The sequence below is a fragment of the Aegilops tauschii genome, chromosome 5 (genome assembly GCF_002575655.3).
Source record: "Aegilops tauschii subsp. strangulata cultivar AL8/78 chromosome 5, Aet v6.0, whole genome shotgun sequence".
NCBI lineage: Eukaryota > Viridiplantae > Streptophyta > Magnoliopsida > Poales > Poaceae > Aegilops > Aegilops tauschii.
In genome coordinates, this window is record NC_053039.3 from 65265070 (window position 1) to 65409248 (window position 144179).

At 45.2% G+C, this 144179-nt stretch overlaps 4 protein-coding genes and 1 long non-coding RNA gene across 9 annotated transcripts; 2 read left to right on the forward strand and 3 right to left on the reverse strand.

Moving 5' to 3' along the window:
* Positions 1-9502: 9502 nt before the first annotated feature.
* Positions 9503-14031, forward strand: LOC109747869 (11-beta-hydroxysteroid dehydrogenase A). The gene is made up of 6 exons (XM_020306913.4): positions 9503-9813; positions 10978-11170; positions 12750-12835; positions 12970-13101; positions 13248-13412; positions 13527-14031. Exons 1-6 carry the CDS (start codon positions 9616-9618, stop codon positions 13806-13808), a joined length of 1056 nt encoding a protein of 351 aa, XP_020162502.1. The 5' UTR covers positions 9503-9615; the 3' UTR covers positions 13809-14031.
* A 7000-nt stretch (positions 14032-21031) lies between these two features.
* Positions 21032-61821, forward strand: LOC109760212 (uncharacterized). The gene is made up of 3 exons (XR_005756245.3): positions 21032-21234; positions 61164-61254; positions 61689-61821. It is a non-coding gene; the product is annotated as an uncharacterized lncRNA (long non-coding RNA).
* Positions 50090-51038, reverse strand: LOC141022322 (serine/threonine-protein phosphatase 7 long form homolog). Its single transcript, XM_073498605.1, has 4 exons — positions 50859-51038; positions 50521-50772; positions 50221-50441; positions 50090-50141 (listed from the first exon to the last, which is right to left on the reverse strand). Exons 1-4 carry the CDS (start codon positions 51021-51023, stop codon positions 50105-50107), a joined length of 675 nt encoding a protein of 224 aa, XP_073354706.1. The 5' UTR covers positions 51024-51038; the 3' UTR covers positions 50090-50104.
* Positions 61822-62133: 312 nt separating the features above from the next.
* LOC141023290 (uncharacterized) lies at positions 62134-66933 on the reverse strand. Of its 5 annotated transcripts, XR_012184118.1 has the most exons (8): positions 66115-66883; positions 65548-65685; positions 65405-65455; positions 64229-64381; positions 63888-63989; positions 63452-63534; positions 62585-62718; positions 62134-62498 (listed from the first exon to the last, which is right to left on the reverse strand). XR_012184118.1 is itself a non-coding variant. In XM_073499846.1 (7 exons), the coding sequence occupies exons 1-4, from the start codon at positions 66307-66309 to the stop codon at positions 64346-64348; spliced, it is 420 nt and encodes a 139-aa protein (XP_073355947.1). In that variant the 5' UTR covers positions 66310-66933; the 3' UTR covers positions 62134-62498; positions 62585-62718; positions 63888-64012; positions 64229-64345. The 5 variants fall into 5 exon arrangements, 4 of the variants coding, with proteins under 4 accessions (XP_073355947.1, XP_073355944.1, XP_073355945.1 ...); XM_073499846.1 differs by lacking the exon at positions 63452-63534 and having other exon boundaries at positions 63888-64012; positions 66115-66933; XM_073499843.1 differs by lacking the exon at positions 63452-63534.
* A 174-nt stretch (positions 66934-67107) lies between these two features.
* On the reverse strand, positions 67108-82259 carry LOC109760213 (protein ROOT HAIR DEFECTIVE 3 homolog 1). Its single transcript, XM_073499842.1, has 22 exons — positions 81937-82259; positions 80901-80967; positions 80683-80785; positions 79643-79713; positions 79442-79505; positions 79277-79342; positions 79105-79152; positions 78690-78752; positions 78554-78610; positions 78268-78426; positions 71816-71884; positions 71655-71746; positions 70852-70930; positions 70610-70775; positions 69745-69869; positions 69350-69612; positions 69176-69272; positions 68932-69090; positions 68740-68844; positions 68285-68379; positions 68101-68197; positions 67108-67664 (listed from the first exon to the last, which is right to left on the reverse strand). The coding sequence occupies exons 1-22, from the start codon at positions 82109-82111 to the stop codon at positions 67308-67310; spliced, it is 2577 nt and encodes an 858-aa protein (XP_073355943.1). The 5' UTR covers positions 82112-82259; the 3' UTR covers positions 67108-67307.
* Positions 82260-144179: the final 61920 nt, after the last annotated feature.

The following is a 144179-nucleotide window of genomic DNA, read 5'->3' on the forward strand; positions in this document are numbered from 1 at the left end:
GTAACGAGATTGAACTAGGTATCGAGATACCGACGATCGAATCTCGGGCAAGTAACATACCGATGACAAAGGGAACAACGTATGTTGTTATGCGGTCTGACCGATAAAGATCTTCGTAGAATATGTGGGAGCCAATATGGGCATCCAGGTCCCGCTATTATTTATTGACCGGAGACGTGTCTCGGTCATGTCTACATAGTTCTCGAACCCGTAGGGTCCGCACGCTTAAAGTTACGATGACAGTTTTATTATGAGTTTATGTATGTTGATGTACCGAAGGAGTTCGGAGTCCCGGATGAGATCGGGGACATGACGAGGAGTCTCGAAATGGTCGAGACGTAAAGATCGATATATTGGACGACTATATTCGGACTTCGGAAAGGTTCCGAGTGATTCGGGTATTTTTCGGAGTACCGGAGAGTTACGGGAATACGTATTGGGCCTTATTGGGCCATACGGGAAAGAAGGAAAAGGGCCTCAAGGGTGGCCGCACCCCTCCCCTTGGTCTGGTCCGAATTGGACTAGGGAAGGCGGGCGCCCCCTTCCTTCCTTCTCTCTTTTCCCTTCCTCTTTTCCTATTTCATATGGGAGGTGGAATCCTACTAGGACTAGGGAGTCCTAGTAGGACTCCACACTTGGTGCGCCCCCTCCTAGGGCCGGCCTCCTCCTCCCTTGCTCCTTTATATACGGGGTCACGGGGCACCCCATGGACACACTTGATATACGATATTTTAGCCGTGTGCGGTGCCCCCCTCCACCAGATTACACCTCGATAATACCGTCGCGGAGCTTAGGCGAAGCCCTGCGTCGGTGGAACATCATCATCGTCACCCCGCCGTCGTGCTGATGAAACTCTCCCTCAACACTCGGCTGGATCGGAGTTCGAGGGACGTCATCGAGCTGAACGTGTGTAGAACTCGGAGGTGCCGTACATTCGGTACTTGATCGGTCGGATCGTGAAGACGTACGACTACATCAACCGCGCTGTGATAACGCTTCCGTTGTCAGTCTACGAGGGTACGTGGACAACACTCTCCTCTCTCGTTGCTATGCATCGCCATGATCTTGCGTGTGCGTAGGAATTTTTTTGAAATTATTACGTTCCCCAACACTTGAGGCCACCCGCACGCTGAGTATATATATACTCCCTCCGTCCGCGAATAAGTGTACTTGTAGCTTTTGTCTTAAGTCAAAGTTTTGAAATTTTGACCAACTATATACAAAAGAGTAATAACATATATCACATCAAATTGGTATATTATGAAAATACATTTCAAAATATATCTAGTGATATTAATTTAGTGTCATAAATACTAGCACTTTTTCCTATAAAGTTGGTCAAAGTTTTAAAACTTTGACCTAAGACAAAAGCTAGAAGTACACTTATTCGCGGACGGAGGGAGTATATACGTGGGACCTCCTAGTCCGCGCATACGGCTATAGGAGGCAAGCAAACATGTATCATGTTCCCTTCTCTTCTTTTTTACTTTCATTATTTTATTTTTATTTTTCATTTTTAAAGAATGTCCACCTTTTTAAAAAAATGTATGGATTATAGCAATTCTTATAAATTTTAAATATTCATGAAACTCAAATATTGTTCCTGAATTCAAAATATTCTTGAATCTCAGAAAATATTCCTGGATTTTGTATATACATACCAACTTAAAAAATGGAAAAGGAAAAAATATAAAAACATGGAAGAAACCGATAAAACCATCAAAGGAAAAAACAGACAAGGCAAGTTTCTAGAAAAAAAAATCTATTGGGTTGAATGATTAGCGCGTATAGAGAGTGCCATTAGGTGGAGGAATAGGGATTTCCATATCCATGGAGTTTATGCACAGTGCATATATATATCCGTTCTGGAGGGCTCTACATTTTATGTTTTCAACCCACTAAAAATATTGTAGTGTTGCATCAAGACTACAGCTTTTACCGTTTGTTTTACTTTGTTTGCCTTGTCTTTTGTTTTAATTTATTTTGTATTCTTTTACAATTATTAGTTCTTTATTCATAGAGTACTTGAGAACTTCTGCATAAACTAGAGGTTACCCTGCTGTAAGAATTGGTTGATAGAAATTTGGGTTGATAACATGAGAACACAAATTAAAAATACATATGACTTATTATATTTGATTATGTATAGTTGTAACAATATTTATTAAAATAACTAAAATAATTGAATGTAAACATTTTCCTATGCATGGTACAATGTTGCAGTGGGTCTTCCTATTCATAGTTGTATGGTGAGAAGACATGCTTAGATGTCAAGATAAATAAGTTGGTGCATACCATCCTTCACAATTAATTTCATTATTTATTTGTATGTATATTTCATTTATTTAGTGGTGTTAATTGTATCAGATTTGCAGCCCGGCGAATGCATACCATGCGCTCCCACTCCTCAAATGCTCATATGCTACTATCTTCTAAGAAACACATTTTAACACTTCAAAAAAAAATTCAAGAAAATCCATGTTCATAAGACATGTGTTGTCAACCTCTTAGAGGTGCAACATATGTTGTCAACCTCTTAGAGATGCATTGACGATTTCAAGATCAACAAGCGCATGTGCACACTACTCAATAATCTTGTGAAGCATATGTGGATTCACACTAGGGACCGTTAAACTGAGAGGAAACTTTGTTTTTGCCGCCCTAGTTTTTTCCCACTTTGCTTATGCCCCTGTAGATTTTTACATTTCACTTTTGCCACTGTTAGGTTTTGACAATGTATCATAAATGCCATTCCGTGGCAAAAGCAAAAATGTTTTCATTTCACTTTTGCCACTCTTAGCTTTTGACAATGTATCACAATTGCCATTCTAATTTTTTTTTATGCTTGAACTCTGCACTTCGGACAATATTTTCTGTTTGAACCACATATTTATTTTAAATTTAAAAATCCATTATTGAACCGCCTTTTGTTATTTTGATTCTTGTGTGCTAGTTGTATGCTTTAGTAATCCACATGCATGAGTTTAAATAAAAATGAGGGTTTGCAAATGGGAGTGTGTTTCTGTGGCTGTCCGGACGGACAAACGTGAGTCGTCCGCTTCTGTTCACGCACGTATGGACTGTACAGAGGGTTTAACTAGGCAGGTCCGGTTAGAGATGCCCTTATATGACACTATATCTATTGCTCCCTAAAAAAAACACTATATCTATTGCATGGGCAGGCTAGTTTGCTCCAGCAACAAAATTAAGCCAAATTGAATGTTAGTTTGACCATAGTTACTTATGTAGACCCAAGAAGTATGGCGCTCATTACTCAGTGGGAGCGGGTAAGCCTCAGATAAGTAGCTTTCTTTGCCCACAAAGCAGCATGGGCAATGCAATTATGCACCGGGTCAATCACTTCTCTCCAGGAGACCGATGCCCCACTACCACTTCCACATTGAACTATCTATCTGTTGCATGGGCAGGCTACGACTTCACCTCGTCTCGCTCTCCCGGCCGTCGAAGTCAAATTCTACAAACTCTCTCCCGTCGATCGGCGCACGCCTCTGCCATATATCTTCAACACTGTCAGGGCAGTTTCGTTGTACTATGCATGCACACCACGCGTCGCGTGAACTATGACAGGGAAGTTCGCGGCGCGAAGGCGTCAAACACGCGAACGCACGCAGTAAAGAGGGAGGAAGGAAGGTAACTGGAAGCGGCAACGGTCAAGTCAAAAGCAGAGATTTATGCGGCGGCAGCGGCGTCTGGGCTCCTCCGTCTGCCGCCGCCGGTACGGTGCATGGCGTTGCATTCAATACGCCCACCTTCCTGGAGCCGTAGGCGCTAGTGGTAGTAGCAGGCTAGCAGCCGTGCTGATGGTTTTCCCACGTTGGGTGTCCCGGTCGTCAAGTAGCTAGCCTCTCCGTCTTCTTCCTCGGTGGTTTCCTGTTGGTGTTGCCGTGTTGGGGGTGAGAGTTACGGCCACCAAAGTGTTGGGTGGATCCATCCAACTGACGGGAACGCCAGTCTATTCATCATCTAACTGACTGACGGGAACGTCAATCTATTCATCTAACTGACGGCAACGTCAATCTGCAACCGTAGTAGTATAATACTACTACGTACATATAGAGTATGAGCGTATGACGTCCTAGTGACAAAAAATACTTACTACTCCATGGGGTCAACGCTGGCATTTGTTGCCGCCAGGCGCTGGGCACCATTAATCGTCCACGCGGCCACTTAAATCCCCTATATACTTTTCGCCACCGTTCCAACCAACTCGTTGCCAGATTTAATAAATCTCATGGCCTCATATGGGCCGAGCAAGGTATAGACACTGTTTGACTTTGACTAGCATGGGACGATGCCAGTAGACGTGTCCACCTTATTTTGGCCAGGCCCCGGGACGTTGCGACTGTGACAGCAATGTGTTCATTTCCATGACAAAATGAGTTATTTACAATGGTGCCTGATGGACTATACAGTTCAAATAGTCCTACAAAACCTCCAAAGGAAACAAGAACCAGGTGAGTACTCACGGGAATCTCAAGTTGCTCTTATGTGCTTTTGAGGAACTTTTTGGTCTCAAAATTAATTTTCATAAGAGCGAACTTTTTTGCTTTGGCGATGCTGCAGAATCAGCACCTGAGTATGCTGAGATTTTTGGATGCCAGCTCGGGCAGTTTCCGATTCGATATCTGGATATTCCCATACACTATCGGCGCTTAACTATCGCTGAGTGGAAGCATGTGGAAGAGAGACTTGAGAAACGCTTAGCCAGTTGGAAGGCCAAGCTCTTGTCTTACGGGGGATGATTGATCTTGATCAATTCAGTTCTAAGCAACATGGTTTTATATATGTTGTCATTCTTCCACCTACCGAAAGGGGTTCTCCAGCGACTAGACTACTTTAGATCCAGATTTTTTTTGGCAATGCGATAACGAATCCAAGAAATATCGACTGGCTAGGTGGAGCGTATTATGCAGACCTAAAAGTCAAGGGGGCTGGGAATCCAAGACCTTGAGATTAAAAACATTGCTCTTCTCAGCAAGTGGGTTTACAAACTACTCACTGAGAATGGAGTATGGCAGGAAATCATTCGCAACAAGTATGTGGGATCCAATGCCATTTCTCAAGTTCATTGGAAACCTGGGGATTCGCAATTCTGGAGTGGTGTGATGAAGGCCAAGGAATTCTTTTTCCAATTTGGGACCTTCTCAGTTAGGGACGGTTCTCAGGTTCGATTCTGGGAAGATATCTGGCTAGGGAATAACCCACTAATGGTGCAATATCCGAGCTTGTATAGGATTGTTAGACATAAATTCGTCACAATCAAACAAGTTTTAGGACAAGAAAACCCTGATATTTCTTTCCGTAGGGACCTTTTTGGCCCTCGCCTGGCAGCATGGAATGAATTACTCACTCGCCCGGAGGACATTCAACTGTCAGGTGAGCCGGACATTTTTCGATGGAACTTGCATCAGAATGGCAAATTTTCAGTAAAATCCATGTATGATGCAATGGTTCATTGTGATGTTCCAGTTGATAACAGGAAATTGTGGAAGCTCAAAATCCCTCTAAGAGTGAAGATTTTCCTCTGGTTTCTTAACAGAGGAGTCATCCTAACTAGAGACAATCTGGCACGACGAAACTGGCATGGTTCCAAGACATGTGTCTTTTGCCAACATGACGAGTCTATTAAACACTTATTTTTTGAGTGTAAGTTCGCTCGGGCAGTTTGGGCCATAGTTCAAGTAGCTTCGAATCTATACCCACCACGTAGTGCACGGAACATGTTTGGCAACTGGTTGCGGGGTATTGATAAACAATTTTCTTCACATATTCTTGTGGGAGCGGCGGCCTTATGCTGGGCACTGTGGCTTACCAGGAATGATGTGATTTTTAATAACAAATGTGTCTCATCTCCTATGCAGGTTATTCATGTGTGTACACGATGACTCCGTACTTGGTCTATCCTGCAGAGACCGGAGGACATAGACCTTTTTATGATGGCGTCTACACGGCTGGAGCATACGGCCAGAGAGGTTTTCTACCCCCATGGATGGCGGTGTGACCTACGGATAGGATCTGCCACTCCTTAGGCTGGACATGTTTTTTTTTATTGGCATTGTATCAAATTATTTTTGCTTTTAGAGTATTCTGGAATTTTTTGGCTGTGTGCATCTAGCTATGCAGAGGCCGGGCTTTCTTTCGATGTGATTGTATCACCTCGATATATCTATTCAATGAAATGTCCTTTATCAAAAAAACTGAAAGTACAGTACTACGTAGCAGACTAGATTTAGCCAGTATAGCATGTTTAATCCTAATCTAGGTTGTGTACTACGTCTCCAAGGTCCAAGCTAGTATTAATGTGCATGGTTGGCTTTGCTTCCAAGGGAAGCCAACCCCTCGACGGACAAGCCCACCGGTATTAACTTTGGCCATCACCTCACGTCCCGCTCCCCTCCTCCCTGCCCATCACCTCACTACACCACCAATCTGGACAGTGACACATGATTAGGGCTCCTTTGATCCAACGGGAATTTATAGTTTTTTTTTTTGGAAAGATTTAGATCGTCCTTAGAAATGCTTCCTGTACTTTTTTATGTAGGCTCCATTTATTTTCAAAATGAAGACAAACTTTCAGCTCAAAGTCAGGCGGTACAAAGTTCGACAAAGTTTCAAGGAAAAATATCAACAAATATAGCACCAAATTAGTATCGTTAAATCCATAATAAGATAAGTTCTACATTATTTTTAGTATTGTAGTTGTTGGTAGTTTCTCATATAAACTATGCACCATTTGACTTGATCCAAAAGTTATATGCCTTTCTTTTGAGAACGGATAAAGTACGATTGAAATACTCGGGAAAAATTTGTACGGATTGATATATGCACTCTATTCTGAACAAGAAAAAAATTCATTGGCTCAAACCTCTTGGCACTTTTTTTCTTTTGCATCAAGCACTCTTTTGCCTTTATTTTCTAATTCTGTAAGATTCAAGATGACATGTTACAACAATTCTATTTTCTTTTCAAACACATGCACACAACGTCCCTCGCCAAAAAAACAACAACACTATACGGTATTTCTGAAAAAAACACTATACGGTAGCTAGACGGCTCGCTTATGAGACCACAACACGATTAAATGTAAGGAACATCATGCTCATGGCGTAGTGAGACCCCGGACAACGGGGGTGAGGGCACGGAGAGTGGCGACATGTTTCATCAGTGATTGTAGCTACAGTAACAATTGTGTGTAACCAACCAGGAGTTGGGATACCATCAGCGGCATTTACGGTGTTATCTATAACATGATTTTTTCCTTGATACAAAGACACACAATTCTATTATGTGTACTTGAAAAAAATAACTTTCGCTCTCGGGCACCAATGCTCCTGGTGCCAAAAAAAATTTCCACTTTTTTTTTAAACTAGACAAAAATATTTTATTTTCATTGATTAAGAAAGAAGGTTTTAGACAAATTTTTCACGAAACGAGGTACAAGAATACTCTCACGACATTACATTACTCAAGTGCGTGGCACCGGCAAGGGCCGAGAGTCGAGCCTCCTCATTTATCCTCGCGAAGACGATCGTCACGGAGTTAGGGAAGACCCTAGCATTGCTCTCTTTTCAAATCTCCCAGGACACAAGCATGAACAAGGAGGCGAGGGCATTTCTCTGCTTTCCATGATTAATCACATTTTTGTCCACCAATCTCAAATTGAAACCTCAATTCGTCAGCTCCTCATCACATCAGCATTTAGGCCAATCCACATAGCAACCTCAGTCCAGACCCGTTGGCGAACCTGCATTGGAAGAGAACATGCACCGCGGTTTCCTGCAATTGCTTGCAAAGCGGGCAAAGGTTACAGCTCTACCACCCACGGCATTGCAAATGATCAGCTGTCCACACTCTATGTTTGAATTATGAACCAAGCAAAACATTTGCATTTCAGTGGCGCTCACCTCTTCCACTTTTTTTAGGCTTGTCAAAAATCACCAAAATAATTGACACATGTAGTAGTCTACATGTTTGTTGAACTAATAATGTTTTTATAAAATAATTCTGACGGATATTTCATGTGCAGACATAAGAAGCCAGGTCGGTTTTGTACAAGTCTAGATCAGCCTTTTTGATCAGTGCTGCTTTGTATTTTTGTACAGCATGCAAATCTAAGTGTTAATTTTGAAACTTTTTGCCATGGTAAAGAACACCCCAATCTGCATGCATGGTTTTGTAGATGATTTTTAGTATTACTAAAAATTTCAAAAATTATTTTCATGCACCAGGAGCACTAGTGCCCGAGTGCCAAAAGGCTGCTTTACTATATATTTTTCTCTCATTAATATAAAAGACACATAATTCTATTATGTGTATTGTAAAGAAAAACTTTCACTCTCAGGCACCAATGCTCCTGATGCCAAACATAATTTTTCGCATTTTTTTTAAACAAGGCAAAAGTTTTGTCATTTTCATTGATTAAGAAATGAGGTTTTAGACAAATTCCCGCGAAGCGTGAGACTGCTCTCGCGGCATTGCATTACTCAAGTGTGTGGCACCGGCAAAGGCCCAGAGCCGAGCATCCTCCTTTATCTCGTGAAGACGATCATCGTTGTAACAACGGAGTTACGGAGACCCTAGCATTGCGCTCTTTTCAAATCTCCCAGGCCACAAGCATGAACAAGTTGGCGAGGGCCTTTCTCTTGTTTCCACGATCAATTGCATTTTTAGTCCACCAATCTCGAACTAAACCCTCAATTTGCCAACTCCTCATCACATCAGCGTGTAGGCCGATCCACACAGTAATTAACCTCGGTCAAGACCCGTTGGAGAACCTGCTTGAAGAGAATGTGTGCCGCGGTCTCCTACACTTGCTTGCAAAGCGGGCAAAATGTTACAGTTTTGCCGTCCATGACATTTTGCAAACGAATGAGCCATCCACACTCTATTTTGAACTATCAGCCAAGCAAAAAAAATGCATTTCGGTGGCACCCACCCCTTCCACTTTTTTTAGGCTTGTCAAAAATCACCAAAAGAATTTACACATGTAGTAGTCTGCATGTTCGTTGAACTAATAATTTTTATTTATAAAATAATCTGTCAGATATTTCATATGCAAATATAAGAAGGCTGGTCGATTTTGTACAAGTTTAAATCAGCCTTTTCGACCCCTCCTGCTTGTATTTTTGTACAGCATGCAAATCTATGCGTAATTTGTGAAACTTTTTTGCGATGGTAAAGAACACCCCAATCTGCATGCATCATTTTTTAGACGACTTTTAGTATTATTAGAAATTTTGAAAATTATTTTCGTGCACCAGGAGCACTAGTGCCTGAATGCCAAAAGGCTGCTTTACTACATATTAAAAAAATAGATGGAAAAATATATCTTAATACTACTAATCCATTTTCTTTTGGGTTGAATACTGCATTTCTATGTCCTTGTACCCCACCCACTCATCAATCAATTCCCCTCAACCCCTCAACTCCACACACGGGCACATAGGCCGCCGGAGCCATAAATAAATAGACACCGGCCACGAGCTCCCCATCTCCCACCACCAGTCCACCACCACCTGAGCTACAGCCATCCAACATCTTCTTCTCCGGCAGGCATCAGAAAGGACAGCCGCCATTAGCGCCCGAAGCGACGGCATGGCGAGGCAAACCCTGACTAACGGGTTCCTCAGCGGGTTCATGCACGTGGGGCTGGCGCTGGTGCTCCTCGCCTACCTCCCCATCGCCTTCCTCTGCCGCCTCGTCTACAGGCTGCTGATTAGGCCCTTCGCCGCTGGCGAGGACCTCCGCGGCAAGGTCGTGCTCATCACCGGCGCCTCCTCCGGCATCGGCGAGGTCAGTAAAGCCTGCCTGCCCCTTGTCTCATGTACGTAGTACAGTCGTTCCCGTTGCGCAGGTCATTGATGGCTTGGGTTCCACCCATGCAGTAAGATCTAGACCCATCCGTCAGTGTCTGACCATTCCCTGCATGTACGTGCATGCGGTATAAATCAAATAGACCCCGTACTCGCCACCCTTTCACACTTCTACTGCTGCAAACATTGTCGACCGAATTCTACGTTAGTTGTTTCTGTTCTATTGCTTGCATACTCCTTGCCAGATTATCGGTTGGTTCAGCTCAATTGGTTTTATTTCTAAATTTATTATAAAATCTGGTCCTCCTTTTGTTGGTATACGTTCTTTCGTTCTATATAGATTCGTTCTATACGTGATTTGATGATGATAGCTCGTAGAGCCTTCGTTTTGGCCCCTCATTTACATTTCATGTACACTTATGAGGAACACTCATGATCACTGATATATTTTTTTACCAGTCTTGAAATGTTGTTCAAATATCTCTCTTATGAAACGTTGTGCCGTAACGTAAATCGTGTTTCTCTGTGGCAGTCTGGCCCACTGTTTCCATAATCCACTACCACGTGTGAACATCCTCTCCAGCGGCTTTCCTCTTTTCGGATAGTAGCAAACATAGATTGCGCCATATTTGGTAGTAAAACACAAACTGAATAAAAAACCACTCGTAGAATAAATAAAGAAGAACTTTTGTATGTGTGTAAAAGCTAGCTACAGGAAGAATATAAGGAGAGGAGAAACAGGGGCCCTCAAATAAATTTAGGAACAACAGACGGGTGAAGGCTTGAAAGCTTCCGGTAGCTTGCGTAGTACCAAGAGTACAGTGTCAAGATAGAGTACTGTTCACAGTATCAATAGCTGATGCAGTGAGTAATTCCCTGGCCGGGCAGGGCAGCGGCATGCAGCGCAGTATTGAATTGAATTCTCACCGTCCACCCCATAAATCCTGGAGCATGGGCACCAGTCCTGCCCGTCGCATCAGCCTCCTGGAAACCTGCGAGTAGCGGCAGCTCTCGTGCACGCTGCATGTGGCTCTGCAATCACCGGCCGGCCGGAGTAAATATAAAGGAGAGCCTCAATTATAAGGCGGTGGTCATGAATGAATAATTATTTACAAATTTCTCTTTGTGATTTCGACGACTGCAGAACCTGGCTTACGAGTACGCGAGGAAAGGCGCGTGCGTGGCGCTGGTGGCCCGGACGGAGATCGCGCTGCGCGCCGTGGCCAAGACGGCGCGGGAGCTGGGCGCGCCGGACACGCTGGTGGTGCCGGCGGACATCACCAACGTGGACGAGGCCAAGCGGGCCGTCGAGGAGACCGTCGCCCACTTCGGCAAATGTAAGTACTGCTCCTACGTGGTAATCAACCACGACTAGAGCTCTGTTAATCTCAGCGTACGGCACCTGGCAGCAAGCTCTCAGATAACGACAGAATATATATGCATTATTATGGTTATAGTTGAAGCAAATCACTTTCCAGAGCAGTGATGCATGTTCCTCAGGTCGTCCAGTCTGGTTGATAGGAATGCACGTACGTTACGTACCCCAGCTACTTACAGTTGTTTGCACCGATCAAGTGTCGAGTGAGTGCGTGCGTGGTCGTAGTCAGTTCAGCTTGCCAACTCAAGTCCGTCCGAGTAGCAGGGGCGGAGCCAGCGCCCGGCTAGCCTGGGCACTTGCCCGGGCTCACAAGATACGCGACATACTACGATGGTACTGTCATAACGGGGCAAATTACTCCTCGTATGGTGGTTTACCCGGGCAGTAGGTAGCTGGGCCAATGGGCTTCCGTTTCGATCCTCTCTGGTCAAACACTATTAATTAATTATTAAGCAAAAAAACGTACGTACAGGCTAATGGGCTACGTACCTACGTGAGATAAGCCTACTCGTTCGATCTTTTTTTTTACTGGAGATGAGAAGGAAACGATCGGTCCATCGCTCCACGCCTCCACCTCCCCGCTCCGTTCGGTTAATTTCTGTTCGCTCGAGACGGCCGCATCCTCGGTCCATCGGAGACGGAGACAGACCGGCAGCCTGGGCGCGCCGCCGGCAGCGGGCGGAGCTGGAGCTAATCCATCCTAGACTCTGAGGAATGCTTTGCATAATCGCCTACTTGTCCCCTTCTTCAGAATTAGGTGAGATTCATAGACTTATTAGGGCTTAAATTTTGAGGTCACGGCAAGGAAAATTGGTCATCAGGGATGATTACCAATTTATGAGTTTAGTTCTTGTTTAGGGATTTGTTCTACATATAAATTTTAAATCATTAAATTTGAGAGAGGAGGTTTTGGCAGAAAGTGTGAATGGTGTGCAACCAGAAATAGAAGTAGAACCACAACCACCATCTCGTATTGCCTCGTGTTTTTCTTAAATATATTCGCAAATCACAACACTTGATTTATGTGAATATTGAAAATCCATTTTTTTATCATGTTGTCTCTGCTAGGATGTTTGGATGATAATTTGGACAGTTATACTTTTGTGAGTAATATGATGAGTTTGGTTCTATGTGGCCCCGGTTCTGTCACTTACGGTATCAAGTATCAACTATATTTTGGTTTATGAAACTAAATTTTGGTATATTATATATTATTTCACTGTCAAATTACATTTGTGTGATTAATATGGTTATATTTTCACTACATTATTAATGTGGATTTGTGATTTGAAAGTTTGATGCTATTTTATATATTATGTATCCGAACACTCGATTCTGTTTTTTTATAATTAGAAACTTAGGCTTAAACTCGCCCAGGCTTCACAAAAATTCTGGCTCCGCCACTGCCGAGTAGTATAAGATGAAGTGAATGGATTATTTGGAGTTACTAGCTAGTAGCTAGCAAAAAATGGTACTACTACTCCAGTGAGTTTCAGCAGCTAATAGTTCGTGTCTCGCTGGATTCTGCATGCATGCAGTGAATCACCTGGTGGCCAACGCGGGCGTGTGGTCCAGCTGCTTCTTCGAGGAGATCACCAACGTATCCGCCTTCCAGAACGTCATGGTAAGCAAGCACAAACAACACAAATCCACTGTTAATTTCCTCATTAGCCACTACCTTGTAAACAAGTTTATACTACTACCAAGTAATCCTGTTCTTTAATTTCTCTACCATACGTACGACGTACATGTGCGCAGGATCTCAACTTCTGGGGCGCGGTGTACCCGACCTACTTCGCGCTGCCCTACCTGAAGGCCAGCCGGGGCAACATCGTGGTCACCGCCTCCGTGGCCGGCAGGGTCCCGGTGGCGCGGATGAGCTTCTACAACGTACGTAAACGCAACGTAACCCAGATTTGAATTGAATTCAATTACCGCAATAAATTCGGGATCAGCAGCTCACCAAACATCTTTATCGATCGCTACGTGTCACATGAGAATTAACGCTCCGGTCGGTGGACGTGCTCCAATTGCAGGCCAGCAAGGCCGCGGTGATCCGGTTCTACGAGACGCTGCGGGCGGAGGTGGGGCCGCACGTCCGCGTCACCATCCTCATGCCGGGCTACGTCGTCTCCAACCTCACCATGGGCAAGGGCGTCCAGAAGGACGGCAACGTCGGCTTCGACGAGGAGGCCCGCGACGTACGCACACACCCATCCATCTCCCTGAACCACCGTTACTTTCATAGCAGTTCGTCGGTCGATCGATAGGTTAGCTCATTATTGATGATGGATGGGCCGGTGACGGGATTGCAGATAAACGTCGGGCCGCTGCCGGTGGGGAAGACGGAGACGCTGGCGGAGGTGGTGGTGGCGAGCGTGCGGCGGGGCGACCACTACGTGACGTGGCCCGGGTGGTACTGGCCCTTCCACATGGTGATGTGCGCCGCGCCGGAGCTCGTCGACTGCTTCTCCAGGGCCTTCTACGTCTCCAAGTCCAGCGACAAGGACGGCGACGCGCTCAGCAAGAAGATCCTCATGGCAGTCGGCGGCAACAAGTTCTACCCCAAGAACATCCGCTCCCCCCAGTCCCAATAAGTCACGACACGAATCCCGAGACTAAGCCAGCCACGCATGCACCAAAGTATAGCAGTGGCCAGTGGTGTGCATATGCATAGCAGTGGTGTATTTGGGTCTTTCTCGTCTTCTTCTCTCTCGTTTTTTCTTCTTCTTTCAGTGTGATGTGATGTGAGTCCATACGATGTGATATCTGTTGTATTGCAAAGAGAGGTGAATCTAAATGACCGACTGTTGTTGCTTATACTGACGAAAAAGCATGAGAGAGACAGGTTGCTCATGGATGACAGCTTCTCCGGTCACCATAATTTGTGTCTGTAGAATGGTACGTACCTGTGTCACTACAGGGTACCACTGACAACGAGCTTATCGCAGCTTGGTGACTGCGACGGAGGATCGCCTCGCAGCATATGAGGCGCTCCAACGTGCATTCCACGAGCTTTTATTGGCGGAAGCAAAAGGAGCCATGTCTCTGAGCTTAAAACATTCTACCCGGCGATCGCCAACTCGGCAGCTTACTGCGCTGACATGCCTTCCCAAAGTCCCTTGAGAAACCTGCTTCTCACAAGCATTAATTAATACCAAGGTATATGTCGTGGAAAAAGAATGGGCATTTTCCTTCAAAAAAGTAAAGAATTGACATCAGGACTACAGCAAAAAATATGGTTCAGAATCTTGTCACTGGAGTCTGGGCATGCCCTACGTGTCAACGTGAGAAGCTTCCTCTATGCTTGTATAGTTCTATACACTAGATGACCCGTTGCGCCAATGGCGCAAAGGCCGAGTGCAAACCAAGTATTGAAAGAGTGTGCATTAACATATTGCTGCTCCAAAAGCACAGCTCATGATACTGTATGCAGCAAGCAAGCGACAGGCATACGCACAGGATTGTCATAGTTTGTTTTACATAAGATTCAAAATGATGCACTAAGTTATGTAGCAAAGAACTCTTGTGATCTGCTTAGATTGGATAGACAATCATGCAGAGGCCTTTGGACATGCACTTGAAGGCAAAAACATATATTTCTTTCATCATGGTTGTTTCAAAAGCATACCACACAGTAGTCTAAGCAGCAAATAACCGACAATTAAATGCACAGGATGGCCTTAGGGGATTACATAAGATCCAAAAGGATGATAAACGTAGAAGTCTTGGTTGGCATCTATAGTAATGCTAAATTATATAACGAGGGGCTTTTGCAACTTGCTTATATTGAGTAGACGATCAGGTGCAGTCCCTTGGAAGTGCATTTGAAGGCAAAAGCATATGCTTGCCCTTTGTTCATGCTAGATGACCCGTTGCGCCCATGGTTCAAAGGGCGAGAGCAAACCAAGCTTTCAGACCATGCAAATTGGAATATTTTAGAGACCGGTCTTAAAATCCCTGAAGCATAAGGAAATAGATATTTAGGTATGATGTTCATAGATAGCGTTATATATTACATTGGTGGTATATCGGTTCATGGTAAGCAAAGCTACATAGACAGAGATGTGGCATATAAATAGCTTTGGTCACCCAGCTTATGGTAACTGACATATGCAGTCATTTAGATCAGGTGGTCGTCGCTTCTTGCGCCATTGGCATACAAAATGACCTCATCATCTAAGCAACTCTTTATGGTGGCCATGTTTGGTGGTTGTCATTGGGCAAAGCAGAAATGTCTTCCATATCATCGTCAAATCCCCAATAATACTTGTTTGTTTTCTGTAGAATATCCTTTGATTGTAAAGTTCTGTCATTAAGGCGATCCACAACATACATTATCTGTGAGAGAATATGGTTGAGATTGTTGTCTTCAAGCATTGATGATGTTGTGGAGTTGGTATTTATGATGCAATAAAGTTCCTTTACTTCCATGTGATTTCTCCTTAGACCATTGCACCTGTTATTGCTCAGATAGTCTATTATTCCTTCTTTTTCTTTCAGCTCGTGTTCCAGAACTTCTTTTTGAACCAATTGTAGCTTATCATAGTTGAACTCTTGTATCACTTTGTTGTAAGAGGTTTCCATGTATTTAAGAGGTTTGTTTGTCAGGTGATCTTTACCCTCTTCCAGTTTTTCGTAGACATAAATGAATTACTGATTTCTTTGCAAGTCCATTGTATACCTAGTACCTCAGATGGATAAAACTGAATAGTTGCCTCGAGACTAATGGTCCTTGCCTTGTGTGTTGAGTAAATTGCGTTTGGAAGGCCAAGCTATAGTATCATAGCATCCAGAAGCACTTTTGATGGAATCTAATTTTTTTCCATCACAAGTTCACAACGGACTAATGATAGAGAGGAAGATATTATGAGCAAGTGTTTGAAGCTTTACAACGCATGATTTTATATGTGCCTATATATCTATTTTTTTTTGTGACAAGAACATTGTTGATAAACAGTTGTAATGGTAACTGAATGTGGTGTTCACACGTACAATCTCGAACTATTATGGTTTACCATTGAGTCCCATGTAAAAAACATGTGCGCGTTGAAAATATTTGCATTTTTCAGTAAGTTTGTGTCCGAGCAACCATCTCAAACCTAAAGCGTTATGAGAATATTTGACATTGTTAGTAGAAAAGTAGGTTTTATCAACCACTTAGGGTACTAATTCAAACCCTTCAAGATGAAAAATGATGTATAATTCAAACTTGCTGCGCTAAATGGCGCATAGTCCCATATAAAACTATTAACGCTTTCAAATTATTTGCATTGGCTAGTAAATTTAGATTTTAGCAAACACTTAGTGTATCTATTGAAACCCTTGTAGATGAGAAGTTAAGAGGATTTCTCTTTAAAAATGTATACTTGAGCGTGCACAATTTGGGTCGATCACATTTGCAAACATGGGATTGAAACAATGGTTTACATAACTAATACCTTGCATTTAGGATAACATACAATAAGATAGAATCAAAGATATCGTTCTTCCATAGGGATTCTATAACCTTCATTACATGGAAACATAGAGCCTGTTATTGAGCAAGTTGATGATTTTAGTTAATAAATGAATGCAAATCACAAAAGTTATTAAACTTTAGCGATTGCATAACCTTATCGATGATGGGATAAGGATATGATGATAATGAAAGTACTCCTAGAGCAAGTATTGTAATAACCCATTTTATCATGTCAAACAAACGCAAATGCCTCTCATGGTATCACTTAATCACATAGTTGCCTTGGTCATAATTGAATGAGTGGAGTGAATAGCAAAAAAACTACCACATTACGGGTCATTGTTCCAAAAAACTACCGCTTTTTCAATCTTTTCAAAAAGCTACCACAAAATTGTTCTGCTGTTACAAAAAACTACCATGTCGCACTGATGACTACTTTGGTTAACTTTAAACATTATTATGATAGCTCGGGTCCACTCATCAGGTTGACCATTTGATTTGACCGTTAGTTTGACCATTGACAGGTTATGACAGGTGGGGCCTAAGTATTTTTTTAGCAAACAGGTCCCTGAAACAAAATATAAAAGCAATCGTGTCCCTGATTTTTTTTAAAGCAATCCCGTCCTCCCGGGGAGCTCGTCGCCGGAGCCGGCCAGCACCACGCCGGCGAGCTCGGCAGGGCCGTCCAGCACTGGTCGTGGCCGGCGGGCAGCAGCGGCCGCGGTGGGCTGGAACTGTTGGGTATCGTAGCATAATTTTAAAATTTTCCTACATTCACCAAGATGCATCTATGGAGTCTACTAGCAACGAGGGGAAGGGAGTGCATCTACATACCCTTGTAGATCGCGAGCGGAAGCGTTCCAATGAACGTGGATGACGGAGTCGTACTCGCCGTGATCCAAATCACCGATGACCGAGTGCCGAGCGGACGGCACCTCCGCGTTCAACACACGTACGGTGTAGCGACGTCTCCTCCTTCTTGATCCAGCAAGGGGGAAGGAGAGTTTGATGGAGATCCAGCAGCACGACGGCGTGGTGGTGGATGTAGCGGGTCTCCGCAGGGCTACGCCAAGCTTCTGCGAGAGAGAGAGAGGTGTTGCAGGGGAGGAGGGAGGCGCCCAAGGCTGTTGTGTGCTGCCCTCCCTCCCCCCTTTATATAGGCCCCCTGGGGGGGGCGCCGGCCCTGGAGATCAGATCCAAGGGGGGGGGGGCGGCGGCCAAGGGGGGGGGGAAGGGGTGCCTTGCCCCCCAAGGCAAGGGGGAACTCCCCCTAGGGTTCCCAACCCTAGGCGCATGGGGGAGGCCCAAGGGGGGCGCCCCAGCCCACTAGGGGCTGGTTCCCTTCCACTTTCAGCCCACGGGGCCCTCCGGGACAGGTGGCCCCACCCGGTGGACCCCCGGGACCCTTCCGGTGGTCCCGGTACAATACCGATAACCCCCGAAACTTTCCCGGTGGCCGAAACTGGACTTCCTATATATAATTCTTCACCTCCGGACCATTCCGGAACCTCTCGTGACGTCCGGGATCTCATCCGGGACTCCGAACAACTTTAGGGTTTCCGCATACATATATCTCTACAACCCTAGCGTCACCGGACCTTAAGTGTGTAGACCCTACGGGTTCGGGAGACATGCAGACATGACCGAGACGCCTCTCCGGTCAATAACCAACAACGGGATCTGGATACCCATGTTGGCTCCCACATGTTTCACGATGATCTCATCGGATGAACCACGGTGTCGAGGATTCAATCAATCCCGTATACAATTCCCTTTGTCAATCGGTATGTTACTTGCCCGAGATTCGATCGTCGGTATCCCAATACCTTGTTCAATCTCGTTACCGGCAAGTCTCTTTACTCGTACCGCAATGCATGATCCCGTGACTAACGCCTTAGTCACATTGAGCTCATTATGATGATGCATTACCAAGTGGGCCCAGAGATACCTCTCCGTCATACGGAGTGACAAATCCCAGTCTCGATCCGTGCCAACCCAACAGACACTTTCGGAGATACCCGTAGTGCACCTTTATAGTCACCCAGTTACGTTGTGACGTTTGGCACACCCAAAGCACTCCTACGGTATCCGGGAGTTGCACGATCTCATGGTCTAAGGAAAAGATACTTGACATTGGAAAAGCTCTAGCAAATGAAACTACACGATCTTTTATGCTATGCTTAGGATTGGGTCTTGTCCATCACATCATTCTCCTAATGATGTGATCCCGTTATCAATGACATACAATGTCCATAGTCAGGAAACCGTGACTATCTGTTGATCAACGAGCTAGTCAACTAGAGGCTTACTAGGGACGGGTTGTGGTCTATGTATTCACACATGTATCACGATTTCCGGACAATACAATTATAGCATGAATAATAGACAATTACCATGAACAAAGAAATATAATAATAACCATTTCTTATTGCCTCTAGGGCATATTTCCAACAGGAACCGCCCGAGCTCCCTGGCTGCTCCCCGCCCGTGCTTGAGCTCGCGGCCAGCGGCGGGGCGGACCTAAGCAGGCGTCGACGTGTCCATGGCGTGGTGGTGGTCGGCCCTGATGACAGAGGCCGTGGCTGCGCCGGCCGTGGTGGTGGCCGGCCCGGAGGCGCTCCCCATGGCATGATGGTGGTCGGCCCTGGCGGCGGCGGCCGTGGCTGCGCTGGCCGTGGTGGTGGCCGGCCCGGAAGCGCTCCCCATGGCGTGCTGGTGGCCGGACCAGGCGGCGGCGGCGGGCGTGGCTCTGCCGGCCGTGGCGCTCGGGATTTTGAGAGATAAGGGAGAGAGAGAGAGAGAGGGGGGAGAAGAGAGATAAGGGAGAGAGAGAGAGCACTTACATGTGGGACCCAGCTATAAGTTAACGGTCAAACAAACAGTCAACAAACAGTTTGTTTAGTAGCGGGCCCGACCTGTCATAAACAGAATTAATTCTAAGTCAGATGATCATTTGGGTTTTTTGGAACAGCAGAACAATTTTGTGGTAGCTTTTTGAAAAGATTAAAAAAGCGATAGTTTTTTGGAACGATCACCCGTAATGTGGTAGTTTTTTGCTATTCACTCTGAATGAGCGCATGCCTAGTCATCAAAATTTTGTTCTATGCTCAAATCTTATCCTAATTGAATGAGCGCATGCATGGTCATAAAAATCCTTATCATGACTATACGATTAGCTCATGCATTTCATACCTCCCCCACAGCTTCAATCCCAAAAATTCTGAAAGTAATTTTGTTATCTTAAATCAAGTGCGTTTCTTTAAATTTGAGAAAATGACAAAATTGTGATATACGTGTTTGGTGATGATTCAACTACTGGAATTTCATGAATATTTATATATGGCAGTTACATGTTATCTACAAACTCCAGTAAAAATTTCATGCATTTCAGAATTTATCACTTACCTACAGTTCAACCCAAAGTTGGGGCAGATTTTATTTCGAATTTGAACAGTAGCATCTGTGAAATTTTCCAAGATATTTTTGTAAAATTCTGAGCACGGAAACATTTAGATCATGCTAATCTTGAGAAGCTTATGAAGGAACAGAGGAGGAAGAGATGTTCTAGTAAATATCATTTGCGTTTATTTTCATTCAGCCCCTGCCTTTGACACTGGCCAGTGGGTGATGAGTCCAGCAGCGCCATCTAGCAGGGACAACTATATCTGGCCATGGGCCGGGCCGGGCCGGGCTTGGACCGGGCCTAAAAAAGCCCACGGCAGAAAACTGAGGCCCAGGCCCTCCCAAGCCCTTTCATCGGGCCTACTTTTCAAGCCCAAGCCCGGCTCATCTGGTAAAAAGCCCTCAAAAGCCCTTACGGCTTAGGGCCGTGGGCCGGGCCTCTTCCTTAAAATGCCAATATGCCAAGCCCAAGCCCGTCCAGGCCCTGCTGATGGGCTCAAAACTCAGGCCCAAGCCCGGCCCATGGGCAAGCCCATCGGGCCTAGGCCCTGGATTTTAGGGCCGGGCCTGGGTGGGCCGACAGGGCCGGGCCTGAGATGGCCAGGACTAGGGACAACAGACACGCGGCCGCAAACCAGCTGCCCCTTCCCTCCTCACTTCATATCCTCTTCTCTTGCATCCCCTCTCTCGTCTAGCTCGCCGGGGGCACCGCCGCTCGCCGTTGCAACACCGGTCACAGGAACCGGCAGGATTCGCCAGCCCTCAGTCCGGATCGACGTCCATGCCTCCAGCTCCGACATGCACGCCAGCTAGACGGCGCCGTGAATCGCCTCGTTTTCTGGTGTGTTCTTGCTCCTAGGTAGTTCCCCACTTCCCCTAGCTCCATTTTTGTTCCTGCTGTCCCTTTAATGGTCATTCCGTGCCCCGGCGTGCAGGAACCTCTTGGACCGAGGCCGCCTTCCTCGGTTCCGTCGGCCGCCGCGGTCGTCATCCTCACCGAACAACTACAGGGACTGTGATGGGCTCCGCTTTGTTCACATCTGCTCTGGACCACGGATTCGAAGCCGTGAATCCCTCCTACTTCTTCCGGACGCTGACCACCATTATCGCTGTCCAGAGCTCGTTGCTCTGCTCTGTCCGACCTCGCCACTAACAGCAGGGTGAGAAATCGCAGCCGCTGTTGGTGGGCAAATTTGACAATTTTGACCTCGGGACGAAATTATTTTACAGAATGAACTGAGTGCGAAACTATTTCACTCCTCTGACCTTTTTGTGTAGCGCCCGCCACGCCGGCGCCACATCCTACTGTGCAGCGCCTAGCTCGGCGGCGTTGCACTCCTGTCCACCGTGGCAGCCCCTGGGCCCGCACCCAGCCGTGCAGCGCCTCCGGGCTAGGTGCCACACATGTAATGTGCAGCGCCTACGGGTTAGGCGCCACATATGTAATGTGCAGCGCCTAGCGGCTAGGCGCTGCACTGTGACTTATCCAGCCACTTGGCTGGGCCCCCTCCCCCACCCCCTCCCCCACACCACACACTCTCTCACTCTCTCCCCGAGCTTTGCCCCCTCTCCCACTCTCTCCCCCTCTCAAATCTTCTTCCAAATCTTGCAAATTTGAAGAATTTGTCCGTGGATTTCGAAGTCAAACCCTCCCTCAAGGTAATATTCTCCGATCCCCTTGTTTTGATCCAAGTAAAGTTCTCCAATTGCTCATTTGTTGCTAGTTTGGGGAAACCCTAGTTTTGTTTGGATCTAGAGATTTGCATGGAGATGTGAGATTTTTGTTTGCCAATTTCTATGATTGGGCTTTGTTAGTATGCTAGGGTTATTCTTATGGGTGTTCTTATGTTGGTGCTAGGGTTAGGTTTAGGGCTAGGGTTATGGTTATGGTTAGGGTTAGGGTTATGGTTAGGGTTAGGGTTGTTGTTTCATATATATATTAGGGTTTGTATTCCGTGTTAATCCTTGGATTAGTACTCATGGAAGCAATGTTACCTTGTGTTCTTTGAATGCTTATAGGGATGGGAAGAACATGTGTGTTTGTTCATCATGGGGACAAAGACGCCTTTTTGAAAGGCAATGAAGAACCGGACCCGGATGAGCTTGACATGGTGTTTGATACTAGTCCTAGCTATGCGGAGCTCTTGCAACAAGTTAGGAAAGATTTGAATTGGATGGACCCTAGTGATATCATTGAGTTGGAGGGAAGGCATAATGTTGGTTTTGGAATGCACATCCGTTGGAAGACAATGCGTGTCAACTCGGAGCAACGTTGGGTTGCATACAAGGAGACGGTGGCCGAATCACTAGACAAGGCTCTTGAGTTATTTGCAACGAAGAAGGTTGATTCAAGTTTGCATTTGGACTTGAACCGGAACCCCTCCCCTTTGGTTGCTAGTAGCCCCCCACCCTTGAAGCGAGATGAAATTGTTGAACCTCTTTTGACCCAAGAAGTGAGGCCAACATTGAGCCCGTATACAAACAACCAAGATGAATCTTTGCAAGAGGACAATGATGAGTATGTGGACGATGACAATGAAGTTGATCTCCATGACAACAATGTGGGTGATCTCGACAAATATCATTTGCAAGAGACAATGGACCATTCCATCCCTTTTTCCCGTGCATATGCATCGGACTCGGATGACGATGGTCCCGATGAACAAGTTGATGTGGAGGGGTTCACGGTGAAGGAGTCCGAAGCTTTCGAGAAGGTATTTGGTCGGGATCATCGGACTACATTGTTCAAGGATGTTAGTCTCGCGGATGAAGTCGTGGTAGATGGTGGCCAATGTGTACCTCTTGGGGTTAGGCCAAGCTCTCACCGTGATTTGGTAGACGACAAGAACCGGATTGCTAAAGGTTCTAAGTTCGACAGCTTATTGGAATTGAAGATGTGGCTCGACAACTACTCAGTTACGCATTATCGTCCACACAAGGTGGTGAACTCAGACGTCAATGTGCGCTACACGGTTGCATGTGCATGTGAAGATGAAAAGGAGGTCCAACTTGGACTTACAAGAGGCCGTGGTGGTAGAGCTCGTGGAAAGAAGGTCCAACTTGGACTTACAAGAGGCCGTGGCGGTTGTCCGTGGATTGTGCGTGCAAGACCATGGAAAGGAGGTCCAACTTGGCATGTAGTGAGTTGTGTGCCAACTCACATGTGCCAAGGCAAAAGGGTGGATGGCAAGATTGTGTCCCAAGACCACAAACAACTCACGTCTGAGTTCATCGCTTACAGGCTCTCCAACTCAATATCCACACTTCCAACAATGAGCGTCCAACATGTCATTGACCTTGTGAAAGCCATCTTTCATTACAAGGTGAAATACGGCAAGGCATGGAAGGCGAAGCAAGCCGCATTTAAGATGTTGTATGGTACATGGGAGGAAGCATACAACCGAATCCCTAGGTTGTTGTTAGCCATGGCCGCGACAAACCCGGGCATGGTTCATGTGGTCGAGCCTCATGGGCACCAAACAACGGTTCATGAAGGAAGGAAAGTCAGAGTATTTGGCCGTGCTTTTTGGGCGTTCGAGCAATGTGTGAGGGCTTTCGAACATTGTAGGCCGGTCATCGCAATTGATGGCACGTTCTTGACCGGAAAATACAAGGGCATCTAGTTGGTTGCGATAGCAAGTGATGCCAATAACCGGGTGTTGCCATTGGCATTTGCTTTGGTTGAGGTGGAAAACAATGACAACTGGGAGTGGTTTCTGCATCTTTTTAGGACGAAGGTGTTACCCGCTCAAAGGGAAATTTGTGTCATATCGGATCGGAATCAAGGAATTCTTAACGCCGTGGAGATTGACATTCCTCGGCATGCTCCGTTACACCATCGATGGTGCATGAGGCACTTTTGTTCGAACTTCTATAGGGCATGTGGCCTTAAGGAGTTGGCCGATGATCTTCAAGATTGTTGTCTCGCTTTCTCCGATAAGCGCTTCGCCACTTTGTACAACAAATTGCTCGCACACAAAAAACTTGATCCCGTGGGTCAAGAATTTCTCAATAGGCACATTCAATACCGGAACAAGTGGGCACGTGCTTTTGATGAAGATGGCCGGAGATACGGTCAAATGACAAGCAATATGGCCGAATGCTTCAATAGGGTGCTCAAAGGTGCACGTGGATTACCTGTGACGGCAATAGTTCAATACACATTTGACAAGATGAATGCGTACTTTGTAAAGTACTCGATGGAAACCAATGCACAGATAGCGGGTGAGAACCCACGGAAGTACAAGTACAAGTTCCCACCCAAAGTTGATGAATGGTTGGTATTTCAATCACGGAAGGCGGACTCAGAAGAAGCTATATTATATGACAACGAAGAGTGGAAGTACGAAGTGAAAGAGCCAGGAGGAACCACAAACGATGGTCGGCAACATGGAGGTCGGGCTTTCAAGGTGTCGTTAACACAATGTGATTGCACTTGCGGGAGGCCATTGTTGCTTCATCTCCCATGCTCACACTTGTATGCCGCCGGTCGCGTTAGGAATGTGGACATCAATCACCCACGCACTGTGAGGGAGTCGGAGTTCTCAATCATGACATCCTCTACTTTGTTGTTGCAAGTTTTACGTGGCTGCAACGGGCTTAGCAAGAGCCGTTCTTACCTACGCATCAAAACCACAACGATAGTTTGTCAAATTGGTGCTGTTTTAACCTTCGCAAGGACCGGGCGTAGCCACACTCGGTTCAACTGAAGTGAGAGAGACAGACACCCGCCAGTCACCTTTAAGCAACGAGTGCTCGCAACGGTGAAACCAGTCTCGCGTAAGCGTACGCATAATGTCGGTCCGGGCCGCTTCATCTCACAATACCGCTGAACCAAAGTATGACATGCTGGTAAGCAGTATGACTTATATCGCCCACAACTCACTTGTGTTATACTCGTGCATAATATCAACGCATAAAACCAGGCTCGGATGCCACTGTTGGGGAACGTAGTAATTTCAAAAAAATTCCTACGCACACGCAAGATCATGGTGATGTATAGCAACGAGAGGGGAGAGTGTTGTCCACATACCCTCGTAGACCGAAAGCGGAAGCGTTAACACAACGCGGTTGATGTAGTCGTACGCCTTCACGATCCGACCGATCAAGTACCGAACACACGACACCTCCGAGTTCAGCACACGTTCAGCTCGATGACGTCCCTCGAACTCCGATCCAGCCGAGTGTCGAGGGAGAGTTTAGTCAGCACGACGGCGTGGTGATGATGATGATGTTCTACCGACGCAGGGCTTCGCCTAAGCACCGCTACGATATTATCGAGGTGTAATATGGTGGAGGGGGCACCGCACACGGCTAAAAGATCGTTGATCAATTGTGTGTCGAGAGGTGCCCCCTGCCCCCGTATATAAAGGAGCAAGGGGGAGGCCGCCGGCCAAGGGAGGAGAGGCGCGCCAGGAGGAGTCCTACTCCTACCGGGAGTAGGACTCCCCCCTTTTCCATGTTGGACTAGGAGAGGAAGGGGAAAAGGTGGAGGGGAGGAAGGAAGGGGGGGGGGGGGGGGCGCCGCCCCCCTCTCCTTGTCCTATTCGGACTGGGGGGAGGGGCGCGCGGCCCTGCCCTGGCCTCCTCTCCTCTCTTCCACCTAGGCCCACTAAGGCCCATTAAGTTACCGGGGGGTTCCGGTAACCTCCCGGTACTCCGGAAAAATCCCGATTTCACCCGGAACACTTCCGATGTCCAAACATAGGCTTCCAATATATCAATCTTTATGTCTCGACCATTTCGAGACTCCTCGTCATGTCCGTGATCACATCCGGGACTCCGAACAACCTTCGGTACATCAAACCATATAAACTCATAATATAACTGTCATCGTAACGTTAAGCGTGTGGACCCTACGGGTTCGAGAACTATGTAGACATGACCGAGACACCTCTCCGGTCAATAACCAATAGCGGAACCTGGATGCTCATATTGGTTCCCACATATTCTACGAAGATCTTTATCGGTCAGACCGCATAACAACATACGTTGTTCCGTTTGTCATCGGTATGTTACTTGCCCGAGATTCGATCGTCGGTATCTCGATACCTAGTTCAATCTCGTTACCGGCAAGTCTCTTTACTCGTTCCGTAATACATCATTCCGTAACTAACTCATTAGTCACAATGCTTGCAAGGCTTATAGTGATGTGTATTACTGAGTGGGCCCAGAGATACCTCTCCGACAATCGGAGTGACAAATCCTAATCTCGAAATACGCCAACCCAACAAGTACCTTTGGAGACACCTGTAGAGCACCTTTATAATCACCCAGTTACGTTGTGACGTTTGGTAGCACACAAAGTGTTCCTCCGGTAAACGGGAGTTGCATAATCTCATAGTCATAGGAACATGTATAAGTCATGAAGAAAGCAATAGCAACATACTAAACGATCGAGTGCTAAGCTAACGGAATGGGTCAAGTCAATCACATCATTCTCCTAATGATGTGATCCCGTTAATCAAATGACAACTCATGTCTATGGCTAGGAAACATAACCATCTTTGATCAACGAGCTAGTCAAGTAGAGGCATACTAGTGACACTCTGTTTGTCTATGTATTCACACATGTATTATGTTTCCGGTTAATACAATTCTAGCATGAATAATAAACATTTATCATGATATAAGGAAATAAATAATAACTTTATTATTGCCTCTAGGGCATATTTCCTTCAGTCTCCCACTTGCACTAGAGTCAATAATCTAGATTACACAGTAATGATTCTTACACCCATGGAGTCTTGGTGCTAATCATGTTTTGCTCGTGGAAGAGGCTTAGTCAACGGGTCTGCAACTTTCAGATCCGTATGTATCTTGCAAATTTCTATGTCTCCCACCTGGACTAAATCCCGGATGGAATTGAAGCGTCTTTTGATGTGCTTGGTTCTCTTGTGAAATCTGGATTCCTTTGCTAAAGCAATTGCACCAGTATTGTCACAAAAGATTTTCATTGGTCCCGATGCACTAGGTATGACACCTAGATCGGATATGAACTCCTTCATCCAGACTCCTTCATTTGCTGCTTCCGAAGCAGCTATGTACTCCGCTTCACACGTAGATCCCGCCACGACACTTTGCTTAGAACTGCACCAACTGACAGCTCCACCGTTCAATGTAAACACGTATCCGGTTTGCGATTTAGAATCGTCCGGATCAGTGTCAAAGCTTGCATCAACGTAACCATTTACGATGAGCTCTTTGTCACCTCCATAAACGAGAAACATATCCTTAGTCCTTTTCAGGTATTTCAGGATGTTCTTGACCGCTGCCCAGTGATCCACTCCTGGATTACTTTTGTACCTCCCTGCTAAACTTATAGCAAGGCACACATCAGGTCTGGTACACAGCATTGCATACATGATAGAGCCTATGGCTGAAGCATAGGGAACATCTTTCATCTTCTCTCTATCTTCTGCAGTGGTCGGGCATTGAGTCTTACTCAATCTCACACCTTGTAGTACAGGCAAGAACCCTTTCTTTGCTTGATCCATTTTGAACTTCTTCAAAACTTTGTCAAGGTATGTGCTTTGTGAAAGTCCAATTAAGCGTCTTGATCTATCTCTATAGATCTTGATGCCCAATATATATGCAGCTTCACCGAGGTCTTTCATTTAAAAACTCTTATTCAAGTATCCCTTTATGCTATCCAGAAATTCTATGTCATTTCCAATTAGCAATATGTCATCCACATATAATATCAGAAATGCTACTGAGCTCCCACTCACTTTCTTGTAAATACAGGCTTCTCCAAAAGTCTGTATAAAACCAAATGCTTTGATCACACTATCAAAGCGTTTATTCCAACTCCGAGAGGCTTGCACCAGTCCATAAATGGATCGCTGGAGCTTGCACACTTTGTTAGATCCCTTTGGATCGACAAAACCTTCCGGTTGCATCATATACAACTCTTCTTCCAGAAATCCATTCAGGAATGCAGTTTTGACATCCATTTGCCAAATTTCATAATCATAAAATGCGGCAATTGCTAACATGATTCGACAGACTTAAGCATTGCTACGGGTGAGAAGGTCTCATCGTAGTCAATCCCTTGAACTTGTCGAAAACCTTTCGCAACAAGTCGAGCTTTATAGACAGTAACATTACCGTCAGCGTCAGTCTTCTTCTTGAAGATCCATTTATTTTCAATGGCTTGCCGATCATCGGGCAAGTCAACCAAAGTCCATACTTTGTTCTCATACATGGATCCCATCTCGGATTTCATGGCCTCAAGCCATTTTGCGGAATCTGAGCTCACCATTGCTTCTTCATAGTTCGTAGGTTCGTCATGGTCTAGTAACATAACCTCCAGAACAGGATTACCGTACCACTCTGGTGCGGATCTTAATCTGGTTGACCTACGAGGTTCAGTACTAACTTGATCTGAAGTTTCATGATCATTATCATTAACTTCCTCACTAATTGGTGTAGGTGTCGCAGAAACTGATTTCTGTGATGATCTACTTTCCAATAAGGGAGCAGGTACAGTTACCTCATCAAGTTCTACTTTCCTCCCACTCACTTCTTTCGAGAGAAACTCCTTCTCTAGAAAGGATCCATTCTTAGCAACGAATGTCTTGCCTTCGGATTTGTGATAGAAGGTGTACCCAACAGTCTCCTTTGGGTATCCTATGAAGACACATTTCTCCGATTTAGGTTCGAGCTTATCAGGTTGAAGTTTCTTCACATAAGCATCGCAACCCCAAACTTTAAGATACGACAACTTTGGTTTCTTGCCAAACCATAGTTCATAAGGTGTCGTTTCAACGGATTTTGATGGTGCCCTATTTAGAGTGAATGCAGCCGTCTCTAAAGCATAACCCCAAAACGATAGCGGTAAATCAGTAAGAGACATCATAGATCGCACCATATCTAATAAAGTACGATTACGACGTTCGGACACACCATTATGTTGTGGTGTTCCGGGTGGCGTGAGTTGCGAAACTATTCCGCATTGTTTCAAATGTAGGCCAAACTCGTAACTCAAATATTATCCTCCACGATCTGATCGTAGAAACTTTATTTTCTTGTTACGATGATTTTCAACTTCGCTCTGAAATTCTTTGAACTTTTCAAATGTTTCAGACTTATGTTTCATTAAGTAGATATACCCATATCTGCTCAAATCATCTGTGAAGGTGAGAAAATAACGATATCCGCCACGAGCCTCAACATTCATCGGACCACATACATCTGTATGTATGATTTCCAACAAATCAGTTGCTCTCTCCATAGTTCCGGAGAACGGTGTTTTAGTCATCTTGCCCATGAGACACGGTTCGCAAGTACCAAGTGATTCATAATCAAGTGATTCCAAAAGTCCATCATTATGGAGTTTCTTCATGCGCTTTACACCGATATGACCTAAACAGCAGTGCCACAAATAAGTTGCACTATCATTATCAACTCTGCATCTTTTGGCTTCAATATTATGAATATGTGTATCACTATTATCGAGATTCAACAAAAATAGACCATTCTTCAAGGGTGCATGACCATAAAAGATATTACTCATATAAATAGAACAACCATTATTCTCTGATTTAAATGAATAACCGTCTCGCATCAAACAAGATCCAGATATAATGTTCATGCTCAACGCTGGCACCAAATAACAATTATTTATGTCTAAAACTAACCTCGAAGGTAGATGTAGAGGTAGCGTGCCGACCGCGATCACATCGACTTTGGAACCATTTCCCACGCGCATCGTCACCTCGTCCTTAGCCAATCTTCGCTTAATCTGTAGCCCCTGTTTCGAGTTGCAAATATTAGCAACAGAACCAGTATCAAATACCCAGGTGCTACTGCGAGTATTAGTAAGGTACACATCAATAACATGTATATCACATATACCTTTGTTAACCTTGCCATCCTTCTTATCCGCCAAATACTTGGGGCAGTTCCGCTTCCAGTGACCAGTCTGCTTGCAGTAGAAGCACTCAGTTTCAGGCTTAGGTCCAGACTTGGGTTTCTTCTCCTGAACAGCAACTTGCTTGTTGTTCTTCTTGAAGTTCCCCTTCTTCTTCCCTTTGCCCTTTTTCTTGAAACTAGTGGTCTTATTGACCATCAACACTTGATGCTCCTTTTTGATTTCTACCTCCGCTGCCTTTAGCATTGCGAAGAGCTCGGGAATTGTATTATTCATCCCTTGCATGTTATAGTTCATCACGAAGCTCTTGTAGCTTGGTGGCAGTGATTGAAGAATTCTGTCAATGACGCTATCATCCGAAAGATTAACTCCCAGTTGAATCAAGTGATTATTATACCCAGACATTTTGAGTATATGCTCACTGACAGAACTATTCTCTTCCATCTTGCAGCTGTAGAACTTATTGGAGACTTCATATCTCTCAATCTGGGCATTTGCTTGAAATATTAACTTCAACTCCTGGAACATCTCATATGCTCCATGACGTTCAAAACGTCGTTGAAGACCCGGTTCTAAGCCGTAAAGCATGGCACACTGAACTATCGAGTAGTCATCAGCTTTGCTCTGCCAGACGTTCATAACTTCTAGTGATGCTCTTGCAGGAGGCCTGGCACCTAGCGGTGCTTCCATGACATAATTCTTCTGTGCAGCAATGAGGATAATCCTCAAGTTACTGACCCAGCCCGTGTAATTGCTACCATCATCTTTCAACTTTGCTTTCTCAAGGAACGCATTAAAATTCAACAGAACAACAGCACGGGCCATCTATCTACAATTAACATAGACAAGCAAGATACTATCAGGTACTAAGTTCATGATAAATTTAAGTTCTATTAATCATATTACTTAAGAACTCCCACTTAGATAGACATCTCTCTAATCATCTAAGTGATTACGTGATCCAAATCAACTAAATCATGTCCGATCATCACGTGAGATGGAGTAGTTTCAATGGTGAACATCACTATGTTGATCATATCTACTATATGATTCACGCTCGACCTTTCGGTCTCCGTGTTCCGAGGCCATATCTGCATATGCTAGGCTCGTCAAGTTTAACCTGAGTATTCTGCGTGTGCAAAACTGGCTTGCACCCGTTGTAGATGGACGTAGAGCTTATCACACCCGATCATCACGTGGTGTCTGGGCACGACGAACTTTGGCAACGGTGCATACTCAGGGAGAACACTTTTATCTTGAAATTTTAGTGAGAGATCATCTTATAATGCTACCGTCAATCAAAGCAAGATAAGATGCATAAAAGATAAACATCACATGCAATCAATATAAGTGATATGATATGGCCATCATCATCTTGTGCTTGTGATCTCCATCTCCGAAGCACCGTCATGATCACCATCGTCACCGTCACGACACCTTGATCTCCATCGTAGCATCGTTGTCGTCTCGCCAACTATTGCTTTTACGACTATCGCTACCGCTTAGTGATAAAGTAAAACAATTACATGGCGATTGCATTGCATACAATAAAGCGACAACCATATGGCTCCTGCCAGTTGCCGATAACTCGGTTACAAAACATGATCATCTCATACAATAAAATATAGCATCATGTCTTGACCATATCACATCACAACATGCCCTGCAAAAACAAGTTAGACGTCCTCTACTTTGTTGTTGCAAGTTTTACGTGGCTGCTACGGGCTTAGCAAGAACCGTTCTTACCTACGCATCAAAACCACAACGATAGTTTGTCAAGTTGGTGCTGTTTTAACCTTAGCAAGGACCGGGCATAGCCACACTCGGTTCAAATAAAGTGAGAGAGACAGACACCCGCCAGTCACCTTTAAGCAACGAGTGCTCGCAACGGTGAAACCAGTCTCGCGTAAGCGTACGCGTAATGTCGGTCCGGGCCGCTTCATCTCACAATACTGCTGAACCAAATTATGACATGCTGGTAAGCAGTATGACTTATATCGCCCACAACTCACTTGTGTTCTACTCGTGCATAACATCAACACATAAAACCAGGCTCGGATGCCACTATTGGGGAACGTAGTAATTTCAAAAAATTTCCTACGCACACGCAAGATCATGGTGATGTATAGCAACGAGAGGGGAGAGTGTTGTCCACATACCCTCGTAGACCGAAAGCGGAAGCGTTAACACAACGCGGTTGATGTAGTCGTACGTCTTCACGATCCGACCGATCAAGTACCGAACACACGGCACCTCCGAGTTCAGCACACGTTCAGCTCGATGACGTCCCTCGAACTCCGATCCAGCCGAGTGTTGAGGGAGAGTTTCGTCAGCACGGCGGCGTGGTGACGATGATGATATTCTACCGACGCAGGGCTTCGCCTAAGCACCACTACGATATTATCAAGGTGTAATATGGTGGAGGGGGCACCGCACACGGCTAAAAGATCGTTGATCAATTGTGTGTCGAGAGGTGCCCCCTGCCCCTGTATATAAAGGAGCAAGGGGGAGGCCACCGGCCAAGGGAGGAGAGGCGCGCCAGGAGGAGTCCTACTCCTACCGGGAGTAGGACTCCCCCCTTTTCCATGTTGGACTAGGAGAGGAAGGGGAAAAGGTGGAGGGGAGGAAGGAAGGGGGGGCGCCGCCCCCCCTCTCCTTGTCCTATTCGGACTGGGGGGAGGGGCGCGCGGCCCTTCCCTGGCCTCCTCTCCTCTCTTACACCTAGGCCCACTAAGGCCCATTAAGTTACCGGGGGGTTCCGGTAACCTCCCGGTACTCCGGAAAAATCCCGATTTCACCCGGAACACTTCCGATGTCCAAACATAGGCTTCCAATATATCAATCTTTATGTCTCGACCATTTCGAGACTCCTCGTCATGTCCGTGATCACATCCGGGACTCCGAACAACCTTCGGTACATCAATACATATAAACTCATAATATAACTGTCATCGTAACGTTAAGCGTGCGGACCCTACGGGTTCGAGAACTATGTAGACATGACCGAGACACCTCTCCGGTCAATAACCAATAGCGGAACCTGGATGCTCATATTGGTTTCCACATATTCTACGAAGATCTTTATCGGTCAGACCGCATAACAACATATGTTGTACCCTTTGTCATCGGTATGTCACTTGCCCGAGATTCGATCGTCGGTATCTCGATACCTAGTTCAATCTCGTTACCGGCAAGTCTCTTTACTCGTTCCGTAATACATCATCCCGCAACTAACTCATTAGTCACAATGCTTGCAAGGCTTATAGTGATGTGTATTACTGAGTGGGCCCAGAGATACCTCTCCGACAATCGGAGTGACAAATCCTAATCTCGAAATACGCCAACCCAACAAGTACCTTTGGAGACACCTGTAGAGCACCTTTATAATCACCCAGTTACGTTGTGACTTTTGGTAGCACACAAAGTGTTCCTCCGGTAAACGGGAGTTGCATAATCTCATAGTCATAGGAACATGTATAAGTCATGAAGAAAGCAATAGCAACATACTAAACGATCGAGTGCTAAGCTAACGGAATGGGTCAAGTCAATCACATCATTCTCCTAATGATGTGATCCCGTTAATCAAATGACAACTCATGTCTATGGCTAGGAAACATAACCATCTTTGATCAACAAGCTAGTCAAGTAGAGGCATACTAGTGACACTTTGTTTGTCTATGTATTCACACATGTATTATGTTTCCGGTTAATACAATTCTAGCATGAATAATAAACATTTATCATGATATAAGGAAATAAATAATAACTTTATTATTGCCTCTAGGGCATATTTCCTTCAGGGAGAAGGCTGCGAAGAAGCTTAGAGAGGAGGATGCAGCCAAGCTAAAGAAGAAGAAGGAAGAGGAGCTTGAGAAGGAGAGGAAGCGAAAACAGACTGCGGCAAATGCGATGCACGCTAGGGAGCAAGCGTTGATGAGGAAAGTTGAGGAGGCACAGAAGAAGCGTCAACAGGATTTTGAAGAAAGAACCATGAAGCTTTGGGTAATTGCAGCTGAAAAAGAAGAGAGGGACAATCAGATATTCATGGAGAGGGTGGTTAAGGAGGCTCACCTCATAAGAAAAAGGTAGGAGGAAGAGGAAGAAGATGAAGGGAAAGGGGCCTTGCTCTACGCAATAGAGCTATGTCATCCTCTTCGATTTGGTTGTGAACTACTATGTCTCCTCTTCGATTTGGTTGTGAACTACTATGTTTCCTCTTCGATTTGGTTGTGAACTACTATGTGCCGTGAACTACTATGTCTCCTCCTCGATTTGGTTGTAAGAACTACTATGTGCGGTGAACTACTATGTCTCCTCCTCGATTTGGTTGTAAGAACTACTATGTGTCATGAAGTACTATGTGTTATGAACTACTATATGTTGTGAAGTACTTCGTGCATATGTTCTTTTCACAGTTGTTTGCTTGCTACGTATCAATCCTACTTCACATCTGGGCGCTGCTGTAACACCCTGAGAATCATGCTACAGTAACCCCCTGTGATTAAGCTAATCATGTGCTAAACAGGGCTTGATCACATTTGGATCACCTTCCTTTTCAAACTCCTAGTTCAAACTTCAAATATAATTAAAGTGGAAAATAAAAGTTTTCAAAAATTCAAACAAAAATGTCCAGTGGGTTCTAAATAATACACTGGTAATTATGGTGGAGAAAACACATTTTTATAAAATGTCTAAATACTTTTAAATGAAATAAAACAGAAAAGGAAATAAACAAATAAAAAGAAAACAGAAACAGTCAGAGAAAAAGAAAAAAAAAGGGGAGCAGGCCTTTCCCCCCCACTGGACCCGCGGCCCAAACCCCCCCCCCCCGGCCCAAGCTGGGCCGCCACCCGCGCCCCGGCCCAGCCCACCTCCCCCCCCCCCGCGTCCCCTTCCTGTTCCCCCGACCGGGGACGGAACAGTGGCCGTCCCCGCCGCACCCCCTCGCCGGCGACGGGGAGGATAAGGGCGCCAGCTCCCCCGCCTCCTCGGGCCTCTCTCCCACTCGCCCCTGCTCTCCCTCGGCCTCTGCGCCTTCTCCCCCGCCAGATCCCCCTCCCTCTCCCCTCCGTTCCCCTCTGCCCGAGAGCGCTCGCCGCCGTTCACCGTCGTTCACACGGCCACCGTGCCCGCCTCGCCGCCCCAAGGTGTCTCCAAGGACCGCCGTCGCCCGCTGCTGCGTCTGGTGCAGCCCGTTGGAGACCGGAGCCCCTACAACGAACGCACCAAGCTCGCCTTCATCTTCGGACGCCGGCGACCCCCTTCTTCCCCGGCGACGACCTGCTGCTCCTAAGCACCCACGGGCCCTTCTTGCGCCGCGCGGTGAGCTCCTCTACCTCCTCCCTCTCTCCGCTAGCTCGCTCGCGCTCCGTAGCTACTTCCCCGCGCGCGCCCGAACGCCACGCCGCGGAGCTTGCCGCCGGCGTGTCTCCGGTGACCAAATGGTCACGGGCGTTGGCCCGCTAGCCCGACCGCACCGTGCCGCACCCACCTAGCTAGCTAGTTCGGCCGTTCGCGCGCTCTAGCGTAGCTCCCCTCGGGCACCTGTAGCTCCTCGCCGCCGGCGAGTTCGTAGCGCACGTCTCCGGCCGTTCCAGCCCCTCCGGCCACCGCCGTTGGACGCGCGACGTCGAGCCGCGTCGTACGCGCCCATCCCCGCCCCCGCAAACCCACTGCGGGCGAAACCCGAAGCTCACCCGCGCATCGCCGCCGCGCTGGAGCTCGCCGGAGCCCCTCTCCGGTGCCGTGCCGACGTGGCCGGCCGGGCCCCACCCCTGGGTCACTGCCAGTGGCCCCCACGGGCCCAGTTGACTGGGTTGACCCAGCCAACTGCTGACTGGGCAGGCCCAGTCACTGACATGCGGGCCCCGCCGCAAAAACAAAAAAAGAAAATTAAAAAGAAAATGTTTTATAAATAAAAATAATTATTTTAACTAATCACTCACTGACATATGGGGCCCACCCCTCTAATTATACTGTTAGATTAGTTTAAATAGATATTAGACTAACAGAGGCTGACATGTGGGTCCCACTGGACCCACCTGTCTGGTTTGACTGGTCAGCCGACCAGTTGACCTGCTGACGTCAGCATTACCTCATGCTGACGTCATAATTCATTTTTCTGAATATAAATAATTCCAGAAATTCAAATAAACTTTGAAAATTCATATCTTTTAAACCGTAACTCGGATGAAATTGTTTTCTATATGAAAGTTGCTCAGAACGACGAGACAAATCCGAATACGCAGTCCGTTCCTCCACCACACCTCCCTAACCTATCGAACTAGCAACTTTCCCCCTCCGGTCCGTCTGTCCGAAAACGCGAAACATCGGGAATACCTCCCGGATGTTCCCCCCCTTCCCCGGTAACACCTACTGTCGCGTTAGGGCACCCCTAGCACCGCTCATTGTCATGTCACGCATCGTCATGCTTATGTTTGCATTGTATTTACTGTTTCTTCCCCCCCTTCTCTCCGGTAGACTACGAGACCGACACTGCTGCTGCCCAGTTCGACTACGGAGTCGACGACCCCTCCTACTTGCCAGAGCAACCAGGCAAGCCCCCCCCTTTGATCACCAGATATCGCCTACTCTAATCTCTACTGCTTGCATTAGAGTAGTGTAGCATGTTACTGCTTTTCGATATCCTATTCTGATGCATAGCCTATCCTTGCTACTATTGTTACTACCTTTACCTGCAATCCTACATGCTTAGTATAGGATGCTAGATTTCCATCAGTGGCCCTACATTCTTGTCCGTCTGCTGTGCTATACTATCGGGCCGTGATCACCTGGGCGGTGATCACGGGCATATACTTATATACTATATACATGACACATGTGATGACTAAAGTCGGGTCGGCTCATAGGAGTACCCGCAAGTGGATCTTTGTGGCGGAGCGACAAAGCAGGTTGAGACCGCCTAGGTAAGAGGTGGGCCTGGCCCTGGTCGGCGTTCGCGGATACTTAACACGCTTAACGAGATCTTGGTATTTGATCTGAGTCTGGCCATTTGGTCTATACGCACTAACCATCTACGTGGGAGTAGTTATGGGTATCCCGACGTCGTGGTATCAGCCGAAGCCTTCTTGACGTCAGCGACTGAGTGGCGCGCGCCGTGTTGGACCGCTTTGACGTAACCGTCGTGATCGTGTGGGTTGTTAGGTCTGCTCGCGGCCGCGTTCGCAACGTGCAGGTGTGCATAGGGCGATGGGCCCAGACCCCTGCGCGCATAGGTTTAGACCGGCGTGCTGACCTCTCTGTTGAGCCTAGGTGGGGCTGTGACGTGTTGATCTTACGAGGCCGGGCATGACCCAGGAAAGTGTGTCCGGCCAATTGGGATCGAGCGTGTTGGGTTATGTGGTGCACCCCTGCAGGGAAGTTTATCTATTCGAATAGCCGTGTCCCTCGGTAAAAGGACGACCCGGAGTTGTACCTTGAGCTTATGACAACTAGAACTGGATATTGAATAAAATACACCCTTCCAAGTGCCAGATACAACCCGGTGATCGCTCTCTAACAGGGCGACGAGGAGGGGATTACCGGGTAGGATTATGCTATGCGATGCTACTTGGAGGACTTCAATCTACTCTCTTCTACATGCTGCAAGATGGAGATGTCCAGAAGCTTAGTCTTCGACAGGACTAGCTATCCCCCTTTTAATTCTGGCATTCTGCAGTTCAGTCCACTGATATGCCCCTTTACACATATACCCATGCATATGTAGTGTAGCTCCTTGCTTGCGAGTACTTTGGATGAGTACTCACGGTTGCTTCTCTCCCTCTTTTTCCCCCTTTCCTTTCTATCTGGTTGTCGCAACCAGATGTTGGAGTCCAGGAGCCAGACGCCACCGTCGACGACGACTCCCACGGCACTGGAGGTGCCTACTACTACGTGCAGGCCGCTGACGACGACCAGGAGTAGTTAGGAGGTCCCAGGCAGGAGGCCTTGCCTTTTCGATCGTTGCTACTTTTGTGCTAGCCTTCTTAAGGCAAAACTTGTTTAACTTATGTCTGTACTCAGATATTGTTGCTTCCGCTGACTCGTCTATGATCGAGCACTTGTATTCGAGCCCTCGAGGCCCCTGGCTTGTATTATGATGCTTGTATGACTTATTTATGTTTTAGAGTTGTGTTGTGATATCTTCCCGTGAGTCCCTGATCTTGGTCGTACACATTTGCGTGCATGATTAGTGTACGGTCAAATCGGGGGCGTCACAAGTTGGTATCAGAGCCGACTGCCTGTAGGAACCCCCCTTCCACACTCCTTGGCCGAAGTCGAGTCTAGACATTGCAAAACTTTTACTAACATGGCTGTGCGGCTTACGGGCCCACGTCGCCATTGGGTGGTACTAGGATCTTTTACTCCTCGACCTTTACTCTGGGACTCTGAACTCTCTTCTACTCGGATTAAACGAATTTACTAACTCTAACACTAGGATCCCGTGACCACATTCACCCCAAAGTTGGATAAGCCATAGTTGTTTCTCAGAATAGTATTTTGATCAATTCACACACTGTCATTTGACTCCTTTGAAACGTCTTTGCTTTCAGATGGAACCCACGAGGCAGGTTGTTCGCCACACGATGGCCATTGGTGCCTCGGGATCACCTGCGGTGCTAGCTGAGATGATGACCTATCTGGGTTATCGCTGGCACCCTGAGTACACCGTCTACGAGGAGTACCAGGACTTTAACCAGGAGCAGTACCGTGCCATCGTCCACCTCTACTCTCGGGAGTACGACTCCACTACTGTGCTGCACACCGCACATGGTGTTGGTGTGACCATCGATATGGCTGTCCACGATGCAGCCTATGCTGCTCTGACACGTCTTCGTGGAGAGTATCGGGAGTTGGACACCTCCCCTTTCAGGCACATTGCTATCGCCTCTGATGTTGGTGCAGAGGGATACTATACTGCTGCCTACTCCACTGTCACCTGAGAGCCCTTCTACCATCAGCACCTGGTTCTGCATGCTGATGGGCTGGATCGAGCTAACCGAGCTCTTCGCCACGAGATGTACACCACCCGTCAGCACCTTTACCGTGCTCTGACGCTGCTGCACCCCTTTGTCCGGTCTGGACAGGTACCGCGTTCTGCGATCTACCCAGCCAGGACCGTGATGCCCCACGGTGTCGGTTGGCCAGAGGTGGGAGGCTACTCTCCCGCACTTGGTCCTCTTCTGCCACCTGAGCGTCGGGCTCTACACCTGAGTATCCGCGGCCCCCAGTCTGCTGACGTGGAGAGCTATTCGTTGCCTCACTACCAGCTGTCGGGCTACGATTACCTCCACAGTACCTCTTGGGACTGATGTAGGCTTGTTTGTAGTGTTAAAGGCATTCGCCGCGAGCCTGTGTGCCGCCTATGATGTTTTAGTCTATGTACTGAACTCTGTGTGCTGAACTCTATGCATGACCCCTTTTGTAAGCTATGCCGACTACTATGTAGTAGCTATCGTGCTCCTTTCATTATGCATGTTTCATCATGAATGATTCTTGTCATTGCCAATTTTCTCAATGCTGAACTACCCCTGTTATATATTAGCAGGATGGTTAGACCAGGTGGTCGTGGTCGTGGTGGCGATGCCCCACCACCACCTGAGTACATGGCTGGTATGATCCAACAGTTTGAACTGAACCGCCAATTCATGGAAAATATGATGGCTCAGTTTCCTCGCCCCAATATGAACCAGCAGCCAGCCCAAGTGACTCTTCAAGATTTCATACGCCTCAACCCAACCATCTACCGCAGCTCAACTCAGCCTTTGGATGCTGATGACTGGCTCCGTGACATCACCTATGAGATGGAGTCTGCTGATGTAGCCCCTGCCAGCTATGTCAATTTTGCTTCCTTCTTCTTGAAGGGACCCGCAGCTCAATGGTGGGACAGCCACAGGCGTACTCTGCCAGCTGGAACAATCATCACATGGCCAGACTTCCAAGCAGCTTTCCGTGCCCGCTTCATTCCTCAGGGAGTCATGGACCGGAAGAAGCGTGAGTTCCGCAACCTCACCCAAGGCAACAAAACTGTTGAAGCTTATCAGCGGGAGTTTCTGGACTTGTCCCGCTATGCTGAAGAAGACATTGCAACTGATGCACGCAGACAGGAGAAGTTCCGTGATGGACTACAAGCTGACATCAAGCTCGCACTTCTAGTGCATGACTTCGCCGATTTCGCCACCTTGGTGAATAAGGCCATCAATGTCGAGACTGGTCTGCAGGAATACCAGAGCTCTCAGAGGCGCAACCGTGACACGGGCTCATCTTCGGGCTCGCCCTCACAGAAGCGTAAGATATGGATCCCAAACAGCATGTATCGTCCAAATGCACCTGCTCCCAGGAAATCTTATGCTGCACCGCGTCTGCCTCCTCCACCATCTAAGCAGTCAAGGCTACCAGCTCCCCCACCTGGGGCTCCTATTCCCACTCCAGATAATGGTCTGTGCTTCAAGTGTGGTCAACCGGGTCACTTTGCCAGGAACTGCTATCAGAATCAGAATCAACTGGCCCTTCCAGCAGCTGGCCGTGGTAACAACCAGCCCCGCAACAACAATGCTAAGTCTCAAGGTCGTGCTCATGCCAACCACGTTGATCTCAGCGAAGCTCAAGACCAGCCTGCTACTGTGATGGGTACACTCCTCGTAAATTCAGTACCAGCATCCGTTTTATTTGATACAGGAGCATCCCATTCATTCATATCAGCAGAATTTGCATTCCTGCATGGCATTCATTACGAAGAGATAAACACTCCGCTAGTGGTACACACCCCTGCGGGCCAATGCCAAACCTCTATGGTTAGTCGCGATGTTACTGTTGAAATTGAAGGACTGGAATTTCTTGTCTCTCCCATCGTACTGAAGTCCTGTAGCATTGATCTCATTCTGGGAATGAATTGGTTAAAAGCGCATACTGCTTCAATCGTTTGCACCACTAAGACCGTCCATCTGCTACACCCTTCAGATGAGATAGTTACTTACCAAGCCCATCTGGTGCAAAATGCCGAGGCAAGGCTCTATGCATTGAATGCATTGAACGCTGCACCACTCGAGGGCATTGAAAACATTCCCGTCGTGCGTGAATTCCTCGACGTCTTCCCTGAAGAACTTCCAGGGATTCCGCCTGCTAGAGCTGTTGAATTCATCATCGACTTGAAACCAGGCACCACTCCTATAGCCAAGCGACCCTACAAAATGCCGCCGCATGAACTCCTTGAGCTTAAGGAGGAAATCGACAAGTCTCTTCGCAAAGGATTCATTCGTCCAAGTTGCTCTCCTTGGGGAGCACCTTCTCTCTTTGTCAAGAAGAAGGATGGGACAAACCGATTAGTTCAAGACTACCGTCCTATAAATCAAGCTACCATTCAGAATAAATACCCTCTTCCTCGGATCAATGATCTGTATGATCAACTGGCGGGTTCGTCAGTGTTCTCTAAGCTCGACTTGAGGTTGGGCTACCACCAGATCCGTGTTCGTGAAGAGGATATCCCAAAGACCGCCTTCGTGACTCGCTATGGTTCATACGAGTACACCGTCATGTCTTTCGGTTTAACCAATGCTCCAGCCACCTTCTCTCGTCTAATGAACTATATATTCATGGATTACCTCGACAAGTTCGTCGTGGTTTATCTGGATGATATCCTGATATTTTCCAAGAACGAAGAAGAACATGCTGAACATCTTCGACTTGTGCTGGAAAAGCTACGAGAACATCAACTATATGCCAAGTTCTCTAAATGTGAATTCTGGCTACCCGAAGTAACCTATCTGGGGCATGTCATCTCTAAGGATGGTATTGCCGTCAACCCCGAGCGAGTTCAGGCTATTCTTGATTGGACTCCTCCCAAGAACGTTAAGCAAGTCAGAAGTTTTCTCGGTCTCGCCAGCTATTGCCGTCGATTCGTCGAGAACTTCTCTAAGATCGCCAGGCCTCTGACTAACCTGTTACATAAGGGCGTCAAGTTCCAATGGACAGACAAATGTCAGGAAAGTTTCCAGGCACTCAAAGACAAATTGACTTCTGCCCCAGTTCTAGCTCCACCTGATACTAAGAAGGACTTCGTCATTTACTGCGACGCTTCCCGTCAAGGATTAGGCTGTGTCCTAATGCAAGACCGCAGAGTGATTGCTTATGCCTCTCGACAATTGCGCCCTCACGAAGAGAACTACCCAGTTCACGACCTCGAACTTGCTGCCGTCATTCATGCGCTGAAGCAGTGGCGACATTACCTTCTCGGTAATCGTTGCGAGATCTTCACTGACCACCAAAGTCTGAAGTATCTGTTTACTCAGCCAGATCTGAACCTCCGTCAACAGAGATGGATGGAGCTTGTTGCAGACTTTGACTTGGGTATCTCCTATACGCCAGGCAAGGCTAATGTAATGGCTGATGCCTTGAGCCGCAAGTCTTACTGCAACCACCTCCAGGTTCATAAAGTTCAGCCCTCGCTTGTTGAAGAATTCAGGAAGCTGAACCTCCATATTGTTCCTCCGGGTGCACTCGCTCCCCCTCCTAAACAATTTGGCAAGGTGAACCTCCACGTTGTTACCCAGGGTTCCCTCAATACCCTAGTTGCTAAACCAGATCTCGAGGACAGCATCAAAAGGCTACAGAAGTATGACTCTGAAGCCTACAAGATTAAGCGCTACCTCGCAGAAGGAAAGCCCTCATTCTTCACCATTTCTGAAGATGGCACCCTATACTTCAAGGGCCGCCTAGTGGTGCCATGTGCAGAGAAAAACCTGGATATGACACAGGAAGTTATGAAAGAAGCTCATGATACGCCTCTGTGTATCCATCCTGGTAGTACAAAGATGTATCAAGATATCCGTCAGAGATTCTGGTGGACTAATATGAAGCAAGACATTGCTCGTTATGTTGCTGAGTGTGACGTTTGCCGTCGTATCAAAGCAGAACATCAAAGGCCTGCTGGAACTCTGCAACCTATCTCTATTCCTGAATGGAAATGGGACCATGTTGAGATGGACTTCGTCACTGGATTCCCCAAATCGCAGAAAGGTAATGATGCTATTCTTGTCGTCATTGACCGGCTTTCCAAAGTTGCACATTTCCTGGCAGTCAAAGAAACGATCACTGCTAGCCAGTTGGCAACGCTCTATATGTCCAGGATTGTTTCACTCCACGGTATTCCATTGGTTATCAGTTCAGACCGTGGCAGCTTATTCACTTCAAGATTCTGGGCAAGTTTCCAAGAAGCTATGGGCACTCATCTGTCATTTAGTACTGCGTTTCATCCTCAATCGCAAGGACAAGTTGAACGCGTCAATCAAGTTCTCGAAGACATGCTTCGAGCTTGCGTTATTTCCTTCGGCAAGAAATGGGAGGAATCTCTCCCGTATGCTGAGTTCTCTTATAACAATAGCTATCAAGCTAGTCTGAAGATGGCCCCCTTCGAAGTGTTATATGGACGAAAGTGCCGAACCCCCCTGAACTGGTCAGAAACTGGGGAACGTCCACTCTTCGGTCCGGATATTATCCAAGATGCCGAAGAACAAGTCCGCATTATTCGCGAGAATCTCAAGACTGCTCAGTCACGTCATAAGAGTCAGTATGACCGTCATCATAAAGACATGGTCTATCAACCTGGCGAAAAGGCTTATCTTCGAGTCACCCCTATGAAGGGTGCTCACCGCTTCAGGATCAAGGGAAAACTAGCTCCTCGCTATATTGGCCCATTCACTATTCTCGAAAGGCGTGGAAAAGTGGCATACCAACTAGAACTACCGCCGAACCTTTCTCAGGTTCACGATGTGTTCCATGTGTCACAGCTCCGCCGTTGCTTCAAGGATCCAATCCGAGCGGTGGATCACGAAGTGCTCGAATTGCAGCAAGACCTCTCCTATAAGGAGCATCCGGTCCGCATTCTCGACCAAGCTGAACGCCGCACACGTCAGAAGGCGATCAAGTTTATCAAAGTCCAGTGGTCACACCATTCTGAAGATGAGGCCACTTGGGAACGAGAGGATCGTCTGCGCGAAGAATACCCCGCACTGTTTCCTTCTACCTCCTAAATCTCGGGACGAGATTTCTTGTAGTGGAGGAGATTTGTAACACCCTGAGAATCATGCTACAGTAACCCCCTGTGATTAAGCTAATCATGTGCTAAACAGGGCTTGATCACATTTGGATCACCTTCCTTTTCAAACTCCTAGTTCAAACTTCAAATATAATTAAAGTGGAAAATAAAAGTTTTCAAAAATTCAAACAAAAATGTCCAGTGGGTTCTAAATAATACACTGGTAATTATGGTGGAGAAAACACATTTTTATAAAATGTCTAAATACTTTTAAATGAAATAAAACAGAAAAGGAAATAAACAAATAAAAAGAAAACAGAAAACAGAAACAGTCAGAGAAAAAGAAAAAAAAGGGGAGCAGGCCTTTCCCCCCCACTGGACCCGCGGCCCAACCCCCCCCCCCCCCCCCCCGGCCCAAGCTGGGCCGCCACCCGCGCCCCGGCCCAGCCCACCTCCCCCCCCCCCCGCGTCCCCTTCCTGTTCCCCCGACCGGGGACGGAACAGTGGCCGTCCCCGCCGCACCCCCTCGCCGGCGACGGGGCGGATAAGGGCGCCAGCTCCCCCGCCTCCTCGGGCCTCTCTCCCACTCGCCCCTGCTCTCCCTCGGCCTCTGCGCCTTCTCCCCCGCCAGATCCCCCTCCCTCTCCCCTCCGTTCCCCTCTGCCCGAGAGCGCTCGCCGCCGTTCACCGTCGTTCACACGGCCACCGTGCCCGCCTCGCCGCCCCAAGGTGTCTCCAAGGACCGCCGTCGCCCGCTGCTGCGTCTGGTGCAGCCCGTTGGAGACCGGAGCCCCTACAACGAACGCACCAAGCTCGCCTTCATCTTCGGACGCCGGCGACCCCCTTCTTCCCCGGCGACGACCTGCTGCTCCTAAGCACCCACGGGCCCTTCTTGCGCCGCGCGGTGAGCTCCTCTACCTCCTCCCTCTCTCCGCTAGCTCGCTCGCGCTCCGTAGCTACTTCCCCGCGCGCGCCCGAACGCCACACCGCGGAGCTCGCCGCCGGCGTGTCTCCGGTGACCAAATGGTCACGGGCGTTGGCCCGCTAGCCCGACCGCACCGTGCCGCACCCACCTAGCTAGCTAGTTCGGCCGTTCGCGCGCTCTAGCGTAGCTCCCCTCGGGCACCTGTAGCTCCTCGCCGCCGGCGAGTTCGTAGCGCACGTCTCCGGCCGTTCCAGCCCCTCCGGCCACCGCCGTTGGACGCGCGACGTCGAGCCGCGTCGTACGCGCCCAGCCCCGCCCCCGCAAACCCACTGCGGGCGAAACCCGAAGCTCACCCGCGCATCGCCGCCGCGCTGGAGCTCGCCGGAGCCCCTCTCCGGTGCCCTGCCGACGTGGCCGGCCGGGCCCCACCCCTGGGTCACTGCCAGTGGCCCCCACGGGCCCAGTTGACTGGGTTGACCCAGCCAACTGCTGACTGGGCAGGCCCAGTCACTGACATGCGGGCCCCGCCGCAAAAACAAAAAAAGAAAATTAAAAAGAAAATGTTTTATAAATAAAAATAATTATTTTAACTAATCACTCACTGACATATGGGGCCCACCCCTCTAATTATACTGTTAGATTAGTTTAAATAGATATTAGACTAACAGAGGCTGACATGTGGGTCCCACTGGACCCACCTGTCTGGTTTGACTGGTCAGCCGACCAGTTGACCTGCTGACGTCAGCATTACCTCATGCTGACGTCATAATTCATTTTTCTGAATATAAATAATTCCAGAAATTCAAATAAACTTTGAAAATTCATATCTTTTAAACCGTAACTCGGATGAAATTGTTTTCTATATGAAAGTTGCTCAGAACGACGAGACAAATCCGAATACGCAGTCCGTTCCTCCACCACACCTCCCTAACCTATCGAACTAGCAACTTTCCCCCTCCGGTCCGTCTGTCCGAAAACGCGAAACATCGGGAATACCTCCCGGATGTTCCCCCCCTTCCCCGGTAACACCTACTGTCGCGTTAGGGCACCCCTAGCACCGCTCATTGTCATGTCACGCATCGTCATGCTTATGTTTGCATTGTATTTACTGTTTCTTCCCCCCCTTCTCTCCGGTAGACTACGAGACCGACACTGCTGCTGCCCAGTTCGACTACGGAGTCGACGACCCCTCCTACTTGCCAGAGCAACCAGGCAAGCCCCCCCCTTTGATCACCAGATATCGCCTACTCTAATCTCTACTGCTTGCATTAGAGTAGTGTAGCATGTTACTGCTTTTCGATATCCTATTCTGATGCATAGCCTATCCTTGCTACTATTGTTACTACCTTTACCTGCAATCCTACATGCTTAGTATAGGATGCTAGATTTCCATCAGTGGCCCTACATTCTTGTCCGTCTGCTGTGCTATACTATCGGGCCGTGATCACCTGGGCGGTGATCACGGGCATATACTTATATACTATATACATGACACATGTGATGACTAAAGTCGGGTCGGCTCATAGGAGTACCCGCAAGTGGATCTTTGTGGCGGAGCGACAGAGCAGGTTGAGACCGCCTAGGTAAGAGGTGGGCCTGGCCCTGGTCGGCGTTCGCGGATACTTAACACGCTTAACGAGATCTTGGTATTTGATCTGAGTCTGGCCATTTGGTCTATACGCACTAACCATCTACGTGGGAGTAGTTATGGGTATCCCGACGTCGTGGTATCAGCCGAAGCCTTCTTGACGTCAGCGACTGAGTGGCGCGCGCCGTGTTGGACCGCTTTGACGTAACCGCCGTGATCGTGTGGGTTGTTAGGTCTGCTCGCGGCCGCGTTCGCAACGTGCAGGTGTGCATAGGGCGATGGGCCCAGACCCCTGCGCGCATAGGTTTAGACCGGCGTGCTGACCTCTCTGTTGAGCCTAGGTGGGGCTGTGACGTGTTGATCTTACGAGGCCGGGCATGACCCAGGAAAGTGTGTCCGGCCAATTGGGATCGAGCGTGTTGGGTTATGTGGTGCACCCCTGCAGGGAAGTTTATCTATTCGAATAGCCGTGTCCCTCGGTAAAAGGACGACCCGGAGTTGTACCTTGAGCTTATGACAACTAGAACTGGATACTGAATAAAATACACCCTTCCAAGTGCCAGATACAACCCGGTGATCGCTCTCTAACAGGGCGACGAGGAGGGGATTACCGGGTAGGATTATGCTATGCGATGCTACTTGGAGGACTTTAATCTACTCTCTTCTACATGCTGCAAGATGGAGATGTCCAGAAGCTTAGTCTTCGACAGGACTAGCTATCCCCCTTTTAATTCTGGCATTCTGCAGTTCAGTCCACTGATATGCCCCTTTACACATATACCCATGCATATGTAGTGTAGCTCCTTGCTTGCGAGTACTTTGGATGAGTACTCACGGTTGCTTCTCTCCCTCTTTTTCCCCCTTTCCTTTCTATCTGGTTGTCGCAACCAGATGTTGGAGTCCAGGAGCCAGACGCCACCGTCGACGACGACTCCCACGGCACTGGAGGTGCCTACTACTACGTGCAGGCCGCTGACGACGACCAGGAGTAGTTAGGAGGTCCCAGGCAGGAGGCCTTGCCTTTTCGATCGTTGCTACTTTTGTGCTAGCCTTCTTAAGGCAAAACTTGTTTAACTTATGTCTGTACTCAGATATTGTTGCTTCCGCTGACTCGTCTATGATCGAGCACTTGTATTCGAGCCCTCGAGGCCCCTGGCTTGTATTATGATGCTTGTATGACTTATTTATGTTTTAGAGTTGTGTTGTGATATCTTCCCGTGAGTCCCTGATCTTGGTCGTACACATTTGCGTGCATGATTAGTGTACGGTCAAATCGGGGGCGTCACGCAATCTACAGTTGTTACTTACTATGTATGCATATGCTAAAAAATTCACTAAGTCCAAGTGCAACGCCTAGCATCTGGGCGCTGCAATCTACCGTGTGGCGCCTAGGTGCTGTGGCTCTCTGGATAGCTAAAAAATTCACTAAGTCCAAGTCCAGGTGCCTCAAACTAGAGGCCTACCTTCTGTTGCTGTCTACATAGCTACAGACCTGTGCAGCGCCTAGCTTGGAGGCGCCACACTCTACAGTGCAGCGCCTGGCCGCTAGGCGGTGCACAGTATAGTGCGGCGCCTTCAGGCTAGGCGCTGCACAAACACTTAGCGAATTTTTTGCCTCGAACTGGAGGCCTACCTTCTGTGGCTCTCTGGATAGCTACAGACATGTGCAGCGCCTAGCACAGAGGTGCCACACTCTACTGTGCAGCGCCTGGCAGCTAGGCGTTGCACAGTATAGTGTGGCGCCTCCAGGCTAGGCGCTGCACAGGTCTGTAGCTATGCAGACAGCAACAGAAGGTATGGCAAGTTACAGACATGTGCAGCGCCTAGCCTGGAGGCGCCACACTCTACAGTGCAGCGCCTGGCAGCTAGGCGTTGCACAGTATAGTGCGGCGCCGTCGGGCTAGGCGCTGCACAAACACTTAGCGAATTTTTTGCCTCAAACTGGAGGCCTACCTTCTGTGGCCCTCTGGATAGCTACAGAACTATGCAGCGCCTAGCCTGGAGGCGCCACACTCTACAGTGCAGCGCCTGCCCGCTAGGCGTTGCACAGTAGAGTGTGGCGCCTCCGGGCTAGGCGCTGCACAGGTCTATAGCTATCCAGACAGCAACAGAAGGTATGGCAAGTTACAGACCTGTGCAGCGCCTAGCCTGGAGGCGCCACACTCTACTGTGCAGCGCCTGGCAGCTAGGCGTTGCACCCTATAGTGTGGCGCCCCCGAGCTAGGCGCTGCACAAACACTTAGCAATTTTTTTGCCTCAAACTGGAGGCCTACCTTCTGTGCCTCCTCCCCCCCCTACTGGGTCATTTTCAGCCACAGTTCAACAATTTGTATAATAAACATTAAGGTTCAAAAAGGGTTCACCACAGACATCATTTCTTAGAAAGGACCATCACAATAAGTTCAAGTTTAACATAGAGCTACCACCACTCCAAGTTCAACGACATAACAAATTCCACATTACTAATAGGTACGACCACTCCAAGTTCAACGACATAACAAATTCCACTCTAAGTTCAACATTTTTAAAAAATGACGATGACTAGTGCTTTCCACGCTTGCTGGCTCCTCCCCCCCTCTTGACGCTTATCTTCTTCACCTTCCTAGGAAGAGGAACCCGCTCCGGCTCCGGCTCCGGCTCCGGTTCGTCCATGTCATCCAAATAGTCATCCAAAGCCGCCATCCGCGAGGTGCCGACCGTCCTTTTGCCTCTTTGGCCTCTTTGGGTGAAGTCTTCAGGTGTGTACTTGTTGATTCCCGTCCTAGGCTTCAACTTGTATGCAGACCGAGCCTGGTACCTCCCCAGGGTCATATCATCAGCAACCTATGCATCAACAGAAGATATGGAAAGACCGTGTGTGAGGATATAGTTAGCAATGCATCAACAAATGGATATATATCGTCGTGACATACCTCTTGGGTGACCACACCCACGTCCTCATCCTCGAAAGGTTCACCATGGCCCTGCCCCGAAGCGGGATCTGATGGTGTCGCCGACCTAGACCGTTCTGGTGATACATACTCGGGGTCACGACAACTGAAAAGGTTTGATAGCCGCCTTAACTTTTGGCCCTGGGGCTGCAACATGTACAATTGAATGAGACATGGAACATAGCAACAAATGTTAAGTGCTAGTTTGAAGGAGATGTGAACCTTAATGAATGCTCGAAGTGCACCTTCCCCATCGCTTTTGCCAGCCGGGGTTGTTTCCAGAATAGTCTCGGTCTCATCAGCTGCTTTCTTGATCTGGGCACGCTATGAACAGAAACGGTATCAAAGTGTTAGGCAAGCGAAGATGTGAATAGTGCAAATGGAAAAGCAAAAAGGGCTAACCACGAAGTTCATCATTGGAGCTGAAGGGATCACTGAGTTGCCTTTCCTGACTAATGCGTTGTACTGGTGCTGGGATACCTCATCAAAAACGGTGGGTTCTTCCAGAATCTCCTCAGCATACGCCGGCTGGCATACCTCCACGCGGGTACTTGCAAGAAACCATGTGAGATAGTTGTTGAACGCGATCGGGCAGTGCTCACGAAGCTGGGCTCGTTTTCCAGCCCTTGCTTGCCCCACACTAAGAGCGAACTGCACAACATACTTCCTGTGATGCTTGGCTCAATCCTTGATCTTCCGCTGCTTTTTCCTATCCAACCTGCAAGTTAGAAACAGAATATTAGCATCATCGAAACCGTCAAGAAGCTGCTAAGTGCTCAAGGTTAATTATATCTTACCCGTGTAGCAACTTGTCCGTGTCCTCCCACTCTGGCGGGTGTGGCTGGAACAAACCAAACTGGCGGAACACCCGATGTGGCAGGTGAAGCTCAACCGCCCAGTTGCATATCAGTGGGCACCGCATATGCCAGAGATCCCTATCCCTAGTGCACATCGGATTCAGCCTGAACTCTATAGGGTTACCAAAACTCTCTCCTTTTCCATACGGCTCCCATTCCACCTGCAAAATGGGATTGAATGCAAAATTGATATCGAGTTACGATACAAGCATGATAATCACTTCTGCAATGTCGGTTCACCTGCTCAGGCGTGATCGCGTCCAGCTCGCTCTTGTACAACTTGTACATTACCGAGGGATCATCCGTCGTCTCATTTAACACATCCCACTTGTAAGCCCAAGTGGGGAGCCGTAGTGGGTCGTCTTTATCGTCCCAATCCTCGTACTTCACGGTCTTCGGTCGTCCAACCGGCAAACGCTCCCAGCTCCATATGGAAAGTGCGAGCAGACAACCACCAATACCTCCAGTGTGCCTACAACAGGCTTCGTCCAACTGCACATAAAAGAGAACATGGTCAAATTTGCCGCAAGAGCGCATTGATAATGTATCAATGAAGTGAAAAGGAAACAACTTCATACCTGTCGATACAAGTAAGCCAGTGTCGCCGAACCCCAACTCCATTTGCTATCGAAGACGGTCAATGCCTTCAGCCACATCCATGGAGCATTCTTGCCTGTGCCATCAGCAAACATTGTCCTGGATATCACGTTCCACATGTAGACACGAGCATATGTCTTCACCATGTCCTCATTAGCATCCTCAGGGCAATGACTGAAGTTCGATGATATCCACGTGAAAGTAGCGCCCGCTGCGACTCTTTCCTTCTTCTTATCTTCTGCTTATGGTTCCCGAGGCTCCGGAGGAACCATACCGATAAGGGCATGCATCTGCGTGCGCCACCCATCAGAATCGGTGTTCATACATAAAGGATTGCCATCGATAGGAAGACCGGTGATCATAGCAATATCCTGCAGCGTCACGGTCATCTCCCCGGTCCGAAGATGGAAAGTGTGTGTCTCCGGCCTCCAATGATCAATAAGCGCGGTGGGTGCTGCAGCATTGTTGGGTGGCGTCGACCGGCGGACCAACTGAATGAAAGGGAGAAGTCCTGCCTCCCTTACATACGGTGTGTACCGCTCATCATAGTGCATCCATCCAAGGCTGATCCCGTGAGACCGAAGCTTCAGAGGTGCAAGCTCCTACAAACAAACAAATCATAACATTACATATGGGGCATTTGTGTTTGAAAAAAAATACGAAATTCATAACACCGGCCACTTTCAGTATTACCCGCTGCTCCACCGACATAGCGTACGACCGGTGTTGTTTGTCCCAATGATCATCGAGAAGCCAAACCATCCTAACAATTTCAACAAAGCATTCTTGTCAACACGATTATCTTTTCAATTCAAAAAAACTAAAGTAGGCCTACTACATGCAAGATTCAAAGCATATGTATCCAAAGCATTTTTCTCAATACGAGTATAATTCAAAGCATATGTATCCAAAACTAAACTAGGCCTACTTCATACAAATAACTTTTCCATAGAAATAACATGTCAATCTATATATCCAACCATATCTTTTCAATAAAATAAAATACACTAGGGTTCCACAAATCAAACAAACAAGGGTTGTAATTGTTGGGGAACGTAGCAGAAATTCAAAAAATTTCTACGCATCACCAAGATCAATCTATGGAGTAATCTAGCAACGAGGGGAAGGGAGTGCATCTACATACCATTGTAGATCGCGATGCGGAAGCGTTGCAAGAACGCGGATGAAGGAGTCGTACTCGTAGCGATTCAGATCGCGGTTGATTCCGATCTAAGCACCGAAGAACGGTGCCTCCGCGTTCAACACACGTGCAGCCCGGTGACGTCTCCCACGCCTTGATCCAGCAAGGAGAGAGGGAGAGGTTGGGGAAGACTCCATCCAGCAGCAGCACAATGGCATGGTGATGATGGAGGAGCGTGGCAATCCCGCAGGGCTTCGCCAAGCACCGCGGGAGAGGAGGAGGAGGGAGAGGGGTAGGGCTGCGCCGAAAGAGAGACGTTCTCATGTCTTGGGCAGCCCCAAACCTCAACTATATATAGGGGGGGGGCTGCGCACCCTCTAGGGTTTCCACCCCAAGGGCTGGCGGCCAGCCCTAGATCCCATCTAGGGGGGCGGCCCAGGGGAGGAGGGGGGGCGCCACTAGGGTGGGCCTTAAGGCCCATCTGGACCTAGGGTTTGCCCCCTCCCACTCTCCCTGCGCCTTGGGCTTTGGTGGGGGGCGCACCAGCCCACCTGGGGCTGGTCCCCTCCACACTTGGCCCACGCAGCCTCCTGGGGCTGGTGGCCCCACTTGGTGGACCCCCGGGACCCTCCCGGTGGTCCCGGTACATTACCGATATCACCCGAAACTTTTCCGGTGACCAAAACAGGACTTCCCATATATAAATCTTTACCTTCGGAACTCCTCGTGACGTCCGGGATCTCATCCGGGACTCCGAACAACATTCGGTAACCACGTACATACTTTCCCTATAACCGTAGCATCATCGAACCTTAAGTGTGTAGACCCTACGGGTTCGGGAACCATGCAGACATGACCGAGACGTTCTCCGGTCAATAACCAACAGCGGGATCTGGATACCCATGTTGGCTCCCACATGTTCCACGATGATCTCATCGGATGAACCACGATGTTGGGGATTCAATCAATCCCGTATACAACTCCCTTTATCTATCGGTATGTTACTTGCCCGAGATTCGATCGCCGGTATCCCTATACCTTGTTCAATCTCGTTACCGGCAAGTCTCTTTACTCGTTCCATAACTCACATCATCCCGTGATCAACTCCTTGGTCACATTGTGCACATTATGATGATGTCCTACCGAGTGGGCCCAGAGATACCTCTCCGTTTACACGGAGTGACAAATCCCAGTCTCGATTCGTGCCAACCCAACAGACACTTTCAGAGATACCTGTAGTGCACCTTTATAGCCACCCAGTTACGTTGTGACGTTTGGTACACCCAAAGCATTCCTACGGTATCCAGGAGTTGCACAATCTCATGGTCTAAGGAACTGATACTTGACATTAGAAAATCTCTTAGCAAACGAACTACACGATCTTGTGCTTGGCTTAGGATTTGGTCTTGTCCATCACATCATTCTCCTAATGATGTGATCCCGTTATCAACGACATCCAATGTCCATGGTCAGGAAACCGTAACCATCTATTGATCAACGAGCTAGTCAACTAGAGGCTTACTAGGGACATGGTGTTGTCTATGTATCCACACATGTATCTGAGTTTCCTATCAATACAATTCTAGCATGGATAATAAACGATTATCATGAACAAGGAAATATAATAATAACCTATTTATTATTGCCTCTAGGGCATATTTCCAACAGTCTCCCACTTGCACTAGAGTCAATAATCTAGTCCACATCACCATGTGATTAACACTCATAGGTCACATCACCATGTGACCAACATCCAAAGAGTTTACTAGAGTCAACAATCTAGTTCACATCTCTATGTGATTAACACTCAATGAGTTCTGGTTTGATCATGTTATGCTTGTGAGAGAGGTTATTTAGTCAACGGGTCTGAACCTTTCAGATCCGTGTGTGATTTACGAATATCTATGTCATCTTGTGGATGCTACCACGCGCTACTTGGAGCCATTTCAAGTAATTGCTCTACTATACGAATCCGGATTACTACTCAAAGTCATCCGGATTAGTGTCAAAGTTCGCATCGACATAACCCTTTACGACGAACTCCTTTTCACCTCCATAATCGAGAAAATCCTTAGTCCACTGGATACTAAGGATAAGTTCGACCGCTGTCATGTGATCCATTCCCGGATCACTATTGTACCCCTTGACCAACTCATGGCAAGGCACACTTCATGTGCGGTACACAGCATAGCATACTGTAGAGCCTACGTCTGAAGCATAGGGGACGACCTTCGTCCTTTCTCTCTCTTCTGCTGTGGTCAGGTCTTGAGTCTTACTCAATACTCACACCTTGTAACACATCCAAGAACTCCTTCTTTGCTGATCTATTTTGAACTCTTTCAAAATCATGTCAAGGTGTGCGTTCTTTGAAAGTATCATCGGGCGTCTTGATCTATCTCTATAGATCTTGATGCCCAATATGTAAGCAGCTTTTATCCAGGTCTTCCTTTGAAAAACTCCTTTCAAACAACCCTTTATGCTTTCCAGAAATTTTACATCATTTCGGATCAACAATATGTCATTCACATATACTTATCAGAAATGTTGTAGCGCTCCCACTCACTTTATTGTAAATACAAGTTTCTAACAAACTTTGTATAAACCCAAAAACTTTGATAACTCCATCAAAGCGTATATTCTGACTCCGAGATGCTTGCTCTAATCCATGGAAGGATCGGTGGAGCTAGCATACCTTTTAGCATCCTTAGGATCGACACAACCTTTCTGATTGTATCACATACAACCTTTCCTTACGAAAACTGGTAAGGAAACTTGTTTTGACATCCATCTGCCAGATTTCATAAATGCAGCTAATGCTAACGTGATTCCGACGGACTTAAGCATCGCTACGGATGAGAAAATCTCATCGTAGTCAACTCCTTAAACTTGTGGAAATACTCTTTGCCACAAGTCGAGCTTCATAGACGGTAACATTACCGTCCACGTCCGTCTTCTTCTCAAAGATCCCTTTATCTCGGATTTCGTGGCTTCTAACCATTTGCGGAATATGGGCCCACCATCGCTTCTCCATAGCTCGTAGGTTCAGTATTGTCCAACAACATGATATCTCAGACAGGATCACGTACCACTCTGAAGTAGCACGCATCCTCGTCGTCCTACGAGGTTTGGTAGTGACTTGATCCGAAGTTTCATGATCACTATCATAAGCTTCCACTTCAATTGGTGTAGGTGCCACAGGAACAACTTCCTGTGCCCTGCTACACACTAGTTGAAGCGACGGTTCAATAACCTTAGCAAGTCTCCACCATCCTCCCACTCAATTCTTTCGAGAGAAACTTTTCCTCGAGAAAGGACTCGTTTCTAGAAGCAATTACTTTTGCTTCCAGATCTGAAATAGGAGGTATACCCAACTGTTTTGGGTTTTCTATGAAGATGCATTTATCCGCTTTGGGTTCGAGCTTATCAGCCTGAAACATTTTTCACATAAGCGTCGCAGCCCCAAACTTTTAAGAGACGACAACTTAGGTTTCTCTAAACGGTGTCGTCTCAACGGAATTGCGTGGTGCCCCTTTTAAAGTGAATGGGGTTGTCTCTAATGCCTAACCCATAAATGATAGTGGTAATTAGATAAGAGACATCATGGTATGCACCATATCCAATAGGGTGCAGTTATGATGTTCGGACACACCATCACCCTATGGTGTTCCAGGCGGTATTAGTTGTGAAACAATTTCCACAATTTCTTAATTGTGTGCCAAACTCATAACTCAGATACTCATCTCTATGATCATATCACAGCCATCTTATCCTCTTGTCACGACGATCTTCAACTTCACTCTGAAATTACTTGAACCTTTCAATAATTCAGACTTGTGTTTTATCAAGTAAATACACTCAGCATCTACTCAAATCATCTGTGAAGTAAGAACATGACGATATCCGCTGCATGCCTCAGCACTCATTGGACTGCATACATCAAAATGTATTACTTCCAATAAGTTGCTCTCTTGTTCCATCTTACTGAAAACGAGGCCTTTCAGTCATCTTGCCCATGTGGTATGATTTGCATGTCTCAAGTGATTCAAAATCAAGTGAGTCCAAACGATCCATCTGCATGGAGTTTCTTCATGCATATATACCAATAGACATGGTTCGCATGTCTCATTCTTTTCAAAAACGAGTGAGTCCAAAGATCCATCTACATGGAGCTTCTTCATGCGTTCTATACCAATATGACTCAAGTGGCAGTGCCACAAGTATGTGGTACTATCATTACTATCTTATATCTTTTGGCATGAACATGTGTATCACTACGATCGAGATTCATTTTAGGTGCCAGACCATTGAAGGTATTATTCAAATAAACAGAGTAACCATTATTCTCCTTAAATGAATAACCGTATTGCGATAAACATAATCCAATCATGCTCAACGCAAACACCAAATCTCGATGGTAGAGGGAGCATGCGATGCTTGATCACATCAACCTTGGAAACACTTCCAACACATATCGTCATCTCACCTTTAGCCAGTCTCCATTTATTCCGCAGCTTTTATTTCGAGTTACTAACACTTAGCAACCGAACCGGTATCCAATATCCTGGTGCTGCTAGGAGTACTAGTAAAGTACACATTCATATAATGTATATCCAATATACTTCTGTCGATCTTGCCTGCCTTCTCATCTACCAAGTATCTAGGGTAGTCCTGCTTCAGTGACCGTTCCCCTCATTACAGAAGCACTTAGTATCGGGTTTGGGTTCAACCTTGGGATTCTTTACTAGAGCAGCAAATGATTTGCTGTTTCATGAAGTGTCCCTTTTGCCCTTGCCCTTCTAGAAACTAGTGGTTTTACTAACCATCAACAATTGATGCTCCTTCTTGATTTCTACTTTCGCGGTGTCAAACATCGCGAGTTGCTCAAGGATCATCATCTATCCTTGATATTTATAGTTCATCACGAAGCTCTAATAGCTTGGTGGCAGTGACTATGGAGAACCATCACTATCTCATCTGGAAGATGAACTCCCACTCGATTCAAGTGATTGTAGTACTCAGACAATCTGAGCACATGCTCAACGATTGAGCTTTTCTCCCTTAGTTTGCAGGCTTAAGAAACTTGTCAGAGGTCTCATACCTCTTGACGTGGGCACTAGTCTGAAATCCCAATTTCAATCTTCGGAACATCTCATATGTTCTGCGACGTTTCAAAACGTCTTTGGTGCCACAATTCTAAACCGTTAGCATTACGCATTGAACTATCACGTAGTCATCAAAACGTGTATGTCAGATGTTTCGCAACATCTACAGACGACGCTGAGGTTCAGCACACCGAGCGGTGCATTAAGGACATAAGCCTTCTGTGCAGCAATGAGGACAATCCTCAGTTCACGGACCCAGTCCGCATAATTGCTACTACCAACTTTCAACTAAATTTTCTCTAGGAACATATCTTAAACAGTGGAACTAAAGCGCAAGCTATGACATAATTTGCAAAGACCTTTTTGACTATGTTCATGATAATGAAGTTCATCTGATTAATGAACTCCCACTCAGATAGACATCCCTCTAGTCATCTAAGTGATACATGATCCGAGTCAAACTAGGCCGTGTCCGATCATCACGTGAGACGGACTAGTCATCATCGGTGAACATCTCCATGTTGATCGTATCTACTATACGACTCATGTTCGACCTTTCGATCTCTTGTGTTCCGAGGCCATGTCTGTACATGCTAGGCTCGTCAAGTCAACCTAAGTGTTTTGCATGTGTTCCGAGGCCATGTCTGTACATGCTAGGCTCGTCAACACCCGTTGTATTCGAACGTTAGAATCTATCACACCCGATCATCACGTGGTGCTTCGAAACAACGAACCTTCGCAACGGTGCACAGTTAGGGGGAACACGTCTCTTGAAATTTTAGTGAGGGATCACCTTATTTATGCTACCGTCGTTCTAAGCAAATAAGATGCATAACATGATAAACATCACATGCAATCAAATAGTGACATGATATGGCCAATATCATTTTGCTCCTTTGATCTCCATCTTCGGGGCACCATGATCATCTTTGTCACCGGCATGATACCATGATCTCCATCATTGTGTCTTCATGAAGTTGTCACGCCAACGATTACTTCTACTTCTATGGCTAACGCGCTTAGCAATAAAGTAAAGTAATTTACATGGCGTTATTCAATGACACGCAGGTCATACAAAAAATAAAGACAACTCCTATGGCTCCTGCCGGTTGTCATACTCATCGACATGCAAGTCGTGATTCCTATTACAAGAATATGATCAATCTCATACATCACATATATCATTCATCACATCTTCTGGCCATATCACATCACATAGCACATGCTGCAAAAACAAGTTAGACGTCCTCTAATTGTTGTTGCAAGTTTTTACGTGGCTTGTATAGGTTTCTAGCAAGAACGTTTCTTACCTACGTAAAACCACAACGTGATATGCCAATTTCTATTTACCCTTCATAAGGACCCTTTTCATCGAATCCGTTCCGACTAAAGTGGGAGAGACAGACACCCGCTAGCCACCTTATGCATCAAGTGCATGTCAGTCGGTGGAACCTGTCTCACGTAAGCGTACGTGTAAGGTCGGTCCGGGCTGCTTCATCCAACAATGCCGCCGAAACAAGATAAGACTAGTAGCGGCAAGAAGAATTGGCAACATCGACGCCCACAACTACTTTGTGTTCTACTTGTGCATAGAAACTACGCATAGACCTAGCTCATGATGCCACTGTTGGGGAACGTAGCAGAAATTCAAAAAAATTCTACGCATCACCAAGATCAATCTATGGAGTAATCTAGCAACGAGGGGAAGGGGAGTGCATCTACATACCATTGTAGATCGCGATGCGGAAGCGTTGCAAGAACGCGGATGAAGGAGTCGTACTCGTAGCGATTCAGATCGCGGTTGATTCCGATCTAAGCACCGAAGAACGGTGCCTCCGCGTTCAACACACGTGCAGCCCGGTGACGTCTCCCACGCCTTGATCCAGCAAGGAGAGAGGGAGAGGTTGGGGAAGACTCCATCCAGCAGCAGCACAACGGCATGGTGATGATGGAGGAGCGTGGCAATCCCGAAGCACCGCGGGAGAGGAGGAGGAGGGAGAGGGGTAGGGCTGCGCCGAAAGAGAGACGTTCTCATGTCTTGGGCAGCCCCAAACCTCAACTATATATAAGGGGGGGGGGGGGGCTGCGCCCCCTCTAGGGTTTCCACCCCAAGGGCTGGCGACCTGCCCTAGATCCCATCTAGGGGGCGGCCAAGGGGAGGAGGGGGGGCGCCACTAGGGTGGGCCTTAAGGCCCATCTGGACCTAGGGTTTGCCCCCTCCCACTCTCCCTGCGCCTTGGGCTTTGGTGGGGGGGCGCACTAGCCCACCTGGGGCTGGCCCCTCCCACACTTGGCCCATGCAGCCTCCTGGGGCTGGTGGCCCCACTTGGTGGACCCCCGGGACCCTCCCGGTGGTCCCGGTACATTACCGATATCACCCGAAACTTTTCCGGTGACCAAAACAGGACTTCCCATATATAAATCTTTACCTCCGGACCATTCCGGAACTCCTCGTGACGCCCGGGATCTCATCCGGGACTCCGAACAACATTCGGTAACCACGTACATACTTTCCCTATAACCCTAGCGTCATCGAACCTTAAGTGTGTAGACCCTACGGGTTCGGGAACCATGCAGACATGACCGAGACGTTCTCCGGTCAATAACCAACAGCGGGATCTGGATACCCATGTTGGCTCCCACATGTTCCACGATGATCTCATTGGATGAACCACGATGTCGGGGATTCAATCAATCCCGTATACAACTCCCTTTATCTATCGGTATGTTACTTGCCCGAGATTCGATCGTCGGTATCCCTATACCTTGTTCAATCTCGTTACCGGCAAGTCTCTTTACTCGTTCCGTAACTCACATCATCCCGTATCAACTCCTTGGTCACATTGTGCACATTATGATGATGTCCTACCGAGTGGGCCCAGAGATACCTCTCCGTTTACACGGAGTGACAAATCCCAGTCTCGATTCGTGCCAACCCAACAGACACTTTCGGAGATACCTGTAGTGCACCTTTATAGCCACCCAGTTACGTTGTGACGTTTGGTACACCCAAAGCATTCCTACGGTATCCGGGAGTTGCACAATCTCATGGTCTAAGGAACTGATACTTGACATTAGAAAAGCTCTTAGCAAACGAACTACACGATCTTATGCTAGGCTTAGGATTGGGTCTTGTCCATCACATCATTCTCCTAATGATGTGATCCCGTTATCAACGACATCCAATGTCCATGGTCAGGAAACCGTAACCATCTATTGATCAATGAGCTAGTCAACTAGAGGCTTACTAGGGACATGGTGTTGTCTATGTATCCACACATGTATCTGAGTTTCCTATCAATACAATTCTAGCATGGATAATAAACGATTATCATGAACAAGGAAATATAATAATAACCTATTTATTATTGCCTCTAGGGCATATTTCCAACAGTAATACATGCCAATTTCTAATACATGCAAGATTCATATCTAATCAAATCAAACAAGGATTCCCCAAATCTTTGAAATACCATATTTTGTATGGATAGAAAGAAGGGGATCGGAGGAGAGTACCTTCTAGGATGGATTGGTGAAGAAATGCACGGACCAAATCGTCGGATCTGTAGGATTTGGGAGAGGGGATTGAGAGGGGGAGAGGAGGAAGTCGCTAGGCGCTGTTCTGTAACTCCTGGAACGAATGGGTGGGGTGGGGGGAGGGGGAGCGGGCGGCTGGCATCTAAGTCACAGTGCAACGCCTAAGGGCTAGGCGCTGCACATTACATGTGTGGCGCCTACCTCGTAGGCACTGCACTGCTGGGTCCGGGGCCCAGGGCTGCCACGGTGGACTGGAGTGCAACGCCCCAGAGCTAGGCGCTGCACCGTTCGGTGTAGCGCCGGCGTGGCGGGCGCTGCAGAAAAAGGTCAGGGGGGTGAAATAGTTTCACGGGCAGTTCATTCTGTGAATTGATTTCGTTTCGAGGTTAAAATTGTCAAATTTGCCCTGTTGGTGTTGTTTGCTACTTGCCGCTGTTGCTGCATGCTGCTGGCCACTTGTTGCTTGTCGTTGATGCTCAATGATGTTAGCCGTGACCTGCCTGTAGATGAGAGAAAGAGAGATTGATTTGCTAGTGCAAGTATCTAATGAGCCAGATGCCAGCTGGTTTGATCTTTTCAGCAAACGCTATTGGGAAGGTAAAATGTTCTCTGATTATTTTTTCTATACCCTATCAAGCCAATGACGTGGTACAAAGGAATTAGTGAGAAAGTTTTGTGTGTTACCATATCATATAGATGCAAGTAGTTTGGGAAAATCAACTTCCGCCTATCATCTATGATAAAGAAAATGCATAGGAATAATAAAAAGAATTACTATGGCTTTTATGCTATCACATTTGCTTGATCGAAACTATTATCTTGGGGTTAGCCTACAACTCCTCGCAAACTGCTGCTACCAAGCCATGTTCTTTACAGTCCGCAATGCTACGACTAATAATTTACTCAGGCTACATAACTCGGGTTGCAATTTCTAAGTATTCTTTTCATACTCATTTGTGTCTATGTCATAATTGATGATTATGATGAAATTTCTTCTACATGTGTCCTGATATGTTTCTCATATACTGCAGTTGTGAGTGTGGGAGCGACACTGTTTTTGTTTCAGTAACTTGCTGGCATAAATGTTGTCGTGTACTACTCTACGTCCATGTTCCACAGTACAGGCCTTGCATCTAATGTTGCAGCGAGTGCTCTTGTTCGGTGATGCCAATGTTTTTGGTTAGTAAAGTGTTTGAAAAGCGTATTTTGGCAGTAATTTCCAATGCCTTTTCTGAGATGTATATATACTTCTCATAGGCACCATGATTGCATCTCCACTGATGGTCAAGCAAGGAAGGAAGAGCCTTCTCATAACAAGATTATCTGGAATGGTACTGCCTTTTCTACAGTAAACTGCGTGCTTGTGTTTCTTGATGTGGCATGACTTAGGAATTAATGTTTTTTTTTCTGTTTTGAAGGCGCGTCGATGTTACTCTTGTCATTGTCCTTCACCTGGAAGGCTTTAGCACCTTATTATGGCACTCTTGCTGTTGTTGGCACTGTCCTGTAAGTGGTTTACATTCACCTAATATGGTGTTCTCCTGGTTTTTCATTATCACTAATTTTAGCTCATAACTAACTTCAAATCTTGATAGTAATTTTATGAGTGCGGTGTGAGCACACAACACCCACAAACCAATTTCAGTAATCTCCATAAGCCACCTAAGTGCGATGTGAGCACCCCACTTTAATATCTGACCCGCCTAAAATATATAACCAATGTTTACTCCATCACACAATCCTTGTGCTCCAGCTTCTAATCTTCAAATCATACATCAGATGTAGCATCATCTATGACTTGGGTGTTCCTTTAGTAGTTGTAAACATCTAGATGCCAATACCTACAGGAAGTTAAGCTAGGGATTAGAAATCTAAGTTCAGTCGCAGCCCACAGGGCCTGGGGGACGGGGAAAGTTTTCGACTGTACCTGATGTGTTGGCGATATTTAAAGGCTCACACAATCATCATTCTGTTTAAATGGGTTCCCTGGTTCTTATCAAGGGCAGGTCCTAGCGCGGTAATCACCTGTGGCATGGTCATTCCTCCAGAAACAATTATTTTCTGTAGAGAGATAATAGTAGAAACTTACGATTAGAAATTCCGGTGATATAGTAAGAGTGCTATTAAAAGGACCATCAAACTTAGCAACCTCAAAAAGGAGTCATTACCAAAATAAGCTTAGGCTAGATTGAGATGTTACAAAAAAAACAGCGAACAAGAGGATAAGATGATATCTGAGTGATTTCTGGTAGAGAACCTAACAACAACAACATATAGTATTCGCAAGTGTTCATAGGATTTAGCAGTTAAAGGACCGCTCTAAAAGACATCAAATTACCAGACAAATGTGTAAAGGCCCCATAACCTTGAAGTATCTCTAGCTGGCCTTTTCAGGGCTTGCACAACAAATTTATGTACGAGAGACTGATTTAAACCACCTTATATATAGACTATAGGTTAATCCTGATAAGCTAACTATTAAGATAAGCCCAGCCAGGCTACATTAAACTTAATTTTTTGGGTGAACCTTTACACTCTTGAGATTTAAGTGTTTAGTTGTCACAAATTACAACTAAAGGATAACACTTTCCTGAAAGTGAACTATTTCAAGAATGAGGTAACACAGAAAAAGAGCACACACAAGTATGGTATGAATCTTTATGTAGCTAATAATGAAAATTATAAATCAAAATTCTTGAAAGCATATAAATGAGTAAATTATCCAGAATGAAGCATGCAAATGTTGTTGATGCCATGAATCCATCTGTAGAAAGCGTTGTGCATAAACAAGTACCTGAAGAATCATGCTCGATGTTATAAACCCAAATGCGTATTCACCAGCACGAGGATGGCTAATTATTGCCACTTCTTTAAATGCTGATGTATTTTGATATGTCAAATGAATAAAACACATTATAAGAATTTTTTCTGGTTGGACAGAAGAATATTCCATCATTTTATTCTCTCTAGTTAAGCAGTTGTGCATGATACATTATGTGTCATAATGAATCGGTCCCGACTGTAAATTATTCTCTTATGAGCAGAATATGGCTTAAAAAATTAGACAAGTGCAAAAAGCTACAAACAACAGTACATCACACATGCAACCTTTTTATGTATAAGCAACAAAAATGGTTATATCATATATCTCCAGTGGCGAAATATTACGCAACGGTTAAAACAAAATTAGCATGGTAAAGTATATACATTTACGGAGAAGAGACCAATACCTGAGATGCATTAGGAATCATCAATCAAGCTGTTGGCATGGAAAATAAAACCATAGATGTATTAATCTTCTGACTGGAGGTGGAATCAGCCAAGCTTCCCACCTTGACATAAGAGGTGAGTTTCACTATCAAAATATATCAATGCACAACCATAAATCAATGCACTAAAAGCTCATAACATCAGATTTTTGTTCAAGCAATCACAATTCGATCATATGAACCATGCACTTGTAATCATCATTCAGGAGGTAGAATATCAAATCGAAAGAAAAACGGAAGAAGGATTCCAGGAATCGCGATGCCTCAGAAGGAAGGCAGTAGTATGAGGAAGAGGACCTCACCTTAATGTCGAAGGCAGCAAGGCATCAAAACCAGAATGTAGAACAGAGGATTGAAGAAAACTTGGTTAGACCATTTGACTGCGTCCCTCTCAGATCTGAGTCCTGTAAACCATCTCGCTATCCGCACCCACGCGTCCCTCTTAGATCCGAGTCCTGTAAAAACACTAAACTCCAACTAAGAGGGAGAACATGAGCTAAGCGCAAACACGACAAAAAATAGAAGAAAATAATGTTTGAGAAGATTGGAAAAGATAGATAATGTTTTCTCTCGGATGCCAACCACAAGGGTAAGCATGTATTATGTAGACATATCAACATGGCATCAATTCAGATCACCCCTCTGCTTGTATGATTTTCATGGAGAAAGATTTTAAACCAAAAATCATCAACAAAGAACAAATCAAGTCAAAAAATTATCAACTCATCGAGAGGCCAAAAGAGAGACCAGATAGCAAAAAAATATAGCTGAAAAAACAAAACGAATAACAAAATCATAAGTTGTTGCGACAGATCCCTCAGAGTGATAACATAGATCTCATCAATGTATGAATCAGGCCACTGCTTTTTAACATCACAAATATTCAGCGGGATCCGCGAACGACAATCTCCAATCCATAGGAAAGAAAAATCAAATAGAAACCATCTGCAGCACCCTCAGCTCAGGTCCGCAGTTATTTGACGTTGAGAATTTCACAAAAAATGGACGAGCTGTCAGACAATGGTTTCTAGGCAAATACATCTCCATCAGACCACAACGATGTTTGCTGCTCATATTTTCATCCAGGACACCAGAAGAGACACACAACCAAATAATAGTAGAACAAAAGTGAAGGAAGAGGATCAAGGAACAAATAGAATACCAAATCGGTACACCAAGAACAACAAAAGATCAAATCGGTAGCCCTCGGGGATTATGAGAAAAAATGGCATGGAGAACACCAAAACCTATAATCTGGAGTTCTAGACATGAGGATACATGCAAATTCGCATTAGGTGCATGTTACACGGTCAACTCGATTACTTGTAGAGTCAAATCTTAGCATTTAGCATCGTTTTGCAAATTAGCATTGTCATACTGACTTTCATAGCCCGCCTTCAAATTCTTACTAATATAGCCACTTTAAAATTCTTCAAAGCAATTATTGTCTCAGTCTGGTTATAAAGCCTGATATTGACCTTGTCTACACTGCGACAGCCCTCGTCGCTTCCATAGCACGAGCACTTAGCCTGAAGAAAACATCAAGAATCAAAGTACAGTGAGTGAAAAAACAAAGCACAACGACAACACTAATAATTTTAGCATGAAAAGAAGCATCAACCAGATGAACTGCAGCTCCCATGCAAAGCAAGGCTTCTTTAGGATTTTCCCTGAGAGATAAGAGGTTGACACCACCGCACAAGTTCTTAAGCTGTTGGAAATCAATCAGAAGGAAGAAGACAACACCATCATCTTCAACCTGTGAATGTAGTCATAAGTGAATTTCCTAGAACAGAATATCCCTCCATGTCTAATGACAAAAGCACACTATGAAGTGATGTGTTTAAATCATTTCTATATTATTAGAAATCTATTGTGCAACTATATGATGCTATGATTTCATTTTTCAATTGGAACATTGCATCGTCCTTCGGGTAGCTACAGCAGCAGCATATTGGAGTATAACTGTATAACTAATCTTATGATACTACAAAGCGGACTGCAAAAGTATCAGACTTATTCACAAAACTACAAGCTCCTTTTCATTCATTTTTCAGCTAACAAATCATCAATACAGTAGATGGCTTTAATTATTCAGGCAAAAATGCTATAGATATCTTAAGAACAAATAATAATAATTTCCAAAAAAGCATATTTTGAGCATAACGATTATGTGTTGCTTATTCACCTTGGCCGCCATGGCTTCCTGCTCCAAGCCCGTGCAGACCCATATCCTCCATGGTTTGTTGTTCCAAAACTGAGCAGCCCCTTCTTCATGAGAGAAGAAAGGAGAAACGACGAACACACACACATACACAGAGACGGGAGAAGAGAATGGACAGAGACGTGCTACCCTAACGAAGTTGGAGGAGGCGAGGATCATACTACACACCGGTTGCCTTCCCAGTTCGTGCCAATCTTGCTAAGGGGCACCGGCCTGCTGCATGGGCCTCCGCCCGCCAGCCAACACCCATGATCGGCCACCACGGACGGCGCGCACCTGAAGACGACCAAGGGTCGTCGCTCGCGGCGCCGCTCCTGTCTTGACGGCCGCTGCCACCTGTCTAGGGCATCGCACTGCACGCCGCGCTCGCCTGCACTGGCCGTCAACCCGCATCGCTGGAGCCGACGCCAGCACTGGGTCTCCTCTTCTTCCAGATCCCGGCCGGCAACTGAGACGGGTAGAGCTCCTCCCCATGTCTTCCTCACGGGATGGGCTCTCCTCCTCCCGCAGCTTCCTCTCTCGCTGGCATAGTGGACTGGAGTATATGAGGATGCGGTGGTGGTGCAGCTAGCCGGTGGCGCGCGGTGCGGGAGGCCATGGGAAGGAGGGAGGAGGCGCCGCCAGATGGGGAGGAAGGCGGGTGGGGAGAAAGGAGCGGGCGCCGCCGGGTGGAGGGGAGGTGGTGTGAGGGAGTGGAAGGAATCGATGAGGGCGTGATCTGTTTTGACCGCTCGATCTAGGGCTTTTTCACCGGGAGCGTCATTGGTCATGAACCCAGTCGACGAGCCCTTCGCTGCAGCATGGACCAATGATTATATGGGTCCACTGGCAGCCACCCAGCGAAGCAGCGCGAGGTGTAACAAAATCTAGCGGTGAATAGTAAAAATCAATGGTGAAAAATGAGCGAGCGAGCTGATCGAGTGGCCAGCGATCACGCGCGTGCGAAGGCCTCCAGAATGGCGGGTACTCTAAAAGGCTTTATATGTTCGATGCTGATGAAAATGTCATATGGTGACATGCTTCTACACATTATAACCTTCCTTACAAAATTGCAAGAGAGAAAGGGTGCTACATTATTCTCTCCGGGTATATACTCACCAAGATCGTTTGCTATATGCATTCAGTTGGGGGGAAAAGATGCTCAAACCCCCCAGGGATCACACTATGGAATAAGCACTGCTGGACTCGTTGTCAGGTGCTCGTCTTGGTTTCTGGTCCTCTGCCACTTTGCGGGGTGACGCCTTGGGTGACGGCGGTGAGGAGTGTGACGGGGACGATACCGATCTGCGCACCGGGCTCGGCGGCGTGTGTAGCCTCCGCAGTTCACTCATCGAGCTTTTGGGGCTCAGGAGTAGCGGAGGTGGCGGTTGCTGTGCCTCCGGAGCTTCTGCGGCCGGAGGGCGGTGCTGCTGCCCTTGTTGTTGCGGCGGATGCTGCTGATCAGTTGCGACTTTGTTTAGAAGATTCTGCAGAGTGGGTAGTAGTTTTGCTGAAACAGATAGGATCCCAGGAACCTGCAGAGTAACATCAATTTAATTTATGTGTTCATGAAGGTGAAGAGGGTTCAGTTCAATTTGTCACAAGCTTATTTCGGAATAAACAGAGTTAAAGCTAACTAATAGGTCCCTTCTGTCCTCCTAAAATGGACTATTCAATGTTAGGAACAACTGATTTTAGGAGCATAGAAACCCATGCCTCGTAATTTACTTGTTCTATAAAGTACTGTAGCTCAATAGACAATGCAGTTTTGATCTCTAAACTCGTGCTTCCTCCACAATATGTTGTACTGAAGTTGAGACACTTATTTTGGGACGGAGGGAGTACGAAATTAGTTTGACATTCTGTGCATTTCTTCAACACACCTTCTGCACAGATGATTTCACGATAGCATTGTACAACAAGAAAAATACTACTACTCCGTTCCATTTTAACAAATGTTCAACATCTTACCATTCCATTTTGGAATTCTCTGCCAATATCTAGCTGCACTGCTAAAGCTCTGACAAGTAAATAACCCACAAATAGCAAGAACACGTATATAGGATTCCTGCACAGCAGAACAAGAATGACAGCACCATGTTAATAGTTTTTAGTTTGTGTAAGAAACCCCTGCGCATACTGTTGAGCTGCGTACCTCAGAAGCATCATGATCTCATCAAAACCAAGAACTGCCATAGCAACCAGCGCCCAAGGAGGAGGCAGTCTGCCATTACCGCGCCTGTGAGCTTGCTGGAGTGAGATAAAAAAAGAGTTCAAGTCAAAGACAATACAATAAGAATCTATTTCCCCCTCTAGAAAAAAGAAAGCATCATCAGAAAATAAAATCGAATCCACCACTACACAAAAAAATGCACAGTCATGAATAATCCAATTTATGGAGGGGAGCAATAAATTCTTCAAACTGAACAATTCTCTAATGCAACTATAGAGGTATTCTAAAGCCCTTTACTTCTTAAATGCAAAGGCATCATACCTGCCATGGTTCCTGAAAAGAGTTGTTCTACAGAAATAAATAATTTGCTAGCACAACATCTCTGAATATTAAATACACTAAAAGAGACCAAAACTATGTATTAAATAAATTCAAACCTGCGTTGATACTGCTTGTGTAATGGTGAACTCAGTTTCTGATTGGAACTGCTTCCACACTGACTTGCACTGAGCTGGAGTAATAAGCGTATGCTTTGGATGAACCTGTTTCAGTTGTTTGGTGAAGTGATGGATCCTCGGTATAAGCAATTCCACTTTTTGCTGCATGAATAACAATAAACACTAAACTACCTCTTCCCAGCTAGTTGAAGCAAGCGGGTCACCAGAAGAAGCACTTGAACTCATTGACGCAACAGAACCATCTAGAAGTGTGGAAATCAGAATGTTTTCAATCCTATCTGGCTTGTCATCCCAGCGAATGACGGCTAATACAGACAGAAGTTTGAGAGCCTGCAATGTAAGTGTAAGAGCACTTAACAATAAAACAAAGGGATATATTGTTTGTCATCATGTTAGAAAGGCGAGAATCCTGTACAGCAGATCGAGCCTCCTTTGCTATTGCACGGACATCTTCCTTTCCTGTCCAGGTCCTTGGCATTGAGTCCTTGTCATGACTAAACACCACTGTGAACCTGGCAATAACAAGGAACTTTATCAGAAGGTTATAATATTGATTGGTACATGGAACAATCAATAAGTATTTCTGTACCTTTCCTTCATATGCATCAAAATTTTGCTAGCTTCTTCTTTAGCCTTATTTTCCACAATGCTTTGACCATAATCCCTTAATTTTGACACCATTTCTTCTGAGAATTCGCTTCCCATTTCAAACCCAGAAAGGGCTTTAAAAACCTCTGGCAGGATGGCCTGCGTCTCACGTTTATAGAGGCTTTCTATTGATGCCCAAGTTGTTTGGCCGGCGGCATCAAAAAGAGATTCCACAGGTTCAACAAGTGCTTTTCTTAGTTTCTCCTGAAAGTATACATAACTTAAATTATGACCACGAGGTAACCAAATGCTATAGCAAGTGCCAAAAATATGCAGAAGCAAAGTATGTGCTGAGAAACTAATAAAAAAAACCTTCTCTAGGTTTCCATACTTAACCTTAGCATGATTTGTTAGTTCTGTTAGCTTGCTTTCACGAACTGAAAGTGCATGGTCTTCAATATCACGCCGAACTTTCTCTAGGATTTTAGAGTAGTCCCAATCCGCCTGCTTGATTACAGAATCTAGAAATGAAGACTTGTCAGATTGCAGTTTCGGTTTGAAGGGGTTGGTATTCCAAAGAAACAGACAAAATTGCCTTCCCAAATTGCATATCTTACAGGCACATGAAGTAGATAGGACAGACCCAGTGCATAGAAGCTCCCACACAAGGTGGGGTCTGGGGAGGGATTATAGGAACCTAGTCTTACCCCTGCAAAGTGCAATGCAGAGAGGCTGGTTCGAACCCAGGACCTCTTGGCACAAGTGGGGAGGACTTCCCCACTGTGCAATGCCTGCCCTCAGGCACATGAAGTAGATACAGGGATAAAAATGCAATACCAGAACAATAAGGTACACTGGCTCTAGACAAACCCAATGTACTTGGACTTCAAACATCACACTACTTCAATACAGGGAGCATATGATGGCTTGAAAGTTAGATTTATGGGAATCTCAGGATTGCTGGGAATCCTAACCGCAGAAATGAGATAGCAATAAGAATGTGGTGGGAATATCAGATACCTTCCTATTTCAAAGGGAATGCAAAACTCCTAAATCCCAGAAACTTGTTCCTCCCGTAATCTAATATTGCTAACTACTCTAGGTTCTTGTGTCAAACTCAGGAACCTTATCGGATTACCCTCTGATTCCAGGGAAGCCAACTGACATTCTAGTTACCAATCCCCATCAATGTAGTCCTTGAATAAATTCTACATCATTGGGAAAATAATATTTATACAAATTATCAAGCGTGCAAATTTACCTGCGCACCCTTGATTAAATTCACTGAGAGAGGATTCAGTAGTTTCTCGAACAGATGCTGCGAAACCTTTTCCACTCTCAAGAGATTGATCAAGGCCGGTTTTAAATTTTTCAAGAGCCTTAGTACGTAGATGACTCAAATTTTTCTGGAATGCAGGCTGGACAAGCTGCAAAGAATATGGGACAAAATAAGTGAAATGAAGGGGAAGGCGTAACAATGCCTATTGTACAATAGCACCTTACATTCAGTATTCTAGATTCCAGCAGTTGCCGTTTGGCCTTCCTAACAGCTTCATCAAAATAGACAGCTTCTTTGTCATACCTGACAAATAATGATGCACCTTAGTTTTATTCGTCAACATTAGTTTCCGTTTTATTAGAGAAAAATCAACATCAGTGTCCTGTTATCACAAATATAGGGAATTCACAAAGGCCAAGATAGACAGTCAAATAACAACTTCTAGATTCAATGCCAGTACTTCGGTGATTGGATCACAGAGACGAGAAAGACACCAGCAATTGTATATGCAATTTAAAAAAATAAGGAGGCAGAGTAAGAAATGTATATTCTGTAATAATCTTGAAACAGTAGATCACCAATTTTTTCAGAGTAAGAAAGTATGTGCCCTAAATAGTGATAAAGTGTCTCATTCTTGCGACATTGTATGATTCGGTGGCAGAGTTTTTAGATCTAGTAGAGATGAATTGTTGCTTCAGGGGTGGTTGCTTTGATTCAGAAAATGTTGTATTTCTCTGTTTTCTGAGCCAAACTCTGTCTTGTCAGTTGAATGAAATGAAAGGGGCCCCTTAACTAAAAAAACAGAGGCAAACCAATATTATTTCTTATATAAATATCCCAGTACTCACATTAACCATATGTCAAGAGTGCTGGAAATTTTAGAGATTTTCTTTGCGAAGTACAACATGTTCATCAATCTACTGGTAGATGCATAGAACATACAAGTGAACTTTGTGCGGTCGCAAGGACCGAGAATCATGTTGAACAAACCACCAGGATGAACAACTAAAATAACACGCAGGCTTACTCTTCCATGTGGACCTCCACAATAGATCCAAGTTTTTTCCCAAAACCGAGTACTGAACCAGCCTGTACATCATTCTCCAAATCTAGCCATTCCTAAAGATCAAAAACATATTAGCGAACGCAAAACATCCATGAGTATTAAATGATAAGTGAAGTTCTTACAGCATCCGAGGTTAGGCAGCCAAACCTCTCATTTGCAATTTCATCACAGCGAACAGTAGCAACCATTACCTTGCATGATGAAGCAAATGGAATAAATCAACAAGTAGCAAGTTTGGGTCGTTTCTTCTGTTGGTGGTGCTTCACCTGAGCATAACATGTAGGTTCGTAATCACAGCAAACAATTATAACTGATGATGTTTGACATGTTCCGTTTCAACTGTTGACAAATACCTAGTCTGCCGCTGAATGAGTCCTACTCCTGTTCTATGGGGTCTGCAAGGCATCTATCTATCCATGCACCAACGTGCTCACACAACTAGCGCATGTAATTCTCTCTCCCTACACAAAATATGACTATCATGGTACCAGATTAATCCCAGATCCTGCCATGGCTCCCAAGTAGGGCCCGTCGCGGCCACAGCCATCTCTGCCCTTTCACGCCCTGCAACCCACCTCCTTCCCGCTGCTCTTCTCCCTCTCTCCTTCCAGTTTCGCGGCGTGAACAGGCCATCACCGTCGTGCTCGACCTCCACACTAGGCCATACTCCACATGGAAAGAAGCTCATGGAGCTCCTCGTCTCCAGCTACAACATCGGCGATCACATCGACACCGATGCGGAGCTGCAGCTCGCCGACAACATATGTGATGAGGACATCCCTACCACTGTTACACCCACAACCCCTGCCGCTCACATGTTCAACTTAGAGCAAGACAAAGATGAGTCACTAGAGCTCGCGCACACCAATTAAATTATCAGGTACTTTCATTTCTCGGAACTAATTGTAATGTTCATGAGAATATGATACTGCCTAAATTACATATGTTTGTATTGCTCAGGAATGAAGGGACTAGCATGGATAATGGGACGAGCATTAGAGCATGATCAAGCATAGAGATGAAGGAGAGTGCTTGGGGAAAGACAATGAAGCCTCAAGTGGAGATTTAAGAATTAGGAAGCTACCATGATGACACATGAAAACATGAATGAGATATACAAGATGAGACTTCATATTTTCGTACATAGCTGATATAAGGGATCGAGGACAGGGCACACCATACACTCCAGGCTGGTGCAGCTGGTCGAGCACCGAGGATGCCAAGAGCATCGCAAAGGGAGCGTCGTGTCAAATGGCATGTGCCATGCCTGAACCATGCCAGCCCAGGGGCAACGACCTGCTTTCTATGGAGATGGATTGGGGCACCAAATCCACTGTGGATGATGGAGCGCTTGCGCTTAGTTTGACGAGGGTGGGCTTCGCAAGCCATAGGAATTGTGCCCGCCATGGCTTGGCATGGGTGTGGAGGAAACACCATGTGTGCCAGACGATGGGAAACCAGCAGCCAACGAGCCACATATAGAGAGCAATGCCAACTTGGACGTCGACCCGTTGGAGGAGCATGTTCTACACATCGACGAAAGAAATCTTCGGTGTCTTTGTCTGGATGATCTTCTCCAACATCTGATGACGTTGCTGCTGGTCGCGGATGAGAACAAGGACGAGGAATCGAAGATTGATGCGCCAACGTCGTGCCGTGTGTCGGCGATGGACTTGAGGTGAGCGCAATAGCCCTTGGTGCCTTGCACATGCTGGTACAACTTTGACGTTAGATGAAGCACAAGGGTGCGCTTGTTGTTAAGGAAGACGGACTCAACTACAACCCATGTCTGGCGCGTGCACTTGGAAGTGTCCATGACCATGGTGACCAACTCCGCAGAGATGGTGACGTAGATCCAAGACCTACGGATGAGATTGACAAGCCACTACTTAGCTCCATGAGCCCCTTTCATGTGGAGTAGTTGTGGAGAGAGACAGAGAGAGGGAGAGAGAGAAAGGGAGGGAGGGAGGGAGGAAGAGAGAGGGAGAGGATTACATGCACTAGATCCTAGCATTGCATGAGAGAGACAGAGGGAGGATTGCATGCACTGATCCTAGCATTGCATGAGCATGTTTGTGTTTTATATTTATGATGCCTTTTGATTTTCTGTATTTGGCATTTGGCCTCCCTTCTGTACTTGTATATATGATGGCTTTGGCCTCTAGATAATACTAAGTTGCTATTCCTAACATGGTATCAGAGCCCTAGATTTTTTTTCTCACACGCGCAACTCGTGCTCTTCTGATCCAATTTCTCGCGGCGGCCGTCGCGCTTGTATATATTGCTGCTGCTACTTTGCTATACCCATGTTCCTGATCTGCTGTGTATTCGTCCACGTCAGAACGTCATCAATCGTTGGCTGCCGCCACCTCGATTCATCTGCCTTCATCCAGATTGAGTCACCAAATCAATTCCATCTCCTCCGAGTGCAGACTGTCGTCCGCGTCCACCCGATTCTGCCCAAGATCGGCCGTCGGGTTCCCGTGCTATATCGGCCGTTGACCGCCGGTTCCCGTGCTCGATCGGGCGCCGGCCACTAGATCCATCTCACGCGCGTGCTTTGATTGCAGGGATGTGAATCGATCCACCTATGCATGTCTGTGTGCGTGCGCGCTCCCTGCACGGCCCACTCTACTTTGGGCTGCACGACACACTCTACCTCGACCTCTAACATTGTGTCCCTACCTACGCATGAGATTGCGCAACTCCAATGCCTTTTTGCTGCTTGGGATTCTTCACCGACAGGTTCTATAGGTTCTGCGCCTGAGTTTTGCATTGAGAGACCACCTTCTACTCATTCAGGTACATCCTCATTGATTCTTGATACTGGAGTGTCTTTTCATATAACTTATGATTCTTCGACTTTGACCTCCATTCGACCTATTGAGTCTCCTATTAGTGTTTTTACTATTGATGGTACTCCCCTCCCTGTCGCTAGTCGATGCACTCTTAGCACATCCACCTTTCATGTTCCCTCTGTTGCTCATGTTCCTCAACATAGCATGCACCTCTTTTCAGGTAGTCAGATTGTTGACTCTCGTTGTAGCATCAATCCCGACTTTGGTTCATGTTCTGTTCAGGATCACCGCACAGGCACTCTGCTTGGTGCTGGCCCCGACGCCGTGATGGTCTCTCGGAGCTTGACTAGCTTCGTCTTCCCTCTGATGCCGCCACTGCCGGTCTCCCGGCCCTGTTGCTGCATCTGCTAGCTCTTTTCAGTAGTGGCATCATCGCCTTGGCCATTTATGTGATTCTCATCTCTCGTCTTTAGTTCATCGTGGTGTTCTGGGACCTGTATCCGGTAACGCTTCGTTGGATTGTCTGGGTTGTAGGCTTGGTAAGCAGATTCAGCTACCCTATCCTCATAGCGAGTCCGTGTCCGAGCATACTTTTGATCTCGTTCACTCAGATGTTTGGGGTCTGGCTCCCTTTGCTTCGAAAGGGGGTCATTGCTACTATATTATCTTTATAGGCGATTTTACTCGCTACACTTGGATCTATTTCATGTCTTCTCGTAGTAAAATCTTAACTATATACAAAAAATGATGCCATGGTTCATACCCAGTTCTCCACTCCTATATTCGTGTTTTCGCGCAGATTCTGCTGGTGAGTATATCTCTCGTGCATTGCGAGGATTTCTTGTTGAACAGGGTACCCTTCCCAAGTTCTCTTGTCCTGGTGCTCATGCTCAAAATGGTGTGGCTGAACGCAAGCACCGTCACCTTCTTGAGACAGCGCGTGCAATGATGATCACTGCCTCTCATCTGTCTCACTTTTGGGCTAAGGCTATACCCACTTCCACTTGTTTCATCAGCATCCAGCCATCTGCTGCTTTGCAGAGTGGTATTCCTTTTGAACGACTTTTGATCGTTCTCCTAATTATTCGGTGCTTCGTTTGTTTGGTTGTGTTAGCTATGTTCTTCTTCCTCCACGTGAACGCACCAAAATGACCGCTCAGTCTGTTGAGTGTGTCTTTCTAGGATACAGCGATGATCATAAGGGTTACCGGTGTTGGGATCCTGTTGGTCGACGGATGCATATTTCCCGGGATGTGACCTTTGATGAGTCTCGTCCTTTTTACCCGCATCCATCCTCCTCGACCTTTTCTGTGGAGGACATCTCTTTTCTCACATTTCCCGATACACCTCCCTATGTGCCCCATATTCCTACCCCTGTTGTTGTAAATATGGCGCCGTCCTCTCCCACAATTTCTTCTCCTCCCTTGTCGCATGACTCTCCACCTTCATCCCCGACACCTTCTCTGTCTTCACCTTCATCAACAATGCCTTCCCTGTCAGCACCGATGTCTTCCCCGTCTTCATCTCCGGTGATTCCTAATCGTCCATTTTCTCCTTTCCATTACACTTGTCGTCCACGTGTTGTGGATGCGTCCACTGACGCGCCATCTACTTTTGGTGTGCCCTCTTCCTCTTCTCAGCCGACTTATGGTCTTCGGACCCTTGTCCTCATCCTGACTTGAGCCTACCTCTTATCGTGATGTTGTTGTTCATCCTGAATGGCAGTTTGCGATGGCAGAGGATATTGCTGCACTTGAGCGCCACTGGAATGTGGGATCTGGCTTCTCTTCTTCCCCGTGTTCGTTCCATCACTTGTAAGTAGGTCTATAAGATTAAGACTCACTCTGATGGTTCTCTTGAGCGTTATAAAGCTCCTCTTTGGCTCGTGGCTATCAGCAGGAGCATGGTCGTGATTACAATGAGACATTTGCTCCCGTGGCCCATGTGACCACTGTTCACACACTTCTCGTCGTGGCTTATGTTCGCCATTGGTCTGTGTCTCAGCTTGATGTTAGGAATGCCTTTCTTAATGGTGAGTAGCGTGAGGAGGTTTATATGCAGCCACCACTTGGGTATTCTGTTCCTGATGGCATGGTTTGTCATCTTCGTCGCTCTCTCTATGGTCTTAAGCAAGCCCCCCGCGCTTGGTTTGAGCGTTTTGCCTCTGTGGTGATTGCAGCTGGTTTTTCTCCTAGTGCTCATGATCCAGCGCTGTTTGTCCACCTTTCTGCTCGTGGTCGCACTCTTCGTCTTCTATATGTTGATGACATGATCACTATCGACGATCTTTAGTACATTGCCTTTGTGAAGGCCCGTCTTAGTGAGCGGTTTCTTATGTCTGATCTTGGTCCTCTTCTTTACTTTCTTGGGATTGAGGTTTCCTCCACCTCTAATGGCTTTTTATTTCCAAAGAAAAGTATATCCAGGATCTTCTTGCTCGTGCGGCTCTTAGTGATGAGCGCACTGTTGAGACTCCTATGGAGCTTAATGTTCACCTTCATGCTTCTGATGGTGAGCCCTTGTTTGATTCGACTCATTATCACCATCTTGTTGGGAGTCTTGTCTATCTCGCCATTACTCGTCCGGATATCTCTTATCATGTCCATATGTCAGTTTGTTTCTTCTCCCACTTCGGTTCACTATAGTCACCTTCTTCCTAATCTACGATATCTTCGTGGCACGATCTCTCACCGTCTCTTCTTTCCTCGTTCCAGCTCGTTACAGCTCCAGGCCTATTCAGATGCTACCTGGGCTAGTGATCCTTCGGATCATTCACTTTCTGCTTACTATGTCTTTCTTGGTAGTTCTCTCATTGTCTGGAAGACGAAGAAACAGACTGCAGTTTCCCGTTCTAGTGCAGAGGATGAGTTGCGAGCTATGGCTCTTCTCACGGCGGAGGTGACTTGGTTATGCTGGTTACTCGAGAATTTTGGTATTTCTGTTACAAGACCTACAACACTCTTGTCAAACAGTACATGTGCTATCAGTATTGCGCAGGACCCCGTGAAGCATGAGCTTACCAAGCATATTGGGGTTGATGCTTTCTTTGTGCGCGTTGGTGTGCAGGACCATGTTATTGCTCTGCAATATGTGCCTTCCAAGTTACAGCTAGCGAACTTCTTCACGAAGGCCCAGACTAGAGCGCAACATGGGCTTTACCTCTCCAAACTCAGTGTCGTGGATCCACCATGAGTTTGAGGGGTGGGGTGTTAAGAGTTATATTTATGATGCCTTTTGGTTTTCTGTATTTGGCCTTTGGCCTCCCTTCTGTACTTGTATATATGATGGTTTTGGCCTCCAGATAATACTAAGTTGCTATTCCTAACAGTTTGTACATGTATAGGACATGATCTGCATCCATATTCCATAGATAGATAACATGCATATCCTATGGAATAAGGGTAGGGCTCATTCAGCCGCAGACTATGTATTGTCTAGCAATTTTGTGTTAGATTTAAGATAATTAGCAAGATAAGCACTTCTTTAAGGAATAGCAAAAAGGTTTGAAAATATTGTATCGACAGGCATTAAGTAGGCTCAGGAACGATGCACTCCCATTTCATGTCGTCTCTTTTCCAGAATTGTTTTGGCTGTTGATTAAAAATCAGAGGACGAGTTCTTTTACATTAAAAAAACAGGCTTTAGAGGATTGGTGTAGATGGATACTGTGGATTTTCTTATGTATGATGCATTTGATGCATAGACCAACATTATGGAACTTAAAGTAACTCCTTTATGACTCATGTAATACCGATCCAGTGTACATCAAATTGTACCTTATGAGCAGGAAGATCAAGATCCTTGTTCTCTCGGATAATTTTCCAAATCTGCTGTGAACTAAACAAAAAACCTGAAGCAGGAACAACTCCTCTCCTATCACCTGCAAGACCTCCTGGTGCAATTGAATTTGCAAATCTCTGCCTAAGTTGTTGAACCTGGTCAAGGTAAAAGTAAGGCGCTTGAAAAATAATATATTTAGATTCTCTTTTTATTTGGAAAAAACGTTGTAAATTTATGTAGAAACAACTTTAGGCAACAAGTTTCAAGTAATTGTTGAAGTACCTGCTCTCTGAATTGTTCTTCTTTTTCTTCAAAACTGGGCAATGCGGTGACTTCGACCTTCATATTTACAAAAGGTGTTACAATCAGTATAGTCTATAAGTTAATCAAGATTGTATAGCAAAATCAGAAAGCCCACATTAAAAAATTCACTGAGAGGGGTATCCTTGTGTGCCTCTGGCTTAGGAACCGAGTTCCATATCTGATCAAATCAGTCACAAAATTAGAACCAGGGAATGGCAACAAACTACTCCCACTGTTCACCAATATAAGATGTTTTAGATTTTTCAATATGGACTACATACGGACTGAAATGAGTGAACAAACACACTAAAACTTGTCTATATACATCCGATTCAGAAAAAGGTTAGAACATCTTATATTTGTGAACAAAGGGACTCCCTCCGTTCACTATTATAAGATGTTCTAACTTTAGTGTGTTTGTTCACTCATTTCAGTAAGTATGCAGTCCATATTAAAATATTCAAAACATCTTATAATAGTGAACAGAAGGAAAAGTAAACAATCATGGAACAAGAATAGGATACCAGCACCTTTTGAATATCCTCCCTTAGAACTGGTTCTAGATGTTCAAGTGGAGTCTACATGAAAATAATGATGTGTCTGAGATTCGCCCAAATAAATGGAGCAAAGATTACATTTCTGATAATAAAAAGAATTTAGTAAATATATTCAAAATAGGAAGAGAACAAAGGAGAAGCAAACCCTTGTTTTATCGCGTATAACAAATAATAGTGTTGTCTTCCTGGGACTGAACAAACGCATCATGACCTACATACCAAGTCGTCCGAAAGTTATAAGTAAATCAGGACATATATCCCCATTGCTATGGAGGGTATACCTAAAAGAACAGAGATTGCACCTTGGTACCTGAAATACTGTCTTTAGAAGAGGTTTATTAGCAGCTTGCTCCCGACCAATATCATGGCACCACCTAGAAGAATACATGCAGTTAAAATATAAGGACTTGAGTGTACGGACAAAATCTCAATCTATAAGCATAAGGGGAGGGGTAGTTATCTTGACATCGAAAAATTGGAGCAGCATCCTGTATCACAGAGAATGACTCACATGTTAATCAGAACTATGTCGGAAATCGCAAGAGCAAATAATGAACTTTGCTTCTCAAATGCCGTATCATCCTAAAATGAGGCAAAAGCACAGATCATCAGAAAAGAAGTGTCCCCAGTAACCTCCTTACAGCAGTATGTCTAATAAGCCTCTACCATAGTTCCATATGACATGACCAAGTCGCTTTACCTCATGCAAGGTCACCTTTTGAACATAGTACTAATCAAACATGATACTACCTCAGTCCCATAATATAAGATGTTATTACAACCGATATACTCACATATTGGCTGTGATAACATCTTATATTACGAGACGGGGTAGTTTTTATTTCTGTTCTTTTGAGGATCAATCACGTTTATATTTGTTACTTGAAGACAGGAAAGCCAAATCAGTTGAGAATGCAGTGTTATTGCTTTGCTAAAGCACTATTTGCGAACTAAAATTTGCATTCTACTCCCTCCGTTCCTAAATATTTGTCTTTTTAGAGATTTCAAATGGACTACCACATACGGATGTATATAGACATATTTTAGAGTGTAGATTCACTCATTTTGCTCCGTATGTAGTCACTTGTTGAAATCTCTAGAAAGACAAATATTTAGGAAAGGGGGGAGTATTAAGAAATGATACCATACACAGGAGGAAAATACTCCTAATTATGTGAAGCTCCGGTCAGTACACTAACTGCGTCTGATGCCTGGATTATATGTAAATTAGGTAAATTATCGCGAAAGACAAATGGAAACAATCTGTTGATACCAGGTATCATTTCATAAATTCGTCCCATTCCATGCTTTAAGGTCCAAGTTTTTCTGGTCAGCGCACTAAATACTCACAGAATGAAGAAAGAAAGAGAAAATGCAGTGTCTTTATTTCCAATCTCCTAGGTCTAATTGACAGTTTGGTGATTGTTATGTCAAACTGTACCAGTAGCTATTCTAGTTACCAAGTCCATAACCTTCCAGTATCTCTCTAATGTTGCACTTTGCTACTCGAAAAGTCAAAACAAGGAAATTAAACTGTGCAAGTAAGCATACCTCTCCTCTTTCTCTTCCATCAGTACCTTCCAAATCCATTACAACAGTACAGGGCTCAACACCAACACAGCGTGCCATCCAGATGCCTTTGGTAGTTTGGCTCCTAGCGACAGAAATATACTATCAAATCTAAGAGTGTACTACATTTGAAAGCACAAATTCATGATAAGAGAAATGAAAAAATTGAAAGAAAGATAGGTAAAGAAAATTGAGTATACCTTCCCCTGAACGCATCCATCTCCCTAAAATTAGTCCCAAAGAGTAGGTTCAACAAGGTACTCTTTCCTGCTCAAAGTAAAGTATGATTAATGTTATGCCAACTAAAATTTGAAGTACGTACTGTCAATTTGTGATAAAGGGAAGGAAGTCCACACTCACAGATATCATCCAAGAATACATGTTTAAGTTCAGTATTAGACTATCAGTCAAATGATGAAAATAAGCATTTTACAGTTAATATCAGAGAAGACAAACAATAACCCCCAAGAAAAAGGATATACAGTGGATTTATAATTAACTGTTCATCAGTGGACTCTGATTCTTAGATGTCACTCATGTCAGCAAGTAAAGGGCTTCAAAGTAGATATGCACGAGCACGCTACTTTTACAATATACACATGTCACCCAGTTGGGGTTGCAAGGCTCAGTCGAAAAGGGTAAACCATGGTGGCTTACAAGTACTATGGCGCTATTGTCACCATAGCTTCGTAGAAATGGCAATGTCACGCACGAGCAACGCAGATTTCCCTCAATGTACATACACCGAAGCAAACAAGCAATGATGCACTGGTCCCCATGCAGCCACTACGAAATTACCCTCTAAACTGGCAAACTTATACTGGCAGTCTGAGTTCGGAATGATATGTAGTATGATATAACATGTCACTATTTTGCTACCCAAACTTACTGAACCCCGTCATTATTCGTCGGGCATCGGCCGAGCGTCAATAATCCATCCGAAGACGAGGGTACGCCCTGAAACAACGGGAACATGCTGCCGTTCTATCGGACAATTAACCGCATCATGGATAGAGGTTGACCTATTCGATCGACAAAATGGGCGTCCCCGACCCATGCACCAATTAATGTTCCAGAAGCAGCAGGAAACAAATCGGCGGCAGTGCGGATGCCCAGCGAAATTCACGAGCATTTGATCAAACAGGTGGCCAGCGCCGCGCATGGGATGGGAGCACGCCGGCCATACGATCGAGCCAACGCGACGGGCGTTCGCGCGCAGTGTACGTGCGTACTTACCGCTGCTCTGGGGGCCCATGATGGCAACGACGGCGTAGGAGAGCCCGCAGCCGGCGACGCCCGCGGCCGTCATGAACCGCTCCGCCGACTCGCCCGCGAACTCGCCCTCGCCGTCGATCAGCTGCACCGCCTGCGCCCCAACCGCAGCCGCAGCCGCCGCGTCCACCTCCGCCATCTCCGGTAGATCCAACGCGCACCGGTAGGGTTCGTGGGGTGCTGGGGAGGGGACGGAGGCGATCGATGACTGACGCGGTCGCTGGCTCGCTCCGTCCGCCCCGCGCCGCGCCTCGCTTTCTCTCCGGCGCCTCGGCTTTCGCGGGGCACGATTCGAGTGGCCTCCGCCGATTCTTTTGCATATATACCACGCCCAGTTTCTTTTTTTCCTTTTTGAACCCTGAATGTTTTTTTATATACAAGAATGCACATAAATGCCCACCACATCACAATTGCATACAAGATATACAATGCCATTACTAACATTTAAAATCATTTTTTTACCTTTCGGTCATTTCATCGAACATGTTAGACGCTAGGGTCGTGGCGACGGGTGAGGTCCGCAGGGGTAGAGCTTGCTGCTGCGGCTCGAGCAGAGACAACTGATGGAGGTGGTCTCGATGGCATAGCAGGCGAGTCGGGGCGGGAGTGTGGAAGGTGGCGTCCGTCACATGGTCATGGGAGCGCAAGAGAATGGTCGGGCCAACGCGGTCGAGTGGAGGAAGCGAGTGCTTGAGCTTGCGTTGGTTTTTCCCTTGAAGAGGAAAGGTGATGCAACAAAGTAGAATAACTACTTCCCAAAGCTTTTGAGAACCAAGGTATCAATCTAGTAGGAGACGATGCGACAAGCCACCGAATAACTGCACAAACAAACACCAACTTGCACCCAACGCGATAAAGGGGTTGTCAATCCCTTCATAAATATTTGCAAAGTGAGATCTGATATAGATGGATAAATGGTAAAATAATTTTTTGGGGATTTTTGATTTATGGAACGGAAAGTAAAAGATTGCAAAGAAAGTAAATTAGAAAATAAAATTGTAGATCGAAAACTTATATGATGGAATGTAGACCCGGGGGCCATAGGTTTCATTAGGGGCTTCTCTCGAGATAAAAAATATTACGGTGGGTGAACAAATTACTGTCGAGCAATTGATAAAAAAGTGCAAAGTTATGATGATATCTAAGGCAATGATTATGAATATAGGCATCACGTCCGTATCAAGTAGACCGAAACGATTCTACATCTACTACTACTACTCCACCCATCGACCGCTATCCAGCATGCATCTAGAGTATTAAGTTCATAAGAACAGAGTAATGCATTAGGCAAGATGACATGATGTAGAGAAATTAACTCAAACAATGTGATGAAAACCCCATCTTTTTATCCTCGATGGCAACAATACAATACGTGTAGGTTCCCTTTCTGTCACTAGGATCGAGCACCGCAAGATTGAACCCAAAACTAAGCACTTCTCCCATTGCAAGAAAAACCAATCTAGTTGGCCAAACCAAATCGATAATTCAAAGAGACTTGCAAAGATATCAAATCATGCATATAAGAATTCAGAGAAGATTCAAATAATATTCATAGATAAGTTGATCATAAATCCACAATTCATCGGATCTCGGCAAACACACCGCAAAAGAGTATTACATCGAATAGATCTCCAAGAACATCGAGGAGAACTTTGTATTGAGAATCAAAGAGAGAGAAGAAGCCATCTAGCTACTAGCTATGGACCCGTAAGTCTGTGGTAAACTACTCACGCTTCATCGGAGAGGCAATGGTGTTGATGTTGAAGCCCTCCACGATCGAATCCCCCTCCGGCAGGACGCCGGAAAAGGTCCCTAGATGGGATCTCACGGGTACAGAAGGTTGCGGCGGTGGAAAAGTGGTTTCGTGGCTCTCCTGTATGTTTTTGGGGTATAAGAATATATATATATAGGAGGAAGATCTAGGTCAGGGGGTTACCGAGGGGCCCACAAGGTCGGGGGGCGCGCCCTCCACCCTTGTGGCCGCCTCATGGCTCTTCTGACTTGCACTCCAAGTCTCCTGGGTGTCTTCTGTTCCAAGAAAAATCATCGCGAAACTTTTATTCCGTTCGGACTCCGTTTGGTATTCCTTTTCTGCGAAACTCTAAAACAAGGAAAAAAACAGAAACTGGCACTGGCACTGGGCTCTAGGTTAATAGGTTAGTCCCAAAAATCATATAAAATAGCATATTAATGCATATAAAACATCCAAAACAGATAATATAATAGCATGGAACAATCAAAATTATAGATACGTTGGAGACGTATCAAGCATCCCCAAGCTTAATTCCTGCTCGTCCTCGAGTAGGTAAATGATAAAAAACAGAGTTTTTGATGTGGAATGCTACCTAACATATTTATCCATGTAATTCTCTTTATTGTGGCATGAATGTTCAGATCCGTAAGATTCAAAACAAAAGTTTAATATTGACATAAAAACAATAATACTTCAAGCATACTAATAAATAATTATGTCTTCTCAAAATAACATGGCCAAAGAAAGCTTATCCCTACAAAATCATATAGTCTGGCTATGCTCCATCTTCATTACACAAAATATTCAAATCATGCACAACCCCGATGACAAGCCAAGCAATTGTTTTATACTTTTGATGTTCTCAAACATTTTCAACTTTCACACAATACATGAGCGTGAGCCATGGACATAGCACTATAGGTGGAATAGATGGTGGTTGTGGAGAAGACAAAAAGAAGGAGATAGTCTCACATCAACTAGGCGTATCAACTGGCTATGGAGATGCCCATCAATAGATATCAATGTAAGTGAGTAGGGATTGCCATGCAACGGATGCACTAGAGCTATAAGTTTATGAAAGGTCAAAAAGAAAACTAAGTGGGTGTGCATCCAACTCACTTGCTCACGAAGACCTAGGGCATTTTGAGGAAGCCCATCATTGAAATATACAAGCCAAGTTCTATAATAAAAAAATTCCCACTAGTATATGAAAGTGATATCATAGGAGACTCTCTATCATGAAGATCATGGTGCTACTTTGAAGCACAAGTGTGGAAAAAGGATAGTAACATTGTCCCTTCTCTCTTTTTCTCTCTTTTTTGTTGGGTCTTTTCTCTTTTTTTTGGGGGGGGGAGGGCTCATCCCGGATGCGAGGGCCGAAGCACGCCGGTCCGACGGCGCCGCTCTCCTCCACCTCCAGGGAGAGAGCGAGTCGGTCGAGGCGGTGGCGGACGTCGGTGTCGTTGATGGCGCGCGGGCCCAGCTGGCTGGCGACCCGAGTTGCAGGGGAACGTCGAGTCTGCGCCGGTCTTCCAGGGCTGGCTCTTCGCCCAAGCCGCCGGCAGTCGTCGGGGCGGGGTTGCCCCGGGTACGGTGCGGCCGGAGTGCGCCTCGCCGGGTGGTGAAGACGCCGTGTTCTGGTGGTCGCCGCCGGGCGGAGCCGGATGCCGCCGGCTTGGCGAGTTGGTTGAGGCGGTCCTGCTGCGCGTTGGCCGCGTCGAGGAGGTCGTGCACCCACTTCAGGCGGTCCGTCAGCTCGTCGCCTTCAAGCTGATCCAGGCCAACCGCGGCTGCCTGGGCGGCACGCATGTTCTTCACTGGAGTCTCGTAGACGGGGGGGGAGGGCGCCGAAGGCGCGGCCGATCGCGCCACCCCGGGCTCGCACGTCGGCGAACCGGCTTGGCTCGGCCGCGGTAGGCGTGAAGCCGTAGGCGGCGTTGCGCTCCAGCTGAGCGGAGTCGAGGCGACGCTGCGTGGCGGCGAGCGTCTCGGTGAGGTCCAGCAGGCGCTGGTGATGTCTACTATGCAACCTTCTTCTTGTAGACGTTGTTGGGCCTCCAAGTGCAGAGGTTTGTAGGACAGTAGCAAATTTCCCTCAAGTGGATGACCTAAGGTTTATCAATCCGTGGGAGGCGTAGGATGGAGATGGTCTCTCTCAAGCAACCCTGCAACCAAATAACAAAGAGTCTCTTGTGTCCCCAACACACCCAATACAATGGTAAATTGTATAGGTGCACTAGTTCGGCGAAGAGATGGTGATACAAGTGCAATATGGATGGTAGATATAGATTTTTGTAATCTGAAAATATAAAAACAGCAAGGTAACTAATGATAAAAGTGAGCACAAACGGTATTGCAATGCTAGGAAACAAGGCCTAGGGTTCATACTTTCACTAGTGCAAGTTCTCTCAACAATAATAACATAATTGGATCATATAACTATCCCTCAACATGCAACAAAGAGTCACTCCAAAGTCACTAATAGTGGAGAACAAACGAAGAGATTATTGTAGGGTGCGAAACCACCTCAAAGTTGTTCTTTCGGATCGATCTATTCAAGAGTTCGTACTAGAATAACACCTTAAGACACATATCAACCAAAACCCTAATGTCACCTAGATACTCCAATGTCACCTCAAGTATCCATGGGTATGATTATACGATATGCATCACACAATCTCAGATTTATCTATTCAACCAACACAAAGAACTTCAAAGAGTGCCCCAAAGTTTCTACCGGAGAGTCAAGACGAAAACGTGTGCCAACCCCTATGCATAAGTCCACAATGTTACTAAACTCGCAAGTCGATCACCAAAACATACATCAAGTAGATCACGTGAATATCCCATTGTCACCACAGATAAGCACATGCAAGACATACATCAAGTGTTCTCAAATCCTTAAAGACTCAATCCGATAAGATAACTTCAAAGGGAAAACTCAATCCATTACAAGAGAGTAGAGGGGGAGAAACATCATAAGATCCAACTATAATAGCAAAGCTCGCGATACATCAAGATCGTGCCGAATCAAGAACACGAGAGAGAGAGAGAGATCAAACACATAGCTACTGGTACATACCCTCAGCCCCGAGGGTGAACTACTCCCTCCCCGTCATGGAGAGCGCCGGGATGATGAAGATGGCCACCGGTGAGGGATTCCCCCTCCGGCAGGGTGCCGGAACAGGGTCCCGGTTGGTTTTTGGTGGCCACAGAGGCTTGCGGCGGCGGAACTCCCGATCTAGGTTATGTTCTGGGGTTTCTGTATATATAAGAGGTTTTGGCGTTGGGAACAAGTCAGGGGGGGTCTCCGGGCTGTCCACGAGGTAGGGGGCGCACCCAGGGGGGTGGCGCGCCTCCCACCCTCGTGGGCAGCCCGAGACTCTTCTGGCCCAACTCTTTTACTCCATGGCCTTCTTCTGGTCAAAAAATAAGCTCCGTCAAGTTTCAGGTCAATTGGACTACGTTTGGTTTTCCTTTTCTGCGATACTCAAAAACAAGGAAAAAACAGAAACGGGCACTGGGCTCTAGGTTAATAGGTTAGTCCCAAAATCATATAAAATAGCATATAAATGCATATAAAACATCCTAGAAGGATAATATAATAGCATGAATACTTCATAAATTATAGATACGTTGGAGACGTATCAGCATCTCCAAGCTTAATTCCTGCTCGTCCTCGAGTAGGTAAATGATAAAAGAAATAATTTATGAAGTGTGAATGCTAGCAGGTGCACAAGTTTGATCAATGATAATTTCAATCACCTTTTCTAGCATCATTATATGTCATAACAGTAGCTCAACTCATAAAACTTTTCATGATCAAGTAACAAGCTATTCACATGTTAAAGTATAGACCATCAACTTTCTTGAAAACTAACAAACTATGTTCTCAGTCATCAAACAATTGCAATTCATCTTATTTTCAGGAAGGGTCTATGTAAGAGCTTTGATTTAGCAAATCCCACATACTCAACTATCATATAGTCTTCCATGATTGCTACCACTCAAAGCATATTTTTAGAACAAATAGCATTCATCGAACACAGAGAAAGATAGGGGCTTAATGTTTCGCCTCCCAACCTTTTACCTCAAGGGTAATGTCAACAATAATAATTTATGATCAAATATATTTGAATAGCCATATATGCTTAGATCTTTCCCCATCACATGATGCTTGCCAACTAAAGAGTAGATTGGAATGAGAAGGAATACTACTGACTCTTGCATAAAAGTAAAAGATAGACCCTTCGCAGAGGGAAGCAGGGATTTGCAGGGGTGCCAGAGCTCGAAGCTTTAAAACGGAGATGAAAATAATTTTGAGAGGTATGCTTTCATTGTCAACATAACGACCAAGAGTTCCCAATATCTTCCATACTAGATACATTATAGGAGGTTCCCAAACAGAAAGTTAAAGATTTTACTCCCCCTCCACCAACAATCACACTCCACGGCTTGTCCGAAACAATGGGTGCTGTCCAACTATCAACAATCCTGGGGGAGTTTTGTTTAAATTATTTGCGATTTTGTTTTTGATCTTTTGATCATAGGACTGGGCATCCCAGTTACCAGCCATTTTCTCGTGAATGATGAGCGGAGTCCACTCATCGTGAGAATAACCCACCTAGCATGGAAGATACTGACAACCCCTAGTTGCTACATGAGCGATTCGGGCATACAAAACATATTATTATTTGAAGGTTTAGAGTTTGGCACATGCAAATTTACTTGGAACGGCAGGTAAATACCGCATATAGGTAGATATGGTGGACACTCATGGAAGAAACTTGGTTCAAGGAATTTGGATGCACAAGCAGTATTCCCGCTTAGTACAGATATTTTGGCTAGCAAAGGATTCTAAATAGCAAGCACCACATGTTAGAGGATCCATAACAATATAACTTCTATACAAATATACCAAGCATAACTCATTATGTTGTCTTCCTTATCCAACTTCAACTAATTTGCTCAGGTTTGAAAATAATTAATGGGGCTCACAATCATAGAAGATGTCCAAGATAGTATATTTATATGTGAAATCTCTCTTCCTTCAATATTCTTTCATGAATTGTTCAAGTGACCAATACAATATTTGCTAACCTTCAATAAATTTACCACCTCTACTTCTTATATGTGAAGGCATTACTCCCCATGGGAAAGGCATATGAAACATATATAATTTTCAGATTTATGACATTCAAATCATTCAACTATTTACTCATAGGATATAAGTGAAGCACACGAGTAAATGACAAACTACTCCAAAAAGATATAAGTGAAGATCAATGAGTAGTTAAATAATTATGTAGCTATGTGAAGACTCTCTCATTTAAGAATTTCAGATCTTGGGATATTATTCAAACAGCAAGCAAAACAAAATAAAACGACATTTCAAGGATAGCACTCATCATGTGAAGAAGCAAAAACTTAGGCTCAACCGATACTAACCAATATTTGTTGGAGAAGAAAGGTGGGATGCCTACCGGGGCATCCTGTGACGCCCCCGATTTGACCGTACACTAATCATGCACGCAAATGTGTACGATCAAGATCAGGGACTCACGGGAAGATATCACAACACAACTCTACAACATAAATAAGTCATACAAGCATCATAATACAAGCCAGGGGCCTCGAGGGCTCGAGTACAATTGCTCGATCATAGACGAGTCAGCGGAAGCAACAATATCTGAGTACAGACATAAGTTAAACAAGTTTGCCTTAAGAAGGCTAGCACAAAAGTAGCAACGATCGAAAAGGCAAGGCCTCCTGCCTGGGACCTCCTAACTACTCCTCGAAGCCGAACTCCATGTAGAATCATCCTCGGGATCTCTAGCTCCTGGACTCCAGCATCTGGTTGCGACAACCAGGTATAGAAAGGGGAAAAGAGGGAGAAAAGCAACCGTGAGTACTCATCCAAAGTACTCGCAAGCAAGGAGCTACACTACATATGCATGGGTATATGTGTAAAGGACCATATCGGTGGACTGAACTGCAGAATGCCAGAATAAGGGGGGATAGCTAGTCCTGTCGACGAATACGCTTCTGGCCACCTCCATCTTGCAGCATGTAGAAGAGAGTAGATGGTAAGTTCACCAAGTAGCATCGCATAGCATAATCCTACCCGGCGATCCCCTCCTCGTCGCCCTGTTAAAGAGCGATCACCGGGTTGTATCTGGCACTTGAAAGGGTGTGTTTTATTAAGTATCCAGTTCTAGTTGTCATAAGGTCAAGGTACAACTCCGGGTCGTCCTTTTACCGAGGGACACGGCTATTCGAATAGATAAACTTCCCTGCAGGGGTGCACCACATAACCCAACACGCTCGATCCCATTTGGCCGGACACACTTTCCTGGGTCATGCCCGGCCGCGGAAGATCAACACGTCACAGCCCCACCTAGGCTCAACAGAGAGCTCAACACGCCGGTCTAAATCCTATGCGCGCAGGGGTATGGGCCCATCGCCCATTGCACACCTGCACGTTGCGAGGGCGGCCGGAAGCAGACCTAGCCTAGCAGGCGTTCCAGTCCAATCCGGCGCGCGCCGCTCCGTCGCTGACGTCAAGAAGAGCTTCGGCTGATACCACGACGTCGAGTGCCCATAACTGTTCCCGCGTAGCTGATTAGTGCGTATAGACCAAATGGCCAGACTCAGATCAAATACCAAGATCTCGTTAAGTGTGTTAAGTATCCGCGAACGCCGACCAGGCCAGGCCCACCTCTCTCCTAGGTGGTCTCAACCTGCCCTGTCGCTCCGCCACAAAGTAACAGTCGGTTGCCGTCGGGAACCCAGGCCCCCCTCTACCGGGATGGAGCCACCTGTCCTTTCAGCCCCCTCACGAGAATCACTTGCGGGTACTCAACGAGCCGACCCGACTTTAGTCACCACATGTGTCATGTATAGAGTATATAAGTATATACCCGTGATCACCTCCCGAAGTGATCACGGCCCAGTAGTATAGCATGGCAGACGGACAAGAGTGTAGGGCCACTGATCGAACACTAGCATCCTATACTAAGCAGTAGGATAGCAGGTAAGGGTAACAACTGTAGCAACAATGACAGCCTATGCAACAGAATAGGATTAACCGAAAGCAGTAACATGCTACACTACTCTAATGCAAGCAGTAGAGAGTAGAGTAGGCGATATCTGGTGATCAAGGGGGGGCTTGCCTGGTTGCTCTGGCAAGAAGGAGGGGTCATCTTCGATGTAGTCGAACACACGGACATCGGCACCGGTCTCAGAGTCTACCGAAAAGAAGTAACGGAGGGGGAACACAATAAATAACAGAGCAATCAAATGTAACACAAAGCAAGACACGGCAATATGCGGTGCTAGGGGTGACCTAACGTAGTGGTAGGTGATACCGGCGAAGGGGGGAAACATCCGAGAAAGTATCCCCGGTGTTCCGCGTTTTCGGACAGACGAACCGGAGGGGGAAAGTTGCCTGTTTGCTATGCTAGGGATGTGTGGCGGACGAACGGGCTGCGTATCCGGATTCGTCTCGGCGTTCTGAGCAACTTTCATGTACAAAGTATTTTCATCTGAGCAACGGTTTATTTTATATTGATTTTAAAAGAATTTATTAATTTCTGGAATTTATTTAATTATTTAATATATACATTATCAGAAACAGTGTTGCGATGACATCAGCATGACATCATGCTGACGTCAGCAGTCATCTGACACGTGGGTCCCACATGTCATAGACTGATTAGGGTAATTAGGGTTAACTAATTAATTAACTATTAATTAAATTAGATTAATCTAAACAGGGTTAATTAACTAATTAATTAATTATTTTATTTTATTTTTATTTTATTTTCTTTCTTTATTTATTTATTTATATATTATTATTCTTTTTAATTCCCTTTTTTCTTTTCTTTTCTTAATTACGTTCTGGGCGCGGGGCCCACCTATCTGTGGCCCATAGGGGGTTCGGGCCCAGGGGCAGTGGCTCAGGGGCGCGGGGCCCCACCTGGCAGTGGCCCAGGGGGCCGACCGGGGCGGGCGCGTGGAAAGGGGCGGGGGCGCCCGTCGGGGCTGACCCTAGCGCGGCGGGCAGAGCCCCGTGGCGCCGGATCGAGGCGCCGACCGGCCGGGGCCACGGTTGGCGGCGACGGCGAGCGAACGGCGGGCGTGCGGGCGAGGCCAGGGAGGACGGCCAAGGGCGCGGTCGGTGGCCACGGCTGGCCGGGAAGGCACGACGGGGCGGAGGAGACGGGGCGACGGTGAGTGCGCAACGGGCACGGCCGAAGCGCGTCGACCGCGCGTGGGGGAAGGAGGCCGCAGCGAGCGCGAGGACGACGCCGGAGCGGCGCTGTGGACGCCGAGGAGGGAGGTCGGGCACGGCGAGCAGGGGCCCGAGGCGACGGCGGCCTCGCTCGGCCGCGACAGTGGCGAGGTGCAGCTAGGCGGGGCTCGGGCATGGGCGGAGTGGGACGGCCATGGGCGGCGACCGGACGAGAGGGGAAAGAAGAGGGGGGGTCGTTGCTCACCCCCGTTGCAGGGGATCTAGGGCGGCGAGGCTCGCCGGAGCCGTTGAGGAGGAAGACGGGGACGAGGCGATGACGGAGAGGACGGCGTCGAAGGAGTCCGGCGAGGAGTCGAGGAGGGGGTTGGCAACGAGGCGACGCAGGGGAGGAGGCGACGAGGTTTCCGAGCGGCGGCGGTGCTCCGGTGACGGCGGGGTCCAGCGGCGGGGAGGCGATGGCGCCGTTGTTTCGGCGGCGGCGGCGGGCGACGGGGGCGGCCGAGGACGGGGGCGAGGCGGTGGCGTCGAGCCCGATCCGATCTGGATCGGGGGAGGGAGGGGGAGAGTGGGGGCGCGAGTGGGGGAGTGGTGTGCGTGGGGGGGTTAGGGTTTCGGGTGAGAGGGGGGATATGGGGAGTGGCCGGCCTGGTGGCCCGGTTGGGCTGCAGGCCTGCTGGGCCGGAGCCCGAGGGTTCTTTTTTTTTGTTAGTTATTTTTCTGTTTTGTTTCTTTTCTTTTTATTTATTTTTCTTTTACTGTTTTACTTTTAGTTGTCTTTTATTTTAGTTTTATAAAAATTATCACTAGCACTTAAATTAATACTTTTAAATATACTATTGCCACATTAATTCTCAACCCAAATTAAAATAGTTTAATATTTTATAAAATTCAAAAGGCATTTATTTTAATATTTAAACCTCTATTTTAATTATTTTGAACACTTAAACATTTTATTAAATTTAGGTTTCTCCACCATTATTACCCATGATTTATTTAACACCTTTACAACATTTTAGTTTTGACTTTTGAAAACTTTAAATGTTTGACTTGATTTTGAATTTGAATTGGTTTTGAACTAACGCGAGATTTGCAACAGTAATCGAATTGACATGGCATCATTAATGTGGGATTACTGTAGCTTAATTACCCGGGCATCACAATTCTCCTCCTCTATAAGAAATCTCGTCCCGAGATTTAAGAGGGGGAGTAAGGGGGAAGGGATTTGGTCGCGAAATTCTAACAAGTCTTCTCGGGCTTGGTTGCTATTCTCAGAGAGGTCGATCCATTATGTTGATGTCTTCATTTCTCTGCTTCAGGTCATCATGCTGAAGTCGGCATCCTTTCTTCTGGAACTCAATCGTACTTACGAATGTATAAAGGGGGTATTCCGGGACAACGGACCTCTGCAAGGTTGACTATCTGGTAGCTAATATCGGGGAAGGTGTCGGAAAGTAACTCTCGAACTGGAACTTTAAGAAGATATCGAGAGTAAAGTAAGGAGGTATCATGGGAAGTTTCAAGTAGGTAGGCAATCGTTCGATGCCTGAAACAAAGTGTAAAAGGGCTCCAGAGCAATGGGAATAAGTTTTGTGTCTGATACCAGAATAGATGACTAGGAAGGTGGCCCATGAATTAAATACGAAGCCAAGCGTGGGGAATAACCGTTAGAAACAGGGTTGTATAGGAGAGTCAGGTTTCGATCCTGTGGAACTGTGGGTTATGGGCCCACCATGTGGGTTAAAAGTAGAAGGAGCGGTGACATCTTGCTCGGTCATGACAGCAAGGCATGTCAAAGGGTAGCCTGTCAATTATGTCGGCAACAACGTCGATACCAAGGGCGAGGGGCGAAGAGAACTATTTTCCTGCTCGTTGAACAAGGCGGACCAATAGGCAAGTTCTCGTCCATCGGTCGTTACCGGAATGTCATCAACAAAAGTATCAGGGTCTTACTGACAGAATTATACACCGAGGTGTTTACATAATCAGGGAATATTAATGCTTAGATCATATAGATCACAAGAAAGGTTAAACCAAACAATGGAAAGGAAAATATGTTTATCAGAGTAAACAGAACAATGGAAAGGAAAATGTGTTTAAGCACATATTTCAAGGGTATATCCTTCCCAAGGACAAGCAGAGCATGATATCCATGACAGGATATAATGTAGAAAACCCTTTAGGTAAGGGGAGAGAAATTTCATGACATTACCCATACAACGGTGTTTGGATAATTGAGCAGGAAACAATTAGCTTTGGGCTTCAAATGTTCCTGTTGAAAATCGGAGTACCATAGACATGCTTCGAGATAGCATTGACATGGTCATCAAGTAAAGGTTAGACTTTGGATACACAAAAGGATCCATCAGGAACGACTTATAGAATAAGTCTTACAATTTCCTCATGGAAGAATGGATAACCTTGTTAAAAAGGAAACTATAACAATAGGTCCTCCGGCCAGGTGTGTTAGGCATGACATCACCTTACCGGGTCATATAAAGGCCAATGTTATAACTCTTGGAAATATGTCCCAACCACCATATCTGACCGAGATTCAGATTTGATTAGTGCCAGGATACCTCAGACTCGGGATGCCTGAGAAGAAAAGGTGCAACACAAATTGACGAGATGACATTGTAAGATTCTCGAGAAATGAACTATGGGAGCGGTTTCCTGAAACAATAGTTCATAATTAAACCAAGGAGAGGATGAGGAGGTGGCATGGGCTCAGCGACAATTCATCAAGAATTCCAAACGGATGGATTTCCACAATAATGTGAACAAGAAAATGACACTTGTCAATTCAAATGATATAATGTCGTATGCTCAAGGAAATCATACACCATCAATCATTAGTTGAAAAGTGTGCCCGAAATATGACCTTAGGCAACAAGATCAATGTTAGAGTGACGATTTGATAACCAACAGTCTAAGAACGAACCATCGTTCGTTAACTTCAAAGCAATAGGGTTGCTAGAAGTACAGAACTCAAGCAACATCGTTAGTATATTGGTATCCCGGTTAAAAACAACACGGGGACCAAGGAAGAATGGTGATGGTGAGAAGTATCACTATACCAAGAATTCTTAAGAGGTGGAGTAATGCTCACGACATTCTTGACATCAAAGATGGTAATACTCCACGGTAGAACATAACATAAGTTGGATAGCAGGGAAATCAAGATACAACACAAAATATGAACAAGTTTGTGTTGGGGGGAGGCAAGAATGTTGTCGATGATAACACAATTCATCGAGGGGCAAGGATGGTATTTCTCATCCTGAATTTTGACACACAACTTGGAAGAAGTCAAATTGTTGACAATGATCACGAAAAATTTGTCGAGAGGTTTTCAAGAAGATGTAATTGATCGACGATGACATCCAGCCAAAGGAATGATGAAAGCGAAAGGTTATTGGAACCACGGGTAGGACACAAACTCGAAATCAAGTTTGCTATTCAAGGAGAAGTGATATGACAAGGAAGATCGACGCAAGATTAGCTCACTGTCGAAATTTGTGCGCTGGGAAGGTCCAGGTAGCACAGTTAAAATTCAGCACGATAATGATGTAGCCAATCAGGCTAGGAATGACGTGATCGGGTACAAACTCATAAGTAAAGAAGTTTACTAAGAGTTGTTTAATCGCAGTGCGGACTCGATTCAGTTATTGGTGGTTTTGAGTGTTTAAAAACTCGAAGCCCGTGAAAAATTGGAATCAATGAGAAATGTAGCACTTGATGGAGAACTCATAATAAGTTATGCAGTTCCGTGATAATCTCGAGATACCAGGGGGTAATACTCGATGACAGACCAAAGTAGAGGTTGGACGGAGGTATTGCTCTGCAGAGGACAAGTGCTTAAACTTGAATGAGAAATGGTATTTAAAGGAGAACATTGTCAGAACCACGATTGAAAAAGGCCAGATCCCAGATATAAGATGAACTTACACTCAGGGAATAATTAATTTAAGAGAAGCTTTAATGATAAGATCTACATCGTGTCCATGGGCATGAACACAAAGTTCAAGGTCGACTCCCACTTCTTTAATGCATAACCTTTCATTCGCTTCTCGCGTTCAATGAAATTGTAGTGTTGAAATGTTATCTGGCAAGACACCAGAAGAGTATGACTCGTGAAAAGTCTTGGGTTCACATGGATTAAGGAAGACATGGGTTCAACCCATAGGGGCACCTTAGGAACATATACCACAAATTTCAGGGGTAAATAACTCAAGCCCGATAGTAGAGCATGGGTGACAAAACGAGAGGATACAATTTACTAAAGGCATTATGTGTTGGAAATATGCCCTAGAGGCAATAATAAATTGGTTATTATTATATTTCCTTGTTCATGATAATCGTTTATTATCCATGCTAGAATTGTATTGATAGGAAACTCAAATACATGTGTGGATACATAGACAACACCATGTCCCTAGTAAGCCTCTAGTTGACTAGCTCGTTGATCAATAGATGGTTACGGTTTCCTGACCATGGACATTGGATGTCGTTGATAACGGGATCACATCATTAGAAGAATGATGTGATGGACAAGACCCAATCCTAAGTCTAGCACAAGATCGTGTAGTTCGTTTGCTAAGAGCTTTTCTAATGTCAAGTATCATTTCCTTAGACCATGAGATTGTGCAACTCCCGGATACCGTAGGAATGCTTTGGGTGTACCAAACGTCACAACGTAACTGGGTGGCTATAAAGGTGCACTATAGGTATCTCCGAAAGTGTCTGTTGGGTTGACACGAATCGAGACTGGGATTTGTCACTCCGTGTAAACGGAGAGGTATCTCTGGGCCCACTCGGTAGGACATCATCATAATGTGCACAATGTGACCAAGGAGTTGATCACGGGATGATGTGTTACGGAACGAGTAAAGAGACTTGCCGGTAACGAGATTGAACAAGGTATCGGGATACCGACGGTCGAATCTCGGGCAAGTAACATACCGATTGACAAAGGGAATTGTATACGGGATTGATTGAATCCCCGACATCGTGGTTCATCCGATGAGATCATCGTGGAACATGTGGGAGCCAACATGGGTATCCAGATCCCGCAGTTGGTTATTGGCCGGAGAACGTCTCGGTCATGTCTGCATGGTTCCCGAACCCGTAGGGTCTACACACTTAAGGTTCGATGACGCTAGGGTTATAGGGAATAGATATACGTGGTTACCGAATGTTGTTCGGAGTCCCGGATGAGATCCCGGACGTCACGAGGAGTTCCGGAATGGTCCGGAGGTAAAGATTTATATATGGGAAGTCCTGTTTTGGTCACCGGAAAAGTTTCGGGTGCTATCGGTAACGTACCGGGACCACCGGGAGGGTCCCGAGGGTCCACCAGGTGGGGCCACCAGCCCCAGAGGGCTGCGTGGGCCAAGTGTCGGAAGGGACCAGCCCCTAGGTGGGCTGGTGCGCCTCCCACAAGGGGCCCAGGGCGCAGGGAAGGGGGGAAGGGGGAAACCCTAGGCTCAGATGGGCCTAAGGCCCACCTAGTGGTGCGCCCCCCTCTCTCCCCCTCTGGCCGCCCCCTAGATGGATCTAGGGCTGTCCGCACCCCTTGGGGGGGAAACCCTAGATGGGGGCACAGCCCCTCCCCCTCCCCTATATATAGTGGGGGTTTTGGGGCTGCCATAGACATGAGACTTCCTCTCTCTTTGGCGCAGCCCTACCCCTCTCCCTCCTCGTCTCTCAGTGCTTGGCGAAGCCCTGCTGGAGTACCGCGCTCCTCCACCACCACCACGCCGTCGTGCTGCTGCTGGACGGAGTCTTCCCCAACCTCTCCCTCTCTCCTTGCCGGATCAAGGCGTGGGAGACGTCACCGGGCTGCACGTGGGTTGAACGCGGAGGCGCCGTGGTTCGGCGCTTAGATCGGAATCAACCGCGATCTGAATCGCTACGAGTACGACTCCCTCATCCGCGTTCTTGCAACGCTTCCGCATCGCGATCTACAAGGGTATGTAGATGCACTCCCCTTCCCCTCGTTGCTAGATTACTCCATAGATTGATCTTGGTGATGCGTAGAAAATTTTGAATTTCCGCTACGTTCCCCAACAGTGGCATCATGAGCTAGGTCTATGCGTAGTTTCTATGCACGAGTAGAACACAAAGTAGTTGTGGGCGTCGATTTTGTCAATTTACTTGCCGTTACTAGTCTTATCTTGATTCGGCGGCATCGTGGGATGAAGCGGCCCGGACCGACCTTACACGTACTCTTACGTGAGACAGGTTCCACCGACTGACATGCACTAGTTGCATAAGGTGGCTAGCGGGTGTCTGTCTCTCCCACTTTAGTCGGATCGGATTTGATGAAAAGGGTCCTTATGAAGGGTAAATAGAAATTGGCATATCACGTTGTGGCTTTTGCGTAGGTAAGAAACGTTCTTGCTAGAATCCCATAGCAGCCACGTAAAACATGCAACAACAATTAGAGGACGTCTAACTTGTTTTTGCAGGGTATGCTATGTGATGTGATATGGCCAAGAGGATGTGATGAATGATATATGTGATGTATGAGATTGATCATGTTCTTGTAATAGGAATCACGACTTGCATGTCGATGAGTATGACAACCGGCATGAGCCATAGGAGTTGTCTTAGTTTATTGTATGACCTGCGTGTCAAAGAAAACGCCATGTAATTACTTTACTTTATTGCTAACCATTAGCCATAGTAGTAGAAGTAATAGTTGGCGAGACAACTTCATGAAGACACGATGATGGAGATCATGATGATGGAGATCATGGTGTCATGCCGGTGACGAAGGTGATCATGCCGCGCCTCAAAGATGGAGATCAAAGGCGCAAGATGATATTGGCCATATCACGTCACTTTATGATTTGCATGTGATGTTTGTCATGTTTACATCTTATTTGCTTAGAACGACGGTAGCATAAATAAGATGATCCCTCACTAAAATTTCAAGAGACGTGTTCCCCCTAACTGTGCACCGTTGCGAAGGTTCGTTGTTTCGAAGCACCACGTGATGATCGGGTGTGATAGATTCTAACGTTTGAATACAACGGGTGTTGACCAGCCTAGCATGTACAGACATGGCCTCGGAACACATGCGAAACACTTAGGTTGACTTGACGAGCCTAGCATGTACAGACATGGCCTCGGAACACAAGAGATCGAAAGGTCGAACATGAGTCGTATAGTAGATACGATCAACATGGAGATGTTCACCGATGATGACTAGTCCGTCTCACGTGATGATCGGACATGGCCTAGTTTGACTCGGATCATGTATCACTTAGATGACTAGAGGGATGTCCATCTGAGTGGGAGTTCATTAAATAATCAGATGAACTTAATTATCATGAACATAGTCAAAAGGTCTTTGCAAATTATGTCATAGCTTACGCTTTAGTTCTACTATTTAAGATATGTTCCTAGAGAAAATTTAGTTGAAAGTTGATAGTAGCAATTATGCGGACTGGGTCCGTGAACTGAGGATTGTCCTCATTGCTGCACTGAAGGCTTATGTCCTTAATGCACCGCTCGGTGTGCTGAACCTCAGCGTCGTCTGTAGATGTTGCAGAACATCTGACATACACATTTTGATGACTACGTGATAATTCAGTGCGTAATGCTAACGGTTTAAGATTGTGGCACCAAAGACGTTTTGAAACGTCGCAGAACATATGAGATGTTCCGAAGACTGAAATTGGGATTTCAGACTAGTGCCCACGTCAAGAGGTATGAGACCTCTGACAAGTTTCTTAAGCCTGCAAACTAAGGGAGAAAAACTCAATCGTTGAGCATGTGCTCAGATTGTCTAAGTACCACATTCGCTTGAATCGAGTGGGAGTTAATCTTCCAGATGAGATAGTGATGGTTCTCCATAGTCACTGCCACCAAGCTATTAGAGCTTCGTGATGAACTATAACATATCAGGGATAGACATGATGATCCTTGAGCAACTCGCGATGTTTGACACCGCAAAAGTAGAAATCAAGAAGGAGCATCAATTGTTGATGGTTAGTAAAACCACTAGTTTCTAGAAGGGCAAGGGCAAAAGGGATACTTCATGAAACAGCAAATCATTTGCTGCTCTAGTGAAGAATCCTAAGGTTGAACCCAAACCCGAGACTAAGTGCTTCTGTAATGAGGGGAATGGTCACTGAAGCAGAACTACCCTAGATACTTGGTAGATGAGAAGGCAGGCAAGGTCGACAGAAGTATATTGGATATACATTATATGAATGTGTACTTTACAAGTACTCCTAGCAGCACCAGGGTATTAGATACCGGTTCGGTTGCTAAGTTTTAGTAACTCGAAATAAAAGCTGCGGAATAAATGGAGACTAGCTAAAGGTGAGATGACGATATGTGTTGGAATTGTTTCCAAGGTTGATGTGATCAAGCATCGCATGCTCCCTCTGCCATCGAGATTGGTGTTAAACCTAAATAATTGTTATTTGGTGTTTGCGTTGAGCATAAACATGATTGGATTATGTTTATCTCAATACGGTTATTCATTTAAGGAGAATAATGGTTACTCTGGTTATTTGAATAATACCTTCAATGGTCTTGCACCTAAAATGAATCTCGATCGCAGTGATACACATGTTCATGCCAAAAGATATAAAATAGTAATGATAGTACCACATACTTGTGGCACTGCCATTTGAGTCATATTGGTATAGAACGCATGAAGAAGCTCCATGTAGATGGATCTTTGGACTCACTCGTTTTTGAAAAGATTGAGACATGCGAACCATGTCTATTGGTATATATGCATGAAGAAACTCCATGCAGATGGATCGTTTGGACTCACTTGATTTTGAATCACTTGAGACATGCAAATCATACCACATGGGCAAGATGACTGAAAGGCCTCGTTTTCAGTAAGATGGAACAAGAGAGCAACTTGTTGGAAGTAATACATTTGATGTGTGCAGTCCAATGAGTGCTGAGGCACGCAGTGGATGTCGATATGTTCTTACTTCACAGATGATTTGAGTAGATGCTGAGAATATTTACTTGATGAAACACAAGTCTGAATTATTGAAAGGTTCAAGTAATTTCAGAGTGAAGTTGAAGATCGTCGTGACAAGAGGATAAAATGTCTATGATATGATCATAGAGATATCTGAGTTACGAGTTTGGCACACAATTAAGACATTGTAGAAAGTGTTTCACAATTAATACCGCCTGGAACACCACAATGTGATGGTGTGTCCGAACATCATAACTGCACCCTATTGGATATGGTGCATACCATGATGTCTCTTTACCACTATCGTTTATGGGTTAGGCATTAGAGACAACCGCATTCACTTTAAAAAAGGGCACCACGCAATTCCGTTGAGACGACACCGTTTAGAGAAACCTAAGTTGTCGTTTCTTGAAAGTTTGGGGCTGCGATGCTTATGTGAAAAGTTTCAGGCTAAGCTCAAACCCAAAGCGGATAAATGCATCTTCATAGAATACCCAAAACAGTTGGGTATACCTCCTATTTCAGATCTGGAAGCAAGGTGATTGTTTCTAGAAACAGGTCCTTTCTCGAGGAAAAGTTTCTCTTGAAAGAATTGAGTGGGAGGATGGTGGAGACTTGATGAGGTTATTGAACCGTCACTTCAACTAGTGTGTAGCAGGGCACAAGAAGTTGTTCCTGTGGCACCTACACCAATTGAAGTGGAAGCTTATGATAGTGATCATGAAACTTCGGATCAAGTCACTACCAAACCTCGTAGGACGACGAGGATGCGTACTACCTCAGAGTGGTACGTGATCCTGTCTTGGAAGTCATGTTGCTAGACAACAATGAACCTACGAGCTATGGAGAAGCGATGGTGGGCCCGGATTCCGACGAATGGCTCGAGGCCATGAAATCCGAGAGAGGATCCATGTATAAAAGCAAAGTATAGACTTTGGAAGAAATACTTGATAGTCGTAAGGCTGTTGGGTGCAGATGGATTTTAAAAGGGAGACAGACAATGATGGTAAGTGTCACCATTAAGAAAGCTCGGCTTGTCGTTAAGATGTTTTCCGACAAGTTCAAGGAGTTGACTACGATGAGACTTTCTCACTCGTAGCGATGCTAAGAGTATGTTGGAATTATATTAGCAGTTACTGCATTATTTATGAAATCTTGCAGATAGGATGTCAAAACATTGTTTCCTCGACGATTTTCTTGAGGAAAGGTTGTATGTGATACAACCAGAAGGTTTTGTCAATCCTAAAAGATGCTAACAAGTATGCAAAGCTCCAGCAATCCTTCTAAGGACTGGAGTAAGCATCTCGGAGTTGGAATGTACGCTTTGATGAGATGATCAAAGATTTTGGGTTTATACAAGGTTTATGAGAAACTTGTATTTCCAAAGAAGTGAGTGGGAGCACTATAGAATTTTTGATGAGTATATGTTGTTAACATATTGTTGATCAGAAATGATGTATAATTTCTGGAAAGCATACAGGGTTATTTGAAAAGTATTTTTCATTGGAAAACCTGGATTAAGCTACTTGAGCATTGAGCATCAAGATCTATAAGGATAGATCAAAAACCGCTTAATAGTACTTTCAAATGAATACATACCGTGACAAGTTTTTGAAGGAGTTCAAAATAGACCAGGAAAGAAGGAGTTCTTGGTTGTGTTACAAGGTGTGAGTATTGAGTAAGACTCAAGACCTAACCACAGCAGAAGAGAGAGAAAGGACGAAGGTCGTCCCCTATGCTTCAGACGTAGGCTCTACAGTATGCTATGCTGTGTACCGCACATGAAGTGTGCCTTGCCATGAGTTGGTCAAGGGGTACAATAGTGATCCGGGAATGGATCACATGACAGCGGTCGAACTTATCCTTAGTATCTAGTGGACTAAGGAATTTTCTCGATTATGGAGGTGAAAAGGAGTTCGTCGTAAAGGGTTACGTCAATGCGAACTTTGACACTAATCCGGATGACTCTGAGTAGTAAACCGGATTCGTATAGTAGAGCAGTTATTTGAAATGGCTCCAAGTAGTGCGCGGTAGCATCCACAAGATGACATAGATATTCATAAAGCACACACGGATCTGAAAGGTTCAGACCCGTTGACTAATAACCTCTCTCACAAGCATAACATGATCAAACCAGAACTCATTGAGTGTTAATCACATAGTGATGTCAACTAGATTGTTGACTCTAGTAAACTCTTTAGATGTTGGTCACATGGTGATGTGACCAGTGAGTGTTAATCACATGGTGATGTGAACTAGATTATTGACTCTAGTGCAAGTGGGAGACTTTTGGAAATATGCCCTAGAGGCAATAATAAATTGGTTATTATTATATTTCCTTGTTCATGATAATCGTTTATTATCCATGCTAGAATTGTATTGATAGGAAACTCAAATACATGTGTGGATACATAGACAACACCATGTCCCTAGTAAGCCTCTAGTTGACTAGCTCGTTGATCAATAGATGGTTACGGTTTCCTGACCATGGACATTGGATGTCGTTGATAACGGGATCACATCATTAGGAGAATGATGTGATGGACAAGACCCAATCCTAAGCCTAGCACAAGATCGTGTAGTTCGTTTGCTAAGAGCTTTTCTAATGTCAAGTATCATTTCCTTAGACCATGAGATTGTGCAACTCCCGTATACCGTAGGAATGCTTTGGGTGTACCAAACGTCACAACGTAACTAGGTGGCTATAAAGGTGCACTACAGGTATCTCCGAAAGTGTCTGTTGGGTTGGCACGAATCGAGACTGGGATTTGTCACTCCGTGTAAACGGAGAGGTATCTCTGGGCCCACTCGGTAGGACATCATCATAATGTGCACAATGTGACCAAGGAGTTGATCACGGGATGATGTGTTACGGAATGAGTAAAGAGACTTGCCGGTAACGAGATTGAACAAGGTATCGGGATACCGACGATCGAATCTCGGGCAAGTAACATACCGATTGACAAAGGGAATTGTATACGGGATTGATTGAATCCCCGACATCGTGGTCCATCCGATGAGATCATCGTGGAACATGTGGGAGCCAACATGGGTATCCAGATCCCGCTGTTGGTTATTGGCCGGAGAACGTCTCGGTCATGTCTGCATGGTTCCCGAACCCGTAGGGTCTACACACTTAACGTTCGATGACGCTAGGGTTATAGGGAATAGATATACGTGGTTACCGAATGTTGTTCGGAGTCCCGGATGAGATCCCGGACGTCACGAGGAGTGTGTGAAGGGACCAGCCCCTAGGTGGGCTGGTGCGCCTCCCACAAGGGGCCCAGGGCGCAGGGAAGGGGGAAAGGGGGAAACCCTAGGCTCAGATGGGCCTAAGGCCCACCTAGTGGTGCGCCCCCCTCTCTCCCCCTCTGGCCGCCCCCTAGATGGATCTAGGGCTGTCCGCACCCCTTGGGGGGGAAACCCTAGATGGGGGCACAGCCCCTCCCCCTCCCCTATATATAGTGGGGGTTTTGGGGTTGCCATAGACATGAGACTTCCTCTCTCTTTGGCGCAGCCCTACCCCTCTCCCTCCTCGTCTCTCAGTGCTTGGCGAAGCCCTGCTGGAGTACCGCGCTCCTCCACCACCACCACGACCTCGTGCTGCTGTTGGACGGAGTCTTCCCCAACCTCTCCCTCTCTCCTTGCTGGATCAAGGCGTGGGAGACGTCACCGGGCTGCACGTGTGTTGAACGCGGAGGCGCCGTGGTTCGGCGCTTAGATCGGAATCAACCGCGATCTGAATCGCTACGAGTACGACTCCCTCATCCGCGTTCTTGCAACGCTTCCGCATCGCGATCTATAAGGGTATGTAGATGCACTCCCCTTCCCCTCGTTGCTAGATTACTCCATAGATTGATCTTGGTGATGCGTAGAAAATTTTGAATTTCCGCTACGTTCCCCAACATTATGTATCAGGGAAAGAACTTCCAAAGTGATTGAATATGAAGGACGTTGTCGGACAAAATCCAACAAGGTTCTGATGGTCCATAAAGGATCTGATGTGAGTATCGGCACACAACCAGAGGTAGAGTCAATGCAAAGACCTTGGATTATAGAAACAACTAAGTAACTTAGAGCTCAATTGCAAAGGAATTATGATTTACAAAGCGAAGGATCAGAAACAGACGCTCTGATCAAGGATGGATAAGTTCAATAGACATAGGGGCAAAATCGATGACAATTAGATTGGCGAGAACCAGCTCACGTTTCAAATGACGTCTGAGCCGGAAGGATGAATTCTAGGCCCTGATTGAGGATTGCGAGCATTCGCAACAGATTGAATCAACGGACTCAAAATGATAATGACAAGAGATGCCAATAAGATTACGAGACTTAAGATTAATCATAATGCCAGTAAGCAAGAATTTCAAGAGCAAAAGGCTCTTGAGGATTTTCGGAAGATCGAATGGTATTTTGAACACTTTTGTGAAATACTTGAATCAACTAGGGATGAGCGGATACTTGGTAAGTGCGAGAATTATCTGTAGGGGTATTCATGTGACAAAGAACAGCAAGGCCGTAAGCTCAAAGGATTCTCGGAACAACAGAGAAAATTTCGGGGTATCTTGTAATAACACGATCAACTAGGAAACATTGTATGAATGGCGAGTATACGTGGTTATCCATAGGAGTTTATCGATGGAAGGGAATTGCAAAAGCGATGAACACAAGTTCTCGGGTTATCAGCGGAGAGTATCTTCAGGGTCTTCACGTGCAGCAGACGATCATCAGTAATAAGGGGCTCTCCGGGTGAAAGTGATAACGAGATCCTAATGTTAGATTTAGCAAAATTCATTTAACCCGAATAGGAGAGAGATCAGAGTCCCAGAGTAAAGGTCGAGGAGTAAAAGATCCTAGTACCACCCAATGGCGACGTGGGCCCGTAAGACCCACAGCCATGTTAGTAAAAACTTTTCCAATGACTAGACTCGACTTCGGCCAAGGAGTTGGAAAGGGGGATTCCTACAGGCAGTCGGCTCTGATACCAACTTGTGACGCCCCTGATTTGACCGTACACTAATCATGCACACAAATGTGTACGATCAAGATCAGAGACTCACGGGAAGATATCACAACACAACTCTACAACATAAATAAGTCATACAAGCATCATAATACAAGCCAGGGGCCTCGAGGGCTCGAATACAATTGCTCGATCATAGACGAGTCAGCGGAAGCAACAATATCTGAGTACAGACATAAGTTAAACAAGTTTGCCTTAAGAAGGCTAGCACAAAAGTAGCAACGATTGAAAAGGCAAGGCCTCCTGCCTGGGACCTCCTAACTACTCCTCGAAGCCGAACTCCATGTAGAATCATCCTCGGGATCTCTAGATCCTGGACTCCAGCATCTGGTTGCGACAACCAGGTATAGAAAGGGGAAAAGAGGGAGAAAAGCAACCGTGAGTACTCATCCAAAGTACTCGCAAGCAAGGAGCTACACTACATATGCATGGGTATATGTGTAAAGGACCATATGGGTGGAATGAACTGTAGAATGCCAGAATAAGGGGGGATAGCTAGTCCTGTCGAAGAATACGCTTCTGGCCACCTCCATCTTGCAGCATGTAGAAGAGAGTAGATGGTAAGTTCACCAAGTAGCATCGCATAGCATAATCCTACCCGGCGATCCCCTCCTCGTCGCCCTGTTAGAGAGAGATCACCGGGTTGTATCTGGCACTTGGAAGGGTGTGTTTTATTAAGTATCCAGTTCTAGTTGTCATAAGTTCAAGGTACAACTCCGGGTCGTCCTTTTACCGAGGGACACGGCTATTAGAATAGATAAACTTCCCTGCAGGGGTGCACCACATAACCCAACACGCTCGATCCCATTTGGCCGAACACACTTTCCTGGGTCATGCCCGGCCGCGGAAGATCAACACGTCGCAGCCCCACCTAGGCTCAACACAGAGGTCAACACGCCGGTCTAAATCCTATGCGCGCAGGGGTCTGGGCCCATCGCCCATTGCACACCTGCACGTTGCGAGGGCGGCCGGAAGCAAACCTAGCCTAGCAGGCGTTCCAGTCCAATCCGGCGCGCGCCGCTCCGTCGCTGACGTCAAGAAGAGCTTCGGCTGATACCACAACGTCGAGTGCCCATAACTGTTCCCGCGTAGCTGGTTAGTGCGTATAGACCAAATGGCCAGACTCAGATCAAATACCAAGATCTCGTTAAGCGTGTTAAGTATCCGCGAACGCCGACCAGGCCAGGCCCACCTCTCTCCTAGGTGGTCTCAACCTGCCCTGTCGCTCCGCCATAAAGTAACAGTCGGGGGCCGTCGGGAACCCAGGCCCACCTCTACCGGGATGGAGCCACCTGTCCTTTCAGCCCCTTCATCAGAATCACTTGCGGGTACTCAACGAGCCGACCCGACTTTAGTCACCACATGTGTCATGTATAGAGTATATAAGTATATACCCGTGATCACCTCCCGAAGTGATCACGGCCCAGTAGTATAGCATGGCAGACGGACAAGAGTGTAGGGCCACTGATCGAACACTAGCATCCTATACTAAGCAGTAGGATAGCAGGTAAGGGTAACAACTGTAGCAACAATGACAGCCTATGCAACAGAATAGGATTAACCGAAAGCAGTAACATGCTACACTACTCTAATGCAAGCAGTAGAGAGTAGAGTAGGCGATATCTGGTGATCAAGGGGGGGCTTGCCTGGTTGCTCTGGCAAGAAGGAGGGGTCATCTTCGATGTAGTCGAACACACGGACATCGGCACCGGTCTCAGAGTCTACCGAAAAGAAGTAACGGAGGGGGAACACAATAAATAACAGAGCAATCAAATGTAACACAAAGCAAGACACGGCAATATGCGGTGCTAGGGGTGACTTAACGTAGTGGTAGGTGATACCGGCGAAGGGGGGAAACATCCGGGAAAGTATCCCCGGTGTTCCGCGTTTTCGGACAGACGAACCGGAGGGGGAAATTTGCCTGTTTGCTATGCTAGGGATGTGTGGTGGACGAACGGGCTGCGTATCCGGATTCGTCTCGTCGTTCTGAGCAACTTTCTTGTACAAAGTATTTTCATCTGAGCAACGGTTTATTTTATATTGATTTTAAAAGAATTTATTAATTTATGGAATTTATTTAATTATTTAATATATACATTATCAGAAACAGTGTTGCGATGACATCAACATGACATCATGCTGACGTCAGCAGTCATCTGACACGTGGGTCCCACATGTCATAGACTGATTAGGGTAATTAGGGTTAACTAATTAATTAACTATTAGTTAAACTAATTAATTAAATTAGATTAATCTAAACAGGGTTAATTAACTAATTAATTATTTTTATTTTTATTTTATTTATTTATTTATTTATATATTATTATTCTTTTTAATTCCCTTTTTTCTTTTCTTTTTCTAATTACGTTCTGGGCGCGGGGCCCACCTGTCTGTGGCCCATATGGGGTTCGGGCCCAGGGGCAATGGCTCAGGGGCGCGGGGCCCCACCTGGCAGTGGCCCAGGGGGCCGACCGGGGCGGGCGCGTGGAAACGGGCGGGGGCGCCCGTCGGGGCTAACCCTAGCGCGGCGGGCAGAGCCCCGGGGCGGCGGATCGGGGCGCCGACCGGCCGGGGCCGCGGTTGGCGGCGACGGCGAGCGAATGGCGGGCGTGCGGGCGAGGCCAGGGAGGACGACCAAGGGCGCGGTCGGTCGCCACGGCTGGCCGGGAAGGCACGACGGGGCGGAGGAGACGGGGCGACGGTGAGTGCGCAACGGGCACGGCCGAAGCGCGTCGACCGCTCGTGGGGGAAGGAGGCCGCAGCGAGCGCGAGGACGACGCCGGAGCGGCGCTGTGGACGCCGAGGAGGGAGGTCGGGCACGGCGAGCAGGGGCCCGAGGCGACGGCGGCCTCGCTCGGCAGCGACAGTGGCGAGGTGCAGCTAGGCGGGGCTCGGGCATGGGCGGAGTGGGACGGCCGTGGGCGGCGACCAGACGAGAGGGGAAAGAAGAGGGGGGGTCGTTGCTCACCCCCGTTGCAAGGGATCTGGGGCGGCGAGGCTCGTTGGAGCCGTTGAGGAGGAAGACGGGGACGAGGCGACGACGGAGAGGACGGCGTCGAAGGAGTCCGGCGAGGAGTCGAGGAGGGGGTCGGCAACGAGGCGACGCAGGGGAGGAGGCGACGAGGTTTCCGAGCAGCGGCGGTGCTCCGGTGACGGCGGTGTCCAGCGGCGGGGAGGCGATGGCGCCGTTGTTTCGGCGTCGGCGGCGGGCGACGGGGGCGAGGCGGCGGCGTCGAGCCCGATCCGATCTGGATCGGGGGAGGGAGGGGGAGAGTGGGGGCGCGAGTGGGGGAGTGGTGTGCGTGGGGGGGGTTAGGGTTTCGGGTGAGAGGGGGGATATGGGGAGTGGCCGGCTAGTGGCCCGGTTGGGCTGCAGGCCTGCTGGGCCGGAGCCCGAGGGTTCTTTTTTTTGTTAGTTATTTTTCTGTTTTGTTTCTTTTCTTTTTATTTATTTTTCTTTTACTGTTTTACTTTTAGTTTTCTTTTATTTTAGTTTTATAAAAATTATCACTAGCACTTAAATTAATACTTTTAAATATACTATTGCCACATTAATTCTCAACCCAAATTAAAATAGTTTAATATTTTATAAAATTCAAAAGGCATTTATTTTAATATTTAAACCTCTATTTTAATTATTTTGAACACTTAAACATTTTGTTAAATTTAGGTTTCTCCACCATTATTACCCATGATTTATTTAACACCTTTACAACATTTTAGTTTTGACTTTTGAAAACTTTAAATGTTTGACTTGATTTTGAATTTGAATTGGTTTTGAATTAACGCGAGATTTCCAAGAGTAATCGAAGTGACGTGGCATCATTAATGTGGGATTACTGTAGCTTAATTACCCGGGCGTCACACATCCCCAAGCTTAGATGCTTGAGACTTCTTGAAATATTATCTTGGGGTGCCTTGGGCATCCCCAAGCTTGAGCTTTTGTGTCTCCTTAATTCCTCTCATATCACGGTTTCCTAAATCTCGAAAGCTTGATTCACACCAAACTCAACAAGAACTCGTGAGATAAGTTAGTATAAACCAATGCAAAAACCTTATCATTTTCTATTGTAACAAATCACTAAAATTATTATTCAACATTGCATACTAAATGCCTCTGCATATTTAATACTCCTATCCTCAAATAGAATCATTAAAAAAGCAAACATATGCAAACAATGCAAACATAACAACAATCTGCCAAAATAGTATAGTCTGTAAAGAATGCAAGATTCATCATACTTCCCTAACTCCAAACATTATGAAATTCTACCACACTGTAGAAAATTTATCAGAGCTTAATATGCAAAAAGTTTCAACTATTTATCATATTCTGGCTTTTCTAGGGATTTTTTTGCAACAGCGATAAACTTTCTGTTTTGAAACAGCAACATGTATACTTGCAAAAGAAGCATGGTAAAGGCTATCCTTGACATTTTTATTGAAAATAGAGATGCAAAACATTATTCTAAATAACATAAAGGAAATACTAACAAAATAAAATGACGCTCCAAGCAAAACACATATCATGTGGTGAATAAAAATATAGCTCCAAGTAAAGTTACCGATGAACGAAGACGAAAGAGGGGATGCCATCTGGGGCATCCCCAAGCTTAGGCTCTTGGTTGTACTTGAATATTACTTTGGGGTGCCTTGGGCATCCCCAAGCTTAGGCTCTTGCCACTCCTTATTCCATGGTCTATCGAGTCTTTACCCAAAACTTGAAAACTTCACAACACAAAACTCAAGAGAAAATCTTATGAGCTCCGTTAGTATAAGAAAATAAATCACCACTTAGGTACTGTTGTGAACTCAATCTAAATTCATATTGGTGTAATATCTACTGTATTCCAACTCCTCTATGGTTCATACCCTCCGATACTACTCATAGATTCATCAAAATAAGCAAACAACACATAGAAAACAGAATCTGTCAAAAACAGAACAGTCTGTAGTAATCTGTATCAAACGTATTCTTCTGGAACTCCAACAATTCTGAACTAAATTGGTGGACCTGATTAATTTTTCTATTAATCTTCTGCAAAAATAATCAACGTAAAATCACTCTTCTGTAAAAAATCACAGCAAAACTCGCGAGCGCAAAGTTTCTGTTTTTTACAGCAAGATCACATTAACTTCCACCCAAGTCTTCCCAAAGGTTCTACTTGGGACTTTATTGAAACAAAAGCTATAAAACATGATTACTACAGTAGCTTAATCATTTGAACACACAAAAACAGTAGTGGTAAATATTGGGTTGTCTCCCAACAAGCGATTTTCTTTAATGCCTTTCTAGCTAGGCATGATGATTTCAATGATGCTCGTATAAAAGATAGGAATTGAAACATAAAGAGAGCATCATGAGACACATGGCAAACACATTTAAGTCTAACCCACTTCCTATGCATATGGATTTTGTGAGCAAACAACTTATGGGAACAATAATCAACTAGCATAGGAAGGCAAAACAGGCATAACTTCAAAACTTTAAGCACATCGAGAGGAAACATGATATTATTGCAATTCCTACAAGCATATGTTCCTCCCTCATAATAGTTTTCAGTAGCATCATGAATGGATTCAACAATATAACCATCACATAAAGCATCCTTTTCATGATCTACAAGCATAGAATTTTTATTACTCTCGACATAAGCAAAATTCTTCTCATTCGGAATAGTGGGAGTATCATAAGAGACTCGAATACTATAAATTGTTTCCACATTAAAAGAGTAATATTCAGAAAAATGGTAATCATAATCATGACAAGTTTTATAATTATAATCATCACTACTTTTTATAGCATAAGTATCATCACAATAATCATCATAAGTAGCAACTTTGTTCTCATCATAATCAATTGAAACCTCTTCCAAGATAGTGGAATCATTACTAAATAAAGTCATGACCTCTCCAAATCCACTTCCATAATTATCAAAATAAGATTCAACATCCTCCAAAATAGTGGGATCATTACTTCCTAAAGTTGACACTCTTCCAAACCCACTTTCATCAATATAATCATCATAAGTAGGAGGCATGCTATCATTATAACAAATTTGCATATCAAAACTTGGGAGACTAAAAATATCATCTTCATTCAACATAGCATCCCCAAGCTTGGGCCTTTGCATATCATAAGCATAATCACTCTCATCATTAATAATATGGACAACACCAATAGTATAGCAATTATCATCATCACAATGAGTAATAGGAGCAACATCATTTGGGAGGGATACCTTTTTACCTTTGCTTCTCCATCTTTTCTTTTTCTTCTTCGCATCATGTGTGGATTTAATCTTCTCTTTGGAGCTCCTTATTAATGAGATTGGTTGAATAGAAGGCTCCTCCTAGTTACCTGATTCATCATAAGAAAGAATAGGAGGATATTGGGAAATCTCTTCCCTTTTATTAGTATTCTTTTCATCTTCTATTTGTTTTCTTGTCTTTATGTAATTGGCAATATAAGGATTTTCAGTGCAATTCACCGCACAATACATAAAAATTTCTTCTAGATCAAAATCAAGAACTTTATCAAGGACAAATTCTGGCATATCCTTAGGTATACGTTTCATTTCTTCATAACCAAAAGCAAATTAAGTTCATTATGATGCGCAAGGGAAATCAAGTCATCACAATTTTTGGACACGATACGATCATGAAACAATTTGCATTGGATATTTAAATGACCATGTTCATTGCAAAGTTCACAAGGATGACTAAGAAAATTTAAATTTTCAGCACAAACATCTAGTCTTTCTTGCAACCATTTGGTTTCTAAATACTTATGCCTCTTGCAAAATCTATCTTCCCTATTTGGTGTGTACTTGCAAGCTCTATGTATTCCACAAAAGTTGACATGCTTATAAGAGAAATTTTCATCATGACTAGTGCAATCATCATTAGTACTATGGGTATTCAAAGAATTTATACTAAAAACATTGCAATCATGCTCGTCATTCAAATATTTAGTGCCAAACATTCTAATGCATTCTTCTTCTACCATTTTGGCACAATTATCGGAATCCTTATTTTCATCAAAGATATTAAAAAGATGAAGCATATGAGGTACCCTCAATTCCAATTTTTTTATAGTTTTCTTTTATAAACTAACTAGTGATAAAACAAGAAACAAAAAGATTCGATTGCAAGATCTAAAGATATACCTTCAATCACTCACCTCCCCGGCAACGGCGCCAGAAAAGAGCTTGATGTCCACTATGTAACCTTCTTCTTGTAGACGTTGTTGGGCCTCCAAGTACAGAGGTTTGTAGGACAGTAGCAAATTTCCCTCAAGTGGATGACCTAAGGTTTATCAATCCGTGGGAGGCGTAGGATGAAGATGGTCTCTCTCAAGCAACCCTGCAACCAAATAACAAAGAGTCTCTTGTGTCCCCAACACACCCAATACAATGGTAAATTGTATAGGTGCACTAGTTCGGCGAAGAGATGGTGATACAAGTGCAATATGGATGGTAGATATAGGTTTTTGTAATATGAAAATAGAAAAACAGCAAGTTAACTAATGATAAAAGTGAGCACAAACGGTATTGCAATGCTAGGAAACAAGGCCTAGGGTTCATACTTTCACTAGTGCAAGTTCTCTCAACAATAATAACATAATTGGATCATATAACTATCCCTCAACATGCAACAAAGAGTCACTCCAAAGTCACTAATAGTGGAGAACAAACGAAGAGATTATTGTAGGGTACGAAACCACCTCAAAGTTATTCTTTCGGATCGATCTATCCAAGAGTTCATACTAGAATAACACCTTAAGACACATATCAACCAAAACAAAAGTATCCGTGGGTATGATTATACGATATGCATCACACAATCTCAGATTCATCTATTCAACCAACACAAAGAACTTCAAAGAGTGCCCCAAAGTTTCTACCGGAGAGTCAAGACAAAAACGTGTGCCAACCCCTGTGCATAAGTCCACCATGTTACGGAACCCGCAAGTTTATCACCAAAACATACATCAAGTAGATCACGTGAATATCACATTGTCACCACAGATAAGCACATGCAAGACATACATCAAGTGTTCTCAAATCCTTAAAGACTCAATCCGATAAGATAACTTCAAAGGGAAAACTCAATCCATTACAAGAGAGTAGAGGGGGAGAAACATCATAAGATCCAACTATAATAGCAAAGCTCGCGATACATCGAGATCATGCCGAATCAAGAACACGAGAGAGAGAGAGAGAGAGATCAAACACATAGCTACTAGTACATACCCTCAGCCCCGAGGGTGAACTACTCCCTCCTCGTCATGGAGAGCGCCGGGATGATGAAGATGGCCACCGGTGAGGGATTCCCCCTCCGGCAGGGTGCCGAAACAGGGTCCCGATTGGTTTTTGGTGGCTACAGAGGCTTGCGGCGACGGAACCCCCAATCTAGGTTATGTTCTGGGGGGTTCTGTATATATAAGAGGTTTTGGCATCGGGAACAAGTCAGGGGGGTCTCCGGGCTGTCCACGAGGTAGGGGGCGCGCCTCCCACCCTCGTGGGCATCCCGGGACTCTTCTGGCCCAACTCTTTTACTCCATGGCCTTCTTCTGGTCCAAAAATAAGCTCCATCAAGTTTCAGGTCAATTGGAGTCCGTTTGGTTTTCCTTTTCTGCGGTACTCAAAAACAAGGAAAAAACAGAAACTGGCACTGGGCTCTAGGTTAATAGGTTAGTCCCAAAAATCATATAAAATAGCATATAAATGCATATAAAACATCCTAGAAGGATAATATAATAGCATGAATACTTCATAAATTATAGATACGTTGGAGACGTATCAGCTGGCGGTCCTCGTCGAGCCGAGTCCGAGCCTCGTCGATGTTGGAGGTGTCGATGTCGGTGCCGATGGGAACACGAAGGCTCTGCATCGTGGCGCGCGGCGGGTTGGGCGAGCCGGCCCGATCCGCTGCGGCCTTGGCTTTGGCGGCCTTCCTCGCCGCGCTCGACGAGGAAGAGGCGCCGGTGCCGGTGAAGAAGACCTCCACGCATAGGTCTGTTGCCCCGGCGGGAGCGCTGCCACCAAGGGAGCGCTCCTGGGGGGTTTTATAGGTCAACCCCCCGGGGTACAAGGGTAATGTTACAAGGCCATGGGGCCGGATTGGCATGAGTGTCACATTCTTTAATGAACCTTAATGTATATGTATACAACTGTCACATAACCATACTTATAGTTCGAATCACCTATTGGGGGAAATCTGAAATAATGCCAAAGCTTTTATTATTCTGCTGTGTTGGGATCAGAGATAATTTTAATATCTTTGAAAAGCACCAACTTGCTATCTTGTCATATAAAAACCATCTACTACTAGCCTGCGATACTCACCTGCAAAATCAGGTTGCAAAAAGTAGGAATTGTTAACACAAATGATTGTTGATTTTCATTCTTTTATGTATATGGAATTCCTCATTGTGTGCTCGACTGTGGATCCCTAATCTTGTTGTCGACCTGCTGGTACCATTAATCTGTTGGCGCGTGTTTCTGAGACATTAGGTAAAATTTTGTAGGATCTATGGTCAAATACTATTTAAAGGTAAATGATAGGGAGTGAAAGCACTTCAACCGAATTGGATATCAAAGAAGACGGTGTCCTATCGGTCACTAGTCTACTGGTCAGATCCTATATTTAACAAAACTAAATCTTTCTTGCTTTGGTTGTTTTGGATTTCCTGATAAGCTCTGACTGCTTCTCACGGAACAGTTTGAGTTTCTACTATACATCCAGCTAGATACCCAATGATTTAGCATTTGGTATGTTGTCATGATATCTGTGGTGGTGGTCTTCCAGCCACCGCAATCTTGTGATTGTGATATTCTTGTCATTGACATTGGTCCATGTCTTGGCTAGGCCCTTGTGCTCCTTCTACTTGTATATGCTTTTTGTCGGGGTTTTATTTAGGATCTTGGGGGATCTTGGCATGGTACTGTCTAGGGGTGCTGAATTTGATCTGAAAGGAACACTACTTTGTACTGCACTTGCTCCAAGGTTTGGTAATGGTCCATGTCTAATTTGAGAGGATCGATATACAACTCTAGGTAAACAACATGTGTTTTTAGAGCAAACCATGTAAACTGCAGCTTCCTGCAACGTGAGTGGACTAAGATTTAACTCAATTGTCTATTGACTAATAACAAGCAAAACCAAAGCAATCACCTCAGTCCTCAGAGAGGTGCCTTGGTTTGGCGTGCGCTGTCGAGCCGTACGCCCCACACTTTGGTGTTCCTTTGAAATTTTGTATCTTGGCCTGGCAGGTGCTCCATGAATCTTCTACTCCAGTGACATGAACCATTAAAGAACTGGTCCAAGTTATTAACAGGGATTTATTACTTGAATTGTAAACCATGTACTTCATTGGGTTCACGGGTAGCATGAGTATGACTAGTTTCCATGCCTTTTGTATGCTTGTTTGTTTGCTGTGATGAATCACACTGATGTTTGATACGTCTCCAACGTATCTATAATTTTTGATTGTTCCATGCTATATTATATTTTGTTTTGGACATTAATGGGCTTTACTATACACTTTTATATTATTTTTGGGACTAACCTATTAACCGAAGGCCCATCCCAGAATTGCTGTTTTTTGCCTATTTTAGAGTTTCGCAGAAAAAGAATATCAAACGGAGTCCAAACGGAATGAAACCTTCGGGAACGTGATTTTTGGAACGAACGTGATCCAGAGGACTTGGACCCTACGTCAAGAAAGCAACCAGGAGGGCACGAGGTAGGGGGGCGCGCCTACCCCCTGGGCGCGCCCTCCACCCTCGTGGGGCCCACATTGCTTCACCGACATACTTCTTTCTCCTATATATACCTACGTACCCCCAAACTACCAGATACAGAGCCAAAAACCTAATTCCACCGCCGCAACCTTCTGTACTCGTGAGATCCCATCTTGGGGCCTTTTCCGGAGCTCCGCCGGAGGGGGCATTGATCATGGAGGGCTTCTACATCAACACCATAGCCTCTCCGATATGTCTGAGTAGTTTACCTCAGACCTTCGGGTCCATAGTTATTAGCTAGATGGCTTCTTCTCTCTTTTTGGATCTCAATACAATGTTCTCCCCCTCTCTCGTGGAGATCTATTCGATGTAATCTTCTTTTGCGGTGTGTTTGTTGAGACCGATGAATTGTGGGTTTATGATCAAGTTTATCTATGAACAATATTTGAATCTTCTCTGAATTCTTTTATGTATGATTGGTTATCTTTGCAAGTCTCTTCGAATTATCAATTTGGTTTGGCCTACTAGATTGATCTTTCTTGCAATGGGAGAAGTGCTTAGCTTTGGGTTCAACCTTGCGGTGTCCTTTCCCAGTGACAGTAGGGGCAGCAAGGCACGTATTGTATTGTTGCCATCGAGGATAACAAGATGGGGTTTATATCATATTGCGTGAGTTTATCCCTCTACACCATGTCATCTTACTTAAAGCGTTACTCTGTTCTTTTGAACTTAATACTCTAGATGCATGCTGGATAGCGGTCGATGTGTGGAGTAATAGTAGTAGATGCAGGCAGGAGTCGGTCTACTTGTCGCGGACGTGATGCCTATATACATGATCATACCTAGATATTCTCATAACTATGCTCAATTCTGTCAATTGCTCAACAGTAATTTGTTTACCCACCGTAATACTTATGCTCTCGAGAGAAGCCACTAGTGAAACCTATGGCCCCCGGGTCTATTTTCCATCATATTTAATCTTCCAACACTTAGCTATTTCTATTGCCTTTTATTTTACTTTGCATCTTTATTTCTCTTTATCATAAGAATACCAAAAATATTATCTTATCATATCTATCAGATCTCACTTTCGTAAGTGATCGTGAAGGGATTGACAACCCCTTTTATTGCGTTGGTTGCGAGGATTTTATTTGTTTGTGTAGGTGTGAGGGACTCGTGCGTGGCCTTCTACTGGATTGATACCTTGGTTCTCAAAAACTGAGGCAAATACTTACGCTGCCTTACTGCATCACCCTTTCCTCTTCAAGGGAAAACCAACGCAGTGCTCAAGAGGTAGCAAGAAGGATTTCTGGCGCCATTGCCGGGGAGATTCGTGCCAAGTTGATGTCGACTACACAACCTTCTTCTTGTAGACGTTGTTGGGCCTCCAAGTGCAGAGGTTTGTAGGACAGTAGCAAATTTCCCACAAGTGGATGACCTAAGGTTTATCAATCCGTGGGAGGCGTAGGATGAAGATGGTCTCTCTCAAGCAACCCTGCAACCAAATAACAAAGAGTCTCTTGTGTCCCCAACACACCCAATACAATGGTAAATTGTATAGGTGCACTAGTTCGGCGAAGAGATGGTGATACAAGTGCAATATGGATGATAGATATAGCTTTTGTAATCTGAAAATATAAAAACAGCAAGGTAACAAGTGGTAAAAGTGAGCGTAAACGGTATTGCAATGCTAGGAAACAAGGCCTAGGGTTCATACTTTCACTAGTGCAAGTTCTCTCAACAATAATAACATAATTGGATCATATAACTATCCCTCAACATGCAACAAAGAATCACTCCAAAGTCACTAATAGCGGAGAACAAACGAAGAGATTATTGTAGGGTACAAAAACACCTCAAAGTTATTTCTTTCGGATCAATCTATTCAAGAGTTCGTACTAGAATAACACCTTAAGACACATATCAACCAAAACTCTAATGTCACCTAGATACTCCAATGTCACCTCAAGTATCCGTGGGTATGATTATATGATATGCATCACACAATCTCAGATTCATCTATTCAAACCAACACAAAGTACTTCAAAGAGTGCCCCAAAGTTTCTACCGGAGAGTCAAGACGAAAACGTGTGCCAACCCCTATGCATAGGTTCATGGGCGGAACCCACAAGTTGATCACCAAAACATACGTCAAGTGAATCAGTAGAATACCCCATTGTCATCACGGGTATCCCACGCAAGACATACATCAAGTGTTCTCAAATCCTTAAAGATTCAATCCGATAAGATAACTTCAAAGGGAAAACTCAATCCATAACAAGAGAATAGAGGGGGAGAAACAACATAAGATCCAACTATAATAGCAAAGCTCACGATACATCAAGATCGTATCACCTCAAGAACACGAGAGAGAGAGAGATCAAACACATAGCTACTGGTACATACCCTCAGCCCCGAGGGTGAACTACTCCTCGTCATGGAGAGCGTCGGGATGATGAAGATGGCCACCGGTGAGGGATCCCCCCCTCTGGCAGAGTGCCGGAACAGGGTCCCGATTGGTTTTTGGTGGCTATAGAGGCTTGCGGCGGCGGAACTCCCGATCTATTCTGCTCTCTGATGGTTTTAGGGTATATGGGTATATATAGGCGGAAGAAATACATCAGGGGAGCCACGAGGGGCCCACGAGGGTGGAGGGCGCGCCCAGGGGGTGGGCGCGCCCCCTGCCTCGTGCCTTCCTTGTTGCTTCCCTTACGTGCACTCCAAGTCCCCTGGATTGCTTCTGTTCAAAAAATAACTCTCCCAAAGGTTTCATTCCATTTGGAATTCGTTTGATATTCCTTTTCTGCGAAACACTGAAACAAGGGAAAAAACAGAAACTGGCACTGGGCTCTGGGTTAATAAGCTAGTCCCAAAAATAATATAAAAGTGCATAGTAAAGCCCATTAAACATCCAAGATGGATAATATAGTAGCATGAATACTTCATAAATTATAGATACGTTGGAGACGTATCAGCATCCCCAAGCTTAATTCCTGCTCGTCCTCGAGTAGGTAAATGATAAAAGAAAGAATTTATGAAGTGTGAATGCTAGCAGGTGCACAAGTTTGATCAATGATAATTTCAATCACCTTTTCTAGCATCATTATATGTCATAATAGTAGCTCATATCATAAAACTTTGCATGATCAAGTAACAAACTATTCACATGTTAAAGTATAGATCATAAACTTTCTTGAAAACTAACAAACCGTGTTATTAGTCATCAAACAATTACAATTCATCTTATTTTCAGGAAGGGTCTATGTCAGAGCTTTGATTTAGCAAACTCCACATACTCAACTATCATTTAGTCTTTCACAATTGCTAACACTCACGCGATATTTATGGGTTCAAAGTTTTAATCAGACACAGAGAAAGATAGGGGCTTATAGATTCGCCTCCCAACCTTTTACCTCAAGGGTAATGTCAACAATAATAGTTCATGATGCCTTACATCCAATTGGATATATATATATCATAATCTTTCCAACACGCGGCGCTTTCCAAAGGATAAAATGAAAAAGGAAAGGTGAAGATCACCATGACTCTTGCATAAGGTAAAAGATAAGAATAAAAGATAGGCCCTTCGCAGAGGGAAGCAGAGGTTGCCATGCGCTTTTATAGTTGGATGCACAAAATCTTAATGCGAGGGAACGTCACTTTATATTGCCACTTGTGATAGGGACCTTTATTATGCAGTCCGTCGCTTTTATTTCTTCCATATCACAATGATCGATAAAGCTTATTTTCTCCACACTAAAAGATCATACATATTTAGAGAGCAATTTTTATTGCATGCACCGATGACAACTTACTTGAAGGATCTTACTCAATCCATAGGTAGGTATGGTGGACTCTCATGGCAATACTGGTTTAAGGGATGTTTGGAAGCACAAGTAGTATTTCTACTTGGTGCAAAGAATTTGGCTAGCATGAGGGGGAACGGCAAGCTCAACGTGTTGGGCGATCCATGACAATATACTTTATTTCGGATATAAGAAAACATAACCCATTACGTTGTCTTCCTTGTCCAACATAAACCTTTTATCATGTCATATTTTAATGAGTGCTCACAATTACAAAAGATGTCCAAGATAGTATATTTATATGTGAAATCTCTCTTCCTTCAATATTCTTTCATGAATTGTTCAAGTGACCAATACAATGTTTGCTAACCTTCAATAAATTTACCACCTCTACTTCTTATATGTAAAGTCATTACTCCCCATGGGATAAGCATATGGAACATATATAATTTCAGATTTATGATATTCAATTCATTCAACCATTTACTCATAGGATATAAGTGAAGCACATGAGTAAATGACAAACTACTCCAAAAAGATATAAGTGAAGATCAATGAGTAGTTAAATAATTATTTAGCTATGTGAGGACTCTCTCTCATTCAATAATTTCAGATCTTGATATTTTATTCAAACAGCAAGGAAAACAAAATAAAATAAATTGACGCTCCAAGCAAAACACATATCATGTGGTGAATAAAACTATAGCTCCACGTAAAGTTACCGATGAACGAAGACGAAAGAGAGGATGCCTTCCGGGGCATCCCCAAGCTTAGGATATTGGTTATCCTTGAATATTACCTTGGGGTGCCTTGGGAATCCCCAAGCTTAGGCTCTTGCCGCTCCTTATTCCATAGTCCATCGAATCTTTACCCAAAACTTGAAAACTTCACAACACAAAACTCAACAGAAAACTCGTAAGCTCCGTTAGCGAAAGAAAACAAAACACCACTTAAAGGTACTGTAATGAACTCATTATTTATTTGTATTGGTGTTAAATATACTGTATTCCAACTTCTCTATGGTTTATAAACTATTTTACTAGCCATAGATTCATCAAAATAAGCAAACAACACACGAAAAACCGAATCTGTCAAAAACAGAACAGTCTGTAGTAATCTGTAACTAACGCAAACTTCTGGAACTCCAAAAATTATAAAATAAATTGGTGGACCTGAGGAATTTTTCTAGTAATCATCTTCAAAAAGAATCAACTAAATAGCGCTCTCCAGTAAAAAAAATTAGCTAATCTCGTGAGCGCTAAAGTTTCTGTTTTTTACAGCATGATCATAAAGACTTCACTCAAGTCTTCCCAAAGGTACTACTTGGCACAAACACTAATTAAAAACATAAAACCACATCTAATCAGAGGCTAGATCAAATATTTATTACTAAACAGAACCAAAAATAAGGGAGCAAAAATAAAATTGGGTTGCCTCCCAACAAGCGCTAACGTTTAACGCCCCTAGCTAAGCATGATGATTTCAACGATGCTCACATAAAAGATAAGAATTGAAACATAAAGAGAGCATCATGAAGAATATGACTAGCACATTTAAGTCTAACCCACTTCCTATTCATAGGGACTTTTTGATCAAACAACTTATCGGAACAATAATCAACTAGCATAGGAAGGCAAAACAAGCATAACTTCAAAACTTTAAGCACATAGAGAGGAAACTTGATATTGTTGCAATTCCTACAAGCATATATTCCTCACTCATAATAATTTTCAGTAGCATCATGAATGAATTCAAGAATATAACTATCACATAAAGCACTCTTTTCATGATCTACTTGCATAGAAATTTTACTACTCTCCACATAAGCAAAATTCTTCTCATTCGGAATAGTGGGAGTATCATAAGAGACTTGAATACTATAAATTGTTTCCACATTAAAAGAGTAATGTTCAGAAAAAGGGTAATCATAATCATGACAAGTTTTATAAATATAATCATCACTACTTTATATAGCATAAGTTTCATCACAATAATCATCATAAGTAGCAAATTTGTTCTCATCATAATTGATTGAAACCTCTTCCAAGATAGTGGACTCATCACTAAATAAAGTCATGACCTCTCCAAATCCACTTTCATAAATATTATAAGATTCAACATCCTCCAAAATAGTGGGATCATTACTTCCTAAAGTTGACACTCTTCCAAACCCACTTTCATCAATATAATCATCATAAGTAGGAGGCATGCTATCATCATTATAAATTTGCATATCAAAACTTGGGAGGCTAATAACATCGTCTTCATTAAACATAGCATCCCCAAGCTTGGGACAAACATTAATTTCAGCAAATATATTCTCAAATATGTCATCCTCATCAAACATAGATTCCCCAAGCTTGGGCCTTTTCATATCATAAGCATAATCATTCTCATCATTAATAGTATGGATAGCACCAATAGTATAGCAATTATCATCATCACAATGAGTAGTAGGAGCAACATCATTTGGGAGGGATACCTTTTTACCTTTGCTTCTCCATTTTTTATTTTTCTTCTTCACATCATGTGCGGGTTTATCCCTCTTTTTTGAGCTCCTTATTGATGAGATTGGTTGAATAGAAAGATCCTCCCCGTTACCTGATTCATCATAAGAAATAATAGGAGGATATTGGGAAGTCTCTTCCCTTTCATTAGTGTTCTCTTCATCTTCTATTTGTTTTCTTGTCTTTATGTAATTGGCAAGATAAGGATTTTCAACGCAATTCAGCGCACAATACATATAAATTTCCTCTAGATCAAATTCAAGAAGTTTATCACGGGCAAAAACTGGAAGATAGTTAGTTATACGTTTCATTTCTTCATAACCCATATGAAAACTAAGTTCATTATGATGTGCAAGGGAAATCAAGTCATCACAATTTTTAGAAACGATTAGATCATGAAACAATTTGCATCGGATAGTTAAATGACCACGTTCATTGCAAAGTTCACAAGTACGGCTAAGAAAATTTAAATTTTCAGCACAAACATCTAGCCTTTCTTGCAACCATTTAGTTTTTAAGTACTTATGCCTCTTGCAAAATCTATCTTCCCTTTTTGGTATGTATTTGCAAACTCTATGCACTTCACAAAAATCAACATGCTTATAAGAGACATTTTCATCATGACTAGTGCAATCATCATTAGTACTATGGATATTCAAAGAGTTCATACTAACAACATTGCAATCATGCTCATCATTCATATATTTTATGCCAAGCATTCTATGTAATTCTTCTTCTAGCACTTGGGCACAATTTTCCTTTCATCATTTTCATGAAAGATATTAAAAAGATGAAGCATATGAGGCACCCTCAATTCCATTTTTTTTGTAGTTTTCTTTTATAGACTAAACTAGTGATGAAACAAGAAACTAAAAGATTCGATTGCAAGATCTAAAGATATACCTTCAAGCACTCACCTCCCCGGCAACGGCGCCAGAAAAGAGCTTGATGTCTACTACACAACCTTCTTCTTGTAGACGTTCTTGGGCCTCCAAGTGCAGAGGTTTGTAGGACAGTAGCAAATTTCCCTCAAGTGGATGACCTAAGGTTTATCAATCCGTGAGAGGCGTAGGATGAAGATGGTCTCTCTCAAGCAACCCTGCAACCAAATAACAAAGAGTCTCTTGTGTCCCCAACACACCCAATACAATGGTAAATTGTATAGGTGCACTAGTTCGGCGAAGAGATGGTGATACAAGTGCAATATGGATGATAGATATAGGTTTTTGTAATCTGAAAATATAAAAACAGCAAGGTAACAAGTGGTAAAAGTGAGCGTAAACGGTATTGCAATGCTAGGAAACAAGGCCTAGGGTTCATACTTTCACTAGTGCAAGTTCTCTCAACAATAATAACATAATTGGATCATATAACTATCCCTCAACATGCAACAAAGAATCACTCCAAAGTCACTAATAGCGGAGAACAAACGAAGAGATTATTGTAGGGTACGAAACCACATCAAAGTTATTCTTTCGGATCGATCTATTCAAGAGTTCGTACTAGAATAACACCTTAAGACACATATCAACCAAAACCCTAATGTCACCTAGATACTCCAATGTCACCTCAAGTATCTGTGCGTATGATTATATGATATGCATCACACAATCTCAGATTCATCTATTCAAACCAACACAAAGTACTTCAAAGAGTGCCCAAAGTTTCTACCAGAGAGTCAAGACGAAAACGTGTGCCAACCCCTATGCATAGGTTCATGGGCGGAACCCACAAGTTGATCACCAAAACATACATCAAGTGAATCAATAGAATACCCCATTGTCACCACGGGTATCCCACGCAAGACATACATCAAGTGTTCTCAAATCCTTAAAGACTCAATCCGATAAGATAACTTCAAAGGGAAAACTCAATCCATTACAAGAGAATACAGGGGGAGAAACATCATAAGATCCAATTATAATAGCAAAGCTTGCGATACATCAAGATCGTATCACCTCAAGACCACGAGAGTGAGAGATCAAACACATAGCTACTGGTACATACCCTCAGCCCCGAGGGTGAACTACTCCCTCCTCGTCATGGAGAGCGCCGGGATGATGAAGATGGCCACCGGTGAGGGATCCCCCCCTCCGGCAGAGTGCCGGAACAGGGTCCCGATTGGTTTCTGGTGGCTACAGAGGCTTGCGGCGGCGGAACTCCTGATCTATTCTGCTCTCTGATGGTTTTAGGGTATACGGGTATATATAGGCGGAAGAAATACATCAGGGGAGCCACGAGGGGCCCACTGTTGGGAATCCTAGCATACTTTTAAAATTTTCCTACGCTCACCAAGATGCATCTCTGGAGTATACTAGCAACGAGGGGAAAGGAGTGCATCTACATACCCTTGTAGATCGCGAGCGGAAGCGTTCCAATGAACGTGGATGACGGAGTCGTACTCGCCGTGATCCGAATCACCGATGACCGAGTGCCGAACGGACGGCACCTCCGCGTTCAACACACATACGGTGCAGCGACGTCTCCTCCTTCTTGATCCAGCAAGGGGGAAGGAGAGGTTGATGGAGATCCAGCAGCACGACGGCGTGGTGGTGGATGCAGCGGGATGTCGGCAGGGCTTCGCCGAGCTTATACGAGAGAGAGAGGTGTTGCAGGGGAGGAGGGAGGCGCCCAGGGCTCAGATCTTACTGCCCTCCCTCCCCCCCTTTATATAGGCCCCCTTGGGAGGGGGGGCGCCGGCCAAACCCATCTAGGGTGGGGGCGGCGGCCAAGGGGGGTGCCTTGCCCCCCAAGGCAAGTGGGAAGCCCCCCCCCCCACCCTAGGGTTCCCAACCCTAGGCGCATGGGGGGAGGCCCATGGGGGGGCGCCCAGCCCACTAGGGGCTGGTTCCCTTCTCACTTCAGCCCACGGGTCCCTCCGGGATAGGTGGCCCCACCCGGTGGACCCCCGGGACCCTTCCGGTGGTCCCAGTACAATACCGGTAACCCCCGAAACTTTCCCGGTGGCCGAAACTTGACTTCCTATATATAATTCTTCACCTCCGGACCATTCCGGAACCTCTCGTGATGTCCGGGATCTCATCCGGGACTCCGAACAACTTTCGGGTTTCCGCATACACTTATCTCTACAACCCTAGCGTCACCGAACCTTAAGTGTGTAGACTCTACGGGCTCGGGAGACATGCAGACATGACCGAGACGCCTCTCCGGTCAATAACCAACAGCGGGATCTGGATAGCCATGTTGGCTCCCACATGTTCCACGATGATCTCATCGGATGAACCACGCTGTCGAGGATTCAATCAATCCCGTATACAATTCCCTTTGTCATTCGGTATGTTACTTGCCCGAGATTCGATCGTCGGTATCCCAATACCTTGTTCAATCTCGTTACAGGCAAGTCTCTTTACTCATACCGTAATGCATGATCCCGTGACCAACGCCTTAGTCACATAGAGCTCATTATGATGATGCATTACTGAGTGGGCCCAGAGATACTCCGTCACACGGAGTGACAAATCCCAGTCTCGATCCGTGCCAACCCAACAGACACTTTCGGAGATACCCGTAGTGCACCTTTATAGTCACCCAGTTACGTTGTGACGTTTGGCACACCCAAAGCACTCCTACGGTATCCGGGAGTTGCACGATCTCATGGTCTAAGGAAAAGATACTTGACATTGGAAAAGCTCTAGCAAACGAAACTACACGATCTTTTATGCTATGCTTAGGATTGGGTCTTTGTCCATCACATCATTCTCCTAATGATGTGTTCCCGTTATCAATGACATCCAATGTCCATAGTCAGGAAACCATGACTATCTGTTGATCAACGAGCTAGTCAACTAGAGGCTTACTAGGGACACGTTGTAGTCTATGTATTCACACATGTATTACGATTTCCGGACAATACAATTGTAGCATGAACAATAGATAATTACCATGAACAAAGAAATATAATAATAACCATTTATTATTGCCTCTAGGGCATATTTCCAACAGTCTCCCACTTGCACTAGAGTCAATAATCTAGTTACATTGTGATGAATCGAACACCCATTGCGTCCTGGTGTTGATCATGTTTTGCTCTAGGGAGAGGTTTAGTCAACGGATCTGCTACATTCAGGTCCGTATGTACTTTACAAATATCTATGTCTCCATTTTGAACACTTTCACGAATGGAGTTGAAGCGACGCTTGATATGCCTGGTCTTCCTGTGAAACCTGGGCTCCTTCGCAAGGGCAATAGCTCCAGTGTTGTCACAGGAGAGAGTCATCGGGCCCGACGCATTGGGAATCACCCCTAGGTCGGTAATGAACTCCTTCATCCAGAATTCTTCCTGTGCTGCCTCCGAGGCTGCCATGTACTCCGCTTAAAATGTAGATCCCGCCACGACGCTTTGCTTGCAACTGTACCAGCTTATTGCTCCTCCATTCAAAATATACACGTATCCGGTCTGTGACTTTGAGTCATCCAGATCTGTGTCGAAGCTAGCGTCGATGTAACCCTTTACGACGAGCTCTTCGTCACCTCCATAAACGAGAAACATATCCTTAGTCCTTTTCAGGTACTTTAGGATATTCTTGACCGCTGTCCAGTGTTCCATGCCGGGATTACTTTGGTACCTTCCTACCAAACTTATGGCAAGGTTTACACCAGGTCTGGTACACAGCATGGCATACATAATAGACCCTATGGCCGAGGCATAGGGGATGACACTCATCTTTTCTCTATCTTCTGCCGTGGTCGGGCATTGAGCCGTGCTCAACTGCACACCTTGCAATACAGGCAAGAACCCCTTCTTGGACTGATCCATATTGAACTTCTTCAATATCTTGTCAAGGTATGTACTCTGTGAAAGACCAATGAGGCGTCTTGATCTATCTCTATAGATCTTGATGCCTAATATATAAGCAGCTTCTCCAAGGTCCTTCATTGAAAAACACTTATTCAAATAGGCCTTTATACTTTCCAAGAATTCTATATCATTTCCCATCAATAGTATGTCATCCACATATAAAATGAGAAATGCTACAGAGCTCCCACTCACTTTCTTGTAAACACAGGCTTCTCCATAAGTCTGTGTAAACCCAAACGCTTTGATCATCTCATCAAAGCGAATGTTCCAACTCCGAGATGCTTGCACCAGCCCATAGATTGAGCGCTGGAGCTTGCATACTTTGTTAGCATTCTTAGGATCGACAAAACCTTCCGGCTGCATCATATACAACTCTTCCTTAAGGAAGCCGTTAAGGAATGCCGTTTTGACGTCCATCTGCCATATCTCATAATCTTAGTATGCGGCAATTGCTAACATGATTCGGACGGACTTTAGCTTCGCTACGGGTGAGAAAGTCTCATCGTAGTCAACCCCTTGAACTTGTCGATAACCCTTAGCGACAAGTCGAGCTTTGTAGATGGTCACATTACCATCCGCGTCCGTCTTCTTCTTAAAGATCCATTTGTTTTCTATGGCTCGCCGATCATCGGGCAAGTCAGTCAAAGTCCATACTTCGTTTTCATACATGGATCCTATCTCGGATTTCATGGCTTCTAGCCATTTGTCGGAATCCGGGCCCGCCATCGCTTCTTCATAGTTCGAAGGTTCACCGTTGTCTAACAACATGATTTCCATGACAGGGTTGCCGTACCACTCTGGTGCGGAACGTGTCCTTGTGGACCTACGAAGTTCAGCAACTTGATCCGAAGCTTCATGATCATCATCATTAACTTCCTCCCCAGTCGGTGTAGGCACCTCAGGAACATTTTCCCGCGCTGCGCTACTTTCCGGTACGAAAGGGGTGACTATCACCTCATCAAGTTCCACTTTCCTCCCACTCAATTCTTTCGAGAGAAACTCCTTCTCTAGAAAGGGCCTGTTCTTGGCAACGAAGATCTTGCCTTCGGATCTGAGGTAGAAGGTATACCCAATAGTTTCCTTAGGGTATCCTATGAAGACACATTTTTCCGACTTGGGTTCGAGCTTTTCAGGTTGAAGTTTCTTGACATAAGCATCGCATCCCCAAACTTTTAGAAACGACAGCTTAGGTTTCTTCCCAAACCATAATTCATACGGTGTCGTCTCAACGGATTTCGACGGAGCCCTATTTAAAGTGAATGCGGCAGTCTCTAAAGCATAGCCCCAAAATGAGAGCGGTAAATCGGTAAGAGACATCATAGATCGCACCATATCCAATAGAGTGCGATTACGACGTTCGGACACACCATTTCTCTGAGGTGTTCCAGGCGGCGTGAGTTGTGAAACTATTCCACATTTCCTTAAGTGTGCACCAAACTCGTGACTTAAATATTCTACACCACGATCTGATCGTAAGAATTTTATTCTCCTGTCACGTTGATTCTCAACTTCACTCTGAAATTCCTTGAACTTTTGAAAGGTTTCAGACTTGTGTTTCATTAGGTAGACATACCCATATCTACTTAAGTCATCAGTGAGAGTGAGAACATAACGATATCCTCCGCGAGCCTCAACACTCATTGGACCGCACACATCGGTATGTATGATTTCCAATAAGTTGGTTGCTCGCTCCATTGTTCCGGAGAACGGAGTCTTGGTCATCTTACCCATGAGGCATGGTTCGCACGTGTCAAATGATTCGTAATCAAGAGACTCCAAACGTCCATCTGTATGGAGCTTCTTCATGCGCTTGACACCAATGTGACCAAGGCGGCAGTGCCACAAGTATGTGGGACTATCGTTATCAACTTTACATCTTTTGGTATTCACACTATGAACATGTGTAACATCACGTTCGAGATTCATCAAAAATAAACCATTGACCAGCGGGGCATGACCATAAAACATATCTCTCAAATAAATAGAACAACCATTGTTCTCGGATTTAAATGTGTAGCCATCTCGAATTAGACGAGATCCAGATACAATGTTCATGCTCAAAGCTGGTACTAAATAACAATTATTGAGGTTTAAAACTAATCCCGTGGGTAGATGCAGAGGTAGCGTGCCGACGGCGATCACATCGACCTTGGAACCATTCCCGACGCGCATCGTCACCTCGTCCTTTGCCAGTCTCCGTCTATTCCGTAGTTCCTGTTTTGAGTTACAAATATGAGCAACCGCACCGGTATCAAATACCCAGGAGCTACTACGAGTACTGGTAAGGTACACATCAATTACATGTATATCACATATACCTTTGGTGTTGCCGGCCTTCTTCTTGTCCGCTAAGTATTTGGGGCAGTTCCGCTTCCAGTGACCACTTCCCTTGCAATAAAAGCACTCAGTTTCAGGCTTGGGTCCATTCTTTGACTTCTTCCCGGCAACTGGCTTACCGGGCGCGGCAACTCCCTTGCCGTCCTTCTTGAAGTTATTCTTACCCTTGCCCTTCTTGAACTTAGTGGTTTTATTCACCATCAACACTTGATGTTCTTTTCTGATTTCCACCTCCGCTGATTTCAGCATCGAATATACCTCAGGAATGGTCTTTTCCATCCCCTGCATATTGTAGTTCATCACAAAGCTCTTGAAGCTTGGTGGAAGCGACTGAAGGATTCTGTCAATGACTGCGTCATCCGGGAGATTAACTCCCAACTGAGTCAAGCGGTTGTGCAACCCAGACATTCTGAGTATGTGCTCACTTACAGAACTATTTTCCTCCATTTTATAGCTGAAGAACTTGTCGGAGACTTCATATCTCTCGACCCGGGCATGAGCTTGGAAAACCAATTTCAGCTCCTCGAACATCTCATATGCTCCATGTTTCTCAAAACGCTTTTGGAGACCCGGTTCTAGGCTGTAAAGCATGCCGCACTGAACGAGGGAGTAATCATCAGCACACTGCTGCCAAGCGTTCATAGTGTCTTGGTTTTCTGGGATTGGTGCTTCACCTAGCGGTGCTTCTAGGACATAATCTTTCTTGGCTACTATGAGGATGATCCTCAGGTTCCGGACCCAGTCCGTATAGTTGCTGCCATCATCTTTCAGCTTGGTTTTCTCTAGGAACGCGTTGAAATTGAGGACAACGTTGGCCATTTGATCTACAAGACATAGTGTAAAGATTTTAGACTAAGTTCATGATAATTAAGTTCATCTAATCAAATTATTTAATGAACTCCCACTCAGATAGACATCCCTCTAGTCATCTAAGTGATACATGATCCGAATTTAACTAGGCCGTGTCCGATCATCACGTGAGACGGACTAGTCAAGATCGGTGAACATCTCCATGTTGATCGTATCTTCTATACGACTCATGCTCGACCTTTCGGTCCTCCGTGTTCCGAGGCCATGTCTGTACATGCTAGGCTCGTCAAGTCAACCTAAGTGTATTGCGTGTGTTCCGAGGCCATGTCTGTACATGCTAGGCTTGTCAACACCCGTTGTATTCGAACTTTAGAATCTATCACACTCGATCATCACGTGGTGCTTCGAAACAACGAACCTTCGCAACGGTGCACAGTTAGGGGGAACACTTTTCTTGAAATTATCATAAGGGATCATCTTACTTACTACCGACGTTCTAAGCAAATAAGATGCAAAAACATGATAAACATCACATGCAATCAAATAGTGACATGATATGGCCAATATCATTATGCTCCTTTGATCTCCATCTTCGGGGCACCATGATCATCTTCGTCACCGGCATGACACCATGATCTCCATCATCATGATCTCCATCATTGTGTCTTCATGAAGTCTTCACGCCAACGATTACTTCTACTTATATGGCTAACACGTTTAGCAACAAAGTAAAGTAAATTACATGGCGTTATTCAATGACACGCAGGTCATACAAAATAATAAAGACAACTCCTATGGCTCCTGCCGGTTGTCATATTCATCGACATGCAAGTCGTGATTCCTATTACAAGAATATGATCAATCTCATACATCACATATATCATTCATCACATCTTCTGGCCATATCACATCACATAGCACTTGCTGCAAAAACAAGTTAGACGTCCTCTAATTGTTGTTGCAAGTTTTTACGTGGTTTGTAGGTTTCTAGCAAGAACGTTTCTTACCTACGTATGACCACAACGTGATTTGCCAATTTCTATTTACCCTTCATAAGGACCCTTTTCATCGAATCCGTTCCGACTAAAGTAGGAGAGACAGACACCCGCTAGCCACCTTATGCAACTAGTGCATGTCAGTCGGTGGAACCTGTCTCACGTAAGCGTACGTGTAAGGTCGGTCCGGGCCGCTTCATCCTACAATGCCGCCGAAACAAGAAACGACTAGTAGCGGCAAGAAGAATTGGCAAACTCAATGCCCACAACTTCTTTGTGTTCTACTCGTGCATAGTAACTACGCATAGGCCTGGCTCATGATGCCACTGTTGGGAATCGTAGCATAATTTTAAAATTTTCCTACGCTCACCAAGATGCATCTATGGAGTATACTAGCAACGAGGGGAAAGGAGTGCATCTACATACCCTTGTAGATCGCGAGCGGAAGCGTTCCAATGAACGTGGATGACGGAGTCGTACTCGTCGTGATCCGAATCACCGATGACCGAGTGCCGAACGGACGGCACCTCCGCGTTCAACACACGTACGGTGCAGTGACATCTCCTCCTTCTTGATCCAGCAAGGGGGAAGGAGAGGTTGATGGAGATCCAGCAGCACGACGGCGTGGTGGTGGATGCAGCGGGATGTCGGCAGGGCTTCGCCGAGCTTATACGAGAGAGAGAGGTGTTGCAGGGGAGGAGGGAGGCTCCCAAGGCTCAGATCTTACTGCCCTCCCTCTCCCCCCCTTTATATAGGCCCCCTTGGGAGGGGGGGGGGGGCGCCGGCCAAACCCATCTAGGGTGGGGGCGGCGGCCAAGGGGGGTGCCTTGCCCCCCAAGGCAAGTGGGAAGCCCCCCCACCCTAGGGTTCCCAACCCTAGGCGCATGGGGGGAGGCCCATGGGGGCGCCCAGCCCACTAGGGGCTGGTTCCCTTCTCACTTCAGCCCACGGGGCCCTCCGGGATAGGTGGCCCCACCCGGTGGACCCCCGGGACCCTTCCGGTGGTCCCGGTACAATACCGGTAACCCCCGAAACTTTCCCGGTGGCCGAAACTTGACTTCCTATATATAATTCTTCACCTCTGGACCATTTCGGAACCTCTCGTGACGTCCGAGATCTCATCCGGGACTCCAAACAACTTTCGGGTTTCCGCATACACTTATCTCTACAACCCTAGCGTCACCGAACCTTAAGTGTGTAGACCCTACGGGTTCGGGAGACATGCAGACATGACCGAGACGCCTCTCCGGTCAATAACCAACAGCGGGATCTGGATACCCATGTTGGCTCCCACATGTTCCACGATGATCTCATCGGATGAACCACGCTGTCGAGGATTCAATCAATCCCATATACAATTCCCTTTGTCATTCGGTATGTTACTTGCCCGAGATTCGATCGTCGGTATCCCAATACCTTGTTCAATCTCGTTACAGGCAAGTCTCTTTACTCGTACAGTAATGCATGATCCTGTGACCAACGCCTTAGTCACATAGAGCTCATTATGATGATGCATTACCGAGTGGGCCCAGAGATACCTCTCCGTCACACGGAGTGACAAATCCCAGTCTCGATCCGTGCCAACCCAACAGACACTTTCGGAGATACCCGTAGTGCACCTTTATAGTCACCCAGTTACGTTGTGATGTTTGGCACACCCAAAGCACTCCTACGGTATCCAGGAGTTGCACGATCTCATGGTCTAAGGAAAAGATACTTGACATTGGAAAAGCTCTAGCAAACGAAACTACACGATCTTTTATGCTATGCTTAGGATTGGGTCTTTGTCCATCACATCATTCTCCTAATGATGTGATCCCGTTATCAATGACATCCAATGTCCATAGTCAGGAAACCATGACTATCTGTTGATCAACGAGCTAGTCAACTAGAGGCTTACTAGGGACACGTTGTAGTCTATGTATTCACACATGTATTACGATTTCCGGACAATACAATTGTAGCATGAACAATAGACAATTACCATGAACAAAGAAATATAATAATAACCATTTATTATTGCCTTTAGGGAATATTTCCAACACCCACGAGGGTGGAGGGCGCGCCCAGGGGGGTGGGCGCGCCCCCTGCCTCATGCCTTCCTCGTTGCTTCCCTTACGTGCACTCCAAGTCCCCTGGATTGCTTCCGTTCCAAAAATAACTCTCCCGAAGGTTTCATTCCGTTTGGACTCCGTTTGATATTCCTTTTCTGCGAAACACTGAAACAAGGGAAAAAACAGAAACTGGCACTGGGCTCTGGGTTAATAAGTTAGTCCCAAAAATAATATAAAAGTGCATAGTAAAGCCCATTAAACATCCAAGATGGATAATATAATAGCATGAATACTTCATAAATTATAGATACGTTGGAGACATATCACAAGTCAAGTCAAATCAAGACATACCAAGTACCCATCACAAACTCTTATCCCTCGCATTACATTATTTGCCATTTGCCTCTCGTTTTCCTCACCCCCACTTCACCCTTGCCGTTTTATTCGCCTTCTTCCCGTATGCCTTTTTGTTTGTGTTTCCACGTGCCTTCTATTTGCTTGCATCTTTGCTTGCTAAAAATCTATTGATCTGGATCCACTTAAAGTGTTCTACTTGGATCATCTTCGATCCTTATGCGCTCGTGCTGAAACCCCAACTAGCCTAGTTGATGGGAAATCTTTAGATGAGCATGCTCATTTTGTGCGTCACCGTTTGTCTGAAAAAGGGAGGCTCTTATGGAATCAAATAAACAAATTGATGTGTTATGCTCGGAATCTTTGTGAAATTTGTGATATTACTTGTTGTTCTAAGAACCCTAAAAACACCTCCCCTACCTATGTGAGTTTAATGAAAATGAAATCTTATCTTCTTATGCAAAGGGTGTTTATAGCTACTATGATATTGAACAAATTGAAGAATTTGTTGCTTTTAAGGGTTCTTTTGAAGTTGCTTCTTTGTTTGAAAAGTATGATATTACTCTCTACGAATCTGAAAATCTTGACATACTTAAATATTGCTATGAAAACTATGCTCATAATGTCTATGTCAAAGAATTTATTGAAAGAATGACCGTTGCTTTGGAAGAAAATAATGATATGCATGAATCTATAGATAATTGTGATTCCGATGATTTGATTGAAATATCCCTTGATGAACATGATGCTTGCTATTCTTGTGGCCATGATGCCAATATTTATAAAGATGAATTTGCTATAGTTCCGTATGTTAAACATGAGATCGTTGCTATTTCACCCATATTTGATAGTTCCTTCAATAAAAAGCATGATTGCAATGATTTTACTATAAATTCTCTTGATGTCAATTGTGCTAATAATATGCAAAACCATAAGCTTGGGGATGCTAGTTTTGCTATGTCTACTACTTGTTGCAATGATCATGATTGGGGTGATTCTTCTTATGATCTTGAAAATTTATTTAAGCCCCATGATGAATATGAGATTGATAATATTGTTTGCAATTTTATTAAAAGTGGGTTTGGAGAGGTCATGACTTTAGTTAATGATATTCCCACTATTTTGGAAGAGTGTCAACTTTGCATGCATGTGGATAATGTAGAATTTTTTTTATGTGATAGATATATTGTTGAATTTGAATATGATCCCACATGTAATTATTATGAGAGAGGAAAATATGGTTGGAGAAATTTTCATGTTACTAAATTACCTCTCGTTATGTTGAGATTGCTATTGTTTCTTTCCACTTCCTTGCATATGCTAGTTTTTGCTTGCTTTGATAATTTGTTTGCCTATAAGATGCCTATGCATAGGAAGTATGTTAGACATAGATGTGTTTTTCACATGCTTTATGATGATCTCTTTGCGCTTCAATTCTTGTCTTTCATATGAGCATCATTAAAATTATTAATGACTAGCTAGGGGCGTTAAACGATAGCGCTTGTTGGGAGGCAACCCAATTCTATTTTTAGTTTTTTGCTTTTTGCTTCTGTTTAGGAATAAATATTTGATCTAGCCTCTGGTTAGATTTGTTTTTATGTTTTAATTAGTGTTTGTGCCAAGTTTAACCTATAGGATCTTCTTGGATGATAGTTATTTGATCTTGCTGAAAATTCCAGAAACTTTCTGTTCACGAAAATAATTGTTAAAAATCACCACAACGTGATAAAATATTGATTACAATTTCTGCTGATCAATAAACAAATTGTCTAGGTCTTCCTATTTTGGCTGAATTTTTGGAGTTCCAGAAGTTTGCATTAGTTACAGATTACTACAGACTGTTCTGTTTTTGACAGATTCTGTTTTTCGTGTGTTGTTTGCTTATTTTGATGAATCTATGGCTAGTAAAATAGTTTAAAAACCATAGAGAAGTTGGAATACAGTAGGTTTAACACCAATATAAATAAAGAATGAGTTCATTACAGTACCTTGAAGTGGTGTTTTTGTTTTCTTTCGCTAACGAAGCTCATGAGATTTTCTGCTAAGTTTTGTGTTGTGAAGTTTTCAAGTTTTGGGTAAAAGATTTGATGGATTATGGAACAAGGAGTGGCAAGAGCCTAAGCTTGGGGATGCCCATGGCACCCCAAGATAATCTAAGGACACCAAAAAGCCAAATCTTGGGGATGCCCCGGAAGGCATCCCCTCTTTCGTCTTCGTTCATCGGTAACTTTACTTGGAGCTATATTTTTATTCACCACATGATATGTGTTTTGCTTGGAGCGTCATTTTATTTTGTTAGTATTTGCTTGCTGTTATTTATAATAATATTTTGCATCTCTATTTTCAATAAAAATGTCAAGGATAGCCTTTACCCATGCTTATTTTGCAAGTATACATGTTGCTGTTTCAAAACAGAAAGTTTACCACTGTTGCAAAAATTCCCTAGAAAAGTCAGAATGTGATAAAATGTTGAAACCTTTTTCATAATAAGCTCTGATAAATTTACTACAGTGGGAATTTTATTTCAAAATTTTTGGAGCTAGGGAAGTATGGATCTTGCTGCATTCTTTACAGACTGTCCTGTTTAGGCAGATTGCTGTTATGTTTGCATTGTTTGCATATGTTTGCTTGTTTAATGATTCTATTTGAGGATAGGACTATTAAATATGCAGAGGAATTTAGTATAAAATTTTGAATAATAATTTTAGTGATTTGCTACAGTAGAGTATGATAAGGTTTTTGCATTGGTTTATACTAACTTATCTCACGAGTCCTTGTTGAGTTTTGTGTGGATGAAGCTCTTGAGATTTAGGGAGACCGTGATATCAGAAGAATTAAGGAGACACAAAAGCTCAAGCTTGGGGATGCCCAAGGAATCCCAAGATAATATTTTAAGAAGTCTCAAGCGTCTAAGCTTGGGGATGCCCCGGTTGGCATCCCACCTTTCTTCTTCAACAACTATCGGATAGTATCGGTTGATCCTAAGTTTTTGCTTCTTCACATGATGTTTGCTATTCTTGAAATGTCGTTTTATTTTGTTTTGCTTACTGTTTGAATAATATCCCAAGATCTAAAATATTTAAATGAGAGAGAGTCTTCACATAGTTGCATAATTATTCGGCTACTCATTGATCTTCACTTATATCTTTTGGAGTAGTTTGTCATTTGCTCTAGTGCTTCACTTATATCCTTTTAGAGCACGGCGGTGGTTTTATTTTGAAGAAATAGATGAACTCTCATGCTTCACTTATATTATTTTGAGAGTCCTAAACAGCATGGTAATTTGCTTTGGTTATGAATTTAGTCCTAATATGATGGGCATCCAAGAGGGATATAATAAAAACTTTCATATAAAGTGCACTGAATACTATGAGAAGTTTGATACTTGATGATTGTTTTGAGATATGAAGATAGTGATATTAGAGTCATGCTAGTGGAGTAGTTGTGAATTTGAGAGATACTTGTGTTAAAGTTTGTTATTCCCGTAGCATGCACGTATGGTGAACCGTTATGTGATGAAGTCGGAGCATGATTTATTTATTTATTGTATTCCTTATGAGTGGTGGTCGGGGACGAGCGATGGTGTTTTCCTACCAATCTATCCCCCTAGGAGCATGCGCGTAGTACTTTGTTTCGATAACTAATAGATTTTTGCAATAAGTATGTGAGTTCTTTATGACTAATGTTGAATCCATGGATTATACGCACTCTCATCCTTCCACCATTGCTAGCCTCTCTAATACCGCGCACCTTTCGCCGGTATCATACACCCACCATATACCTTCCTCAAAACAGCCACCATACCTACCTATCATGGCATTTCCATAGCCATTCCGAGATATATTGCCATGCAACTTACCACCGTTCCGTTTACTATGACACGCTCCATCATTATCATATTGCATGATCATGTAGTTGACATCGTATTTGTGGCAAAGCCACCGTTCATCATCTTCATACATGTCACTGTTGATTCATTGCATATCCCGGTACACTGCCGGAGGCATTCATATAGAGTCATATCTTGTTCTAAGTATTGAGTTGTAATTCTTGAGTTGTAAGTAAATAAAAGTGTGATGATCATCATTATTAGAGCATTGTCCCATGTGAGGAAAGGATGATGGAGACTATGATTCCCCCACAAGTCGGGATGAGACTCCGGACAAAAAAAAAGAAAAAAAAGAAAGAAAGGCCATAAAAAAAGAGAAGGCCCAAAAAAAGAGAGAGAGAAAAAGAGAGAAGGGGCAATGCTACTATCCTTTTACCACACTTGTGCTTCAAAGTAGCACCATGATCTTCATGATAGAGAATCTCCTATGTTGTCACTTTCATATACTAGTGGAATCTTTCATTATAGAACTTGGCTTGTATATTCCAATGATGGGCTTCCTCAAAATTCCCTAGGTCTTCGTGAGCAAGCGAGTTGGATGCACACCCACTTAGTTTCTTTTTGAGCTTTCATACACTTATAGCTCTAGTGCATCCGTTGCATGGCAATCCCTACTCACTCAAATTGATATCTATTGATGGGCATCTCCATAGCCCGTTGATACGCCTAGTTGATGTGAGTCTATCTTCTCCTTTTTGTCTTCTCCACAACCACCATTCTATTCCACCTATAGTGCTATGTCCATGGCTCACGCTCATGTATTGCGTGAAGATTGAAAAAGTTTAAGAACATCAAAAGTATGAAACAATTGCTTGGCTTGTCATCGGGGTTGTGCATGATTTAAATATTTTGTGTAATGAAGATAGAGCATAGCCAAACTATATGATTTTGTAGGGATAACTTGCTTTGGCCATGTTATTTTGAGAAGACATGATTACTTTGTTAGTACGCTTGAAGTATTATTATTTTTATGTCAATATTAAACTTTTGTCTTGAATCTTATGGATCTGAATATTCTTGCCACAATAAAGAGAATTACATGGATAAATATGTTAGGTAGCATTCCACATCAAAAATTCTGTTTTTATCATTTACCTACTCGAGGACGAGCAGGAATTAAGCTTGGGGATGCTGATACGTCTCCAACGTATCTATAATTTTTTATTGTTCCATGCTATTATATTATCTGTTTTGGATGTTTATGGGCTTTATTATACACTTTCATATTATTTTTGGGACTAACCTATTAACCGGAGGCCCAGCCCAAATTGCTGTTTTCTTGCCTATTTCAGTGTTTCGAAGAAAAGGAGTATCAAACAAAGTCCAAACGGAATGAAACCTTCAGGAGAGTTATTTTTGGAACGGAAGCAATCCAGGAGACTTGGAGTAGACGTCAGGGAAGCTTCGAGGTGGCCACGAGGCAGGGAGGCGCGCCTGCCCCCTAGGCGCGCCCCCCACCCTCGTGGGCCCCTCGTGGCTCCCCTGACCGACTTCTTTCGCCTATATATATCCATATACCCTAAAAACATCGGGGAACAGAATAGATCGGGAGTTCCGCCGCCGCAAGCCTCTGTAGCCACCAAAAACCAATCGGGACCCTGTTCCGGCACCCTGCCGGAGGGGAGATCCCTCACCGGTGGCCATCTTCATCATCCCGGCGCTCTCCATGACGAGGAGGGAGTAGTTCACCCTCGGGGCTGAGGGTATGTACCAGTAGCTATGTGTTTGATCTCTCTCTCTCTCTCTCTCTCTCTCTCTCTCTCGTGTTCTTGAGGTGATACGATCTTGATGTATCGCGAGCTTTGCTATTATAGTTGGATGTTATGATGCTTCTCCCCCTCTACTCTCTTGTAATGGATTGAGTTTTCCCTTTGAATTTATCTTATCGGATTGAGTCTTTAAGGATTTGAGAACACTTGATGTATGTCTTGCATGGGATACCCGTGGTGACAATGGGGTATTCTATTGATTCACTTGATGTATGTTTTGGTGATCAACTTGCGGGTTCCATTTGTGAACTTATGCATAGGGGTTGGCACACGTTTTCGTCTGGACTCTCCGGTAGAAACTTTGGGGCACTCTTTAAAGTACTTTGTGTTGGTTGAATAGATGAATCTAAGATTGTGTGATGCATATCGTATAATCATACCCACGGATACTTGAGGTGACATTGGAGTATCTAGGTGACATTAGGGTTTTGGTTGATTTGTATCTTAAGGTGTTATTCTAGTACGAACTCTATGATAGATCGAACGGAAAGAATAGCTTGGTGTTATTTTACTACGGACTCTTGAATAGATCGATCAGAAAGGATAACTTTGAGGTGGTTTCGTACCCTACAATAATCTCTTCGTTTGTTCACCGCTATTAGTGACTTTGGAGTGACTCTTTGTTGCATGTTGAGGGATAGTTTTATGATCCAATTATGTTATTACTGTTGAGAGAACTTGCACTAGTGAAAGTATGAACCCTAGGCCTTGTTTCCTAGCATTGCAATACCTTTTACGCTCACTTTTATCATTAGTTACCTTGCTGTTTTTATATTTTCAGATTACAAAAAACCTATATATATATATATATATATATCATCCATATTGCACTTGTATCACCATCTCTTGGCCGAACTAGTGCACCTATACAATTTACCATTGTATTGGGTGTGTTGGGGACACAAGAGACTCTTTGTTATTTGGTTGCAGGGTTGCTTGAGAGAGACCATCTTCATCCTACGCCTCCCACGGATTGATAAACCTTAGGTCATCCACTTGAGGGAAATTTGCTACTGTCCTACAAACCTCTGCACTTGGAGGCCCAACAACGTCTACAAGAAGAAGGTTGTGTAGTAGACATCAGAGAGCATGGGTAGAGAAAAAAACTGGAAGTCATGGTTGTTACAGTCTGAGGAAACTTGATATGCTCAAGGCCCACTTGAAGTCGGTCGTCAAGCTGAAGGGGATCGACACCAAGATCATCCTCCGTCGGTGATGCTTGTTGTCAAGTAGTACATGCCACTGCTTCCTTCCTTGTGCGTGTTTGCATCATCTCCACCACAACCGTGCTGCTTGTTGTACAGGTGAGGACCATTTCCCCTCTCTGTCAATGCAAGCCATGTTCGTAGTGTGTTTGATTCGAAAAAACAGAGTGCCTTCCACCTATTTACGTAAATAGTATGTTATTTGCTTCAGTTCAGCATCAACTTGTTAAGTGAACATCTTGATATGTAAATTGTAGTGGGCATGTCAAATTGTCACAGCTTGAGACATGGTACATGCCAATTGAAGGAACTATTTGGATCTGAACCATAGTAGCATGTCAAACAGGAAACACAATGATATCCATTGAGATTTTTAATTTGAAGAGTTTCTCTTAGGCTAGTAGCTCCCGTAGCATGGTTTTGTTGTCGATGCGCAGCGCGGTGAAGGAGGCTGCGAGTGCGTCGATGACGTCGTCCGCCAGCGTGACGGGCTCGTTAGAGTCGGAGAGGAGCCCCGTCTGAAGCATGCTCCCGACCAGGACCTTGAGCTGCCCCACGGTGGGTGCCAACTGTCGTGGTGGGCGCACGGCAGATACCAAGAGATGGCTAAAGATAGGAGGAGGCTCGAGGGCACTGGTGGGCTCCAGAGGCAAGGTCGGCATGAGCGAGCGCGGGACGCAAGACATACCCAGGTTCGGGGCTCTCCGGAGAGATAATACCCCTAGTCCTGCCGAGTGTGGTTTAGATGTAACAATACAGAGTTGCTCCTTGAGCTGTATGGAGGAAGGAGGAAGATAGACCGAGGCTCGGGCTGCTTCTCCTTGTGGTGTGTGTGTGCTACTACTGATCTGATCGCCCCGTGCATGAGGGCTCCTGGAGGGTTTTATAGGTCAACCCCCCCAGGGGTACAAGGGTAATGTTACAAGGCCATGGGCCGAATTGTCATTGTCCGGGAAGCCGGCGCTGGGACCTGCCGGGGGTCAGGGCTTGCCGGGTTCTCCAGGCGCGGGACCCGCCGGGTACGCGGGCACTGTTGGCCGTCTTGTCGATCGTCAGGGAGTGGCCGGGTTGAGTCGGCTACAGTGGCGCTCCATCAGGTCGCCGCATGCTGGCGTCATCGGTGATGATGGCTGCACTGTTGCCACGCCGGCCCTGGTCAGCGGGTAGGTGGGGCACTGTTGCCACGCCCCGGCTGACCAGAGGCATGGGAGGGACATTGTTGCCTAGGTCATCGGTAGGTGGAGACTCATCCCATCGTACGGCTGGGATGGGACGGGAGCTGACCCGTGGCCGGGTTGAGGAACGCGCCAAGGGTGGAGCTGGCTTGTTGGAGAAGTCTTGATGTGCCGGGTTCGGCTATCTTGAGCTGGTTGTTGGGGCCGAGTTGAGGAGTCCGGCCGGGTTGGAGAGTTTGGCCGGGTCGAGGGGCTTGGCCGGGTTGGGCAACCCGGTCAGGCGCGAGCCGGCTTGAGGGGCGATGCTGGCCCCGTTATTTTTGAAAAGGATCCGGGTTCCGTTGCCTGCCCGGGGTTCATCCCCCCGACAAGAGTGGTGTGGTAATCTTGTTCTGGAAGTCATGTTACTAGACCATGACGAACCTACGAACTATGAGGAAGCGATGATGACCCAGATTCCGATAAATGGCTTGAGGCCATGAAATCTGAGATAGCATCCATGTATGAGAATAAATTATGGACTTTGATTGACTTGCCCGATGATCGGCGAGCCATTGAGAATAAATGGATCTTCAAGAGGAAGACGGACGCTGATAGTAGTGTTACTATAAAGCTCGAATTGTCGCAAAAAGTTTTCAACAAGTTCAAGGTGTTGACTACGATGAGATTTTCTCACTCGTATTGATGCTTAAAGTCTGTCCGAATCATGTTAGCAATTGCCGCATTTTATGAAATCTGGCAAATGGATGTCAAAACTGCATTCCTTAATGGATTTATTAAAGAAGAGTTGTATATGATGCAACCAAAAGGTTTTATCGATCCTAAAGGTGCTAACAAAGTATGCAAACTCCAGTGATCCATCTATGGACTGGTGCAAGCATCTCGGAGTTGGAATATATACTTTGATAAGGTGATCAAAGCATATGGTTTTATACAGACTTATGGTGAAGCCTGTATTTACAAGAAAGTGAGTGGGAGTTCTGTAGCAGTTCTGATATTATATGTGGATGATATATTGATGATTGGAAATGATATAGAATTTCTGGATAACATAAAAGGATACTCGAATAAGAATTTTTCAATGAAAGACCTCGGTGAAGCTACTTACATATTGGGCATCAAGATCTATAGAGATAGATCAAGACGCTTGATAAGATTTTCAATAAATACATACCTTGACAAGATTTTGAAGGAGTTTAAAATAGATCAGTCAAAGAAGGAGTTCTAGCCTTATTGTAAGGTATTAAGTTGAGTAAGACTCAAAACCCGACCACGCCAGAAGATAGAGAGAGAATGAAAGTCATTCCCTATGCCTAAGCCATAGGTTCTATAAAGTAAGCCATGCTGTGTACCAGACCTATTGCGTACCTTGCCATGAGTTTGGAGGGGGTACGATAGTGATCCAAGAGTGGATCACTGGACATCGGTCAAAATTATCCTTAGTTACCTAAGAGGACTAAGGAAATGTTTCTCTGTTATGGAGTTGATAAAGAGTTCGTCTTAAAGAGTTACGTCGATGCAAGTTTTAACACTAATCTAGATGACTCAGAATCTCAATCTGGATACATATTGGAAGTGGGAGCAATTAGTTAGAGTAGCTCCATGCAGAGCATTGTAGATATAGAAATTTACGAAATACATACGGATCTGAATGTGGCAGACCCGTTGACTAAACTTCTCTCACAAGCAAAACATGATCACACCTTAGTACTCTTTGGGTATTAATCACATGGCGATGTGAACTAGATTA

What these genes read in the sequence shown, in the direction of transcription:
- LOC109747869 (XM_020306913.4), top strand. Translation starts at nt 9,616, where the DNA reads ATGGCGAGGCAAACCCTGACTAACGGGTTCCTCAGCGGGTTCATGCAC. An exon ending in CCGCCTTCCAGAACGTCATG is followed by an intron (nt 12,836 to 12,969) that starts GTAAGCAAGCAC and finishes ACATGTGCGCAG; the next exon opens with GATCTCAACTTCTGGGGCGC. An exon ending in TCGACGAGGAGGCCCGCGAC is followed by an intron (nt 13,413 to 13,526) that starts GTACGCACACAC and finishes ACGGGATTGCAG; the next exon opens with ATAAACGTCGGGCCGCTGCC.
- LOC141022322 (XM_073498605.1), bottom strand. Translation starts at nt 51,023, where the DNA reads ATGGTGAAGACATATGCTCGTGTCTACATGTGGAACGTGATATCCAGG. An exon ending in ACGCGATCACGCCTGAGCAG is followed by an intron (nt 50,442 to 50,520) that starts GTGAACCGACAT and finishes CCCATTTTGCAG; the next exon opens with GTGGAATGGGAGCCGTATGG. An exon ending in ACGGACAAGTTGCTACACGG is followed by an intron (nt 50,142 to 50,220) that starts GTAAGATATAAT and finishes TCTAACTTGCAG; the next exon opens with GTTGGATAGGAAAAAGCAGC.
- LOC141023290 (XM_073499846.1), bottom strand. Translation starts at nt 66,309, where the DNA reads ATGATCCTCGCCTCCTCCAACTTCGTTAGGGTAGCACGTCTCTGTCCA. An exon ending in TGGGAGCTGCAGTTCATCTG is followed by an intron (nt 65,456 to 65,547) that starts GTTGATGCTTCT and finishes TGTTTTCTTCAG; the next exon opens with GCTAAGTGCTCGTGCTATGG. An exon ending in GCTGTCGCAGTGTAGACAAG is followed by an intron (nt 64,382 to 65,404) that starts GTCAATATCAGG and finishes GTGTTTTTACAG; the next exon opens with GACTCGGATCTAAGAGGGAC.
- LOC109760213 (XM_073499842.1), bottom strand. Translation starts at nt 82,111, where the DNA reads ATGGCGGAGGTGGACGCGGCGGCTGCGGCTGCGGTTGGGGCGCAGGCG. An exon ending in CTCTCAGTGAATTTTTTAAT is followed by an intron (nt 78,611 to 78,689) that starts GTGGGCTTTCTG and finishes GTAAATATGAAG; the next exon opens with GTCGAAGTCACCGCATTGCC. An exon ending in CAAAGGAGGCTCGATCTGCT is followed by an intron (nt 69,091 to 69,175) that starts GTACAGGATTCT and finishes CTTACATTGCAG; the next exon opens with GCTCTCAAACTTCTGTCTGT.